The 116,858-nt window shown below is 41.1% G+C and overlaps 5 protein-coding genes across 9 annotated transcripts; 2 read left to right on the top strand and 3 right to left on the bottom strand.

The window, feature by feature from the left end:
* Nucleotides 1-910: 910 nt before the first annotated feature.
* Nucleotides 911-29,021, top strand: PODN (podocan). Of its 3 annotated transcripts, none has more exons than XM_075097602.1 (11): nt 911-999; nt 4,495-4,757; nt 7,664-7,757; nt 9,801-9,865; nt 14,088-14,197; nt 16,451-16,607; nt 19,173-19,288; nt 21,291-21,948; nt 24,594-24,742; nt 26,502-26,700; nt 28,046-29,021. In XM_075097602.1, exons 2-10 carry the CDS (start codon nt 4,500-4,502, stop codon nt 26,665-26,667), a joined length of 1,773 nt encoding a protein of 590 aa, XP_074953703.1. In that variant the 5' UTR covers nt 911-999; nt 4,495-4,499; the 3' UTR covers nt 26,668-26,700; nt 28,046-29,021. The 3 variants fall into 3 exon arrangements, with proteins under 3 accessions (XP_074953703.1, XP_074953702.1, XP_074953704.1); XM_075097601.1 differs by lacking the exon at nt 911-999 and adding an exon at nt 1,849-1,954; XM_075097603.1 differs by lacking the exon at nt 911-999 and having other exon boundaries at nt 4,409-4,757.
* Nucleotides 29,022-39,624: 10,603 nt separating this feature from the next.
* SLC1A7 (solute carrier family 1 member 7) lies at nt 39,625-97,441 on the bottom strand. Of its 2 annotated transcripts, XM_075097597.1 has the most exons (12): nt 96,956-97,441; nt 95,491-95,719; nt 94,345-94,424; nt 78,482-78,697; nt 66,877-66,919; nt 65,768-65,987; nt 62,012-62,111; nt 60,176-60,409; nt 50,625-50,819; nt 47,293-47,427; nt 43,050-43,149; nt 39,625-40,950 (listed from the first exon to the last, which is right to left on the bottom strand). In XM_075097597.1, the coding sequence occupies exons 2-12, from the start codon at nt 95,629-95,631 to the stop codon at nt 40,714-40,716; spliced, it is 1,701 nt and encodes a 566-aa protein (XP_074953698.1). In that variant the 5' UTR covers nt 95,632-95,719; nt 96,956-97,441; the 3' UTR covers nt 39,625-40,713. The 2 variants fall into 2 exon arrangements, with proteins under 2 accessions (XP_074953698.1, XP_074953697.1); XM_075097596.1 differs by having other exon boundaries at nt 95,491-97,441.
* CPT2 (carnitine palmitoyltransferase 2) lies at nt 97,422-104,229 on the top strand. The gene is made up of 5 exons (XM_075097595.1): nt 97,422-97,551; nt 98,429-98,509; nt 98,626-98,732; nt 100,984-102,288; nt 103,217-104,229. Exons 1-5 carry the CDS (start codon nt 97,442-97,444, stop codon nt 103,546-103,548), a joined length of 1,935 nt encoding a protein of 644 aa, XP_074953696.1. The 5' UTR covers nt 97,422-97,441; the 3' UTR covers nt 103,549-104,229.
* A 1,773-nt stretch (nt 104,230-106,002) lies between these two features.
* Nucleotides 106,003-113,332, bottom strand: CZIB (CXXC motif containing zinc binding protein). 2 transcript variants are annotated; one of them, XM_075097598.1, is made up of 8 exons: nt 113,042-113,330; nt 112,882-112,965; nt 112,144-112,200; nt 111,329-111,410; nt 110,808-110,839; nt 110,305-110,382; nt 107,050-107,115; nt 106,003-106,248 (listed from the first exon to the last, which is right to left on the bottom strand). In XM_075097598.1, exons 1-8 carry the CDS (start codon nt 113,045-113,047, stop codon nt 106,171-106,173), a joined length of 483 nt encoding a protein of 160 aa, XP_074953699.1. In that variant the 5' UTR covers nt 113,048-113,330; the 3' UTR covers nt 106,003-106,170. The 2 variants fall into 2 exon arrangements, with proteins under 2 accessions (XP_074953699.1, XP_074953700.1); XM_075097599.1 differs by lacking the exon at nt 112,882-112,965 and having other exon boundaries at nt 113,042-113,332.
* Nucleotides 113,333-114,151: 819 nt separating this feature from the next.
* On the bottom strand, nt 114,152-116,006 carry MAGOH (mago homolog, exon junction complex subunit). The gene is made up of 5 exons (XM_075097600.1): nt 115,850-116,006; nt 115,635-115,693; nt 115,406-115,516; nt 115,023-115,105; nt 114,152-114,439 (listed from the first exon to the last, which is right to left on the bottom strand). The coding sequence occupies exons 1-5, from the start codon at nt 115,935-115,937 to the stop codon at nt 114,340-114,342; spliced, it is 441 nt and encodes a 146-aa protein (XP_074953701.1). The 5' UTR covers nt 115,938-116,006; the 3' UTR covers nt 114,152-114,339.
* Nucleotides 116,007-116,858: the final 852 nt, after the last annotated feature.

The following is a 116,858-nucleotide window of genomic DNA, read 5'->3' as shown; positions in this document are numbered from 1 at the left end:
AGTGATGGAAACAGTGGTTGTCTGGGTCCCTATACCCTGCTAGGGCTTAGCCTTTGGCTTAGTGGTGGGTCAGAACACCTTTAGATAGGTTTGACTCCAGCTCTGGTTTTCCTGTGAGGTTTGTGGGTTCTCTGATGGCAGAAATGCAGCACTGGGCCTAGAGACAGGAGACTGTGAGTTTGGGATATGTTGATGTAAGAAGGTAAGATATGAAGAAAGTGAGAGCTTGGAAAAAAACAGCCTATTTAGGTAATCTGTAGCATGGTGTAAGGCTGTAGGTGTAACCTTTGCACATGGAATGTCTGGTTTCTAATAATGGCTCTGTCCTGCTGGATAATCCTGGATTGGTTGTGACACTTGTGTGCCTCTATTTCCCCACTAAAGGAGGCATAATACCCCTCTTTTTATGATGTCCCATAGTACCTCTAGATGCTATGTGACAGCTAAGTACTATACTTACACAACAAAAACACAGATAAAAATGCATTCTAGGGGAAGGATGAATCCTGCTCTCTTCCTTGTGGGCTACTCTGGCATCAATAGTGAGCCAGGTAATTTCTCTCCCCCTCCTCCTCTCTGTCTGCAGACTGGGGTAAGACGGGGTGGTCCCTCAGCACAAACACACTTTTTTTCTCCTCCCTGAAAACACTTGTGTAAACTTTGTTGTATGGACTCAGGGTACTGTAACATAGAAAGAGTAGCAGGCAAATGCATCCTGGATCTCTGAATCACTAAGAAAAACAAGCCAGCTTTGTTTTGGTTTAATTTTTGTTTTAGCAAAAACACGCTTCCCACACTAACTTTTGAAACTTACACGTGGCACAGAGGGGGATCAGTTCCAGTTGATATGAGCCTGGAAGAAGAGAGGGAGGAAATAACTTAGTTGCTTTAGACTTTAGTTCAGCTGGAGTGAGAGGAAAGAATCAGTGTCCCTTTTTTGGAATTCAGCAAGAAGGTCGTGCTCTTGGTGAGGACAGATCCTCTGCAGATTTTGTGAAGGTACTGTATGGGGCGCTGCGGGGCATTCACAAAACAGGTGGCTTTATATTTAAAATAGTAACTCCGCTGTCAGTGACAAAAAGCTATGTTGCTTTCTTGGAAGCATTGCTGCACTTAGAGCATTCTTCCGTGTTACAAACAGCATGTTCCTCTCTTTTTTACCAGGAGGGGAGAAATAAGAAATGGGAGGCTCTGGGCTAAAGATGACCAGGGCTGGAGTGTGTGGTGGAGGGTTGTTTTGATGTTTAGTGCTGTAATATGGGGCTTAAAAAATAATAAAAAAAAATGGGTAGATGGGGAGTTATATCGAATTTGGGGATTTTGCCTCTAAGACGTTTATAGTTTCAGCCTATCTACCCCTGGTCCTTGAAGATCAGTTGATGGGTTGAAAACCAGTGGGAGTTAAAGGGGAGGGAGATGAAATGCAGGAAAAACTGCTGACCTGTCTGTCCCTGGCTAATTTGAACCAGATTCAGATTTTGTGTTGAATGCAGCTAAAATTAAAGATTTAGTAGCAGATAGCGTAGCTCTGGTATCCTGCAATGAAATGCTAAAGCACACACCGTCTCTGCTTTTCTTCTGCCAATTCCAGCATGTTTTCTTTTGGCATCTCTCATGGATCTTGCAAACTGTATTGACAAAAAGCAACAGGAGATTGTTTCTTGCCCAAGTCTTTATATTCAGACTATAGCTGCTTCCTCTTTCCTATTCACATTTTCCCATATGGTGACTTTGGAAAATTCCTCTCCAATTTTGTTGGGAAGTGCAGGAAACTCGTTGGTAGAGGGTTGCCTATTACTCTCTAGTTCTGCTGCTCACATCTGGAAAGGATCTGTCTTGGAAAGGGGAGACTCGCTCTGAGCTCAGCGCATGTAACTGACATGGCATGAGCCGAGGGAGCCTGTGAGGGCAAGAGAAATGTTCTTCTCCATTCATCTGATTTCTGACAGCAAAGGTGAGTTTTTCAGAACTTTACATTGTTTTAAATGCTGGGCTGTCAGACAACATCCAGCAGCCTGCCTTTCAGCTGCAGCTTTTAGAAAGGATGTTAAATATATGTAGCAAGCTCAGTCAACCTGTTGATATTGAAAGAGAAGATGTTTTTCCATCTGTGTGTGTGTCCCCTGTGAGAATGTATGTGGAGAATAACAGATACAGAGATGAGATATTCTGAGTATGATTCTGTTTACTGAGGTAACTAATCACTGAGAAACATACAGTAACTCCTGAAACTTCAGCTTCTTGAGACTGTGCCTTTTTTAGCACTCTGCCTCTGGTGCTGTGTGGCAGCAAAGTGCAGAAATCAGTGGTGGTTCTGTCTGAACTCAGAAAGATGCAACCACAGAAACCCCTGAACTGATTTCAGTGAGACTCCAGTCTTTGGGTGGAAGGACCTGATCCAGAGCCTGCTGACAGCAAGGGAAGAGGACTTTTTCCAGTGCATTTTGAGCTACTCCTTTAATAAGGTTTCTTAATAAGGCTTTGGATCAGGCCCATGGGAATTAGTTTAGATGGAGTGAGTTACTTCAGACTTACTTTGAACTAAAAGAAAATCAAAATCATGCCTGGTTTTACTGCCTGTGCTCCAGATGCAAGCAGATGTTTCTGTATCCAAAGTGTCTCCCTGTGGCACCAGAGCAGCACTTACTTCAAAGGCATTGTAGCAGAAGCATGCATAGTGATGACAACAGGGTGAGATTGCCTCGGAAATTTTAGTGTGGAATAGATAGAATACTTCACGTTAATTTTTAACACCTTTTCAGCTATATATGTGGAAAAGTCAGCATTTTGCATATCTATAGAGCCAATACCAACCATGATGTAACTGTGTGCTATGGGAACAGTGCTGGTATTGTTACAGCCAGGGCTGTTTGTGACCTGCTTTTATGAAGGTTTTTTTCTTTAGTTTCTTTTGTAAGTATCTATCAGGGTAAGCTGATATATAGGAAAAGTACTTTGTTAGAGATCTGATACATCATACTTTCTGAGATTATTTTCTCTAAGATTTCTGAAATATCTTCTGAGATTAGGTCACCAAATACTAAGGATTTTACTAATCCACAGTTGGCATACTTGTATGGCCAATTTTTATCCATTTATTAATCTAGCTGCCATGTAAGGAACGCCATCGGATCTCTGGAATGTTTTATAAAGGAGATTAATTTCATTATATTCAGCTTTTACAGATATGGAAGCTGTGGAATAGTGGAGTTGGGGGAAAAGGGATCAAGCAATGTTAAATGCTTAAAATCACCCAGCATGTTGGCAGCTAAGACCAGGACCAAAGCAAAACCATCCATGTCTCAGGCTGCTGTCTCCTGTAGTCCCACCTTCTCCCATTTCTTCAAGTATAAGTCAGTGTGTAAAGAAATTATTTAAGATTTTAGTGACTGTGACTGAGAGCAGGTTCTCTCCAGTGCTTCCCAAGCACCCAAAGTCTGTGAGAGCCCCAGAGAGAGTTTCAGCTGGTGCAAAGCAGCAAAGCCCTGTGGATGTGAAGAGATGTGCCAGTTCTGACAGCTGCCAGTCTGGCTCTGGGAAGTACTTGCTTCCAACGCAGAGAAGGAACCTGGGCTGGCAGAGGTGAACAGAGTACTTATTTCATATTAAGCTCATAAATCCATTGTGCTTTTTCACCTTAAAAGACCAGCCTAAATAAGAACTTCGCATCACTGTCGAATACTCCTGCGAAGAATAGCCGGAAGGATAAAAGACAAGCCATTACCAGCCCTTACTGCAAATCATTATGTATGAAACCTGAGAAGGGCGACAAACGAGACCGAGGGGGCTGGGTTAGCGCCAGCTGGCCCATCCAGCAGATACTTAACTTCTGTTTGAAATTATTTTAACCTGCTGCCAGGAAGATAAAAGCTGAACATTAGCCAGGCCTCTAAGGTGCAGATCAGCACTGTCCAAAATCAATAGGAAGCCCGTTTTGTTTTCAGTAGCCATGAGATTTTGTTATTGTTCGATGCACGTGAAGCAGCCCCTCCGAGAGGCGTCCTGGCAGCCCGAGTCACTCTTTTCCAGCCTACGTTGTTTACATTAAAGAGGAGAGTTTCTTCCTGATGCAAAGCCGTAAGGAACAGTACGACCAGCAGTTATATAGAAATAACATTGCATAACCTCCTCTATAAATCTCCGGGATCATCTGGCATTTCTCAATATGAAAAAGGCAGTAAATAACTCCAGGAGAGAGGGGCGGCGCGGGGGTGCTGCCAGGCCGCCAGCTGCAGCGGGCGTCCGGCGGGGCAGCGCCAGGCCGGCGGCCCGGGGCCGGGCAGCGCTGCTCGGCCTCATCCCGGCCCCCGAACCGCCCTTAGAGCACGGGAGAGCACCCCGGGCGGGAGGCGGGGCGGCCGCGGGGCTGGAGCCCCGGGCTTCCCGCGGCCCCGGGGCGGTAGGTGCGGGCGGGTAGGGGGGCTCGGCGGGGCCGGACCCTGGTGGTCCCGTCGGGGCCGGGGCCTGACCCCGCGCCGTGCTCTCGGCTTTCAGGGGCGATGCCGGCCGGCGGCCGGGCGCTGCTGGCGCTGGGGCTCCTGGCGCTGGGCTGCGCCGCCTCCCGCCCCCCGCCGCCGCCGCCCGCCGGCAACGAGTTCCCCGAGGGCGGCCCCGAGCGGCGGCGGCCGCCCGGCCCGGCCCCCACCTGCCCCCGCGACTGCGGCTGCACCCAGGAGGGCGTCGTGGACTGCGGCGGCATCGACCTGAAGGAGTTCCCGCTCCAGCTGCCGGAGCTGACCAACCACCTCTCCCTGCAGGTAAGGCGGCCAAGCCCCGGCCCCGGGCTGGCGCGGAGCCTCCCCCGCCACCCTCGCGGTCCCCGGGGCCACGCAGGCCCGTGTCCCTGCCTGAGCCCGAGCCCCGGCTCCTTCCCGCCTCCTGCAGCGGCTCCTCGGCTCGGCGTGGGAGCGGGCGGTGCAGCAGGCCCAGCGCTCCGGCTCGACGGACGCGCCTGGCCGTCGCCATCGGGCCGCTTCCCCACAGATCCAGGGAGGAAAGAAGGCGGGAAATTCTTCCTCTTCTGCTCTTCCAGCCCCAAGATAAGGTTTTTGTCCAAACTAGTAATTACTGTTACTGGTGAAGGCCTTCATTTAGAGGTGTCTTTGAAAAGGATGGGCTAAATTACTTCATTAAGGAGAATTTTTCTGGCAGCACTACACGTTAGTTGAAGCACTGTAAACAGCGTACCAGTCTGGACACAGACCCCAACCACTGTCCTACAGAGTCCTGTCTCTCCCTGCACTGAGCAAGGAGCCGAAGCCATCCATCAGCATGAGCACTATTGCCTGTGACATCCAGATGGCCGGTGCTGCGCTTGTCAGGCTGCATGCTGCTGGGAGGCTCTTGGGTCATTTTGCCTGGGAAAGCCACACACGCAGCAAATGGTTATGCTGCAGGGTTGTCATGTCTTTTCAGGAGAAGGGGATGTAAGGGTATGAGATTCAAGCTTCAGGTAGAGGAAGCAGTCTGTCCTAGACTGTCAGCAGATTTCCATGCTCTGCTGATAGTTCATTGACCCTTATGACCAGAATTTCATAGAACCATAGAATCATTGAGGTTGGAAAAAACCTCTCAGATCATCAAGTCCAACCGTCAACCCAACACTACCATGTCTCCTAAACCATGCCCTGAAGTGCCACATCTACACATCTTCTAAATACCTCCAGGGATGGTGACTCTACCACCTCTCTGGGCAGCCTGCTCCAAAGCCTGACCACTCTCTCAGTAAAGACATTTTTCCTCATATCCAATCTAAACCTCCCCTGATGCAGCTTGAGGCTGTTTCCTCTCATTCTATCGCTAGTGACTTGGGAGAAGAGACCAACACCCACCTTGCTGCAGCCTCCTTTCAGGTAGTTGTAGAGGGCGATAAGGTCTCCCCTCAGCCTCCTCTTCTCCAGGCTAAACAACCCCAGTTCCCTCAACCTCTCCTCATAAGACCTGCTCTCCAGACCCTTCACCAGTTTCATTGCCCTTCTTTGGACATGCTCCAGCACCTCAATGTCCTCCTTGTAGTGAGGTGCCCAAAACTGAACACAATATTCAAGGTGTGGCCTCACCAGCGCCAAGTACAGGGGCACCATCACTGCCCTGCTCCTGCTGGCCACACTATTCCTGATACAAGCCAGGTTGCTATTGGCCTCCTTGGCCACCTGGGCACACTGCTGGCTCATGTTCAGCTGGCTGTCAACCAACACCCACAGGTCCTTTTCCACTGGGCAGCTTTCCAGCCTCTCTTCCCCAAGCCTGTGGCGTTGCATGGTGTTGTTGTGACCCAAGTGCAGGACCCGGCACTTGGCCTTGTTAAACGTCATAGAATTGACCTCGGCCCATCGATCCAGCCTGTCCAGGTCCCTCTGCAGAGCCTTCCTACCCTTGAGCAGATCACCACTCACACCCAACTCGGTGTCATCCGCAAACTTACGGAGGGTGCACTCGATCCCCTCATCCAGATCATTGATAAAGATATTAAACAAGACTGGCCCCAACACTGAGCCCTGGGGAACCCCACTCGTGGCCAACTGGATTTAGCTCCGTTCACCACAACTCTCTGGGCTCGGCCATCCAGCCGGTTTTTCACCCAATGAAGAGTACACCTGTCCAAGCCATGAGCCGCCAGTTTCTCTAGGTGAATGCTGTGGGAGACAGTGTCAAAGACTTTGCTAAAGTCCAGGTAGGAACATCCACAGCCTTTCCCTAATCCACGAGTCATGTCACCTGGTCATTTGGGCAGGCATCCTTCCCCTGCCTGTGCTCTGACACCTGAGGACATGGGCAGAGCTGGAGTGTGGCAGCCCCATGCACATTCCTCCTCCCAGCGGTGGCAGTAGTTCCAGATTTTTCAGTGCCGCTTTTGCCCTTAACCAACTGTTTTTTGTTTATTGCTCCCATTTGCCAGTTTTCTTCAGTGGATGAATTGCAGATTTTGTTCAGAGCTTTCCATCCAAGTGCAGCATAGTTAGAAAAACTGTAATGTAAGCTGGCACCTTCCTCAGCAGATCTGTCCCAGGCGTGTGCTAGCCACGGCTCCCATCTCTACTGCCAACAGCAGAGAAGCTTTTCGGAGCAGCAGCTGTCATTCTCTGTGTATTGGCCTGGCTTCCAGCACAGTGGGTCCCTGACTGGTCCCCTAGGTGCTAAAACACTAGAATCACTCATTAATGGTCAAAATGGTAGTCGGCATGTTAATGAAAATCTGATGGCAGTCACCTCGACAGTAAAAACAGGAAGTAAGCCCAGTTTGACTCTCCCTGCCCATGACAAGTTGTTTTTAAAACAACACATAAATAACAGAAGTAATAATCTTGGAAATATGCAGTGCCAGTCTTGTAGCAAAAGCTTTGCTGCAGCTACGAGGTTTGGCTGTGGCAGATGGATTTTAGGCCTTGCCAGGCATAATCACGCTCTTTGGGCACTATCAGTGAATAAGCATATTTCTGGGTATGAACTCAAGCTACAGAACTTGGTTCAGGCCTTCAAATGCTGCTGGGTTTGGATGTCTTCATTTTGAGCTCTGAGTTTGGCTCATTACGGAGAGAAGTCTGTTGACAATGATTTGACATGGTGGGTTCATTTCCAAATTTTATTGGAGTTCACAGTCTGGATTTATTGGGATCCTTCCTGGGATTACTTTGCTGATGATTAATACTCTCCATTTTCTTAGAATAACCAGATAGAAGAAATCTTTCCAGAAGAGCTTTCTCGTCTTTACAGACTGGAAACTCTCAATTTGCAGAACAACAGGCTAACTTCAAAAGGTAAGCCAGCAGAGCCATGAAGTGGACAGAGCCTGTGCCTCCACAACACCAGCTTAAGCAGTGAGACCAGTGGCAGCTGATAAGGAAAGCCACAGAGTGATAGATTGACTTGGTTGGAGTGGTTAGCTATAACCCTCACTTCTTTGGCCATCACACAGATCATGGAGGCACTTTATCACCCGAAACATAATACTCAGTGTATAAGAATGCAGCCTCGCTGAACCAAGGAGGAGAGCTGGCAGCAGCACTGTGTACTGTGGCGTAAGATCTTCTCGTCCAGGAAACTCCCTCCAGTCCCACAGGCACATCAGTGCAATGCACTCGAGAACCAGAAATGTCTACATGCTGAAAGATTTCCTTCTGACTGACCTTGTTTCTTATTCCACTTGCTTAGTTCAGTGTAGTCAGTCAGTTCGTGCAGTTTAGTCCAGTTTAGTCCTTGTCAAATTTAATATAAATAATATACATTACAAATAAGGCAACTATTGCCCTCCTAAAACAATTTTGATTTTTGTAGGCAGGTTTTGCTTGCTAAGTCATACACTTATTAGAGAAACTTGACAAGGGGTTAGTAAGGAACACAAAAGAAATGGAGGAATTGGAGTAAATAGTAAGGGAGGAGGATATACAATACAAAAGATATAACTGCTGTTAACTTGTGTGTCAGCCAGTTGCTCTGAATGCTGTTGCTATCCTTATGCCAATGATAGAGAACAGCCTGTATTAAGAATGTGAGCATATTATGCACAGGACCCAAAACATAGCACTCTTACATAGCATAAGGAAGGTTGTGCTTAATAGATTCAGACTTTGACGTTATTACCTTTGGGGCTTGATGTTTCTTTCACAAGCTTCAGTGCAGCCCTGAGTTTCCAATATGTTTTGATGTGGGAAATAGCTTCGCCTTTGACTTATGGTTATCTAAGTGCCAGGTGGAAATGTTATTTGCAGCCTTTCCATTGTGACAGCAGTTGTGCTTTTGTGATCAGCTGGATGTGGAGTGATTCAGCTGAAAATTAATAATTATGCGGGTGAGGGTAAGCTCCGAGTTGGACCAGCTCTCTGAGCCAGTTACTGCATGGCTATCTGAATTGTGGGGGAGCAGAACAAGGGAAGGGTTATGAAATGCAGATACTGGTGTTATTTTGGCAACAGTGTGGTCATAGGTTAGATTGATCTGATGACTAAACAACCTCAGATTATGTCCTTCCAAAAAAAAAGATTTGCAGATTCATGAGCAAATTACAAAAGAAACTTCTCAGCATGGTTGCTGCGAGCACCAATAATCAGCTGTTCGGCAAGTCTACACAGCCCTGTACCTGACCCATGCCAGTGGGGTTGGCTGCAGGCCTTTCATGCTCAGGATTTTTAATGGTCTTCCATTCCTCTTGACAATCTGTGGGTTGGTTTTATTTTTAACTTAACAAAACACAAGGACAACAATAGGTCTGAGTCAGATTGTTTCAGTGGCAATGAAAAATATTTAAATCACAGAATCTTTAAGGTTGGAAAAGGCCCTTAAGATTGCCAAGTCCAACCGCTAACCTATCACTGCCAAGTCCACCACTAAACCATATCCTCAAGCACATCTACCCTTCTTTTAAATATCTCCAGGGATGGAGACTCAACCACCTCCCTGGGCAGCCTTTTCCAATGTTTGACAACCCTTTCGGTGAAGAAGTTTTTCCTAATGTCCAACCTAAACTTCCCCTGGCGCAGCTTGAGGCCATTCCCTCTCGTCCTATCGCTTCTTAGTAGGGAGAAGAGATTGACCCCCGCCTCGCTACAACCTCCTTTCAGGTAGTTGTAGAGAGCGATAAGGTCTCCCCTCAGCCTCCTCTTCTCCAGACTAAACCACCCCAGTTCCCTCAACCTCTCCTCATAAGACTTGTTCTCTAGACCCGTCACCAACTTCATTGCCCTTCTTTGGACATGCTCTTGACATTAAAGATGTTAGGTGAGAGAGAAAGCTACCCTCTGGTATTTTCACGCAGAGAGGCAATAAGATGCCAATGTCACTGATCAGTTATTCCTGTTTTAAAGGGTTGCCAGAGGAAGCATTTGAGCATCTGGAGAACCTGAATTACCTGTACCTGGCAAACAATAAGGTAAGAGGCTCACAAGACTTTCGGACTTCTGTTCTAATCACGTTCTGAAAGTTAAAGACAGAAAGAATAAAGACAAGCAAGTCTTCAATTCTTTTAAAATATATCCTATGTAAGTAAAATTGTGCTAAATTGATATTCTAATGCAGGTTCATCTAAGGTGAAGGCAATCAGTATGATAAAAAATTAGAGGTTGCACATGTCAGTCTATTCTGAATGCTTATTTATTTGTGCAGCTGGTGAAAGGTTTCCCTTGTGTGTGCAGAGAGCCCCTGCATTTATAAATTACCACTGTCCGGTAGGTTTTGGATCAGCTGCACACAGTGTTGGTAGCTGCCTGTATGCAAGTAAGCTGTAGGGTAACGATAGGAAATGCTGGAGATCTCAGGCTGGTTGAAAAAACTGTGAACAAACACATCCTAATTCCTTTGTTTGGGCTGTCAAGATCTGTAAAAAGCTATCCAGTTTTCCCTGATTCCTATTCTTACAAGGTTTGATGTGGGGGATACCCACACACAGCGAAACTGAGCAAGTAGTGAATTTTTTCTTTTAGTGGCAGTGGTAGGAGCTGAATTTCTTTTTTAATGGAGAAGATCCTAGGTGTTTTCGTTTAATGACCCAAGGTGGATGTCATGACAGAAGCACATCTTCCCTGCCAAGGCTAGGAAGTGAAATAACTTCTCACATACCCTTAGAGCTGGGGGTTCCCATTATGGCTTTCTTTCTCCCCAGCGATTGTCCACAAATATTTGCTATAGATGGAACTGGGATGCCACAGAAAAACATAAGTTAAAACATCAGGCAGATCTTTGTTTGTCTACAAAAACCCTGCCCTTCCATCCGCCCCCCCCGCCTTTATATGCATGTCTGTATATATATTTTATTCTCCTCTTAAAATCTGTGACCTTTTGATGTTCTGTTTATATACATGTGGCCACATTCAGGTTTCAGTCAGGCCAAGACATATCCAGAATCACTCCATAGATTTCTGTATGGAGTGATTGAGAATAGAACCCATTCCTTAGTACAGTAACATTGTGTTCTTTTCTCCCTTTCAAGCACCATTTCCATATAACAATCTTGGCAGTTAATAACTCCATAAAAAGGAAGAAGCCAGACTGTGACTAATATTCCAGAACTTTGCACTCCAATTTTCCCTGTGTGACAAAACAAAGTGTTTGGTTTTTCTGGCTTTACTGTAGAGAGAAAAAGATCCCAAAAGAAAATGCAAACATCAGCGAATGTCAGAACTAGTTACAGTGAGAAGTTGTGGACCCACAAAATAATACATTTCTTTATAAGTCACAAGCCAGGGCAAACCAGATTGGCTTCAAACTGCATCCACTCTGCAGCAGGAAACACTGCAGATAAGTAACTGTGGTGTCTGGAGGAGAGCAAGGATTTGCTGGTAGTTTGCTCCTTGTTTTATGGATTATCTTAATGCTGCTTTATCTTCAATTGTGATCCCATCAGATATAGCTAAATTGTCTTACGTTAAACTAGCATAGCTGGTTGGAGAAGAGAAATACCGTAATAGGCTAAAAGCCTTCTGTGGCTTATGAGTAGCAAGTACTTCAAGTAAAGAATGGGTGCTATAGTTTCCTTTTTAATTTTTCACCCCACTTTCATAATTTGTATCTATCATATAGTATCCACAGTAAGCCATATTAATAAAAGAAATCTCTTCCACCAATCTGTAGACCAGGTCCTGAGCTGTCATTATTATTTACTAAAAGTTGGTGATTTCGGTGACAGAAGTTTTTACATTTCTCTGTATCCACAAAGTGATTCACCTGGATCTAGTACTTCTGTTTATATCAAAGCTTGTTATAAGCAAGAAAACTTGTTCTAAAACTGGTAATAACTTTTGTATAATCCTGAGTTCATTGGTTAACTCATTAGTTAAGAGTGGAGAAACACTGCCATATGGAAAGGAAGATCCAGCAGTAAAGCTGCAAACAAAATGCAGCTGGAGAAATGCAGTTTGCTCTCAGCAGGCAATATACTAGACAAATCTATTCAGTCAACTTTATTTCTGCTAACAGTTACAACAGTGCAGCATTAATCCTTCAAGCAGTCAACCAGTGGAGATCAATTAGTCTCATGACTAAGCACTGAAATGCCAAATCAAAGTCCTGAGCAAGTGAAAACTCTTTCTGGATGAAACTTCTTTTCCTCTTTCCTCTTTTCTTGTGGTTCTGATGGCTTTTGTTTCACATATCTGAGCCATGCCCTTTGCTTTGTATAAAAGTTATGACCTAATAGACTGTGTTTCAGGAGAAAAGCTTTAAAGTGCCACCATGTATGAAAGTGATTAAGTCTATTTCCTGTGTCTGAATTCTCAATATTATGTCTCAGTAGAGACTTATTTCTTTCTGAAGCACTGTCAGACCTTCCTAGTCAGAGATGAGTGCCTTTATCCACTTCCCTGAATTCATATCTCCCAGGTCAGGAGGTGAAAGATTACAGGTAAAGCCAGGAGTGGTGCTGTAGTAACTGTTGTAATATGTAAAACACCTATTTCCACTGCTTATCTACTATCTGGAAATACTGATAGGAGTGTGATTTGTGGGAAAGATCTTTCTTGTGTTTGTGACCGTTAAACATTTAAGACAGCTTAAGGATGGAGGTTTTGGCACAGGTGAAAATGAAAAACAGTCAATAATGTACTTCCATCTTTTAAAAAATAGGACTGTATTATGAGTCCAGTAAATTGTAAGTTCATGGATATAGTCCATCAGCGTACACTTGACAAACTAGTAGAGAGAGAATCTAGGCACCCTTTAGGTAAATACATAGTTTAAGGCTTTGGTTAGGCAGTTCTCCAGTAAAGTGTCTGTTCTCTCACAAATTGCTCATCTTTTAAATATTTTTGGTTTTACATTATTATTAATAACCAATTGCAATTTTATTGTAATAAAAATTTGAAAAATAAGTTTTCTTATCATGTGAGTCTTGCTGTGCCTTGCTGGCTATAAGGACTACGTTCTCTTTCACACAACAGTACTACGAGGAAGAAGCTTTATTGATTCAAAGAATTTCAGGCTAGGAGGCAGATCTCTTCCATTCCCCAGAGTTTCCCATCCTGATCTCAGAGCTTTAGATGACAAAGATTTCAGTGTCTCCCTAGAAAAGATGTTCTCTCCAGGGCCTTTCAGGTTGTACATAAAATATTGTAAAAGTGTTCTCATTAGTGTTACGGTTGACATCTGTAACCGTGGTGATTGCACCTACCTACTGCAATTCAGTAGTGTTCTGTTTATATACTCAAGGATCATACCTACTACAGCACTGCGTTAAGAATTTGTTTCCCAAGGGCTTAATCTTGATGCATAAATCAGCTGGGCTTATGCTTTCCGGAAAACTGTCCTCCAGCCTGTCTTGTAACCTGTTTTCTTGATTTCTAGATGAATGACTTGGCTATTAGCAGCCACTCAATGAACCTAGCTATAGTATTATCTGGATGCTCTGTAAAACTGCACTTTTTTGATCATTAGTTTTCACTCCACCAATTTTTGTTCAGATGCAGATGTTCCTAGCATTTTTTTTTTTAAATCACTGATAAAAATAACAACAGGACAAGAGCAAACACATCAAATCCTACACCCTTCGTCAACTATGAAGTTTTGGAGACAGGACCTTTCTGTATTTTGTTGCTGATACATCACTTGTTCAGTGAACAAAGTATCACTGTACAGTAGGTCTTTGCTTTGAAGTCCCATTTGATATTCCATCATTTGGCTCGGATATATTCCTGTCCTTTGGGAACCTGAATCCTCTGTTGAAAAGATCATTGTAAATGGATGAAATACTGGATCAGGCATATGAAGTGTCTATTACCCCGGCAATCTACTTTCATAAGGGAGGAAGTAGTAGGCCACCGTGAGGTGGGTCGGATTTTTTTGGCACAGCTGTCTGAGGAATTAGGAACAATAATAAACAACGTGTTTTCTCTCTGAGTAACAATTTCTTGATATCTTCCACCAAAAAGACACAGGACTCTTCCAACCAAAACATTCGCATATCTTGGAGCAAAAGTCTGTCTCCTTCCTGGAGAGATTAGTGAGTGAGGACAATTTGTTTTTGTTCATGCAATCTGCATTCAGTTTCATTTATTTTTGCCTGTTTAGAGAAAATAAATTTGCAGGTGTTTTGTTGCTGGGCTAATACTTGGTTAAAACATTTGTTACATTTAATTGGAATACCCTGTATATTTATTTTGCAGCTAACCGTGGCTCCGAAATTCCTACCAAATACCTTGATCAGTGCAGATTTTGCAGCTAATTATCTCACTAAGATATATGGGCTCACATTTGGACAGAAACCGAATTTGAGGTAAGGGATTGGGAAGTAAAACAATAATAGTGTTTGCCACTGCTTAGAGGCAGTTGGTGAGTGATAAGAAACTATCTGGCTAAACCATGTTATTGCCTACTTATGTTTTTTGGAAGGAAACTGGTTATGTTATTCTCAGCATAAAATATCAAATAATCTCTTTGACAGACACATTCCAAGGGCTTTTACTAGCTGCTGGATAAACTAGGTAAAAATCAAATTGTGTCCATCTTATTTTTGTATCAGTTATGAGTTGAAAGTTGAACAGCTTTGGTTTCCCAAAATGGCAATTAACTGTTTAGAAATCCCTAGTTTTATTATAGTCCCTTCATTTAAAAAGAATCAGGTTGAGATTACAGTACTCAATGCAGTTGAGTATAACTTAACTATATTAAAACTAAGAACTTTAGCACCTTCAGAAGTGGTCCATACCCTCAGGTCATGTTTCAAACGTCTCTCTGCTAGTTTCAGGTTGTGATTTTTCTTAGCTGTATCCAATGCAGCATATTGGCCCATCTCAAATTCAGATGCACGTAGACTGCCTCCTGTGAGATATGGTATTTTCTGAAGGCATTTTAAGTAATCTCTACAGACACTGCAGCATCTAAATCCTGCAAAGAAATCTCAGACTCTGTTGGTAGCAATTTACGCATCCAAGTTTAGAAGCAGTTAATAATAGCTGACCCAGTTGAGCTCCTAGAGCCCAGCCTTGTGACAAATTGAAGAACTCTCTGTTCCCACTGAATTCATTGAGAGCTGAAGCTACTCTGTACTTATTAGGCCTTTAGTCTTATAGGCTCTCGGTAGCTGAAAAGGCTGAATCACTCACTGATTTCTGGCAATGTCTCATCATGAAAGAAGCTAGATTTATACATGTGTTCTTCCTTAATCTGAGTTGCAGAAGCTGCTGTGTTTTGATTTCGTATTAAAATTCTTGCACTCTTCTGAAGTGATTTTCACATTCTCCTATACCAACACTAATTTTAATCAGAATAGTACCTCACTGGTTTCCAAGATTGCTGATAGAAAGTCCTAACACAGTTGTTTCAGTTGGTTTATTTGCCTCAGCAGAGTTCATGGCCTCAGGCGGATTATTTGGAAAGCAAGGTTTTCAGAAAGGCAAATATTTGTGAGTTGAAAGTACAGATGACTGTGCAGGGTGAACAGTATTTTCAATGTGGCTCTGAACTTGCTGGAGTGTGTGATCATACAGTTTTGTTTCCATACTAAGCCTTTCCTTCCTTCCAGAAAGACGTTGCCAAGTTCTCTGCAACTGGTAGAGAATCCAAGAACAAGTTCAAAAAGCACACTTTGACACTGTGCTCTTTTGCAGTTTTAACATGTCTGTACAATTTTAGCTGCCTGCTGCCTCTTGGGGTAAACAAAGAAAAGGAAGGGTTAATGGAAGTCAGTAGAATCCTATGATGTCTTTTGTTAAGAAGTCAAATGAATTCATTTAGCAGTTAAGCCAATGAAAAGCAGGAATAACTTCACAGGGGTCAATTGTTTTATACAGGATTGAAACCTGTGTAAGAAACAATGAATCATTTGGAGAAACTCTGTGAATATTGAAGGTTAAAAGTAAGAAGGGCAAAGGGAAAATAAGAAACTGTCTTTCTCTTGATCCCAAAGGTTCATTAAAAACCAAAACTCTTCCAGATGGAGTAAATCTGCTCTGTCTTTCTGTCAGTACTCTGTGCCGTTTTGAGTTCTAGGAGTAAGAGAGAAACTGTTTCCAGGGGAATTTCCAGCCTTCATGGGAGCAGAAAGAACGGAGGGGTGAGAGATGGCCCTCTCCTGAGAGATCTACAGGTTCATTTTGCAAGCCCAAGAAGCCAAGATTTGATTCTAAGTAGAAGTTAAAACTGGGGGCGTAGCTGTTAATCAGATATGAGCTCTAACCCTCTCGAGTGAGGCCACCACACCAACATTCTTTGTTTCAAACCACTGTACAATCCCAGACTTGCACTCAGTTTCTTGTTAGATACTGAGATTAGGGTACTTGTGAAATTTGTATTCAAATGCAGGTTTAGATTTTGAATAGACCTAAATTTCAGAGAGTGTTCGGACAAGCAATTTGGTTTTGCATCTGTATCCCTTGCTAAATTAAAGGGCACATTGTAAAAACAAATCTAATTATCTCAAGGAAAGAGGAAAAGATTGAAGTATAATTTTTAAACAGCTTTCCCTTGGTAAAAAAGCCCCTCAGATCTCACTATCTGTGTAACATAATCTTTCTTCTCCTTCCAACAGATCAGTGTATCTTCATAACAACAAACTTTCAGATGCTGGGTTACCTGATAATATGTTCAATGGCTCTGATAATGTGGAGATACTCATCATGTCCAGCAACTTCTTGAAGTATGTTCCAAAGAATCTCCCTCCAGCACTATATAAATTACACTTAAAGGTAATGCCAACAAGGTTTTGTATTCCTTTACGATTTTGACCAAGTACTGTGTTTGTAAGGGATTCAAACTACACAGCCAAGCCATTTCAGTGCACTTGGAAACATTCCCAGGCCCATTGTAAGTCTCATCTGCTCTATGCTCAACAGTAGCTGTCTCCTATGTCCTTACTTTTTTTGTTCATAAGTAACAGTGTGCTTTTGCAAAACACCAAAATGCTCACAGGGGACAAAAACGCTTCTCTGTGTTTTCAGGGGAATGCATTGCAAATGCCTGTGTGGTAGTGTTGTTGGTCTCTTCCCTGCATATAATGATATTACTACATATTAGTACAAGAAGGTAGATCATTCTCCATGGCCATCCAGTGATGGGCCTCCCAGTTAAGTTTGCCACTGATGATGCTGTTTTTCCTGACAGCTGCTTGCCCACTATGTACTGGCTTTGCTCACTAACTCATTTCACATAGACTACTGTTTCCTAGCATCAGTGATTTTTGTTTGCTACTGAACTGGCAATTCAGACAACACAGAGGAAATCTGGATCATCTTGACTGCTACAACTTCTCCAGCAATAGTGCAACAGCAGAAGTTGTGGTATTAACTAGTCTCCAGCATTTTTAATTTTGTGTCATCTGATTTCGATAAAAACACTTCGTCATGTCTGTGCTAGAGATTTCAGCCTTGTTAACAATGGGAGAGCTGCAGTGGTGGGGAATCCTGGTTCCGCTTGCTCCTAGTGTTGACAGCTCCTTGGACGTGTGTAGACTGGAGACTGTTATCAGCCCCTGGTCTTAGGCAGTTCTGTGTTCCTCCCAGCTTTCTTTTCCCTTGAAGGTTTCACTGCTAATTCTCATTAAAGTCTTCTAGAACACAGGCTTCTCCAGCTTGAAGAAAAGTAAAAGCAAACAGTCTGATCCTTTAAATTGCTAGAATTTCTCTGCAAAGTGTGAAGTTACTAGTCCCCTGCATTTTATTGCCATTTGTCGTGGTTTAGCCCCAGTCAGCAACCAAGCACCACACAGCCGCTCGCTCACTCCCCTCTGGTGGGACGAGGGAGAGAATCGGAAGAGTAAAAGTGAGGCAGCTCATGGTTTGAGATAAAGACAGTTTAATAGGTAAAGCAAAAACCGCACACACAAGCAAAGCAAAACAAGGAATTCATTCACTATTTCCCATGGGCAGGCAGGCGTTCAGCCGTCTCCAGGAAAGCAGGGCTCCATCACATGTAACGGTTACTTGGGAAGACAAACGCCATCACTCCAAATGTCCCCCCCTTCCTTCTTCTTCCCCAGCTTTATATACTGAGCATGACGTCATATGGTATGGAATATCCCTTTGGCCAGTTGGGGTCAGCTGTCCTGGCTGTGTCCCCTCCCAGCTTCTTGTGCACCCGGCAGAGCACGGGGAGCTGAAAAAGTCCTTGACCAGTGTAAGCGCTACTTAGCAACAGCCAAAACATCTCCACATTATCACCGCTGTTTCCAGCACAAATCCAAAACACAGCGCCATACTAGCTACTATGAAGAAATTTAACTCTATCCCAGCTGAAACCAGGACACCATCCATAGGTAATCATTATTTTCCAAAGGGGTCTCAGACTTTGAGAACTACACTTTGAACTCGTATCCTTCCCTGCTGTCACCAGTCGTGTTAAGGGCAAGGGAGCTGAAGAGAGAAATGAGCATTTTGTTTTCAAGCGCACTGCCTGTCTGTAGTAACGTTTACCTTGATACTGTGACTGGGAAAAAAACAGGACAACGAGAAGTGAGAGACAGCCAACACAGAACCAAAAGTGTCCAAAAGATGTCCTTTAGATGGGATACATCTTTTTTATTTCACTATTCATTGAGACACTCAGCCAAATCTGTCTGTGGTGGTATCCACTTTATATTAGTTGGCACATGAATCTAGGCCGGTCTGTCCATCACATTATTGTGTATACATGGATTGTGGGAAGTTTAACAAATTTCAGTGTCAGTTTTTTTTATATGTATCTCCTTTTATAATTCCTACAGTTTCTGTATGGAATTTCTAAGTGGAATTTAGTTTTATACTTTGTACAAGTCTGCCTACTGGCTACTCGAAGCCACACTAAGGCAACAGGACTAATTATTCTGGAATCCACATTTACATTGCAGGAACTGTACCTTTTGGAATGCCATTAATCCTGGAAGGATGGCTGCTTCCCAGCTTCCAATGCAATTCTTCCTTATGGTGAAATCTGTCTTACAAAATGCATAAATTTTGAGCAAACTCCAGGGGTAGTTGCCTAGATTACATTATACATTTGCACATAGATGGAAGGACTAAGAATTCAAAATAAAACCATCCAGTATGGGGCAAATTCTAAGTCCTTAGCCCAAACGTTCCATGGGGACTCAATAAAATTAGGTTGTAATATTTCAGTCTAATATTTGTATATATTTCTTAAGCAGAATTATAATGCCCCCTGAAATATCTTATGTCTAGCCCTTTGAAGTTTAATTGCCTGGTGTTAATTCAGCAGAACCTGAATGTCTTATGTTGTTTCATGTCAAGTAAAGAGCTTTGTGCTTCTGGTGACTCTAGAACAACAAGCTAGAGAAGATTCCCAAAGGAGCCTTCAATGAACTTACAGGTCTGCGGGAGCTGTATTTACAGAATAACTACTTAACGAATGAAGGAATGGACAATGAAACTTTCTGGTGAGACTGAGATCTGTGGTCTGCACTTTTGTTTCTGTCTGTGTATCTTTTCATGTACAGTAGTATATCTACTGAAAAAAGTACATCTTTAAAAGTACATTTATTAAAACTGCATGACAATTATGCATTTCTCTGCTAAGTCTATATGAAAAGGCTTAGATTCAGATGCTGCCATTCAAAAGCAAAGATCTGGGTGAGTGGTTTGAATTCACACTGCAGAATACTTTTATACAAAAGACACAACACTGAACATCAGACTGCATCACTCCCTGATTGCCAGAGACCCAGGTACTAAGCGCCTTCTGCGAAAGGCCACCTAGAATGATGCTGAAAGCTGTCTCTGTTCTTCCAAACCAGACAAAAGTGAGGTTACTTGGGACTTTCCAGTTTCAAGGGCAGTTCACTGGAAGTTAAGGCCAGACCTTCATCTTCACTAAAGCCAATTCTGTGTTTCTGTGAATGTGGCTTGAAAGCAGCCACAGATACACAGTTGTGAATTCATCTGGCACAGCTGTGCCCCAGTGCAGATGGATTGCTGGAGTAGGAGGGATGCAATGGTGCTGCTCAATAGCCAGATGGCTGGAAAAGCTTTGCTACAAACTGGTGCAACAGAAATAGCCTTTCGCTGTCCTAAATATAGCCTTCAAAAAGTTAACATTTGTGTCTCTGCTTGCATTTAGTGCTGCCCTTGTTCTACCTGAAAATACAGATCACATAATCTGTCCTGCCCATAACTTAATTCTGTGAACTTTTCTGTTTTCCAGACATGAAAATGTATCAAACTGTGCTTTACTTTTCTGCATCCCACTCCCAGAAACGCCCCTTAGTAATTTACCATAGCTGTGTTGTGTCCACCTCCAGGTCGTGTTGGACGTATCATAATTTCTGTTAAGATTTTGATGAACAGAGTATAGTGGCTGTAGCTAAGGCACCAGTCACAGTCAGCAGAGGGGGTGGACATTGCTCCTTGCTCTCATGATACTGTCTGTACAGCACGGCATAGCGCTATTGAGATGTACCAAAGCTGGGGAAACGTTACAGCTTGCAGCAATGAAGTGCTTTACCCAGAGAGTATATTTGCTCATTCAGAGCATGCTTGGATAGCTGTGAATAGCAGTGTAGTAACCAGTAGGCAATGTCTGTAAGGCATTAGTACTTGCATTTCCTGAAAACTTTCTGGTCATTTGCAGTGGGTTATGTAGTGCCATGCAGATTACAGTCTCATTTGAACTGAGAAACTGACCTGAAATATTAGGGAATAGAGGACTCCTCAGTCCTGGCATATAATACCATTGATCCACATCCAGTTGGTATAAGTGACTGGTCTCAGGATTTATTTTAGCTTCAGCTGAGTCCATGGAATCCAGATTCAGTAGCTTACACAAAGCAGCTCTAGCCCTGACTCACTTCCATAATGCTGGAGGGTCAGTAGAAGTTCACTACTTTAGCCTAGGACACTGAATTAGCATTTCTGCTTTTCATAAGAGTAATATTTCATCATCTAAAAAGCAGTCCTGCTTTTCAGTTTCAATATACACTTTCAGAGAGACAGAAATTACTCATGTTCAGGCTACGGTTCTGTGAAATCGAGAGCTAAATTCTGTGTTCTAATGCTGCTCCCATGGCATCTTTCTCGTGGTATTTGATCACTGAAATTGCTCATACATTGCTATCTGTGGTGTCAGATGAGAGAACAGTAGACTGCAAAACTGGTTTCAGGTCTCAGCCCAGTGGCAGTTTGGATGTATGTGGACTCTAGCAGATTCTCTTGCTAGTGTGGCTGGGGAGCAATGGCAGTGCCTAGTCCTAATCCCTAATGGCAGTATGGGAGCTTTCTGTTTTGCTGTCCACATCAGTCATAAGATGAGACAAAAAAGGGGCAGTAACGGGAGCTGTGCCATTAAGATGCTAAAGCAAAGATTGTAAAATCATAGGGAAAACTGGTTATTGTTTCACCTTGCAGAATCTAAATGGAGAGTGTTTTCTTTCCTGCTTTCCCAAGGAAATTGTCTAGTCTTGAGTATCTGGATTTGTCCAGCAATAACCTGTCACAAATCCCAAGTGGTTTACCTCGAAACATCGTCCTCCTCCACCTGGAGAAGAATGCAATTAAGGTGATTGGCAGAGATGTCTTGACCCAAATTAAGAACCTGGAGTACCTTCTGCTCCACAATAACAAATTAAAAGCCCGAGGTATTCACCCATTAGCCTTCCAGGGCTTAAAGAAGCTTCACACTGTCCACCTGTACAACAACATGCTGGAAAGGATTCCCAGTGGGCTGCCCCGGCGAGTGAAAACACTTATGATCCTTCATAACCAGATCTCTGAGATTAACAGGAATGACTTTGCTACCACTTACTTCCTCGAAGAGCTGAACCTGAGCTACAATAAGCTCAAAAGTCCCCAGATCCATCGGGAGGCCTTCCGTAAACTGAGGCAACTGAAGTCCTTGGATCTTTCTGGAAACAATCTCCACACAGTGCCCTTTGGCTTTCCAAAGAACTTGCAGATTCTGAAGCTGAAGGAGAACGAGATAAGCATCATCCCAAAAGGGACTTTGTCTGGGATGACAAAGCTGCGGGAACTGTATTTGAGCAACAATAAACTGAAAATAAACTCCATTTATTCAAGAGCATGGAGAGAACTCAGCAGTCTCCAGGTAGAAACATCACCTTCTCTAATTATTTTGGTAATGCTGATGTCCTTTTCTGTCTGCCTAAGCCAATTTGTATAGCACCAATACTAGATGCCCTTGATCCTCATTTTTGGGCTTGCATTGTAAGTGCTACACCTTCTGTTTCTAGAGTAGAAATTGCGTTCTGTTGTGCCAGAGGTGGGTACCTCCCACTGCTGACGAGGGTGGCGGTCTGCCATGTACTGCTAATGCTGAGAAATGTAAAGACATCTTTGTTTCTGAACCCTAATGGTGTCCTATATTTTCAGATAAACATTAGTGAATGTTGTCGTTAAAACTGAAATTATGCCTTTCAGATAGCTTGTCTCCCAAAAGATTTAAAATCAGCTCTGAAGAGAGACAGCAGGAGGAAGGAATGCATAAACAAAACCACTTAATTCTCAAAGCCCCCACATCAGCTTATAGTCAGACAGGCCAAGCTGTAGGATTTAGCAGCTCAGCTGGCTAAGGCACCTGGATAGCAGCTAGGAGGTCTGGATTCAATCAGCAGTCTACTCATTTGCTTAATTGTTGGAGAAAGTTAAACACAAACCATAAGGCAGGCAGGAACAATCACATTTCTGCTGTGCAAAATGACCTTTCAAAATTGTTAGACTGGTTGAAGGATTTGTCTGCATTTCCTTTTAGGCAACAGCCTGTTTCCTGCCACCTATGTCATGTGGCAGCCATCTATGGTGCATACCGTTAGGTCACTGTATGGGCAAAGTTTGTACATCTCAGAGCAGATCAGGGGTAAGGTCATGGAGCACATGTCACCCTGGCCCCCAGGGTGTTTTCAGACAATCCAAACGTTTATCTATGTGAACATTTCTCTTTCTGGTGTTCCTGGGAATAAACAATAGCTTGTTTTCCAGTTAATGTAAATCAGCAATGCATCAACAGTACCTGTAGAGCTGTTTGCAGGGTTTTCATCAGCTGCAGATCTGGTCCATGGCTTTATTATTACATTTTGCATTTGTTTGGTGCTTCAGTGGTGGTGGGGGAAGTGTGTGTGCACGTGCATTCGAATATATAAGATAAAAAGTAGTCGGAAGATAGATGCTGTTGAGAATTACAGATGCTGGAATTGTTTCACTGAAGTAGCATAATGAAATATAGGCACTGTCACCTCGATTGTTGGTTTTTTTTAAAACAAAAGTGGGTCATGAGACCCTTTAGGCAGCTTTAGTCGTTGGTTGGAATGACAGGCTTTCCTTCTTGAAAGGCCTGACTCATAGCTACTTCACGTTACTTTTATTTTACTGCCACTCCCTTGTAGTCAGCGTCAAGTCAGAGAAACACTTTGCTGAATCAAACATTGGCCCTCGCATTGTACCTACCTCACAGTAAACCCTGTTCATATTAAACAAGGTCAAGATAATAGCACATACTTAAAATTTTGTTAGACTAAGGTGCATTTTTAGCTGTTGCTTTTTTTCTGGACCAGTGTTACTACTTGTTACTTATTTCCATGATAGTATATATGAATCTTTTTTATCATTAAGGGCTTAACTGTGCAATTAGTTTATGAGTTGTGCACTGGAGTGGATTTGACAAATAACCATCACATAAGATCCTGATCATGCATGTACTTAGCGTACATTTCAGTCCACACTGTTTCCATGGAAATCACTGAAGGCTATCTGCAATTGCAAAGCTAGACATTTACATAATTGTTTGCCAGACTGGGATTATGTGGCGAATAAAACCACTGAAAACATGACAATCATTTGCAGAAGTGTAGCTCTGAATAACGTGTAGCTAGTATGTCAGTTTGGTCCTGTGAAAATACTACAATAGAGGATAACAAAACACTTACTTTGATCCATTCCCATGCTTAAAATTCACCTGAGAAATGATCATGGCCCTTAGTCCTGTTATCTTCATACCTTGGTCTGTGTTAGATTATTTCCTTATTCTGCAGTAGCAGCTTCCAAGGAATTCCCCCACATATCTGAAACACAGCCTGCTTGTAATTCACTTTAAGCAGGCTAAAGCCTGGGGACACAGATAAAGAAATGTTTGGACTCCTAAACAAAACAGCATGATGTCTCATGTGAAATCGTGATGCTAAATGGTATTGTAAGAGAGCGGTATTGTCACGGCCACAATTACCTTGATGCAAATTAGAGGCAGGTTAAATTAGTTTATGCTACAGTAGATATCACTTTTTCCACCATGAACTCAAACTGAACCTTTCTGCATTGTTGACAATTTACAGTTTCCACTGTACACACAGTGTTTGTCATTTTCCTGACCTCACCACAAGGGAGGGGATCTGAAGCAGAGTCACCAAAGTACCATGTGAAAAATAAAGCCCATTTCCAGATGATTTTCAAACACAACAAATCCTGGATAAGCTTTGCATAAACATCTCACTTCTGTGCTGTTATTGTACTAAGTTTTTTATAAATGCACACATATATATGTATGTGTGTGTTTTTATAGACTTATATGTGTGTTTTATATATATGTATAAAACAATGGATAAACTTCCAGAGTGTGTGTGTGGGTTGTATACAGCCATCCTTTGGAAGCCTACTTGTTGTCAAACTTAAATCTCATTTTGGACTGTTGCTAATATTTAAATACAATTATTTATTTGACCCCTTGTTGTCTCTTCCGTGCAGTCACTAGACATGGCTGGCAACCAGCTGACTTCTATCCCATCAGGCCTGCCAGAATCTCTAGAATATCTGTATCTTCAGAACAATAAGATAACAACTGTTTCAGAGAATGCTTTTGAATCCACACCCAAAATAAAGGGGATTTATCTCAGGTAAGGTCAACCTTCCACTTTAATACATAAGACTTTTCTGCTTTATCTACTTTTTAATTGCTTACCTTTTAGAAAGTATTTAAATTCCTAACTTCCTAAATAAGCAACTTTGTTTTATAGTAATGTATGACAAAACTATGTCTACCTGCTCAGAAAAGACATGGATAGAAACAAGATTTTCTTTCTGTTTAGACAGTTTGTCCTTTCTGTGCTTATTAGAATGGATTGGGCATGTTAGAAATTCTGGGAAGTTAATGTGATATTCCAGTATTCAGCTGTGGACTAAAAGTTTACAGTCCACTTGTAGGACTACAGCTTCGCCTGTGTCTGTTAGCCCTGGATTTTGACGAAACCCCCCTCTAGTGAGGCGTGTGTGACTAATCTTGAAGTTGTGTGCCTTCCCTTGATAATTTTGTCAGAAATAGATGACCAATTACAACTGTGACAGTTATATAACTACATTTAGAAAGCTTTTCTGTTTTTCTTTTTTTTCCTACTCTGTCCGTTGGATGAGGACCTTGTTTTTACAGGTGACAGATTCTGACCTTTTTTACATATAATGTAGAGTCACAGTATTGTAACTGTTATAAGTATTTGATTAAGCTGATCCCATGGATGAATTCAAAAAGCCTAGGCTGCCTGTTGCACAAGACTAAATAAGGCCTTATTTTGTCCGTATGCAAATCAACTGTCCTGTAGTTCTGAATAGTTCTGAATCATACCTTTTTGGATAAATGATTCCATACTAAGCAAATGAAATTACAAAGTCTGGTGTAAATTACAGCAGTCTGTCTATTCAGCTGCTCACATTTATGAGATCTTAGTGAATGCTTGGATGCAAACCAGAAACCACATACCACATTCTATATTTCTATATAAAGAGAAAAAAGGAATTTGCAAAACTGTTTTGCTAACATATTTAGGAGGCAACTTCACCCAGGCTAAATTGTATTTCTTAATGGGAGGCTATTAATCACTTCAATGCTGTGAAACAATAAAATGCATCTGGAATATTAGTCAGAACATGATTTTAAGTATGTTCAAGTGTAATGGACCAAGCAGTATAAGTGAGAGGTTCTTAAATTGTGGATTAGTTTATTTATATTCTTGGAACCCCAAAAAACAGATCAAAAATTATTGCATATTGCTTTGTTTCTGAAGGGATACTTTGTATTAGTATTTTGAGTTTTGTGGGAGAAGAATTAAACTGGGATGACACAGAATCTAATTAAAAAGCAAGTTAAAATTTGAAATGTGGGCTATGGAGCAGGTGCTTTTCCTCTCTGGGAAGGAGAAAGCAGAATACAAAGAGAAAGAATTTGTGGGGGAGGAATTCCAATATTACGATTTTTTTCCTTGCAGAATATGATTATAGAAGGGGGAAGAGGGCCTGGGGCAGAAAACAGTAGTTTTTTGAAAGCTTGGTCAGTGAACTTGAAATCAGTGGGAGATTCTTAATGTTTCCCAATATTTTCATTCAGAGCCCTTTGTGATGACACAGAGTGCTGTGAGCAAACTTTGTTCAGTCACTGCATTTGCCTGCTTGTTAATCAGTACCTGTTTTCCCTTCTTTCTTCTATCCAGAGGAGTCAGTACTCTTAGAGTGCTGTTGCGGGTCAGTATAAAGTTAGAGTAACTTGGGTCAGTGCAAGTTAGAGTAACTCTACAGAATGGTTTCCTCCTAGTCTCCTCATTTCTGTGTTCGATATAAAAACGGGCTTATTTTAATAGGAAGGTCTTTTTGTTTGTTTGTTTAAAGGTTTAATAAGATCGCAGTTGGAGCACTGAAGGAAAGTACCTTCCAAAACCTAAAGCACTTACAGGTACTGGATATTGAAGGAAACCTTGAATTCAGCAACAGTTCAAAGAATAAGGATGACTCAGAAGAGGAAATGGAAGATGAGGAGGAAGAAGAGCTGAGATAAAGTGTGAACTCACACAAGCACATCATGTGGGAGGTAACAGCTGTAGTTTAATTAAATCAAGGACCCACTTCTCAGGTGCTTGTGTAAATAATTCCAAGTATGGTTGAAACAGTGGGTGTCTGAGCCCTAGACTCTAAGTCTTCCACTAAAAAACATGACTGGGAATCGCAGAATCAAAAAGGGTTGAAAATACATTATTTTGTAAAATGAAAGAGTCAGTACAGATCTGTGTTTTATCAGAGGCAGTGGACTGTTTGTGGTGGCCTCTGCTTATGGCCACAGCAGACACAATGGGTAAATATGAAAGTCATTATTTACTAGTTCTGATAATAAAAAATGAAAAGGTAATTCATGATATTTTTAAGCAACTCATTCAAAAGGAAAACAAAGAACAAACTGTGAAGCTTACTGATGTAGAAGGCCATGTGAGCTGAAAATGGATTTAAAAAGTTAGACAAAATAAAGGAAGATTTAACAGACACATCGGTATCTGTTAAACATGGCATTAAGTTTATAAGCTCTATCTCAAGCAGTCCTTAAATCACTGACCACTCAGAGTGGGAAGATAATACTATACTTGGTGTATTTCTTATGGAAAGTATATCTACTTTGTGTCACTTTTGGAGATGGTATACAGGACTGGATTGATGCCTGGTACAGGATAGCCAGTTCTCACAACGGCCTGTGCTTTCACTACTGGTAAGTCTTGGTGAAGTTCATTGCTCACTTCACCCAGATTGACTGAAAGGCCTCTGGCCAGTTACAGGTTGTGATAGCTGCTGCCTTTGATTCCAGACTGGTAGTCTTGAAATTAAGATCTCAGTATTTCATAAACAATCTAGCCAGCTGCTTGATCTCTCTATTTGAACCTCTCTTCAGCTGGAGAAGAAAAGATGAAGGGAGAGTGACGTTTGAAGAATATGCATGTTTCCATAAGAAGAATAGGGATCTGCTTTATGCATCTCTTAAGCATTTTATGTTGAAAGATTATGAGGTTCAAGACACTACCCTCTACCTTTGAAGATCTAGACTCTAAGACATGAAAAAAGATGTTGAATTTTGTCCTAAATCAACATTTTACCATGGAGAATGACACTATAAAGTGCTAGCAATAGTGCTAATATGCTGAAAAGATGATGGGACAAGGCAGAAACTCTTTGGAAAGTCAAACATTAGACCTCCTGGCTAGGCTATATGAGGACTTTGTGAGAGAATAAATAATTTATATCTGCAGACTTAAAGTACATATAACTTCTGAATCAACACATCTCTGGTTTAGTTTGGGGCGCATGCAACATGTCAGCAGGTACTAAGTTTAGCATATTCTGAATTCTGTATTCTATTATGTAATTGATTTTGTTTTTCTGGTGTTTTGCAGGAAAGCATATGGAAAATTACATATATGCCTATGTGTATATATCTATATAGATATACAGAGAACACTTAGCAAAACGTGCAATGAATTACGCAGGAACTGTCATGGCACTGGGCCAGGCTCATGGAAGACAGTGTATTACAGTGCCTTATTCAGGGAGAGACCCTGAATGCCTTTCCAAAGCTTCCAAATCATCTTATACAAGACCCTGGATCATAAGGGATTGCTCTGGAACTCACAAAAGCTGGCTTTTGTTTCTTCTGTTTCTCTTCCTTCACTGTTTCCATCTGTAATAACAATATGGGACTGTTTTGAACATATGCCTTCAAATGCTGTTTTTGTCAGTGCATTTTAAGTGAACCACGTATATGCTTCTTTTCTTTCCTCCGCCCCAAAGAAGCTGTTGTTGATTGGGCAAGATGGATAATTTGCAGTGGTTTCATGTATGGAGCAGTATATGAGGCATTTTGGTCATCAAGAAGCAGTAATAATTTTGGATGCAACTCTTCCTCTGTTATAACAATGTGTATATTTGGCTGAGAAAAACAAAGTAAGGCTGGATCCCATAATATTTTATCTCTACTGCCAAAGCCTGCAGTATGTGCCTGTTTTAGAAAGGTTTTAAGATAAAACAATTGCTCTTGTGAATATATATAAAAAATCTGTATGTCTGCCTTCCAGAGCTTTGGTAAAGTTTCTGTCTTGCTGTTGTTAGCCCATATGGCAGTTGTATGAATGTCTCCAAAGGTATGTCCAGAAGACTGAGTAACAGTATGCGGTTTAATATATGTGGTAGAATTTTTCACATATTGTATATCATTCACATTAAGAGTCAGAAGTGACACTAATGAAGCAAAAGTGATAAGTGAGGGGTGTCTTAGGAGAAAACTGTTAAGCGTCAAGAGAAATTTCTGTTTAGTTTGAGCCTGGGGACAGTGCCTGTTGCTGTACTCTATTAAAGTCTGTTTTATGGTGTTGAGTATTCTCAGCTCCTGTTGAAATCACAGAAAATAAGGAAACCAAGCGAAAGAAGACCTACAGAGGTACCTGGATGGCAAGCTGCTTATTTGATTATAATGTCCTTCATCTAAGGTAGCTAATCTGCTTGAGGAGATGGTCTTTTCTTTTGAGGATTTCTGATTGAACATGTGTTGTTTTGCATACTGCATTCCAGGATTTACTTGGAAACACAGTTGGCTTGATTTTTCTTACCACCTGTTTTTCCTGCTGGAGAAGATCTAGTTCCACACTCTCCCTTTGGGTTCCCATAGCATGTGACAGTAATTTCAAACTGATATTTCCTACCTTAGACAATTCAACACAATCATGAATCATAGAAGGAAAGATGCTTCTGAAAAAAAATAAAAGCTTGGCCCTAACAATTGCAAAAAACCCTGTATTTTCAAATATCAGATCTACAGTTGAGCAATAAAATAGCTTTCCAACTGACTTTTGGGATAGATTTCTATGTAAAAAGTCTACAGAATATAGCTCAAATCAATTTGCTATCTTCAGCAAACCCCAATGGAACTTTTGCCAGTCCTTGGTGAAACAGATAAATTTATTATACTCCTGAACAAGATGAGAATATGCAGATCTGTACAGGTTTTTTTTGAGAACTGTTTGATTATCTTTAAACTTCAGTCCCTTATACCGTAATTCTGTGAGAAGTCGGGTGCCCCAGACTCCCTTTGAATCCCTTGTGAGTCTGATGTGGTGAATGTGGGGGTGAAGGTACATTTTAGCACCTTGTAGAATCGGGCCCAAAATTTCAGGATGATACATACACTGTTAAACTGCTTAATCAAGCGTCAGCCTTTGCCAAAGGAGGCCCACCTACAACTGAAGGAGCATATCCCATAGACCAAGTAGAGTTTGGAAACCCTTTCTCAAGTTTGTTTCAAAATAATTGCACAGTGAATCTGTCCTTTAAAGGGGACTATGTTTCCCAGCATCAAAAATATCCCCAAAATCACCAAACCAAAAAAGACACCCCTTCCTCCCAATAAAAGCCTCAAAATCCCCCAAGACCAATGTCTTTTCCTTGTCATGTAAGAGATTGATGAGGAAGAATCACAGGCTTGATTACTCACTTACCTGGTATCATCAGCACCTATGACACTGGACTTAAAACTGTCAAACCAAAATGGTAGTTCATTTCTTTCTTTCAGAGGAATAAGAAGCTCCATGAGAGATGATGAGGAAGAGTCAGAAGTCCACTGGACTCAGCCCATATATTTTTTTGGCTGTGGGTGGTACCTATAATCCAAAGGTCCAGCCCAGACCTCAGGTGGAGCAGGACCCAGGAACAAGGTCTACCTTTATTATTTCCTTTAGTGAAAATTACAAGAATTGGGAAATTGGCCTGTCCTTAGGCCACAAAGTTGAGCCAGAAAGAGACAACACCACTGCTGTTTTCATGTAACTTTCTTCCTGTGAATTGCTTGGATTTGGGAAGGAGAATAATAGAACATTTTAAAGGCTGAGATAGATGTATGGATAGTGAAAACTTGAAGTCTAAAACATTCAGTTGGCAACTTTATTCCTAATTATGCATTTGCACGTTTGGTATTCATGTGTGGTCTATATGCAAACTGAGGTCTGAGTTTATTTGCTGTTTTTATTTTAAAGGCCATGTTTCCTCGTTACAGAGGATACTACACAAAATGGGGGTAAATGGAATTTTTCTGAGACTGGACACGATTTTTCTCAGCCACAGGAGTATAAATGCAGCACATGAACTATCAAGAACTCAACAGGCACCAAAAATACCCTTTGGATAATGAGCTTTTATTTCAGATGGTGGGCACGTAGCCCGACTGTGTCTGCAATGTGGACAGGCTGTTCTGCAGCCATTCTCCCCCTTGTCCCTGTTCCCTCAGGCTCCTTGCCCCCATGGGTGTCCCCTCTTGAGGATTGGGGTACCCAGTGCCTGCTCCCTTCCCACTCCCTCCTCTGCATGCCCTCCCTTCACATCTGCCCCGCACTGCTCCGCTCTGGGTAACCCCAGGGGCTTGTTATTTGTGGGCTTCTGGGAAAAAAGGCCAAGGATAATTGTATATTCCCCAGAGGTTTTATCCCCCCACAAGGGCGTTATGGCCCCTTTTCCCTCCCTGGATGCTGGGAGGGGCTGCAGGGCCCACGCTGAGGTGCCGAGGACAGACTCGATCTGGGGAGGCTATTTCACTCTGCTCCCCATGTTCACAGAAGTGGAGGGCTCCTCCTGCAACAGGAGCAAAAAGAGGCTCCACAAAGGAGCTGTTGCCATCCCACCTGCTGTGAGGAGAGGAGAGGCCCCGGCTGTGGCGGCTCCTTTGTGGGGAGGGAGGTGGCATGAGGCCGAGGCCTTCCTTCCTCTAAGATGGCACCCTGCAAGCCCTCTGCAGGGGACAGCAGGACCTCGTGGGTGACTGGATGTCCCCAGCCTTGGCTGGCAGGAAGGGTGAGTTGTGGGGGATGCCAGCAGCCATGCCACCAGGGAGAGAGGCAGGGTGAGGAGCTGGGGGGACTGGAAGGGTGAAGGACCTTTGTGGTGTGGTGAGGGGGCTTGTGCTCTGCCTCAAAGGCCTCCCCACACCATGCTGTGGTGTTTAGGGTTTAAGTGTTACATTTAATGAAAAAGAGGTGCTTTACACAGTAAGTAGATACTCTTCAAAGGCAAAATGACTTAAGAAAGAAAAAAAAGAGCTTCAAAAGGAAAACTTTTGACCAAATTTGAATGGGGATGTGGTGGAGGAAGGCTGCAAAGTGCTCCCTTGGGGGAGCAGTGGCAGCTCCTAATGAACCACCAACTGCAGACCTCTGGCAGCGGTATGGCATCTCTGCAGGGCTGCTTCCTCCAAGAGTTGCCAACCACCCTCCTTGCAGCCAGCTTGGGTCAGACAGTGATGCTGGGGTGAAGATCTGCTGTATCTTCTGAGCTTTGGGAACTTGGGGATTATTTTCATTAGCTCCCTCCCATAAATACTACAGGATTGTCCATTAAAAGGGCTGCTGGGGAAAGGATCCTCCAACTTCTGTATGTGCTGAAGAGTTAGGCTGGCAGGCCTGCTCCTAAGGCATCTGTGGTACAAACCCCTTCCTCCTCCTCTGCTTTGCAAGGCAGATAGAGGGGACTTTTCCTGAAAAGGCTGAAGATCTGGAGTAGCAGAAGTTGGGTACATGCAGGAGTAAGGCTACGGACCTACATTAACAAAGTGGATGAGAACAGGGTGCCCTCCTCCCTGGGACCCAATGCCATTTCTTCTGCTCCTTGGTGGTCCATGCAGAGAGGGGAGGCAGGAGGGCTCTGATTGAAACGTCACATTTGTTCTCTTTTGACAGTGGTTCCTGCTGGTCAGTAAGGGTTTAGTTTATGATGCTGTTTGTCACCATGTTGACAGAGTCCACTAACATTTTTACAAATTTGACTTACAAAAAGATAAGAATAAAGACATATTTTCCAAATTATATTTTTGATAGGAAGCAACCTCTTGGAAAGCTTCTATGAGCTAGTCCAATAACCTATTAATTAATTTCACTCTATACTGTAATATTGGTGAGTCTTTCTCCCTGAGTTTGGGAATAGATGTCCTAAAAACTTAAACTTATATAAAGTTTTATATAATGTGAATTTAGCCTTGTTTTTTCAAGGAAGTTCCTTCTCTAATGGGATTAATTGATGGACATCGTTGTAATTGGTTTATTATGTTGCTAATATAAGAACAGTGAGTAAATCCCCTAAAGAATTCTATTTCCTTTAGTGAGGAAAATATTGGTGTGCCCTGTAGCTCTGATTCATACTGCTATTGCAGTTAGCCAGCTGTGAGATATATGTGGAGGCAGTGGATGATAAATGAGTTCTAATAATCCAGTATACAAAGTGCTGCCATAAAAATTCTTCAGTAGTATCCAAGGACATTAAACAGTCCATCAATAAAGTTCTTCTTTAAATGGTTTTGAATCAGGCAAAGGCTGTTTTAATGCATAGTTGTACAGGCTATCTCAAGTTTTCCCCATGGTAGTTCCAGAATCTGTTTTTAGCATATGATTATGATACTGTCGAGAATGTTGCTTCCCATAAAAATTCAGATTGATTTGTAGAATTCTCAGCTCCAGTTGAAGACAAGAAAGGAATGAGTCTCATGCTTTCATTACTTAGGATATAATTGTGTGTTTGTTGACAGTCATCACAGAAATTAGCTTTAAAAAATCTTTACCTAGGATTTATCTTCTATACAGGATTAAAATTAACTTTGCATACTTATATAGCACTCTAGATCTCTCCCCTTCATTATGGTGGACCTCTGTTTCAGGCCTGTTTAATTCAAAAGCAGCAGTGGGATAAAACCCAAAGTGCTTTACTGATGTGCTAAAGACAGTAGAGTTGCCACACCATGAGGCACCCTCATCATCCACAGCTTAAAAGATTTAGCACTTGAAGACTCACTGTGGTTGTTCCTACTCTCTCGGTAAAGCAGATAGGAAGAACCAAAGTGAAGCTTCCAATGCCAAATGAAGCAGGAACAGCCAAAATGGGTCTTCCAGGTTGTTCCTACCTATTTTACAGAGAGAGGATGAACAAAATGTCTGGGGTGCAGATGATCTCTAATTCCTTTTTGTGAAATTTACTCTGGAGACCTGCAGATTACTTGCACAAAAAGTACTGTATGGAGCTGTACGTTAGTCCTGTGCACAGCACCAGTGAGAAAACAACAACTGAGAATGCACAGTCACAGTGAAAATTCTCTCCGTCAGAGAGCTTTGAGATTTCCTTTCTGAACTGTCTGCTAGAGCTAGCTGCAGCCACAGTGCTGGACTGATACACCCCATCTATTCTCCCTAGATATTTGGTTAGGAAAGATTTCATGTCAGAGAAATGCTTTCTTCTATTAAAAAAAAGATTTATAAAAATTATTTATAAAAAAAAATTCTTTATTCTAAGACAAAGATCATAAATTTACTTATTAAGCCATCAAGAAAATATAGGCTACCCAAATCTCTGACTTTGTTTTCAAGAAAACTCATGAAGTATAAAAGAACTATTTAAAGTATTTAAATGGAAAAGAAGATGGAAGATTAGGGTTGAAAATACTCAGTTTGACTTAGTTTGTGTAATTTCCACATGTTCTTAATAGCCTAGTGGTAAAACCCAATAAAACCACTAGAAGCAATGAAATCATAATGAAACATCTCAAGGTCAGTCTTGTTTTTCTTTTGGTTTTGCCATCTAGCCCATACAGTATTTGTAGCAGATGTAATGTGAGATATCTGTGAACATAAAACACTTCTTGTTTTGCTTCCCCTGCTTTTTCCATCTTATTAAAATACCCTTATTTAGGGGGGCAAAAAAAGCGCTTAGAGATATTATATCCTTATTAGGAAAGTTCAAAAGCAACAACAAACAACTCTAAGTTTCATGTGGTGGGTCAAATCTTGGCTTTCAGCTAGAATTATGTGCAGACACATACAAGTGTAAGTTTAATTCCTAAATGAAATGCAGATACCTTTTGGTGATGAAAGGTTACTGCTTTTAAAGCAATAGATGCAAAACTCTGTACGTTACAGAAGAAAAACTCCCATGATGGAACCTGAAAATCACAACTGTGACCTACCCTCATCAATGCTCTAATTCCCAGTGGCATGAGAAGTCCAGGGTTTTGTAATGACTTAGTTGAAGACACTTCAGCAACAATATTTGCTTGTCCTTGCGCTGGACTGAATGCTCCATGCTAATTTGGACGGAAGGACAGCATGGCCTACCACCAAAAGTCTTTGTGGGAGTCTGTTCCAATAGTTTTCAGTAAGAGAGGTAGCCAAGAATTAGCTGTGAAGGGGTGACCTTGCTTGTGGATACCTGCAGACCTGTCTGTTTTGTCTTTAGTGGCTGTCTGCAAGCAGAAGCTTTGCTAGGAGAGGGGTGGCTTGCTCCAGGCCTACATCTCCAGCTGTTGGTACCATCTCATCTTGGAGCTGGCAAGGAAAGGAGGTTTGATTCTATTGCAGGAGAAGTGATTAAACACTCTTCTTCTTGCCTAGCAATACTCGCCATCTTGTCTTCCTGAAACCTTCTTTATTCCTTCCCCAAAATACTACTCTCTCAGTAACAGACTGCTACGATTTTACTTTGACAGCCTGTAAAATATCTGAAATATCCTGTGACACAAGTCTGCCAAAAGTCTCAGCTGTGCCAAATCCATTCCCATATATCATCTCTTAGGCTATGGAGATGCAAAGTTGCTACTTTATAAATTATGGAATCTGAGTTTTTTTCACTTGAAACAGGAGCCTGGCAATTCTTGTGACCATTGTGGGTAGTGATCCTGTGGTTCCAGAGAGATAGAAGTGGCTAATCCAAGGTAATCATATGAGTCCCCTTTAATATGTTATGTAACTGTCTCAGTCTTCAGCTGATTTATCCTTACCATGCAACACCCTGTTGAATTAGAAAAATACTTTTTCTCCCTTTATAGATGGGAAGCAAACCCTGTGTTCTTGTGGTCACTTGACCATAAGATCACATGTGAGAAGTCTGAGATAGTGAGTAATAAACTGAACTTAAGCAGTGACTGCCCTTCCTGTTCTTTTGATCTCATCCTTTCTGGGTTTTGTTGGACAAACCCTCTAATAATTCCACAAGTATCAATCAATGTGCTCCAAAGTAGTTAGTGAGGAATGTAACTTTGAGCATATATTGCCTCCTTAGTTGTATTTGAAGTCATAGGCTAAAAAAATTAATTTAATTAAAAATTAATTAAATTTAATACGTGTATTTTATTGCCAGCTCGGCCCTTAGTGAATGGATGCATTACATTTGTCTATTCTGTGGCCTCTCTTTCAAATGTGCCAAAGTCAGGTATTTTGCAGCCATTATGACTGCAAAAAGATGTGCTCCCCCACTGCAAGATAGGCAGCATTAGCATCCCTGTGGAAAAACCTAGATTGCTTTCTCTCCTCACTGTATTTAGTCCTCAGCTGGAGGGCTGTGATCTCAGCCAGTTTAGTGCCTGGAGAGGAAAACCAGCAATTCCTCATTGCCACTGTGACTATAAAGAAAGGTAGCTGTCTTGATGTAAAAATGCACCTGGTCATTCAGTGGAGACACAGACACTGGAGTACTTAGCATGGGCATCCTGAGCTTTTCAGATTCAATTAATTTCCCAGGTCACACATTTTGCTTGCACACATCGACCATCTTCTGCTAGTAGTTAACTCATTTTTATGGAAAGCACAGAAAGGACTGAGGTAATTTCCAAGACTGTCCACCTGGCTTGAAGATGAAGCTTTCCATCTGCTTTGAAAGTGTTACAAATCAGTTCACTGTTGTTAAAAAGGGACTAAAATTAATGCTTGTTGTAGAATTGAAAGAGAGGTGTCATCAAATGGTGTTGTTACAGAGTTACTGTATTTTCTAAGTGCTTTAGAATTGCTAGTATAGCATGGAGGGAGTCTATGATTTAATGTTTTGCCTAATTATTTAGGTAATTTTATTTGTATGTTGGGATTATTCATATTCCATGAATATTCATTATACCATACGTATTCAGGTGGCTCAAATAAGCTTAGCTACAATTAAGTCATTTAAGTGGCATCAATTAAGACTAGCTGAGAATATGAGTAAGTGTGTTGGTTCCATAAACTTCTGTATTTGGATTGGCAGCCAAAAGCTCTTGGGAGTTAGTGGGATGCAAAAGTGCTCTGGTTGTGTCTCTTTCTCCCAGTTCTAATTCTTGCACAAGGATTTATTTCAGCAATTCAACACTTTAGAACTTCCTTGGCATTGGCAAAATCCTCAAGAACCTGTTTTAAGTTGTCTTTAGTGATGTTTTATACCACAACAATCTCCAGTGGCTTCTTTTCTCTCAGTAGTATCTCTAGAGAAAGGCTGTTGCAAATTAACCAGCATAAAACAAATTTCTCCGAGAAGTATGTGTTAATTTGGGTTACTTCCCAAATTATTTCTTCCATAGCTGTATACAATGCATCACCCTTTTTAATTATCTTCTCTCCCTCCTCAACTCTCTTTCCTACTGTGTCTTGAGTATACTTTAATTGGCTAAGTTCCCCTTTTTTTTAGCAGGGGGATGCAACTTCAAAATATGGTTGAATATTGCCAGTTAAGAAATATGTTCTTTCCACATATACTTGAAAGTATTCTGTGCAAACTGTTGTAATTAGTGATTGATTAATTGTTTTAGATTAAAAATTTTGAGACTGTAAAGGTCACATTTGTTTTTATGGTCTGAAAGTAGGAGAAACATATTTACCAACACAAAGCTTGCACTCTAACTTGATAATTAATAGCTTCATTATTTTTCTTGGAAGGAAGTGTGTTTATAGCTGGAAAAAGCAAACAGATCCATACACACAAATATGATAAGGAACCTACTGCTAACCTAATTGCACTGTGTGTCAAACTGCTTGACAACAAATACCATGAGACACAGGAAATAGCTAACATGGAGGAATGCTTATGGTGTAAGTTCAGTGTTTACCTCTCCACAGTTAACAGTGGTGTCTTACGTTCTTAGTACCAAATGACTGTAGTTGCAGTTGGATGTTCCAGTCAAGGTCACACTACACTAAGCAACTCACGTTTACCAGGATGAAGAACTAAAGTGGCATAGGCCTCTAGTTAGCAGTATTTGACACCAAAAATTATAAAGGTCAGGTGAGAAAGTGGACCACTGCCTTTCTCCCAGCTGGTTAACATTGCAGCTGCCACTGTGGTGCAAGGCCCTAGACAACAAAACAGAAAATAAGCTTGCCCTGAAAAGAGTTTGTAAAAGCAAAACTTGGCACCAAACAGTAGCTCCAAACTACAGGAGACAGTGACAAAGATAATGGTAAGTTACGATTCGTGTAATTTTTAGGGTGAACGGGAGGCACATATTGGTATAAACCCCAAGTTTTAAAGATATGAACAATATAATGTAAAAAAATTAATGCATTTTGAATTTGCAAAGCAAAACTGGGCAGTCTATGAATCGGGTTTGAATGCAGAAGGCTAATTTTAAAACAGCCTGTTTATTCCATAAAAATATGCTTTCACACATGAACACTTCTGCATTCCCTACTTGCCAGAGTGTAAAGGGCAAAATTGTGGTTTTCTTCATTGTGTAGGATTTGTGTATCTCAACTGGCTGTTTCTTCTGGTCTTTGATGCTTTATCTCATCTGAATTTTTCCTTGTAGAACTCACAGATTCTTAGCAATGGCGTTGGCTTAGACTTCTTGAGACATAACTAACCTGAAGAGCATCAGACTAATAAGCTGTCTCGGGCAAGCAGGCAAAATGATTTGCACTTTGTTGTTAGCTGAAAGTTGTAGGTGGCTGGAGAAAAAGGTGGTGGTAAGGCTAGCATCACTTTCTCCTTGGCAGACCATGGCACCTTGGCATGGTGCATGGGCAGACTCCTCTAAAACCACTTAGTTTGGAACTACCCATTCCAAATCTTGGATCTACTTGGCCTCTTCCTTCATCATTTTTATCTGTGCAAAGTGATTGTAAAGTGGTAGATGACTGGCAGGATTTTACTATCACTTCACAGAGCTGTAACTGACTGTGTGAAGTTGAAATTTCACTGGCAAAGTCATCATGCAGAGCTCCTGCCCTCTCCACATGTGCTTAGGCTGTTTCATCCCTGGCTGCTTGCTCTTGTCCCTGTGTCACCCTTTCACTTGTGTTGACAACTGTTTGTTAGGACTGTGCTAAAAACATATGTGAAATGGTTTGAATTAAAAATACTTCTCATCTGATTCTTCATCTGGCCTCATAAATAATTGGGTCTGTACAGCTGGGAGAGGAGGGGAGGCAGTACGCAGAGGAATGGACAGCTAAGAAAGGATGAAGGGGACCTCCTGGAGCTGCCAGTGCTGCTGAGTTGGAAGTATCAGATGCTGTGTTTGTCAGCTAGTACTTCTGCCCATTCAGAGAGGCGCAGACCAGCCTCAGCTCTCCCAAATCACTCATTTTAATGGCACTCTGTAGAGCAGGTCTATTACAGGACTTGTTCAGGAGCAGATTGTTCTGAATAATTTCAGTTCTTCCCTATTCTTTGTGTTCTATGTTTGTTGTTTTCACTCTAGGATCAAATCAGGAAAACAGTTACTAACTGTAGGTATTTTCAGATTGATGCATCATTTCTGAGGAATTATAGGCAAATAAAGTGCATGTTTGTTCTTTCTGACTTTACCATTTGATATTTAAACTACCCATACTACAACCCTCTGAGACAACTAATTAGTGCATGACAAAAGAAATAGCCTGAACAGGAGCCCTCAAAGAAGGGATGAATATGCACATCCCAGGAAAACCATTAGTCATGTGTATGAAGCACTTCTGCTTCTGGTGAGTGCAGAAAATGTCCTTTTTGAGTGGGTTATTTTTTCTCTCAGATGAGGGGAGCATATTATAATACCAGGCACATGTTATCTGGAACTGATATCCCACAAGCAGCTAACTATAATATGTCAAGTGTATTGGTATGAACTAGTATGTAATCTCTGGATTGAATCCCAACTTTTCAAAAGGTCTCCCCACTTCCACTCTCTATTTTGGCAGAGAAATAAGAAGACACTAAGAGTAGAAGTGCACAGACAGCCTGTTTTTAAATGGCAGGTTTATTAAAAATGTGCTCTATCACAAACATTGGAAACATACTCAGCAGATTTTATTGTAACTGAAAGATTCAGTATATAGTGGAAAGGGGGTAACTGTCAAAGTAGATCAACCACTGATTTACGAGAAATAACCAGTTTCCACAGCAAACTCCTCACGAAACCCCAATATTACTCAGCATCATTGGCTTCCAGTTTGTGTTCAGTGTGCCCTTAGGATGAATGGTTCATGAGCTTGAGCTTTGGGTTTATACATATTTACAGTAGAAGAACCTACAGATTACAGGAGAGGACACATTAGCACCAGTGCTTATGGATTAGGGCTTACATCGCCTCTGTCACTGCATGTGCATGGTATTGACTCTACCAAAGAGTTAGGTTAAAAAAAGGTTAATAAATCTGGCACTTGGAAGGCAAACTGTGCTCTGCAGTGACCTAGGAATTCTGTGTGTTACGTATCACACTTGAATGCCTGTCTCTGAAGGCTGCCCATTAGATTTACCTTTGCTTTGCTTAACCTCTGCTTGAAGTGTTATTTAGTAATATATGTAACACCTTGAGATCAAGAAATCAGTGTGATTTTCTTAGTGCTGTTCTAAAACTAAGCACAAACTCTATATTTAGCAAATATTAGACAAAATTAGTATCTTTAGCAGTTTTGGTGAAACATTTTCACATAGCAAAAAAATCTACATAAATACAGTGTTCATAATTACTGAGATTCACAAAAAAAAGGCTTTGGTTAGAAAATCAAAAAGGGTCAAATAAAAAAAACTTTAAAAAAAAGAAGCCAAAGGAGTGTCAGATACTATATTGGAGTCAAATGAGTGCAGAATAAAACAGTAGTCGTCCATTAGTTAATTTTTCAGTTTTAAAATCTTCCACCTAAAGAAGCCCACGTCTCTTGCAAGCTGTGTGCCTTTCCTGATGTTCACAGCTGGTCTCCTAGCTCCAGTACAAGCAGGGTGGCAATAATTCCACATTTTTCTGTTCAAGGCAGAGTCCCCCTTCCAGCTGTGAGGTAGAGATTGGGTGTCAGGTCACTGGGGTATGAGATACCACTGAGCGTAGCAGTTACACATTTGTTTCTAGTTCATTTATTTCAATAGTGCAGTGGTCTTTACTGTTGGATTTCTTAGTATGATTCTCCACTGGACTTTCTTCTTGCTCCACTTGTACGGGTATGTGGTGCTGAAACCCTTTCACTGTTTCTGGTCCACGAGATTCATTCATGGTCTTCACACAGCCATTTCTCTGGTAAGCCACAATCTGATGGATGTTAATAGGCTTAGTTTCACAGATCAATGGCACCTATGTGAAAAGCATTAAGATTTGGAATACTGCCACTGTTTGCTGTATACAACAGGAAAGGAATTTTTACTTTGAAAGCCTGTGGCCTGCTTTACATTCACCAGGATTATCTAGGGCCTCGATAGACTTCCAGGACCTGTTTCTCATATAATCTAAAGCATCTTTGCACCATCTGGATAAAGCGAAGGTGTCTTTAAGTAGGTAAAAATGCAAATTCTGTCACAATTCTAATTTATTTTACACCCATAGTAATAACTGCCTGCATCATAAAGCAATATAAGTAGTGTAAATAAAGACTAGAATTTCAGGGCTAAGATCAAAAGATATTGACTCTCAATGACCAGTATGCTGAGCTTTGGACAACTGAGTGCAATTACATAGACCAGTAAGTATTTGTTGTTGTCTTCTGCCTTTCTTCTAACCCAATAAACTAACACCTGTCTTTTCAGTTTGCACTATTTCAGAAGAAATAAGAGGATTTTATTGACTGATTTGTAAGTTAAATATTGAAGTGTCCTTTAAATCGACCCAGAAGTTCTGATGGGGAAAATAAGACATAGATACTGGCAGAGAAAAGAGGTGGGCTTGCAGCTGAGAAAATTTGGCCTTTGGGTATATATTACTAACTCCACAAATTATGCAGCCAAAACATATGGCAGACTAATGGTATATTTTAATACAATTATGGAGCATCTCATCATGGATGACTAAATAATCCTTTAGGAGGGATTTTATATTCTTGAAACATCTATTCTTGAGTTCTGACTGAGTTCTTAATACAGCAATGAAATGTCAGGAGGCCTGTGTTATGCAAGAAGAGAGACTACACTTCTGGCTTTGTAATGGATGACATGCCTTACCATTAGGTTGTATGTTTAGTTTTTTTGTAGCTAGCTATATGTGTAACCCATATATTCAGGCCTAATCCTGTCATCAGTAATTACTGCAGGTGCTAAATACCTCAGAGGATAAGGCCTGCCTTTCAATATAAAACCTGAAAGAGCTGGAATTTTAAACGCATGTTGCAGGAAGGCATGAGAATGGGATTTACCAGAAAGACTGTCTGTAAAATGGGAGAAATAATAATAGAAATAAAACTTTGCTATTAATACTGTTGTTCTTAGTAGAATACTACAAATAATGCACAGAAATAAAACATGCCTTGTGAAAATCAGTCTAGATGAAGAAACTTTTCTGTATAAACTATTTTGTCTTTGTGGAAAAAAGGTAGTGAGACTATGCCATGAGCTGAAGTGGTTGGATATTAGCACCTCCAGGCATGATGGGCTCGTGGAATTAGGAATCTCCTTTGTCAAGGATTTGAAGGAAGACCATGACAAGGAGTTCCTGGTATAAGGAAAGACTGAATGATGCATGCCAAGGAGGAAAGAAAAAAGCATAGGATTAGAGGGAGGCAGGGTCAGAATAGAGGGGTATGTGTGGTGGATGGAATAAGATATGGAGGAGGAAAACCAAAGATGTAAGGAGCGACTTGTATTAAATGTATAAGGCATGAAGACGCCTTAGAATGCAGTCAAGAATGGAGCAATGTGCTTGTCCTAGTCCAGAAAGGTTATTATTGCAATGGTGGCTTCAGCTTATACTAACACAGAGGCTTGAAACACCCAGGATAGTTGCTTTTTTTTGTGAGCTTATTGATTTTGCATATACACACTCATAGATACCTTTACCTTCCCCTACACACAAATACTCAAGGACATTTGTCACCCTGCTCTGCTGCTGGTCACATTTTTAGAAGGACAACTTACTGGTCAGTCAGAACTTGGGTACTGAGTGTGAGGCTCACAGTTCCAGTATCTCGTGCATCTGCAGGACAGTGCAGCTGCTCCTCCTGCTCCCAGGCCCAGCGCGCCAGACACAGCTGGCTGGCAAGCTTTGAACTTGAGTGGCTTTTTGCACGACCTCATGGAAAAGGACCCCTCCACCTTACCTGGCTAAGCAGCACATTGCCCAATTCTGTCCTCTCTCTGAAAAACCTTTTACAAACGAGATGAAACAAATGTGGGAGGCTGAGAGCTCGCAGGTTCTCTGCCATAATATGGCACACGCTGGCACACCCTGGCTCATGGCGTTGTTACCTCATCACCATCCTTGATGAACTCCTTCCGGCAGATGTGGGCCATGATCCCAGCAGCCAACGCGTCTCCCAGGACGTTGATCATTGTTCTAAACCTGTCTCTGGAAAATGAAATAGTAATGGTAAATTGTTGGCTCTTTGGGTATGTGCCTATGCCTTTATCACTGCAGTTAATTACAGCTGAAGGCCAGTTTGTCTGTTTTTATGAGCTAACAAGTTCAGAAATGGTAGTTAGGAGTTTGGCATGGGGCAGCCACTAGTTACTGAGCTGCTCAGTTGGGTCTTCCTGTCTTTTCAGAGCTCAGTGCCCTGTGCCACCATGTACTTTAATTTGTAACTAACTAGAGCAGCTATGCTTCCCTATACATGCAAGCTGATTCAGCAGTAAAAAAGTTTAACACAGCAGATCAAGACTGCATTTATGTCCGAGTTTTTATGCTAAGATCCAGTATTATGGCCTGATTTAGAGGCTGGTGCTGCAGATGTCTTAACTCAATAAAAGTAGAGGGCAGCCAGTACAAGCAGTACCTTGTATTAGTTACCAAGGTCCTAATCTCAGCAAACAAAGTGCTACTTAGGAACATTATTGTATTGGTAGAATGTGCAGAATACTATCAAAATTACTCAGAAGATTGCTAAATAACTACACCCACAAACTAAGCAGGCAATGACTGTATTTAAAGTGTTAATTTCTGAAAATGCTACAGTTGCTATGGCTACCAGTGGCCCTTAGAGATTCTTCATTTTCAGTTATCATCTTTTCCAATTTAAATTTGTATGCTTGACAGGGCTTTGTACATATGTGGTTTCACTAGTTTTCATTTTTTCACTTATGGGATCATTTCTTCCCTGTTTACACTTTCTACCCACTGCCTAAAAAATAAATCTATTAAGATACAGACTGTAAATACACAAAAATAAGTGGTTGTCATAGACAGGCATTACTCTTTAAACAGCTTGGAATCTATTAGTTAAAATTGACAAGATTTCAAATAGACAATATAGCTTTTAAATCTGAAATATATAATGTCTTTTCCAAGAAAGACATACACATCTGAAAACTGTGTCATATGGGTAACTTACTTTATAAATGTGGGTTATAAAATGGAGGTTCAGAAATCTCCAGATGTTTGGCTTATTAAATTCAGTGACGGTCCAATATCAACACTGCCCAGATTTCTGATCCTGTATCTTAATATAGAAAAGAATTGAAACTGTGTGCTAATTTTTTTGTCAGATATTTTAGGCATGTACTCTGTGCATGTGAATGTTTATGCAGTTCCTTGCCTAATTAGCATGAAAGTTCCTGCATGAAATGTTATTTGTGTGTGCAGTTACCAAATTGTACGTGGAATTGCAAGTAGCTTCAGCAATAACATTTCAGAGCTTACACCTAGATGTGGTTGTTGAGTCCAGGACCCAGTCCTACACTCGTTTGCCCAATCCATTTTTCTAATTCCTGCTGTTCTGATTTTGTGTTTTGCTTTGAGAAAAATTCCCATAAGAATATGTTAGGCAGGGAAAAATACTGTTACAGCACATGTTGATAGAGTTCCTGTTACACATAGACCCTTTTTTTTCCTTGGTTGATCATAAAATTTTTATTCTTGGAAAGATATTCTGAGTTAATTTTTGATTGTGCAAAGAGTCAGCTGTGGTAGAGAAGAAGCTGTATGAGCAGAGCTGAAGAGTGTGCGCTCCCTTTTGGGCTCTGATTAACATCTCTTCTGAAGACAGAATCTTTCTGAGGAAACAGTGCACCATACTGAAACTCTTAAGAAAATGGATTGCCTGGCATGTTGTTTCACCAGTTTTATTCCATGTTTCTGTGTGTATGGAGTGGTCTGCACTACACAAGTAGAACCACGCTGCATGTCACTGACATTTCTCCACTAAGAGGCCAATCTGCTGCTAGTGGTGTTTCTTTCAGTGCAAACACAAGTCAGGTGTTGCAGTGGTATTTTAGCTTTAGATGACATTATGAAAGATGCAAAATTAAAGGTGCAAACTTTTTACCTTGTGTTTAAAAAATTAGCTGAGAAACATTTTTATTTTCTTCTTTATGTCTCTAGGCATTGGCTAAAGGAATGAAGTCACATACATGTTACGGCTACCTAAATGAGCTGTAATACCTGCAGTGCATTTTAATGGGTATTTCAGTCTTGTGAGATCATCTGATCAGCCTTCTTTAAGCATTCTTCATACTCCAGTACTTCCAAAACTAATATTGAAAATATTCATCATGTCAACCATGTTGACACTTTGCATCTGCAGGTTCTTGAAACCATCAAGTGCCGAAGCATAGAAATACACCTTTTGTGTGAAAGATCATCTGCAACGGACTGAAAATTGGGTCTGTTCCTTGCTCACTTTTTAATACCATCTGGAACTATAGCCTGAAAAAGTTTTTTGTCATTTGTTTTGAAAAGTTGTGTAAGACAAAAAGAAACATAATTTCCATATACACTGGAAGACTTACTGGAAAAACAATGAAATGTTGATGTTGCAAGAGCTGGGTGAAAAGTGAGCAATATAGAGGGAAAGGCTTTTGTAATACAGCTTAAAATACTTTGACTTTATTGTGCTTCAGTAACTATTGAGCTTCAGTAACTAGCATTAGAAGGGTTGCTTTATTAAAATCTGAATTGCCATTCCTAAGTTTAAGTGCCCACAGCAGATATTATTTATCCTGCACACAATATTCCTGATATTCCTAAAATAAAACATGTCTTAAAATATGCACACAAGACAACAATCATGACTTCTATTAATAGTAATTATGTTCTATTACACTGAACAGGAAAGTAAATAATTTTGCCTCACAATACTTTGTACAAAAAAATCAGTGGCTTAAAGCTGAATAAAATAGGTTATACAACTGAATGGACTTGTAACACATTTTCACCCAGAACCTTGATGTAATGAAACTCCACTGTATTAATGGAGATATATTTTATATAGATTAAATAAAAAATAATCTGGACTGTTTCCTTGTGGATGCATATGCTAGTTATGTAGTTAATTGAAATGCTAATGAGCTAAGGACCAGTATTTTAGAGTTCATCTTCCTAGAGTATTCAAAATTGTTTGATTGATTTATGGACATTTACAAAAAAGTTAAGAGTTCAAATAAACCACTCCTTATCAGCTTTTAAAGTGACTTTTCTCATGGGGGACACAAATCTCTTATTCTGAGTGTGTGAAGTTTTAGCCTGTGCCTCTTCTGTTAAATCCTCAGTGATTAGGGGTGCAGCAAAGTAACCTCTCTACAGAATGGCTGCACTTGCAAAACATGTCTCCATGTAGGGGGCTACAAATTGCTGCTGCCTATTCAGAACTGAAATAAGAAAGAGCAGAATTGCATCAGGATCCCAGTTAAAAGGAAGATGTTATTAGTCCTAATGCAGTCCATTGCAAGTATTGCATTCAAGTTGACTATATCATGGTTCTAGTTACAGTAGTAGTAGCTACATAAAGCACAAACTGCTACTGTACTGTCATGGCTATTTCAGGCAGAGTGGTATCTGTGGTGCAGGAGTACTGGTCTGCTTTAGCACTGGTTCATGCCTGTTTACAGAGTGCTTCACTACATTGAGATAATGTCCCTGAAGTGTCAGTGGGCTGATGAGCAGAATGCAGGCAAACCATGTTTCCTAGGAATGTTGGCCCCTTGTCCTTGTGTCCAAGGCAAGACACCAGAGTTGCATCTGATGGGCATTTGTCTGGCCTGACCTTAAAACTTCTCATGAAGGTCATCCTCCAACCTGGCTAGGTGCAGCTACTTCCATTGCCTTCTAGATAAAAATCATCCTTAAGTTTTCCTGTGATCTGACTTAAGCTAGTTACTTTGGTCTACTTCTTTATCCTCCCTCCCTGTGAATGTGAAGAGCAATTGATCACTGTCCTCTTCAGGATAATATTATCTATATCAGAAACTGCTGTAGTGACTGCTTTCAGCCTGCTCTGGTTTTAGACTAAGCATACTCTTCTTCTTCTGCCTTTCCATGTAGGTCATATTGTCCAAGTCTCATCTGGACTCTCTCTCATTTGTCTATGTTTTTTTTTTTCAATATAATGCCTGCTTCAGCAGAGTATTTAATCTGAGGCCACATTAGCACCATTTCAAGCAAAATAATTACTTCCCATGGCTTTCATGTGTGTTTATATTACTATACCCCTGGAGACCATTTGCCTTTTTAGCAATGTTGCCACACTGAAAATCTGAAAAGCTTAATGTTACTTACAGTGCCCAGTCAACAGCAATAATCAACGTGATGTCGTCTGTTGGGAGCCCAACTGAGGTCAGAACAATAACCATTGTCACCAGGCCAGCTTGCGGGATGCCTGCAGCACCTATGCTTGCAGCTGTTGCTGTAATACTTCAACAAAGAAAGAAAGGCATAAGCTTTTCCAGTGATAGGTTGCTCTGCAAGAAACTACACAATGTTTCTACAGGAGCTTTCCTAAACCATAATCCTTCTTATACAAGCCACTGCGCAGAGTGCCAGTGTTTTGTGGACAGAAGCCAGGTCAGAGGGCAAGAACAGGCCAAACTGTCTGCCCAGTGCTAAATTCCCACCCTCTACCTTTGCAGCCTTGGCACTGGTGCGGCAGTTTTGTTATCTCTTAATATCACAAGGGCAGAGAAAGAGGGGAGGCTAGGCTGTGGGCTTCTCTGAGTTATGTCAGCTTCTCATTGTTCATGGCACCATGCAGTGCTGTGTGCCATGAATCTGCCAGCACTCCTCGTCACTGCTTCACCCTTGGCAGCAGAGCTCGCAGCAGACATCTCTGAGTCATCATTGGCAGTTCCTGTGCCAGGCAAATCTGCGGCTGGCTGTGGCTAGGGCCTTTAATGTCAATCCATTTCAAAGAGACTAGGCCAAGGGTAAAGAGGCTGGGCCAAGGGTGAAGTCCTTGCATAGCACATGGCTTTGCATACTTGGATCTAAATATGAAGCAAGTGTGAATGTGACTGTACCTCTTCAGATTCTGGAAAGTATTTTTACTTGACCTTCACACTCTCTTTTCAACCAGGCAAGCAGAAATGAATGGGAGACCAGGGCAAGAGTGGACCTGGCAGGCTTAACATTTTTTTTCATAATGCTATTTTCCTAAAAAGGAAGGATTTCACTCCTTTTTCCAGGAGCAAAAGTTAATGGATATATTAATTTCTGCCCATCTGGCTACTTTGAAGAGCTAGACCATCCAGCAGAAAGACGAAAAATGAATGTTGACAATTGTAAAAGGATGACATAAAGCATATACACTGATAATCCACTGCATTAATCAATCCAGAATTTCAGAGCTTTTGGCAAGCAGTTAAGTCTCATCAGCCTCCTGTGATGGAAAATGAGGGTAACAGTATTCACCCATATGGAAACTGAGACACAGAGATATCCATTATCTTGCTCACAGTGTACCAGTAGAGCAGCATCTCAGTATTTATAACTACATCCCTTTTCTGCAATAACAAAAAATACATTTGCATGTGGGTGTGATGGGGAATGAGAAAGATTTAAAACTACAAGAGTTAGCATATATGTATGTATGTGTATATATAGCATACAGCATAGCATATACTATACACTTCTGTAACATCCTAGTAGCATCGTAATAGGCAGAGTAGACAGAAAGGAAGGGACAGAAGCTTAGATGGTGAGTAGGAGATAAATGTAATGAACATTAACAGGTTCTCCAGTTAGTGTTATAAACTGGCTAGCTTATTAGGACTGCTTTTGCCTCCTAAGACAGTTCAGAAAGTCTCATAACTTAAGAGGGCGCAAAAATATGAATGTTTAACTAAGATTGTACAGGCAAGCTCATCTGCTATTCCATTGAATTTTTACCTTAACGTAGATGTTTCTTCCTATAATATGCTCAACTGATGGGAATAGGATCTTAACTCTCTTTTTCCGCTACATCTAGGTTTGTATAATCACATTGACACAAACTGTCAACCTGGCTTTTACAGGTTATGAGCAAAGTACACTGATAATGTGTCTAACATCTTCCCCCCCACCCTGCCAAAAATTCACTGGCACTCAGGAATATTTAAATTTCAGATCTCCAGATCCTGAAGTATCAAGATCTGGGGCAGGTTTGACCCATAGAATACAGCTAGAATTTGGCTTCAGATATTCAATGTACTGAAACCACTGTGATCTCCTATTTACTCCTTTCTTCTGTAAGTCAGTCTTCTTATTCCTTTTCCTTTCTTGGATTTTTCCAGTCTTCCTTTGTATTTTCCTTCTACTGCCTTGACTTCTTTCTGGTCCTTATGTACTAGCACTTAACATGGAGAGTGAAAATAAAGAGATAAAATGGGGTTCTGCTAAGAGAAGCCTACCTTCTTTCCATTTGCTATCACCCTCCTTCATTTTTCAAATCACCATTCTCTACTTCAAGGTGTATGAAATGTCTGCCTGTGCTCTGGGCCATATTTTGGGACCACATTCTAAAAACATCTCCAAATTCAACATCACAAAAGACTAAATTTTAGCACAGGGTTATTCCAATAATTTTCAGAGAGAGATCCTGAAGCAAGAGCTCATATGGGCACAACTTATTTCTTCTGCTTCTAGTCTAACCAGATCTTTCCAGAAGCCCATTAGCAAACCTCAGCTGTTACCTGGGGTTAGTTTCAGGACTCTCCTCCTTTGTCATGAAGGTTTTCAAGTCCAGTAGAAGATGGGCAAGGCCCAGCAGTGTAAATGGGGCAGTGATGAGGTCACTGGGTGGGTAGGTAAGCAGATCTCAAATATGTTGCACAAGGCTCTGACTATGAGGAATGTTTTTCTAATCATTTGTTCCCTGCTAGAAACCTGCAGGTTTCAGTCCCTGAGGCATTCTTTGGCAGCCACTAGAGTTATTCTGGCAGTGACTGTTCAGCTGGATCTTCTAGTCTTTTGGATCCATTACAGACCTTTCAAGGATGGAGTATGCAGCTATAGCACTCTTTACCCACTGACAGCATGGTTGTTTATGAAGTTTGCTTTAACAAGCAGCAGAGAAGACATTTTAAAAATATCTGAGTGATATAACATCTTCATGAAAACCTGCCCTGATAGTAGTGACTGTCCACCTTCCCTGTTCCCTACTCCTCCAAGGTTCAACAAAGAGCTTCCTAACACACACTATTCCTTGCTATCTGATATCAGACTTTTTGTGTTTGCGTTTTGTGGTTTTTTTTAACCTTTTCCCCTCATGTAAAGATGCAAACCAGAGTTAAAGTTGAAAACAATTATAACCTTTAAAATGGTGTTTTAAACACCAACAATAATAGTAAAATGTTCCAACCCAAGCGATCAATGGGTTGCCTAAAAGTAAAAAGTAGACAGTTAAACAGAAACACATTTCCTGGTGTCCATGTGCTTCTATTGAACGGTACCGGTGCAATTTCCCTTTGTGCAGTCCCTGATCTCTGCATTACTTAAAGATAACCATCCTATGAGGAATGGATCCTTTGATAATAGCAAAGATGAGTTTCTTTCTGAACATTGCTACATACAAGAATCATAAGTGTCAGACTCAACAAGACAAGCAAATCACAACATGTGGAATTTGAAGCTTATACCTTATAGTGATAATCTGCCCAAAGTCCAGCTCATAGTTGTTTACTTGTGCAATAAAGATGGCAGCCACTGCCTCGTAGAGAGCTGTCCCATCCATATTGATGGTGGCTCCCACAGGCAGCACAAATCTCGCAACCCTCCTGTCCACGTGGTTATTCTCCAACAAGCACTTGAAAGTGATAGGCAGTGTGGCTGAGCTGCAAAACAGCAGAGAGAAGCATGTATTGAATTATTTTTATTCTGGGGAATAGAACAAATTGTAGCAAACCTTCTCCAGGCAGGGTAAATTTTAGACTAACCATGTGAGCACTGCTTCTCATTCTTTGGTATGCAGGTGTAACTCACTCCTTTGCTTGAGGGAGATAAAGTTACATGTATAAATGCTAGAGCTAGCGCACATTTTGCTTTCCCCGAAGTAAAAATGTTGTTCACTCTTTCCCTCTTTCTTCAGAAAAGGGATAGAAATCCCACAGAGGCAGCATTGTAAACTCAAATGCAAGACAGGGGAAACACCCTGTGCAGCTTACTAGTAAAATCTCTGAAAACTTGTGCACTCATGGTTTCTAAAAAAGTTTCCTTCCAAGCCTTCTGAAGTAGAAAGCCATTTTTACACAGCAAGAGTAGCCATAAACCAAGGAAAAGTATAAAGCAAGAAAGGCTCTTAACTCACTGCAAGGAAATGGTATATAAATGCCCTTAGGGATTGTTCCATTTCTCACTGCATATTGACAGTAATTAGATGACCAGTTTAGGCAATGAATTATAGTGGTGGGAGTGCTTACAAAAGATTGGAATGCTGCTTGGGTTAAACTCTAAAAAATCCGAGTGGGCAACAGCTCTGACCAAGAAACTACTCCTCCTTTTGCCACAGAATGCATTAATGCAGTAATGTCCTACCTCATGCTTATTTCTGCAAGGGCTTAGGCGAAGATCTTATCAATAGCACACCTGAAAATGAAAGCTACAGACCAAGTTTCTGTATTCAGGAATATACAGTCTCATTTCCAGTCTGGGACAGATCTGCCTATGTCCCTTGTGTGATCGTATAACAATCACATAATTGCAGGTCATGTGTGTACATATGTACATATGTAAATGAGATATAAATGTGTATGTGTGTGTAATTGTATGGAATGGAGTGGAATGGTATAAGACTGTTTGACAGGTATCCATTTTAAAATGAGCTTGACCCCTTCCAAACTTTAACGCTCAATTTCATATTGCCTTAAAAACAAATTTAATTTTGTTTTCATTAACTAAGACAGTTAATTAAATTTTATCTGGTCATGAATTTCCTCATTTTCAATAAGATGCATGCATTTTAAAATAGTAACATACCTAAACATGTTTATCTTTCTATTTTATCAGCCTTTTTGTAACATTCTCCATGTTACCATAAAGTGTCACATTCACTAATATGTCATGAGAAATTAAACTGCATGCAAGAGAGTGAGGGGATATTTTTTATGGCACGCCAGTCTGTTATGGAAAATAAGCAATAGCACTGGAGAAAATATACAAATGGCAAAATATTTTCCTTGTTATGATACTCATTTTAATATACTGCTCAGTATCTGAGACTATTTAAATAGATGTAAAATAGCAAACTCCTTCAAAATTATTCCAAAGTTACCTCTTTAAAGAAATAAGTAATTAAAGGGGAAATATTAGTATCATGATACTAAGGTCTTTAATGTTGTGTTCTCTTGTGATCAACATGCTCCGAGTCATGAAATACAGGTGTCTTTCCACTAGTTTGTACAGTTCAGATTGCTCAGTTGCTGCGTGTTGTGAGCCTCACATCAGCAACGTGGCTCTGATAGCTAAATCTTACAATGACCGTTATCTATTCCCAGCAGAGGATAACACATTTGATCTACAAATTCTTTCTCAGTTGTTATATGTGACCTACAAAATCACAGAGAGATTCTGAAAGCTCTGAAATCATAACCTCAAGTGTGCAGGAATGCATTAGCAAAACATTTCCATGAGTAGGAGTTGTCATTTTGTATTTGTGCGAGCTGTTGTTTGAGGAAAGTAACAGCGTTTGGAAAGGAAAAGTAGCTTCCTGCAATAGAAACACACGGAACGAGAGAAGTCTGTGCTTTCATTACTACGCCTCTGTTGTCTATAACCTTATAAATCTGACTGGTGAATAATTTACTACAGACTGGCAGTCACTGACACCAAAATCTGGACAAAAGTAATTCTCTAAGTATTCAAATAAACCGAAAGGTCAAGGAAGCAATAGAAATCTGATTACCTCTGGTAACTGGAGTATATTCAACTTTTTCATTCTGGCAGTCCTAATATTTAATCAATATTTACTTTGAAAAACAAACACATCAAAGCATACTCACCAAACTACACATTAGAAGTCAGTTCTGTCTTGGGCATATCTATAATTTTTCACACATTCATTTGTGAATGACTGAAATCCTCTATGTCTTGTTTACCATAAAATGTTCATAAAATAAAAGGGTGAGGCTGGGGCTCACAGATAATGTAGAACTGAAACCTCTGGTGTAGCTGTAGCTAGGAGCAGTCTACCACAGTAACCCATCTAGATGTTCTCAACTATAGGCATGGCCAGGAAGCAAATACTAAACTTACTATTCATTGTCTTCCTTCCCTGAAGCTGCTTCAGTTGTGGAGGGTTACTTGTTTTTAAAGAGAGTCTTTCCTCACCCATTTGGCTTTTCTGTAACAAAACCCTGTCTCATTTCTTTGTGGGAAAAAGAGGTGAAAAATGTAATCTTCCAAGTCCTTTTCCACCTTGGCCACACTTTGAAATGCCAGAATTTTAAACCTAAAAGTCTTCCTGTTCTGAGGGCAGAGAGCTGAGCTGTGAAATGTGCAAATTTTAACTAAATGACATCTCCAATTTGGATGAGATGTGATAAAGATTGTGAAAAATGATCCCATAATACCAATAGCACAACCAGCAAAATCCATGCCACTGTCATAAGTGGAATGTATGACACACTTTTTTGCAAGAATTCAACTTTTAAACTTGTGCATTATCTCACAGAGAGTCATGTGCTTCTTTCATTTTAATTTTGCTCTGTTAGAAGTAAAATTCCTGGGGCACATAACTAGATGTTGACTTTGTTGTTTAGTAAATATTGTAATTAAAAAAATGGGCAGAATGTAAGTGCAATGATGATGAAAAACGTTGTGCAAGGTAGTGAAAGGAAGCAAATTTCCAGGTCACAGATTCTTGTACCTTCCTAGCACAGGCAACTACTACATACAGTCTCACTCAAATTTATGACACCGCATCTTAGAGCTAGTAGACTTTCTGTCCTAACTATTCCCATTAAAAAGCTTTCCAAAATTCACTGTTCCAAAGAGAAATTTAACTTATGATCTAGCTCTCTTTTCAGTTTACACTAAATTGGCTTTTATGTGCTTTATACATTTCTCCTTGCACAAATCAGTCTAGCTATTACAACACATATTGTTAGAAATCATTTTTGTCCCCTCTCAGCCTGGATTGGCCCAATTAGACTTTTTAAAGCCTGCTCTTGCAAGATTGCTACTTTACATCCGTGATTACTCTTTTGGCACCTGTTTCAATCTGAATGAACATTTCCTGAATACAAGTGACAAAAGTTATGTGGAGTATCCTAGGAGAGGTTGTCCTGTTCAATAATGATTCTTTTTTACTCATAATGTATGATCTGGCACATATCAGAAAATATGTTTCATTTAAGGCTTTGGCTGTTGGTTATTTACAAGTGGCAAAGAAAAAAAATGTTCCTACTGTCATTTTTAAGTTATATCAATATATAATTTCAATGGCTAAAGAAAAAAAACATTCTCAGATAAATACTTTAATTTCTCTTTCCAGTTAAATTAGGTGAAGTTTGTTTTCTTGAAAGCTGCTTTATCCAGTGTTAAACAGTAGAGCAGTAACATGGAAGCATGACATGTAACATTTATTAGGAGGAAAAAATGTTCTAAACCACTGATCTTAATTTGTTAAGTCTTTTAAAAACTGTCCTAAAGCTTTCAGCTAAGAGGAGAGGTATCTTTGCTCACCACTAACTCCAACAATTAAAAATATATTTTCAGGGTCTTATCTCTATTTTGGGATAAAATGCTGCAGCTGCAGAGACTGAGCATAAGCTAATGCTGGATCAGGCCAAGCTCTTACTAGTGTCAGACACAAAGACAGCTAGTCACCGTGGAAGAACAGCTGTTCAGCCTGCTCTGTTTATCTTATCATTCAAATACATTTTGATATTTGCTCCAAAAAATCAACAAACTGATCTCATCTCCCTTTTGCTAAATCTGCCTTTAATTTACATTGTGCAGTGGCCAAGATGTCAGTGTTTCATAAGCAGCAAAACCTTGAAAAACTCATGTTTTATCTGTTGTCTTCAAAGAAGATGAAAATTGCATCTTTTGATGGGATGTACCACTGAGAAGATGCTGCATTAATTCATTAATTATATGGAAAGATGACCTAGAAAAATAAAATTCCCTCATGCCATTGGAATGAGGAAAGCTAAAATCAAGAAGAATTTTGCCTGTAGGTCAAATACTGCTTTTTCAATACAGTAAGAGGTGTCAAGATGAGGGGTGACGCCAGGGGGAGAAAGCAGCAAGTTGGAAATCCACAGCTATGTGGCCTGACCACCACAGAGCAGGGCAAGGTGGGCAATGACAGCATGCGCTGTACACACCTTACTGATATGGTAAAGAGGAGCCATGTACATCACTGTGGGTGCCTATTGCCAAAGCCAGACCTTACTGGGGCCAAGGGATTGGCTTCAGGGGCTGGCTGGCCAGGTGACTGGTGCAGGGACTTGGTGATAGTTGTAGGGATTGAGTTCATTGTGTCCTAAATGATGCACCAAAGGAATAAGAGATCTTCTTCTCTGTTCATGCCTCTCCAGTAATGTCTGTGCAAACCAAAATATTGCTATGATCGGGATTTCTGAAGAAATATAAAGGGACTAAGAATGGGGTGTAGAACCTTTTGCTAAAGGGAAATGGATTGAAATAATGTTCAGAATCAGTAAAATCATTGCCATGGGTCAGCTGGTTAGTGGCTTTCAAGTTCCCTTGTGTTACATTCTTGGGTTTTGTACATGGTATTGTTTTTGATTCTTGCAGTTTGACTTTTTGAGCTAAAAGAAAGCTCTCCACAGGTGCAGATTAGCTGGAATGAATATCAGGACACCAATCTGTGGCTTTCTTACTATCTTTAGATATAGACATAAACTGACACAGAAACATCTGCAAGAAACACACCAGTACGCTTAAAACCAACTCTTTGTTCCCCTCTAAGACTATCTGAAAATCCAATACCCGCATTATGAGTGTTATATAATGCCCCTGTGGCAAGTATTATTTAACCAAATGCAGATGTGTTGACTGTCAGGAGAAGCAGCTCTCCTGTCCAGCCCCAATTATTTGTGCATGTTCTTTTGGCAACAGCTCAGTTATGTGCAGTATCCATTCCTTTCAGTGTAACGAAGGTGAAAAGTTCAGCTATCTCTAGACAAGGCACTGCTATTTGAGCAGAAAGACATTATAAACCATGTTGGGCCTGTGTTGGATTTGCAAAATATACATACTGGTAAGAAGGGGCAAATAGAGCTGAATCTGTCAAACATGTCCAAGCCCCAAATCTGTAAGTTCAGAGCCTTTCCTCAGGACTCACTTTAAATTTGGTGGTACATTATCTTCTGACAATAAAGATACTAAATCTCTTCTGGTAGCGAGTCCTGCTGGTGATTCTTGACAGGCTGAGCTGCCAGCTGGTGCCAGAGCTCTGATCCTGAACTATACTTTCTCTGGCCCTATAAATATCTAATTATTCCTTGCACAGTGGAAGGGAAGACAGTGCTATCTTGAATACTCAATATCCCTAGGAGATGGTCTTTCTCCTGGGAGTCAGAGCCCAGGAAAGTCAAAGTCAGTGCAGGTTTAAGGGAAAGCTGAATTGCCCATTCATTCCCTGCTGTCGGTGGGCACTCTCACGTCAGCTTGGGGTAAAGAAATGGGGCCAGAGAAAACCTTAAGTACGGATTGGTTTACCTTGGAAAGACTCAGCAGAGACAGACACTCTCTCTCACCAGTTCTGTAGGTTGAGAATTTTGCTTTATAGCTATGCCTGATGCCTGCCTAGCTCTCCTTACCACATTGGTTTTGGGGGCTTTTTTTCTAGAAGCTGAGTTCCTAGATGAATCACAGGCATCCTACATGGTTGAAAGTTGCCTAAAAGTTAAGCTTTGAAATGACAGTCACTGTAATATGCAATTCTTTTTTTGCTTTCACATTTCCTAGAGTGTTCATGTTCTTGCCTTATGCTTCTGCAAGTAACTGAGAAAAAAAAGAAGTGATCTAAAAATTCTCAAACCAACCATTGTTGGACTTTCTCCAAGTATTAATATAACTTAGGCACTCATATAAAACAGGGGAATCAAAATGCCTGCATACCTTTGTAGATCTGGTTGTGTATTTTGATTACTACATATCATGTCTGACTTTTTGTTTTATTACTATGATTGATGATATTGGCATTGGAACACTCCTAACCTTGAATGGTAATCTGGGCCTGCATATATTATGAACTGCAAAGAGGGCCCTTCATGATTGTAAAGTGGCTTGACATTCTCAGAGCTAGAGACACAGTAAGGAGATGAGATCCAATGATGAAACAAGCACAAGCCCTGAAAGTTTCCAGACTAGTAAGGACTAATAAATTGGCTATAAAATCAAAATGCAATGCTGATACAAAACAGGGAATAATAAGTAATCTGTTTTTAAAAATGGTGGAATATATAATGATCTTCTAAGTCTCGATTAAGTCTTGATTAAACCTCCTTTGATAAAGGGATTTATACTGGTGAAAAGTTGGTTATTTTTGTTGCTTATTAATAGAAAAGAAGAGAAAAGGACAAACGCTTCTATAGATGCTAAAGGTAGAATGAAGAACAAAATTTTCTCTTTTTTTATCTAAAAAGAAAAAAGAACAGATTAGACTTTTAAGAAAAATTCTCTTTTTCTAGAAAAAGAGAATTAATGGAATGGCACAGATTAAAAAACCTGAGTTGTCAGCAATAATGTTCTTCAGAAACAGAATTCTTACAGAAGCAGGGCAGATAGTCAAGTGTGTCAAATGTGAACCTGATGAGCCTTTTCCAACACTAACATCTTTGAGTGCAAAATTAGCATCTTACTTGAATCAGGTGATGTGACAACATCTCAAGCTACAAACCTTTTACATCCTAATAAAACAATTGCTTTAATTATTTAAGCCTAATTAAAGTAGAAAACACCACTCAGAACATAATTTTTTCTTGACTTTGTATTTCACAGTATGTTGCTCTTTATAGGTAATTTTTGAGCAAACTGTTATATATAAAACACCTTGTAAAATGAAACACAGTGAAAAGCCAATACCTTCCAACTATACTGAAATAATGATTCCCTCCTCTCCTTTATTTTAATTCCTCTACATTCCTTCTGCTCTGCTTACTCCTACCTGCTTACTCTGCTCTGCTTCTCCTGAATATACTGTACATATGTTCACAAGAGCAACGGCCATCTGCATCTGACCTTCCTGCCCCAAATTACCTTATTGGACCTCACTAGAACTATGATGAGTCTAATTAGGCTAATGACCCGGGGATAAAAGTTTTAGGCTCTTTTCTCAAGTCTGGTACAGGTCTACTACAACTTAAGTTTTCTCTTTTTCATTGTCCCTTCAGTAAAATACAGATTATTTCTCTTTTGGCATTAATGGTAATTACTGCATTGCAAAGCAGTATTTTGCAATGAAAATAAGCTTTGCAGAAGTTTATAGCAAAAATGAATGACATAAACTATTCTGGGTTCAGGGAATTCACATTGTTACTTCTCTGTGTATTTATTTGCTTAGATAATTCGCAGAAGATTTCCAGAATTCTGCAAAAATCACATCATTATTTATCAGTGGTGGTGCCCTGTGCAAAGCCACATGCACTGATTACATAACGGCCCTTATTAGACAATTAAAAAGAAGTTATTTAAATCGATATTTGTTTGACTGTTTTCCCAGAACTTTTTATCTCTATGTCATTCCTGCCTTTTCCTTCTGTAATCCCACCAATTACAAATGCACTTTATTGCTAAGTGGGTCACTCCATTGTAGGAGAGATTATGTGAATTCTTCCTCAAGGAACTTGGGAAATTATGGAGAAAAGTGAGATTAGATGCACAAGGGATAAGAAGCTGGTACAATACTGAAGCCCTGAAAAGATATATTACTCATCAGAGCTCAACTTAATACAGAAATTGTTATAAGGAATCAGTATTTAAGTATAACTAGATGAAGCACTCCTCAGTGATTATTGTTAATTAGAATAAATATTTTGGGGTTAATAAAGCCTTTTAATTTCTCATTATGTTTTTTTTATAAATAAATGTTCCCAATTTATCATTGATTTTGTACTAACTACTAATTTGAAGTGTAAATTAGGTAGAGGTAGGTAGGCATTTGTCACTAGCTGTCATAATTTCAAAACCTGGATAAGAATTTAGTATTTTCCAGTCTCTCTGTAAAACAGCAATAACAACTTAAAAAAAATCTAAAAGCAAAAATTAGTTAAAAGAAAGGTATATTTTCCTTTTTTTAGCTCTCTTCCTTTACAGCTGACAGTAGAAATAATAAATATGTAAGACGTGCTACAGAGACCGATTTACCTGGCATTTTCTGCTTGTACTGTGGCTTTAATTACTGCAGAAGCGTGGCAGGTATAGCTGCTCTTGTTACTTCAGAGTAACAAGCCTCCAGCCACAGATGCCATGAAACAGTGTTTTCATTATATCAGCTACTCAGAGATGTTATTTTAGTTGTCATTCTTGTCTCCACTCCATGCAAGTCAATTCCAGCCCTTTCAAGCTCTTCTCACAAACCAGTCTATCTGTGTTGGGAGTAATTTTCATAACCAGTTCACAAGCTGTTTCCCATTTTCACTGTATCTTTGTTCAGCTATGGTTAAAACTCATTGTACATTCGCCCTAAAAGGCATGCAAAAACTATTATTCCTTGAGCAGAACAGCTAAATACTTTCCTAGTACTGGACAATAGCTTGCAACCACAGTCTCTTCTTCATGTACCAAGAAACAAAGGCTAACATGAGTAGAAAGGGTAAAACATTTTCATATGACCGAACTAGGAGGGTCTCCAATAATATAAAAAATGAAGTCTGGACAAACTGTGTATCCCTTATATATATTAACTTTGTGAAAGTGCAATTTTTTATGGAAAAATACCCTTATTTCCTTTCTAGTCCTCTAAGAAAAAACAATTTTGTCCAATATTTTTAAACTGAGGGAAAACAATGTGACAAATATTACTGTCAAATGACTCCCACACGTAACTTCCAAATGTTGAGAGACACATCTTTTACAAATATACCAGTGAATTGGACAGAGGCCATTGTTCAGATACAAATATATCTGCTCCAGTACAGCTATAGTGTGTTCCCAAGAGAAAGCTGTAGTAAGGATCTAGCAAGTATTTTATTGCATCTGTCTAGAAACTTTATTATACCTGGAGGATGTGGCCAGAGCAATGAGCAAGGCTTGAAGAATCCCTCTGATGAAGACAATGGGATTCTTCTTGGTGATAAAGAAGTACATCATTGGCAGAATAAACAGCCCATGTACCACTAAGCCGCAAACCACCGTAATGGCATAGAAACCCAGTTTCTTCCCAATGGCTGAAGGGTCATCCATTTCTAAGATTTTACCAGCAATTAGGAACACAATTCCAAATGGAAAATACCTGAGCAAAAAGAAAGACAGTCATTATTAGGAGATAGCTCACTTCCATCAAACAGTATGAGATGGGAAAGCCTTGTACTTTCAGCAGCAGTCCAGTAACAGCAACCCATCTGGAAGCAACACAGCTGAGTTCAGTTGTTTTATCAGACTAAGCCCCTCATCTCACACTTGAGGAATGTGCCCAAAGCACTGGGCTAAACACTTTTATGTCGGGTACTCCTCAGCACAGCTGAGGTTACAGTGCTGGTCAGGAATGACTTTAAAATGTTTTCGTTCTGAAGGCACTCTGACTTTTTAGCTTAAGGCAGGTCATTCACTGGGGTGAGGGGGAATGAATCCTAAGCTCTGCTCATGTGCTTGTGCTTGTGTGACTGTTCATGGATTTTAGTTGGACGCTGTTAAGTAAATGTTTATGTTGCCTTTGGAAGACATAGGACAAAAACCAATATGCATTCGACATGCTCTTGGACTGCCTTGGAATTTGATTCAGGGCAGATAGACAGGCAGAAGATTCATTAGTTTCTGAACTTCCCCTGGACTGGATGTGGGATAGGCGCTTTATCAAAACTGTTGTGCTTCTGTGCATGGCTAGACATAAAGCCATGGGTGCTGAAAGAGTTTAAGATTAAAAGAAAAATAAAATATGGGGGCATCAAGCCATCTTCCACTGGCAGCTGTGCCATCTTTAGAAACTTGGCACTTCCCCCTCATCCTTCTGGAAATTACTACCCCCTTGGACCCATCTAACCTAGTGATCATTCCCTGACCCAGCTCAGTCAGACTGGACCAGGTAGAAGGAAACAAAGGCTGAGGGCTGGTAGTGGGATCCCTCCCCCATCGGGCTTAACCACATTGCGGGACCTTCTGAAGGGTGGGGAAGACGCTGAGTGAATAGTGTTTGCTGTTGGCAGTCACCTACTATTTCTCTGATCTTTGGGGCAGGTGGGTTGGCAGGTCTAGCTGTCTCTCAATGTAATTTAGGATTGCTCTGAAGGCTTTTCCTAAGTGACATGTCCTAGGATGGTTCATTGAGGACTATTTTATTGACTTGGAGACAACCCTAGTGGCAAGCACTCTGAGTATATCATCTTCACTGTGCTGTTCAGTGCAAAGATAGCCAAGCTAGCAGCAACCATGCTAACAACAGTACAGTCACGTCAGCACAAGAGCCCAGCCCTCTCCTGAGCAAGGTGAAGCCAGGCTAGTATTTCTAGCTAAGCAGTGCTGTAAGGGATGGAAGTACCAGCTCAAGGATCTCAGCAGGCTTCTCCCTTATGTGGGCTGGATGTCTTATAACTGCTCTTGGCTTGTCTGAGGAGTCACAGTGCTCCTAAGTGCATACAGCACACATCCATGTAGCTATACCGTGTTTCATTATTTGTGAGCAATATATAGGATGCCTCTGTCAAAATGACAGTACAAGCCAGGGACAGGATATGTGTGTATGTTTCCTTCAGATGCTGAGGCCCTGCAAAGCTAAGGATTGCACACCCTCATTTATTTCCCTAGAAAGAAGTTTATGGCATTTCTGTGCATCCTCTTCTGTTGATTTTTCTTACTGTTTTAAAAAAATATTGTTTTTCTTACTAGAACAGTTACTTACCAAACAGCAACTGCCACTATCTTCATGACAGATTCATTTAAACACTGGCAAAAGCTGACCAAAGGAACACCACTGTTCCCCATTCTTCCCAACATTATACCTGCAAACAAAGGCATTCAGGTTCAATTTCTCAGATGCCTTCATGCAAATCCCCACCGCTTTCCCTCCCTGCTGTAATTCAGAGTGAACTAAGTGGGAGATGACTGGACCTTTGTGCTGTTGAAACAGACATGCTACCTGAAAACCTCACCTTACACAAACACAACGAGAGCGTAGGGGAGCCTGGCCACAGCCTTGTGCTTTGTCTCCATACAGGGCTCTCTCCCCTAGCTGAGTGTTTTTTTGTTTGCAGTTCCCAGAAAGTTTCCCTGTGGATGTACTTTTGTGCTGTAGATTTAGCCCCCCTGGTAGCAAGCCTGTTTACTTAACTATCTTGCATAGAGCCCTGAGAAGGATTTACCTGCTCTGAGGGATCCACAGAAGACAAACTGAAAAACATTTTTCTGATGAATGAAGCTATTTCTGCCTGCAGTCTGCCTTACTGCTGTGCACTGTGTATAACTGGGCAGCATCCCTGAGACTCCTGGGGTAAAGTCAGTATTGAGGTTTGTTCTGCTAACGGGAAGGTAATATGGGGGGCGTCCATCCTATTTTTAGTAGATATGTGCCTACATAATAACAACGAACCCTCATAATCAGTCAGGCTTTGCAAACTTGAGGAGATAACAAAATGCAAGTTCCTGTGAAGAAAGGCCAAACTGCTATACAGACTAACCAGTGAAGGAGAAAGAAAAGAAATCTCATTTATGTGCACCCAGTGCTCAGAAAGGAATAGAATACAACTCTGGGATATGTCATCTAACCATATATTCTCCAGACAGTTTTAGTTTCCAATAATGCATATAAATAGACATAATTTTCCTATTTTATTAATTTTCTCCCATCACTCCCTGGAAGGATTATAAGTGATTGAGTTAATTGCTCAAGGAAGCACTTCAAAAGCTAGCTGCACCAAGACTGCCTTTGAAGGGGTTTCATAAGGAAGCAGGGGGCTATGAATGGGGTGCATGCTGCCACTTGCTCTGGATATGCAGTGTACTTGGTTTGAGCTGGAGCCTGGGCTGTGTCCCTCAGAAACCACATCTGCACTTGTGAACCAGGTCTCAGGCAGCACCGCTTCCAGGACAATCCCCTCCCGAGACAGGGAGGGAGGCTTTCAGCTGTTTTATCCAGGGATTTCACAATAACAGTGCTTTCAAGATGTGGGTTTATAAGCCTGTTAATATTCATCTAAACTGTAACTTTTAGGTCAGAAAACAACACTTTTTTATTAAGCTTGTTGCTCATCTTTGGTAACAGGACATGAAATATAGTGCGGCTTTTTTAGCCTGGTTGGTGGCAGTTTTATAGGATTCTGAACTTCTAATTCTGTATAATGCAAAAAAGAAGTAACACTTTCTCTTATTTTACAGGAATAACTTTAATTTGCTCTTTAAAACACTGTCCTACCTAAGCATGTGGCTATTGGTGGGGACAGACAGGGGAGTGGGCAGGACTGGGGGTCCTCCTGTCTGCAGCCCTGATGTACCAAGTTCCATTTCAGTGCAAACACTTCCCTTGTAATGAATAAATAATGTGTACACCTCCAAGAAAAAAAGAGCAGATGACTCAACTCTTAGCTACTTGTCATAATCTCTAACAGCAATTCCTGCACACTGTGTGACAAGAGGTAGTATAGCTAATCACAGCTGAGCCCAGCAGCAAGGCAGTAATAAGAACTCATACCCACCCTAATGCTGTTTTTCTATGCCAAAGTGGTGTAAAAAGATCTTTGGGCAAATAAGACTGAGCCAAAGTGAGCAAAACTGTGCCAAGCACCAAGGCCTGTATACATTCTTTTGCAATAAATAAAAACTTTGCAAGGATGCTCTTCTTTCATAGAGATTCAAGCCACATGTCTCCTGTTTCATTGCTTCCATTTTTTGGAGGGTGCAGAAAGCTGAAGGCGGTGATAAATGCTTGGCTACAACATCCTTTGTCCAAAACAACAGGCTGAAATAGTCACCAGTAGATGACAAGCTTTGAGGGTTTAGTGTCACAGGTTTGTTTGTGATTGATACAGTCACAGGTGACCCAGCAGCTGTGACTATGCTGTATGTGGCAGTACCAGCAGTACATTTTCTGTATGACAGCCAGGAAGAAACCAGCTCTCAGCTTCCATCTCTTGAGCCCCAGGCCAGGATGACTTAGGGGCATGGTGAAAGTAATACATTCAGTTCTGGGAAGACAATGAATGATCTTCTGTGCTCAGAAGTATACAATTGCCCTTGGTCCTAATAAGCACAAGTAATTAATTCATTCATATCCAACACTTCTTGACTGGAATAGTGTTCGCTCTGACATTGACTTTGAGAATTGACTATAAAATACTACAAACAGCCAGTTTCCAGCAGTGCTGCACATGGCATACCACCCACTGGAGAAACTAAAAAAAAAGAGACAAATCTGCTAATGCCAGGCTTGATTTTTGACCCCTTGTGCTGGTATGAACCATAATATAATAAATACAGTCAAAGATGTTTTATGGAACTACCTGTGCTGACCAGATTAACTTGCAAGAATAAATTTAGATAAGGAAAATTTGATCAGCATTTTCTTGTAAAAATCATCAGAACTTTATGATTAACTGGGACAGGTTTGTTTAAATTCTCTCTTCCAAATCCACAAACATAATATAACACACATGGCACCAGTTAGTTCCTCCAGCAAGTTAAACTGAATAAATTAGCCAGATAGAAGCTCTTAAGAGTCCACTGTGATAAGCTACTGGATGGTATATAACTATCAGCATTGCAGGATGGCAAAACTAAAATCCAGAAGCTTCAATCAAAAAGAAGATCCATAGATTTAAAACTGATAAAACAATATGCCCTTGTAGCTCACTTACTCAAGGTATCACTGAGACTTGTTATCTGAGTTGGGTTCTTACAGTAACATTTATATTCTACACTAATTGTGGTAATACGTGACTAAGAACGGGTAAGAACAACATACAGGGCAAGTTCCAGAGCTAAAGTAATTTTCTGCCTGCTGAGGGGAATATCAGCCAAGGAGTTGGTCTGGGAGCAGGTTTTGCTTGGACTGCTAGCTGCAGGGGTGAAATGGCCAGCCATGAGAGTGGGGCTTGCCTCAGCCTGATGCCCCCTGAACCAAGAGCAGTGTGGGAAGTTCTTTATTCCTGTAATACAACACCTGGAGTTCTGGGCATTAGAAGTGTACTAACTTCTTGGGCTTTGGAAAGGAAGTCTGCTACAGACTTTATTTCAGAATTTCTTGTAACTTTGGGATTTTTGTTACTGTCCAGAGAGTGAAACAGAATATTGGCAGAGGGGCCATGGGTCTGACCTGGTATAGTAATTCCTACCTCCTCTGACCACACTGTATTAGTGTTTTGTAGAGTCAGGAAAAAATGGTTCATAAATAAAAGCTCAAAGTAATCCAGAAAAATTAGAACAAAAAGAATGCAAGTGCTTGCACAGAAAACAGAACTGCATGGAACAAAAGTCATCAAGGATATTGAAGATTTATCTTTGAAAGGTTGAGAGAACAGCTCTGTAGCAGTCTTGCCTTTTTCACCACAAAGTTTAGATAGAAGCAATTAAAAAACATTAATCAAGAAACCAAATGACCCAACCTCTATCTTTTTCTTTTAAATGGATCTTGGATTATTACAAAACAAACATGTCTGAAACCTACCCATTGTGGCAGAGAATATCACAATCCCTAGCACATTCATGCCATCACTGGTGCCTGGTTCTGACTTGTAAATCACTTCAGGAGGGGGAGTGATATCCAAGGCAAAATTCTGGACATTGGATCCATTCTCATCCTGGACTCCATATATTATAATGCGACGAGTGGTGCTTTCCGATGATGCTTTGTTAGATTTAATGATGGGAATACTCTTGGTGCGATACTGAAAGAAAATAGGTTTCATTATAACATCCCAGCAGGTATTAATAGTTTAATGAGAGACCTCCTAAGTGCTCTCTTTCAACCAGGCTGCACGTTAAAGGGACAAGAATGAAAAGAAGAATGATAACTCCTGTCCCTATGCTAAAATCTGTAAAACCAGTTGAATTTTTGGAAAGGCATAATAAAATCAGAGTTTCCCATAAACAGATCTTTGTGCAGCAAGCACATAACCTCCTGATAGAGCTACTTTCCTCTGAGACATAATCAGGAATGACTCCTTATAGGTTCTGAGTGCCCTTCTCTCTGTCTCACCAGAGGTGAGGTTCTATGAAATATTCCCCCAGGTGAAATAAACATAGCCATGCCTCTTGTTCACTCAGAACTTTTAGATTAGGTTTTCTGGCCAAATTCCAAACTAGGTAATTAGATTCTTCCTGAACACATTAAATTTTTTGCTTTAATTGGACATGGTATTCCGTTCTTCCTTTGTGGGGTGTTACTGTGTGGTCTTAAAGAGACTCCAGCTATTCTGTGTCTGCAGACCTGTGGTAGGAGAATCCATGCTCTAGGCCGGTAAGTTGTTCTGCTTCCCTACAGCACCCTTCTCAAAGTCCTCAAAGATCTGGCCTCAGGTGGAGGTGGAGCTGACATAGGTGTGCATGTCTATCCTCCAGTCACACTGTGCGTTTTATGGTTGTTTGGTTTGCCTTCAGATACCAAGGCTGCTGAGGCTAAGGGAAAAGGACTCATTAATTCTTAAATGCTGAAGGTACTAACAGTATCTGCAGTAATATGTAATGTCTGAATCTGGATTCTGTTTTACAAAGATACATGTTTTATGTGATGCTGGCTCATCTCTCATTCATGGTAAGAGGAATATAGCCACTTACCTGCTTGAATGTGGCCTCAACAAGATTGGCTGGAAACATGTTCCTGAAAATGAATAAATAAAAGAATTATTTATATGGAACTGAAAACAACTTCTGTTTACTGTGTCTGGGATTTCCCATGATAAATTAGTTATTTAACCTCCTAGAGAGCAAGGAATGGACAGGTGCAGAGGACTACCACTCTCTCCAACTTATGCCATACAGCTGTACCTGAGTGACCAAGGGTCAACAGAAAGACAGTTCCACAGAATTAAAGTTTTGGGCCTTGCTTCTACATATCTGGAGTGAGACCCAGGAGCTCTAGTTTCAATTTATGGCTCTGCCACAGTCTTCATGTTGTAACTGGGCAACATAATTGCTATCATTCCCTTCCCCATCTGCTAACTGGGGAGAAGAACATTCCTTTATCGCATATTTTGTCTTTCTTACTTAGATAATGAGCTGTTAAAGACAGAGTCAGTGTTCAGGGAAGTATTCCTGAGACCCCTGGATTCTGTAATCTACTTTGGGACTTCTAAGTATTCCTGTGAGATGACTCATAAGCTGTAAGACCTCCTGATATGCTTTCATCACTAAAATTACAAGTGATGTAGACTTTGCAGTGGTTTGGTCAAGAAGAGTTTTCTTTTCAAAAAGAGGATCTCATTCCTGTCTAAAAGACTTGAGATTAGAGCTGTACAGTCTCTGCTAAATTTTTTTTTAATATGGCTCTGAGACTTCAGAACAAGAGTCTGAAGTGAGTCCAAAGCTTCATCTTTGCTTATAGCTGAGCTACAGAGGAAGACAATGACCATATACTGTGAGATCTGCAGTGAGATTGATCGATTTTTTTAATTCAAAAAGCATCTCCTGTTGTCATCTTTCCTGACTTGCTGTGTATCTCAGTCCATAACATTTCACCCAATAATACCTGAAGCTAATTGATAACTTCAATTTGAGCTAGATACTACTTTGCAGAAAGACATTCAATCCTAATATGAAATGGAGAGCACACCCTCTACTGGCTTCAAGGAGGAATCATAGTGTATTTGGGCAAAAAAGCTAAGAAGTCATATATTTCCATGCAGCATTTGGGAATGAAGATTTGAGGATCATTTTCAGAACTGATTTATTTTCAGCCCAAGGCTTCTAAACCTAGAGGCAGAAGACAGTGACAGCCTATGACCCAATTATATGCTTTCATATACATATATTTAATCAAGGAGAAACTCCTGAATTCTCTTACCAAAAGCCTTTTTATTCAAAGTCCTGCTCAAGCTCCAAGACATGACAACATCTAAATATATGTGAAAAGCCCATTCTCATTCCAAAGAGAATTGTTATATATATGAACAGCTAAATGCATACTGAACTGAGACATTTTCCAGACCTGCTTTCCTCTTTGCAGCAGCAGCATATGCCTGCAGCTAATGGAGTTGCAGCAAGAGCAAGCTGTGCAGCACTGGCTTAGAAAAAACAATTTTATTGCTATTTTAAGAGAACATAATGTGACATTATGGTCATACTTAAAATTATGAGGTAGAATCTGTTTCGGTAGCATCAGGCAACTAAGAGCAATTTCTACAAAGAGATAATTAATTACCCATTTCAGGGTAGAGCAAAGGGAGAAGAATTTTAATTAAAGGGTAGTAGTACTGTTTAATGATTGAAATAGAAGATTGAAAATGAGGGTGTTTTGTTGGCCTGCTGTGTGAAGCAGACAAGCCACATAAAGGCATCATTGGTCATTTTGGTAAGGCTGTTTCTTTAGAGTAACCTGGTATTACACAGACAAGTAACTACCAGGCAAGATACAAGGTTGATGTGCAGCACTTTAGTTACTCTTCTTTAGCTGTTCTGGCCTTTCCTTGCCTCAGTGCAGTTACGAGACTTCAGTTTACCTACTGCTTGCAGCCTGATCTGCTACCTGGCATTCCTGCGGGATGACTGCAACATCTCCTTCCATTTTACCTACCCTGCTTAAGAGCACCAGGTATGATGATGGCTGTGCGCTACAGGGGTGTGATAGCAGAGGACAGCAGCTTTGGCCATATAATGAAATCATCATGTTGGCAAGGTTAGTTAACACAGTCTCTTTGCACATACGTTCATTTAACTGGAGCGATTTAGCTTAAGACACTGTGTAGTGATGTGCCTAGTGATGAACAACACTCACTACACTATTGTAAGCAGTGCTGTACGTCCCAGTGCTGTGCTGCCATCAACAGAGCTTTCGCTCTGGTAACAACAGTACAAGGCACCGGGTTATCTCTGCAAATCATCCATAAAGCTCATGATTCTCTTATTCAAATATCAAATCCGTAGCCAAAGTAAGAGACAGACAACAGCCAGCTGTGCATTGCTTTCCTATCGGATGCAGACACAACCTTCTGCCTGAGCCCCAGGGCCTTGGCTGACACAGGGGACTAACTGAAGAACAGCTGGATGGAGCTGGACCTGGGAAAGATGGAGAGTATGTTTATAGGAGGGGGAAGCACTGGAGAGAAAAGATGGTTACTGCCTTCTTATGCCTCATAAGGGAATTCTGCTTCCAGACTGTTAAAGGCTTCATTAATATGAAATTGTCTTTGTTTTGTGGTTTGAGATGATCAGATGAAAGGTGCTACAGGAATTCACGGTGTTAGTGTGATGATTGCGCTCTGACCCGCTGAGCGAACGTGAATTACTCTGAAAGCACAGATCCACACTGAGGATTCCTGCACAGCTCTGAATATGAATGTCATGTATGAGAAATAGCTTTACAAATAAATGTGAATTTAATTGCTGATGATTTCCACTTTCTCCCTTAGTTTTATAGTCCTAATTAGTAGAATTAAGAACAAATTAAGACTGCTCGAGAAAGGAAATATCATATGGTTAGTAGCTAGATTAAATGTTAGACAAATTTGTGGAGGATTAAAGCATTTTGTTTCTTTATCATTCTTTATCCTGCAGGAATTACAACTACCCACTTAATACTGGATGCTGGAATTCTCCCAATATTTTTTAATATATTATGCACTGTGATCCAGTCTTTGAGACTAGCCTTACCAAAGTTACACAATTTATCTAGTGAAGGGCTGACCTGAATGTGTTTGCCAGAGCTTCAGCTTATTTTTCATTTTAAGCTGGTTTACTTGGATTGAAAAAATCCAGTATTAGCCAAAATATAGTTTTGTTAATTAAAAACACTCAAGAGAGCAATTCGTGGATGAGAACTTCAATGGACTAAAAACAAATAATGAGAAGAAAGTATGACACTGTCACCTAGACCTGGGAGATGTCTGGGAATATTTGTTGGTTTAGTCAGGCCTCTTCAGAAACACTTGAGAAATCCTCACTTCAGGGTCCCTTTTGCTGCACATTGATATTTCCAGCCATGAGCTGGATGTTTGGCAGACATGTCCCAGGAATGCTTCCACTGGGAGTGGGGGATTTGACTCTTTACCATGGAACTCGGATGAGGACGGCTGACAGGATCCTCACCACTGCCAGCCAGCCTGGCTGCCTTGGGACAGCCCTCCTGTAGGCCTCTGTCCCAACAAACCTGAGCACTGGGGAACACTAGCTGGGATGGGAGCTTCGGTCTAGCACAAAATCCAGGCACTTGCATTTGCCCAAACATATTACAAAACTAATGACAGGGTGTTGCAGCCTGTCGACCTCTCCTCATGCTACCCACCTATCTTCCAGGCATCCAGCCTCCAATCATACTGGCCCCTGCAGATCTCTACTAGCTTTACTGCAATTCTGGACAAGATAAAGATCTACCCACATGGATCTGGTATCAGGATCATATAGGGAAGCTGCCTCTCTACTCAGAACAGGCACTATGTTTATCACTGACATATACTGAATTAAAGACACAGCCAGTACTTACGAAGTAATAATTCAAGCTGATCTAGTCATTGCTGTCACCACCTACAAATGCTGTTGTGTTCATTCAATTAAGAGAGATAAGCAGATAAAATACTTCTAAATTTCCAGCATTACTTTCAGATTCCTTACAAGATACAGGACACAAAATAATAGTGCAGGAAACTTAAAGTGATCCGGGATTAATTTCTCTAGTAGAAACAGCAGCATTTTCTCTAACCTCAGTGGCACAATTCAGCATTCCTGGAAAGGATAATTCCACATAATAATAGAGAATTAAATACAGTGAATAACATTGAGTGAGGCGGGTGTGGAACATAGATAAATTTAGGTCTAAGACAAGGATGTGATCGTAAAACAGAAACTGAGACATACGGTTTCTGGTTACATAAAAAATTAAGAGCTAAATACTGTCTGCCCTGAGGAAGGATGTTTCCCAGAGCATCTTCTGCTTCAGGAATGCTGCCAGACAGAGCAGGAACGTTCAACACAGGCTAAAAGAGTGAATGTGCATAAAACTTCAATATCAGCACAGTGAACCTTCTACAGACTGTGAGCTATTGAGCCACAGCTAGCACAGCATGCCTGGCCTGCATTTGCTGTGATGGCCGCATATACACACACGTGACCTACTAAACACCTTCGACTACATCCTGCTGTGATGCACAGGCTGGTTCATTCTACTAGCAAATTTTGAGTCTTTCCCTAATTGTATGGGATAAGAAGGTTCAGACATAAGGATGTACTGAGTTAGAAAAGTGTATGTATGACTAAGGCAACATGTGTTCTGGAATTTGACGAAAATCCTGAAAACTTGTATCACGTATAGACAGCACCTGATCTAAAGAGAAACTCTGAGGCTGCAGCTTCCCGTTACACATAGGACTCCTTAGCACCTTACCACTGCCAGAAGTGGGAGGTCCTGTTCCCTTCTCCATTGCCTCCCAGCACTTAACCTACTAGTTAACACTGCTTTAGTATTCTGCTGCTTTAGGAAGCTGAATTTTGTTAGGAAGCCATTTTTCAGCTCAGGCCATGCCTTGGCATTGCCCCCAGAACGTGGGGGCCCTCTTGCTCTCTTCAGAAGGTTGCTGACCCTGACACCTACAGTAGTGATACAAATACCAGCACTGTTAAACTGTTTTAGTGCTCATGCCGTTTTAATACTGGGTATTTGACAGTATTCTAATACTTCAGTGTACTGAAGTACTGAGTACTGCTGCTACTCTATACAGCAAGGGTACAGAGAGTGTAAAAATGGAGTCTGAGTAGCTTGATGTGACAGTTGTAGTTTCCAGGTTTTACAGCTGTGTACAAGAATGAACAGCACTGTGGTTCCTATTTACTGAGGTCCTTCTCAGTGACATAATCTCAAAAATTCATTTGCTTTTCCTGTCCTCTGCATGATTTCATCATCAGCTGTGTAGATTCCTGACCACTTTACTCTACCACAAGACTCTCAAATCCCGTCCTTAGTCATATGAAATACCTTCCTCCTGGTGTCAGTGGGCTCCATCAGGTTTTGTACTCCTGAAATTGAGGGCAAAATTTAATTCAGCAAGACTGAACAAATGACCTGTCTCAAGGCCCACAGGAGGATGCGTCTTGAACATCAGTAGTCACCTCCAGTGCCTCATCTCATTTCTCAGTATCAGTCTTACTATCTCCTGCTAAAAGGACCAAAGAAGGCAGCTGCAGAATGAATAAGGCATCCTCATTATTGTGATAGAAGATACTAATGGAACGCAAAAAATCACTGATCATGTCTAAGTCATTTTGTCTTGCTTGTCTTTTTTGCAGATCAGAGCAGAACTCATATTGTGGAATCATTTTGCCAAACACATGGACTGAGGGTGACACTGTTGCATGGCCTTTCAGTTCCAGTAAGGAATCTGGAGGTTGAACCTCCTTACCCTGCTTCTTCTGAAAGAAAATGTCCTGGCACAGCCCCAACAGGGCTATGGCTTTCTAAGAAAATAATTCTTTGGAGTGGTAGCATAACTACATCACGTCTTTAGGAATCTTGAAAAGGCTGAACCATATCAAAGGTAACATGACAGGCCCAATGCATTTCCACTATGGTTCCAGCAAGGCAAAGTTATTTCATAAAAAGTGTCCATTTACATTGGAAGATGTCCAGGCCAACTGTCAGGAGGATGGACGATTTATTTCTCTTTAGGGTTGAAGCTTTCCTAATGCAGTTTTAACTCCTGGCCCCCATGCACCTCCTGCTCTCTGACTAAGGCCTCCTGACCAGAGAGCAGAAACTGGTTCATAGTCCATCTCCTCAGCATTGTTTTCATCATGGAATTATCTTTTTTCCATGTTGGTTTGTCTCTGTGCAGATAGGAACCACACATTTAGAAGCTTCGGAGTCCTTTGTAAATAGTTGAGGTTCAGGCTTCTGTGCAGCTTGAACTGCTTAAAAATTAACTAGAAGCGAACATCTGGTCACATACAGTGCAGAACAGTGCTGGCACCAGGCTGGTTTTGTGAGATAAAAGAAAACTCGCAATCTGAAATGGGTAAAAAATGGTAGTTTGCCATAGGGGACAGATAAATATTTCTGTCGTAGTACATAGTGGCTTTGGCAAAAGACACATGAACATAGGGCAAAGTTATTAAAAAAAGTTCTTTCATGGTTTAAACCCTGGATCATTTAATGCACTATTAAAGATCTTATTGCATGTATATACAATTCAGTCTTCAGCTATAAACTTTTTAAAGCATGATTTCTGGTTCTGCAAGTCTGGACTTTTTCCAAGCTACAGCAGATACTTGGTTTCTCCTGCCCTACTTTCAGGTAAACACAATTTCTATAAAACAGAATATAGCCCTTAGCTTGAAAAGAGGGAAAGGAAATTATTTTAAAGAGTGCTCAGGATTCCTATGAAAACATAAATCCTCTCCAGTGTTTATATCCTCTTCTAACTATTAATGGTTTATAAAAAAACCCCTCTCTTGGTTAAGCCAGATTGAATTTCCCAGTACCTGCTATTAAATTGGATGCAATCCTGAATATTCAATGGTAAAATGCTCTGACTTAGCCTTCCAGTAAACTTCAGAAATGTACACATTTGTGTGTCATGGGTTAAGGAGTGATTTGATCCTGACTGTATTCACTGAATTGTTTTATCTGGAGCTTTTGAACTGAATAAGCTTGCAATGTCACGCTGTCTGAGAAAGACTAAAAATGTTTGTAAACCCTGTACTTGTGGTGCCCAGATTTGCACACGCAGTCAGTCTTACATAAAACAGGAGGGTGAACCCCCAGTTTGGCTGGGATTTGTTTCCTCACGTGAATGTTTATGGTGTTTGCTTGTTAGTTTGCTTTTTTGTTTTTATCTTATCAGCGAAATTTCGTTTCCCTCTGTGACAAATGCAAGTAGCGTTATTTAAGATGCAACAAGATTTACCCTTCTAAATCAAAGGTATTTTGATAAAGGCAACAGATTGTGGTGGAAATATTAACTGCTGATGTAAACAGTGTGATCCTGAGTCATACATCTTGTTTTACAAATGTGCAGCCTCAAATTATAGGTGTTTTCTATTCTGCTTGTCAGGGGAATATGTGTTGCAGAATTAAACATATTTTAAATTGAACACTATTCCTGTAAGTATGTCCCATTTTGTCCTTTTGAATAAATCACACAAAGTCTGATTTATTTTTAAAAATTGATAACTTGCATTTCTTCGTTTCTTAACTCATAAAAGGCTACTACAAATTCACTCTGGTTTTGGGGGAAAGAGTATAGAGTTAATATTGATAATTCACACAGGAAAGAGAAGGTAAAGATGTGTGTTGATTCATTGTTACTACTTCCATTAAGGTGCCCCAAAAGCCACATTCCTAGCACAAGACTCCTACTAGGTCTTGTACGAGCAGAGAATATTTCCTCTGGCACCACAGATTTTTCTGAACAATCCTCAGTGAGGTGATTTCTTTTCCATATGTCTTTGTTCTCTAGCTGTAAGAAAGGAAAATGGTCCTTGCCTACCTCACAGAAGTATTGCACAGCATGAGAATAAATCCATTAAAATTCATACAGCACAAGGTACTTTGGTGGATTAAAAAGAACAAGATGGTCTCTAGCCTGAGGATTTACAGTTTTAAATATGGAAGAAAATATACTTTCATGAGCCTTGCAGTGCTTGCCCCAGAAACATTGAATATCATTATGGCAGATTTGTACATCTGTCTCAATAAAGTGGCAAGTAAAGAGAGAAACATCTTCAGAAGAGCCTCTCCTGCACAACTTTGGACTCACAGCTGCCTTCTGAACTACTGACAAGTAATTCAGCCTGGATCCTGGCACACTGCCGATGGACAAGGGCAAGTTACAGAAGGGGAGATTCCTGCACAGGTATGGAGGTGAACTACCTAGTTAAATGGCTATCTTCCACAGAGAGCAGAACATGTATTTTGTTTAAAGCTGAATCAGATTAAAGCAAAAATTCAGACATTTAAGGCCAAAGCAGCACTAAAGATTTTAGGTATAAAGACTAACTGAATGTTGAAAACACTTCTATTATGCTGCATTCAGTGGCCTCTCTGTCCAGACTGAATCTAGGAGGAAATCAGCAGGGGCAGATTCACATCCACAGATCCTGTCCCCAGTCTCTTGGGGTTCCCTTTAGAAAGGAAGTCTTTCAAGTACTGCTGTTTAGCATGGCAAAAAATTGTTGACTTGTGGATACGATTTTTGGGACATGAAATTCAGTATGTTGATGAGATTATTTCCTGGTTGATGTGACGTTTAGAGGTATTTCAGAATTAATGCAGTACAGCGTCGCTGTTATGTCCTAATCAAGTCAAGGGGAGGTTTTATTGCTGTTTTTTTTTTTTACATAACAGACAAATATACAGGGGAAGCACCATCTGCAAAATAATGCAGAATAATAATGTGATTATTGATTAATGTTGCAGGTGTTTAGGATGATCATGAGGCTTTACAGTAGTTCTTGGTTTCATTTATTGCTGTTAGTTCATTCTTTAATTTCTGATTAAAGCCACTTCTAAAAGCAAAATCCTCACCCCAAAATTCAAGAAATGCAATTTCTAGCATCAACCTCCCTGCCAAAAATTCCAGACCGGACAATGTCATATATAACGTCGCAAGAAATGATAATGTATTTCATCATTTCAAAGTGGCCTCAAATCTGAAATCAGTGAGGGTGAATACGTGTTTCACCACGCCAAGATTCATGCTTTTAAAATAAACCCTACAATTATGTCACATATATAATCTCCACTTGTACATTTAGCATTCTTCATTTGCAGAATACCAGATGTTTCCTGTGTAAACTTCTGTGCACATATGCAATTGATAAATTGAGAGGAAATTAATGAATTCAGAAGATAAGCCAATCTGGGCTGAAAAAGATGGTCTCCAGCTGTGAATGGAAGTGATTTATCATTGAGCTAAAGGATCAGCTTTTCTAGCTCAAACCAGCAGATACATCATTACATTTAATCCAGACTTCCACACAGATATTTAGGAGTTTTGCAATTGACTTCAACAGAGCCAGGATTTGACCCATAGTGTTTGCCTAGGCTGGAAGCCCATTCCCCACAGTTGTGTTATTCTTATTTATTTATTTAGTAAATGTGGTTATTTCTGTAGTGGAGGAATAAAAACCATCACTTTGTGCACTTGGGTAGAAAGATTGCAGCTGTGACCGCTGCTTAGCACAGCAAAAGGAGGGTGAGCTTTATTCTTTCTTTTTAAGCTTCAGCAATGACAGTGGCTCATCGGCCTGTTTTTGTTGACACCTGCCCAAACCAGTGAAGACTTTGAGGTTTCACAGACTAAAAGCACATGCCTGGTTGGAAACATGAGTACCTGAAATATGCATGCAAACTATTACAATTGGCCCAGGTAAATGTTTGTAGGGAGTTAAATTAAAGATGATATTTGCAAATGTTTAGATCAGGACATACTATTTTACCTGCAATGAGGCTCAGCAGAATAAAGTGTCCTCAAATGGCACCACTAAACCTGTGGTGTACAGGGACTAGCCAGACAGAAGTGAATAGATTAGACTGTAACTCAGGTCTCAGGTGCCAGTCCTACAGACATTTGGTTGTTTTATGCAAACGTAATACTATAGAACTGAATTTAAATTTTGCATGCTCCAAGAGCTTTTCATCTGACTCATCTCCATGAACTAGCTTACTCTGGGTCTCAAAAAGCAACTGGACTGGTGTGAGGAAGGTGATGGGAACCTAAGGCAAGGGAGGCCCTTTCTAGAGACAGCTTGGATTGCACCATATGCCTCGCTATGCCTTTACTTGCCTTAGAAACAGCTCAGCATGCCAGAAAGGGTTTCCAAACACTGCCACTACGAAGATAATAATTAAGATTACACTTTTTCTCAAATTCCATTTTACTTCTTATGCTACTCTGACATACTAAGGGATTCAAAGCTCCAGGAACTTGCTCAGCTCCTTCCTCTTGGTGTAGGAATTACAGTCCTTTATGCAGCAGACACAGAATAATATGGCTTAACGTTATGTTACAAATGCACATGTGTGAATTCCACTGCACATCCATCATAGCAAAGTCATTGGGGAGATATAGATGCCATGAAGTGGGCATCTTCCCACTGCAGATGAAGATGGCGGTTTTGTGGAAAGTGACAAAAGAGGGTGTGCTCAGCTGCTGCTCCATGACTAATACAATTTGGCCCATTCTACTGACACAATAGAAGAACATGCAGATTTCAGATGGCCTGGCTAAGTGCAATTTGGAGGAGAAAAAAAAGATTTTTATAGGTTTTTCATCCTAGTTCCTTCTGATCTGAGGTCCCAGTAACTCCAATTAAAGTACTGATGCCAATTAAAGGCCTCCAATTAAAGGGCTGATGCCCTGTCAGGGTCAGGAATTTGGGTTTTTGAAAGACAAATTGGGCAACATCTTTAATTTTAATAAGTCAAACTCCAAAGAGAACTCTTCATGTTTCAAATACACACTGAGCCTAGATGCCCCTGCCCAATATGGTATGAGATGACTGTCTTGAGAAAAAACAAAGGCAAAACTTGATCTTTCTGCATGAGCAAAATAAAGCTGAGGCACATACTAGTTCAGTCAGGAAACTAATCCCTTTAGCACCTGAAATGTTGAGACAAAGAGGGATATTCAGGCAAGGCTATCTGTGCTCTAATGATGTTCTGAAAGAACAACCTTCCTTTCCACCAAACAAAGTAAAACAAACAAGAAAAAGCCACAAATCAGAAAAAACAATGTGGTAAAAATAAGGAATAAAAAGATCACAACAGTGGTCTTTCTAATTGTGCCGTTCATCTGAGAGTTGCTATGAGCAGTTGTAACAGCACTTTTAAGAATTATTTCCCGAAAAATGTGGATTTCAGCTCTTATATTTAAGGTTTTGCCTATTACAACTGCCTGGCCTTATTTAAATTAACCTGACATTTTAATACTGTGTTGGCCTTAATAGATTTCATGATGAGCTCCACAGGCTACATATGATTCTGTGGGGGTAAAAAAAAAACCTACCCCACTGTTAGTACTTCTGATACATTTGGTGGCCATTCATTAATCTTACTAGAAAGAGCCAGTATAAACATCTGGTAACTTGAAAATAATCTACTGAAATTTTCTTGATTCTGTTTCTTGATTTAAACAAAAACTTCATCCTTAGGTTCAGAACTTAACCCCAGGCCACAGCTCCTCATGCAGTTAGGTACAAAATGTTACATTCAGGAAGCAGAAAGAATGAATGTAGTTACCGGATTAAGTCAAGCAGTGCATCTGCAGAGCTCATGATGGGCTTTCCGCCCTCTTCTGTGCTCTCCTTCTGTGCTGCTCCACCAGGATGGATAATGGAGACCATAATTATTCCCACAACCACAGCCACAAATGTTGTCCACAGGTAGTAAGTGACGGTTATGATACCTAATCGACTGGAAGTCTTGGCATCCAGGGCTGCTAGCCCAGACATTAAGCTGTGGAAAGAAAACAGAACACATATGGCATCTTTTGCACAATATTAATGCAACTGAAAACCTAATTTCCTAATTATTGCAGTTTACCTGCTTCTCTCAGGATAGCCTGCATATCAGTGTTTTTAAAAGCCTGCCAGTAACACTAAAGCTGTGGCCTCTGTGTCTAAAAGGATGTTTCCCAATTGCCATGTGAGATCCTGGTTACCTGAAGGAACTTGCAAGCTCAGGCTGCACACATGGGCACTGCATCTTATCAACTGTTCCCTGAAGTTCAAGGGATAGTTTTATATAACCTACACGTGTAATGGCTCAGTTCACAGGAGCAATGGCAATCATCAGTGATACAACCTTAGGTATGAAACTCTACGCATAATTTTTCAGAATCATAGAATAATTTAGTTCAGAAGGGACCTCTGAAGGAAATCTGGTGAAGCTCCTTACTCTTTCCTGTGTGAAGCCAGACCACTTCAGAATGAAAAACACTAAGGGGCAATTTTGTCATATAGTCCATTTTTTGCCTAAAAGAATAACTTTTTTTTTCTTTCTAAAGCAATACAAAGCAAAATACATTTTTGCTTTACCAGGGGGCACATTGGGGAGTGGACTCTGATTCACTGTGCCTCCAGCTGAAGTGGAAACAGTGTACAGCTTGCAGAGGAAACTCTTTTATGGGCAGGTGTGGCTGCATAGTGGCGAGGAAAGAAAATGCTATAGTTACTCAACCCTTTTCTTTCCCCTTTAGCTCCCTGCCCACCACTGCCAGACGATGACCAGTAGTCATCATTTCGCTTGTATAGCTTGCCTCTGCCAAGTCGTACAACTCTGCCAAGTGCTTTAGCTCCCACTGACCCTCTTTTATTGGCAAATTAGACAGGGCACTGCTTGGTCCCTGAACTTGCTCCAGGCTGCTCTGACATAGACTCTGACGCTGTTTCCAAGGGACCCAAAGCTGAGATTTGATTCTCCAGTGACACCGTGTTGCTTGGGGCTTCTCTCTTGTATCAGGAAGTGTGGCCAGCAGGAGCAGGGCAGCGACCGTGCCCCTGTACTTGGCACTGGTGAGGCTGCACCTTCAATACTGTGTTCAGTTTTGGGCACCTCACTACAAGAAAGACATTGAGGTGCTGAAGCGTGTCCAAAGAAGAGCAACAAAGCTGGTGAAGGGTCTGGAGCACAAGTCTGATGAGGAGAGGTTGAGGGAACTGGGGTTGTTTAGCCTGGAGAAAAGGAGGCTCAAGAGAGACCTTATTGCTCTCTGCAACTACCTGAAAGGAGGCTGTAGTGAGGTGAGTGTTGGTCTCTTCTCCCAAATAACAAGTGATAGGACAAGAGGAAATGGCCTGAAGTTGTACCAGGGGAGGTTTAGATTGGGTATGAGGAAAAATTTCTTCACCAAAAGATTTGTCAAGCATTGGAACAGGCTGCCCAGGGAATTGGTTGAGTCACCATCCCTGGAGGTATTTGAGAGATGTGTAGATGTCTCAGGAAAACTGTAGGTGAAATAAAATACCACATTTACTATTTGGTGTGCCCCACTGTCTAGCTTCTCACCAAAACTGAACTGTTTATCAGACCTTTCGTCATAAATAGTAATTTACTAAGCAGCAACTCCTTGAATGAGATCTTGACCTCAGTCTGCTGAGTAATGTTGACTAGAGCCAATGCTAAAGTGCAGCTTAACCTTTATAGTAGATTTAATGAAATCAAATGGGTGGGATTTAGTGCTCAGATTCCTGCTATCCACTAGATTAATTAAGAAAATGTATTGCTTTTCTGCATTGCTAATCTCTCATCTAGCATGAGTTTTGTTAATGCTATAGGAGCAAGGGGAAACATTGGTTGCACTGTAATAGGGATCATTTAGAAAATGAGCCTCTCAATAACTTTCGCTCTTGTAACCATTGTTCTTCCCTCTCTTTTATCACTGTATTTGATAAAAATTCCACCTTTCCGTGTGTCTGTAAAGCACTATGTACAAGCAGAGCACTACATAATAAAAAAATAGTAGCAGCAATGATACTTAGTTCCTCAGCACTTCCCTTGGATGGATCCATATGGAAGAGTAAATACTCTAAAAATTTTTTTTTTATAAAACAGTTGAGTTAAATACATGTACCTCAAATTAATGTGTCGGTCTTCTGTAAAACAATCTCTGTGTTATTAGATTTCTAGGACTGAACTCTTCTCTCAGGCTGAGGTTTCAGAGGCCATTGAGCCAGTTCAACAGCTCATTAATGTCCAATACTTATATTGTCCTAGACTTCAGCACTGTTCCACCCCCCCACCCTAACCTTCCCAGAAAACAAAGGAGAAATGAAAATCAGGTTGATTTTTAACTAGCTGGATGTTTTTAATGGTAATAATTTTCAGTGTTCTTTGTAGATGTATTATGCAGGGAAACAGACACCAGTGGTATGAAGGTCTGACCATTGACAGCAGATCTGTAACTTGTAGGTAGGACATCATGAAGAGTGATTACTTGGAGAGGGCACTACCAAGGATACAGACACTACACTTCTCTTCCTGGTACTGCCCTGAAGCCACTGTCAATGTGGTAAAGCCACACTGTTTCTGTTGTCCTTGATGCTGCTGCGTTGTGTTTGTTCTACAGAACGGGGAGATGAACCCTGCACATAGCACTTGAACTGTCTTGATCTTTCATCTAAGAAGTATGTCCAGAAGTACTTAGTGACAAAAATCCTAATTAAATATGTCCAGTGGTTCAAATGCCTTTGGGGGTGCTACCTCAGCCTCAAGACACTGGGCCGTTAGGATCCAGGGGGATGTTGTGCAGCTAGAATCTAATATACATTGGCTCTTAGGTGACAAATCCTGAGGGGGCTAATAATGAGATTGCTCTGTCTTGGGGATATTCATTAACAAGATCATCATCTGTAATGAGATTATCCTGTCACCAGATAAAGTCATGCTCAGTTCATGCTGTGATGAGAAAGTCCTCAAAAGTAATTAACTATGGAGGTGCAACAGGGGTAACGGTGGTGTGTCAGAAGTATGAACAAAGGTCTGGGTTCAGACAAAGCCCTGTGCTTTTCACGGCCTGCAATGCTCAGTTTTAAGAAGGGACCAGTAGAAGCAATTATCTGAAGGCTGTGGAGTAACACTGGTCATGTCATTTTAAGCAATTGCTCAGAATAGTTTTCAGAAATAAATGCTTGTAACTAGTATGACACAGTAATGACTCATTAACTATTTTGCATTTGTCTTCATATATTTGATGTCAGAGGGAACAGGACAGAAGACATAAAGATTAAGAGACATATTAATTATCACAGTAATTGTATGAAGTAAGTAATACACAGTTACATCACAGGATTTCCTCAAGGTTGATCTCTAGAGCACTAACATTCACAAAACAAGGCCAAAGAATGACAGAAAAAGTAATTTTCTTATTTCATTGGGAGTAAGGAAGTCAGGAGGAATAAGCTTCCAGACAGTTTAACTTAAGATCACTGTATCATGTACAGGTTTTCCCTTTCAATCTAGTTTTCATCAGACACTCTTGACTACATAAAAACTTCCCCAACAGTTTCACAAGCTTCTTCTACGACTGAACAAAGATGTTCCCATGCCATCTACTACTACGCTCTCATGAAACACAATGGAATGAAAAACAGCGTACCTTTAATTCTTGTCAAGCCACAGAATCTGGTTAGGCTTGCAATAACAGGACAGACATTTGATTCGTAGATTAAAATCATTTGACTTACTGTGTAGCTAAGTAGCTTCCACATATATGTTTCATGTGTAGCTTCCATAAGATGTTTTAATGATTGTCAAATGGACAAAACAGGATTAAGACTATGAAAAACAACCTGCATCTTTTCTGAATAATTACAGTATATCTCACTCATTTAATCAGCCTGGCAAAAAAATTTCCACAGAAGTATGATTTCATGTTCAGGGACCATTTCTTAGTTTGTACAGAAGAACAGCCTCCAAAATTGTTTTATATGCTGTAGAGTTGTGCAAATATTTGTCCTATAGTGCTTATATATCGGTGGCTTTCAAGCCTCTTCAAAGTTGTGTTTTGATAATCGGAAGATCTCTACACATTGCAAACATGATGCTTCACAATATTATCAGGTTTACAATCTTTCTAAGGTTTATAGTTTTATTCTTAACAAGTGAAAGATATTTGGCTTTTTTACTGGAACTTAGGTAATTCTAAATCTACTCTGCTGTGTTTTCTAGGAAATAAGCTGTTCTGATGCAGCCAAATCTCTTTTGTCTCTTCTCTGAACTATCTAACCATATTTTTATTGGAGAAAGAAAGTCAGAAAGCCAGTAAACCAAACAGCAGCATCTCGATCAAAAGCTGGATATGGCCAATAATTCAAAAAAGTTTATTTACTTGCAATATTTTAGTGGGACAGGTATTTAAGACAATTATTTCACTAAGACTTCAATTGTTTCATTGCTGATTGTTAATAAAAAAAGTTCTAGCCAAATTATTTTACCTGGGATGGCTTGATTAAAGTTTGTTTACTTTTTTAGAGAGTCTCCATGTGATTTATGAAAGGTTATAATAAATTATTTCTTTATGGGATCCTTGTTGAGGGAGGAAGGTGAAGAGCAAAGCCAGGATCAGTGGAAGATCTAGTGAAACCTAGATTAAGCTTTTAAGGGGAAACTAGAAGAGAAGACGAAGACCTCAACAACTCCAGGAATTATTATTATGTGTGACTCATTGAAAATGCAAAGTTAGTTACCACGTTGTTTAAAATATTGGTAATAGCACAAACCAATGAAAGTATTAAGTAGTAAATTTCATGTCTGCTTTGAAAGAAATCTGTGTAACAGCCTACCCCATCCCAAACTACTATAGCAATTTTTGTAATGAGGAAGGGAATTATTTCAATATCATGGAAATCTAATTAGTCCCATGCAAACAAGTAGCTAAATGCTTATGAGCATCTCTAGGCTTGTTCTGGCTGTCTGTGATAAGCATCAGATTACTTATGAAGTATTCTATTTACAAATAAAAATAAAACTTTTTATCTTCTCTGCAATTCTCTATTTCTTTCTGTTGCTCTCTGATAAGAATCACATTTTTGGACCTGTCTCAAAATCAAAACCTATATCCCCAGAAAGGGAAAATACAAGAAGCTGCTCTAAGACCCCATTCTGCATGTTTATTTTGTCTTCCGCTCCACCAGAAGCCATCTGGATGTTGCTTCGAAATAGATGGATTATGGATAAAGTTATCAGAAGGGATTAGTGTGATTAGAAAGACATTAATCCTGTCAAGAAGTAATGGTCAAGTATTAACCACCAACAGTTGTTCCTAGAATCATGTTTGTTTTCATTCATCCCGTACCCTCCCTCACATTCTCATTTTGTAATTGCATGCCATAGAAAAGACCTTCCTAAGCAAGTTCCCCAGTGAGGCTGGGAAGCTCCTCTACCAGCTACATTAGAGATTATTATATTACAGTTGAGCATCATGAAAGTGAAGTGCTGGCTTCACTAATGCTGTTTGATCATGCAGGCAGGCTGTCGCTTACCTTTTTGTCAAGGTCAGTGCCTTCAAGTTTTAACATGGTAATAACCTCCATTTCCATAGCACAAGCCATTTCATCATCTTAAAATGCTTTACTAATACAACCTACTATCATATAGGAAGGCAGTAACTCCATTTTATAGACAAGGAAACAAAGAAATTAAGGCACTTTAAATAAAGACATACAATTTGCAGTGAAGAAAGATATGACTGAAGCGATCTCTGTATCGCAGTGGACCATCAGAGTTTTCCTCATCTGTGCCCACCTATCTGTGCTTCCGTGACAGGCTGCTTCACTTCCACGGAGGCACCATTCATGGAGGAATAGTTTGCAACAAATAAGACTATTTACAGTAATGAGTGAAAAAGATAAGCAACTTTCTCTGGCTCTTTCTATAGTCAAATGCTTGATTTTGCTTTTAGCCTCTAGTGTAGTTAAAATTATTTCAGAAGTGAGAAAGAGGGATCAGAATGACTTTTTCTTTCCAGGGTATTCTTTTGCTTTCTTCTAACATGACAGAACACCTACAGAGCAACACACTGCCATGGCTGCGATAGAGAAGCCTCCTGCTCTCATAACATGCTGGAGTGACAGCAGTACTGGCAGGAGGACTGTAGCCTGTCTCTGTCTTTTCTTCACCCAACATGGTCTGCCTTTCATTACAGTTTAGTTTTTTCATCTCCAAATGTCGTATCACACTTCACAGGAAGAAAATGCCTCCTGCCCAGACACATGCAAACACCTAGTTAGCACACCTGTTGGTCTGTACCTGTATACCTATTACAGACAATCAAGTGGCATCTTGGTTGGAAGCTGGTGCCACCCTACACCTCCAGTCCCATCCCCCCACATTTGAGTAATGCCTGAACCTCTCATGTGGCATGACACCATTTGTCTAAGTACACAGGAAGATAAAATCTTCCAATAATCCATATTCACACCCTGATCTAAGCTGAAGCAGGTACGTGTTGTGCATTTGCAGGACAGCCCATCTGTACAGGTGAACACTCTTTCTGTGTACGTTTGGTACAGTCCAGACAGGCCATAAAATGACACCTAGACTCTCTGTGAATTTCACTCAGACTCAACAGTTTTGCAGACTACCAGTGTACCTAACAGGCTTCTGCTGACCTGAACACAACTAAGAAACTATCATGACCACTTCAGTCAGTGGAATGATCCCCAATGTCTTGTACTATTAAACATTTCATAGTATTACTGCCTGATTTTCAAAGGAAATGAGAAGTCTAGAATCCTCCTGAAGGTCCAGGGGGCTACTAAGGTTCATCTCCTTTGAAAATCAAGTAACATGAAATAGCATTTTTAAAGTTTAGATATCTTGCTATGAATGAAAATGTGTCTATGCTAAAAAAAAAACACCCCCAACAATCAAAACCAAATACAAAGAAGTGGAAGCTCTTTTACAAATAGGACCTTTGCAGCGGTTTCTGTATGGTTAGATTATCGGCCATAAATAGCAATTGAAATGTGAATTAACTTTTCAGAGAGACTCAGTATATAGCTGTTTGACTAAACACAGTGGGACCTCAAAGGTGTCAGGCGTGATGGAAAGTCTGGCTCCTGATCTTCAAACAACAACAAATGAACAATATGTTAGAAGACCTCACTATCCGCTGTACAGTATTTGCAGTGACTGTGTTTAACTTTACAGATAGGCTGCTGGAAAAGAAACGGAAAGCTACAAAAGCAACTAAATCTACATTTCTAGTACATCATAACATGCAGCTTTTTGAGTTTCTGCTTTTTAAATAATGCTTTATAAAATAGTAAGAGTTTTATTTTTTATCCAAAATGTTGAGACCTCCTTTGCGTTATTTATTATCTAACACTTGTAACTGTTAACAATAAACTGACATATATAGCAAAAACCCTGCCAGGAATTCACATCATGCATTGTATTTTCTTAGTGTGCAATGGGAAATCTGTTTTTATGGACTAATGTAAACGAGGCAGGACTTTGTACAGCACACAGTGAAGATCAATGTCCAATGGCTAGCCCATCACTGCTTCCTCCCAAATAGCCCAATATGTGATGCTACTGTGATACATCTATGAATGCTGGAAGGGGTGAAAAGCAACCTTTGATCACCGATTGATAAAGGAGATCTGAGACACTGTAGTATAGCTCATGCAGAGTTCAGGCTGGCTTGCTGACTTTAGCTGTTCTGATTAAAAAAAAAAAAGTGTTTCCTAAATTCAAAGGTCAGGATGCAAACAAAAACAAATTAGCTATTAAATACGGATGTGCAGTTTCACAGCTGTGGAAAGAGCCAAGAATCTTAATAATACTTGATTTTCTGTTCTGTCAGTTCTTTCAAGTGTTTTTAGATTAAGAAAAGGGCAAAAGGATTTGAAATACAAATTTGGATTATAAACAAATGTCAGATTTATTCAACTGTTTATAGTTCATACATGTTTCTATCCTAAGGAAACAGAGGGAATTGAGCCAGCCCCTCAAGCTTCACATGTCATTGCTGGGTTTTTTTGCAAGGCACTAAGTACTTGAGAGCTCTTCAAGGACTACAGAAAAATTCTGTCAGGTCACAAACTGCTCATACCCCATCTGTAATCACTTCAGTGCTTTCCACACCTATTCATTTTGTGACCGTAGTGTCTATTGCACATCACTAGGTCCCTACTGACACAGCCTAAATAATTTGTACTGAGTTGGTCCAATTTTGTCATTATGACATGCATATCTCTGCAACATGTCATTTTTCACTGAAACAGTTTGGACCTCTAGGTTGCACAAGCAAAAGAAAACACTAGAAGACAGTATGGGATCTGAGTATTAGACTCCCTATTCCTAAACACAGCTAAAAACATAATAAAGTTACAGATTATAATGTAGTGAAGTGTCTGAGGCATGGAGGAGGGATTCTTAATAGGGTTTCCTAAGGAGGTGGAATGGAATTTTCCCCTATAAACTCAGGCAATCTCAAAGCATCCTCTGAGAACTTTTGGAGTAATCTGACACCAGTTCTGCAATATAATAACGATATGGATAATTTAAATGGATATTTAAAGTATAATGGTGTTAAGTGAAATTGCTCTCTGACCAGTTCTTCTTACCCTTGGGTAATCCTCCCCTTTCAGTTTCATCCAAGTACAGTTTTGCTTTTCACTCTGCAGGTAAATATATTTATCCCCTCTAGTCACCTCCTTAAAACTCACATCTCTGGACTGACTTTCTCCACAATAAAGATTGTAGATCACATATCCTAGGAAAGGGCTAACAGCTTGTTTGCACTGGGGTGAAGTTTATTTTCATTATTATTTACATTACAGTGATACACATGACAGGTAGGTCAGAAATGAGACATTATACACACTTTACTTTATGATTCAGATACCCCACAGATTTTTCCATACTAACCCAGCAGGTTTACCCTCCTCTGTTGGGGAAGACCTGCTCCCGAGTGCCAATATTTTTCTACTGGCAAGGTAACACAGGTGAAATAGAAGGAAAAGTCCAGAGTCTAATAACGTGAAGAGAAAGCCCTGTGTTTCCAAGAGCAATTTAATTCTATGGGAAAATACAGCTGCCTTGGTACATTATAAAACATTGTTCTGAGCAGGCTCCTCAGAGAGCTGTAGCTCTCTGAGCTACATTTTGCAGCTGCTCCTCAACACCTCACTAGATAATACAGTACATAAATTTGATTGCACTTGATTATGTCCCAGTTTGGCAGCTGCACAAGCATAAGAACAGAGCGACTGGTATTTAGGAAAGAATGACCAGAAGGAATAGTTTAACTCACACATAGCAGAAAAGACCAAGCCAAAACTGACAAAACACTTATGTTATCTATCCTTTCCCATTCAGTCTACAGTTAAATTACATGAATTTGTCAGGACAACATAGAAAGTATCTCTCAGTACCAGGAATGGATTAGAAGAAATAGTACTGCACATATTGTCATTCACATAAACCTCTGTTATTGGGTGAATTAATTTTGGCTCTCCCATTGGTTCAAATTTAATTATAAGTAAGAAAAAAGATAGATTTCACAGCCTTTTAGAGACCTGCATTTTCCTTCTGAGTAGACATTATATTGACCATATCAGGCACTGATTTATAATCATGGTAGAAGATTTAGATTGCAGATTTTGGTACTGGCCTCTGAGTGTTTGGGTCAAATTTTTCATCCCTAACAAACTGTAAGCTTAAGCAGTAAAACAGGCAAATAATCTCCAGTCTGTGGTCTATTACCAGTTTTACCTACAGCTGTCAGCAAGCAAACAGTGCATGACACCATTTACACAAGCTAATGGACTGTCTCACAGCATGATTTTAACCAAACCCTAAACTCCCAAAGAATATACTGTTGCAGTAAAGTTACTTAGGGTATGTCTGCACAGACAACTGCAGATGGATGTGAACTCGCTCTGCCTTCACCCTGAGCTGCCAAGGCTGGTCCGGAAGCCATATAGCCACATTAGTCCTTCACATACGAGCTTGGGCGCAAAGCCATGCTAATGCGGCTATATGGCTTCCGGCATGGGTCTGGCACCAGTCTGCCCAGTTTGGCTTGTGGGCTAAGTGAGTTCACATCTGCTTGCGCCCCAAGCCTCTCCACCTCCTCCTGCAGAGTTTATCCAGTTGTCAACTCTTCAAATATAACTGAGTCCTGAGAGGCAAAATTTGGTATGGCACAGTACAGCTGAACAATGACAGAATTCCATTAAAACAGAATGAGCAATATTTTTTATTAGTGGGATGTTAAAATGACAGTGCATTCCCCAAAACAGAGAACCATGAAAAAAACTGATATGAGGAAAAGGGTACCACAGTGGAGTAGGTTCTAATTAAATATTAGGCTTTAACAGCATGAGTAAGAATGACCCACTCAGGAATCTGAGCAGAAGGATAAGGGATTACCAGAACTGATGGCATTATGGACAGGAATCCCCTTAAAGAAAGACAGTTCTATATTTGGCATATCGTATTTAATTCAGCAACAAAACGCCAATAGTAACAAATATTTATTACTACCCCTAAATGAGCCTTCAAACAAATATAAAATTTTATTAGCATATACTTGCTTGTATCAGGCACAACATACTTAGTGGAACGAAGTTTATAATTTTAAAAAATACAGGTCAAATCAGTTATTTATATTTGACTGTAAAGGGAACAATCTTTCTTTAAAAGATTCTGCCCATGGGAAAGGATCAAATGTCTGCTAAACATTATTTCTTAATTGGCTAGAAAACAGCTAGTGGTAAACACATTAAAAATGTAATAATTATCCTAAGCTTAAAGAAAACAAACTGCACTTTCTAAAAGGAATATTTACTGGGGGTAACCGTGTTAGAACCCTGGAGAAGCCTTTTAGGCAGCTGAACAGTTCAATTCTGCCCTGATAACTTTTTCCCACAAGTAGTTTCAGTGCTTACTGTTAATCATAGTCTTAGAAAACTGGGCCCTCTATCTATTACCAGATAAAAACTTAAGTCATATAAGCAAGCAAGGTGTTGAAATAAAGGACGCAATATTCTATTACATAGACAGGTAGACATATAAGACAAAGAGAACTCAGTAAGTTCAGCTGGTGTAAACCTGTGCAACTCTGGCTTTAGCCTTCTCTTCTGAAAAAGTAAGGCTTATCCAGTCAAACTCTATGTGTGTGAGAGCCCTTACTAAAAATATTTTAATTAATTTTTCTTTCAAATTACACAAAGGGGATGGAAGGCTCCAAAACAGAAAATTAGGTTCCTGTAACGTCTGTGAAACTATATGGCTGAATACAGGAAAGAAATAATCTGTGCACTTCTAGTATTATCTTGAAATAAGAACCAGGGGCTGCAAGTCCTGCCTCTTCTCTAACCTGCCTTACAGATCTGTGGCGCACACATTTTGCAATTAGTCTTTGAAGATGCAGGAGGTCTGGTGCTTGTGGCGGTCCTGCCTGCTCAGAGCTCTGCAGCGTGCTGGGAGCCAGACCTCCTCTCCCCTGCGAGCTCACTGGCACCTCTGCCCTTTGAACACGGCGCTGAATTTCCTTTCTGGGGCAAATGCCACAGTGTAAGCTCTCTGCCTACTGGAAGGAATCCATGCCAACAAGAAGCATTATAAATGCCACAGCAGTGGCAAATCTCTCAGTCAGAATTTGCAGGTTTTTCAAAACCTCAGTCACAACAAGATACGAAGTTGTAACAAATCAGGTTTCAGTAACCGCGTCCCCACAATCTTAAACCAATGCAGTCATACTGACTGAAAATCAAGTTTCTGGCCCACTGGAAGTCAATCAGTACAAAACTGGTAACCTGAGATGAAGGCAACAAGGCAGGGAACAGGCACAAGGGCAAAGACGCTCGGAAGGGAGGTGACAGAGCGTGAGTTACGGCACAGTACCTGCCAGCACGGCTGGCCTGTGCTCAGGCCAGCGCCTGCGCCTGGCACTGCGGGCACCGACAGGATTTGGTCAGAGGGTTTATATTATCTTTAGCAAATGTGAGAAGATATTGATGAGAAAGTTGTGTGTTTATTCCTCTCCCAGTTTTTTGCTTTGTGCACAGCACAAAGACATTGTCACCAGATTTTATTATTTCAAGCATTTAAGAAGTTGAGAACTGAAAGTGATGCACAGGGATATCCGCCTATTGACTTGCGGGGGGTGGGGGGTGGGAAGAGTTTACAATTATCCATACTGAAAAAGAGTAGATATTTTATAATTTTCTGGGTAGGCAGCACTGTTAGAAAACGCCTTTGACGAAGGGCCCCCCAGACGCAGAGGTCCTCCCTGCACCGCAGTGACTTAACACCGCCAGCAACCTCGAGGTTCCTCACCCTTCCAGGCAGAGCCACCTCCTGGCTAGAGGGTGTAATACAGACCGAGCCTCCACACGCCGGGAAATGCATCGGATGGAAAGATGGTTTAACAAACATGAGCACCTTGGGCCAGCTGATCAGCAGCTGTCTGTCTGAAGACCTGGGAGCCATGGTTTTTTAAACATATCAGACCTCAGGGCAGGATGTACCGAGATTCACCTCTGTCACTGCCACGTATGCGTGCGCCTGTTTGAAACCCTGAGATATGTGCTGAAACCTTTTCCATATAAGGGAGAAAATATAATTTTTGCATTGCAGTTGTCATAGGAGGATCAAGGCCTCTGTCCCAAAGAGAATCAGGGAGCTTCAGATCTCCTGCAGTCGATCTGTCAGGCTTGTAGAGAAGATCCCCTTGTCCAGCTGTAGTAAGATCTCAGGCAGAGTGTGCGTAACTATAAATTCAGATTTGGCTCCTATTCTCTCTGAGCTCTCTTAATGTTCCCATTCCCAGGTTTAAAGGTAGTATCCTATGTTTATACATATATATAAGTACTGCACATCTGGTAACTGCAGGGTCTAAAATTTATCTTGTAACACTCTCCTACTGAGTATTCCTACAGCAGATACAAACCATCAGACTATTTATTATAATTTCTTTCTTTATGTTGCTAATAGAAGCAGCACCCTTTGTTATGTAGGTACCTCTTCTCATCACCAAGAAGAGCAAACTCTATACAGAGACACTTGGTACTAATAGGTATGAACAGGGCTAAACCTCAGGCAAAGGATGGGGGAAATCTTTTAGAGTCATTGTATGATGCAATGAAGCTTGTTTATGTAACCAGATAACTGAAATAATATCAACCCCCATCCTTAATGAAGGTCCATGTCATAACAAAAACAAAAGCACATGAGGGGCTCAAACTGGAAGGCTAGTTTTACTGGCAGTTGCTTTTTCAAGATTTTTCTGTCTGTGGTGAAACAAAAAGTAAGACCACAGGTGATAGTAGATATCAGAAACAGGTACAGGAGCTCTGGTATACAGCACTTCTAAGTGCTGGGAAAGAGTTGGGTAAGACAAGGAACTGTACCTTGAAGAAACAATCTCCTGTTGTTTGACTGATTTCTTCTGCATTCAAGGAACTTTTAAAATAAGCACAGGTCAATCAGAGATACCTGACTATATCATCAGTTTCCCCTTCCTAATGGATACAATATGCAAAGTTCTTGTTTTAATTCTTTACCTATCAGGTCAAAAGAGGGAAAGTACAAATTTTCAGCCACTTCCGTTTGAGGTTGGATTTGTGCTAGTGATGTGTAAACGCAAGATTTTCTACTCTATTATCAGTCTTCTGAGCCACATGCTTGCTGCCTTTTACTTCTGCCACAACCCTTCAAGGTAAACTCTGGAGTTGGAGACACTGTATTTTGCACTGAGTGCCCCTTTTAACCCTCCTTTCTCATCTTCCCTTTTCTTTACAAGTATCTTTTTTAGTCATTAGTTCTAGAAAAAACTTGCACTAACTGCAACTAGGAGAGTAAAATTAGAGCTTGGTGCTGTACCCCTAGCTTTTCTTTTACCCAGAGTAATTTAGAAGATAATTTAAATGGCATTGATCCCACAGGACAGATAGAGAATATTCCAAATGCACAAAGAAATTTAGTTTCAATGTGTATGCAGGCTGGTAAAAACACAGAGCACTGGTTTACTCATTTTATGAAATATATGTGTGGGAAATACTGCACTTGGTGTGGAAAATAAAAGGACTGTACAAGAATGTAATTATATCTGGAGTATTTTTTGTTTGCGAAAACCTGAAATTCCAGTATGCAATAGCAAGTGATGGTTAGTTTGTTATACAGGGAGATAGACCTGCTGTCTTACAATGACAGCTAATCCCTTTGAAGATCTGTGAGTTTCTTCTCTTTCTTCCTCAGAGGATGGAGACCATCAGTTCTAACAGTGCGGCTCAGAGGTTCATTCCTGACACATCTGTAGGTAACCTAGAGCTATCACAGGCTATGCCAGAGCAGCTCTTCCCCACTGTGCTGCTTCTCCTCCCGGCATCTCTAAAAAACAAGGGGATTTAAAGAACTATACATTTAAGGGAAGGGCATGTGACTTCGCTCCAACCCTTTTCTGTCCTTACTACGCCACTTCCTCATGTGAGATTCTTGTTGTCCTTGGAAATTGGTCCTTTCACCTCTCAAAAAATCTAACATATTTTGTCTTAGTGTTCTCTAGCTGCATGGGACAGACCAGATACGAGTCTGTGGTCAGACTATGGCCAGTTCAAGGCATGCAAGCACCATGAATCGGCTTCATTCTGTGAAAAACCATTAGAAGGTAGATGTAAACGTAGATGATTTAAAAACTAAATTATTGCTGACTTGTAATTATTTTCAGCAACTCTCAGTGATCTGAAGTCTCGAAACATATCTTTTTCTTAAAATGGAGGATGAGTTTTTGGCATATGTGTTCGGTTCTAGAAGATGAGTCTTCAAGGAAAGGCACCAAAGAGTGCAAGAATTTTTTCCTTAGATCTGGTTAGGTAAAGTTAGCTTTGTCACTCTCCATCTCTCCTTATCTCTTCTCTCAGCTTTGGGCTGAGAGCTTTTGGCCACCCAACTGGTATTTGTGATTGTAGTCAGTTGGAAGACAAGACAAATTTAGAGGAGAGAAAAAGCTATCCTAAATTATGCCCACCCACCGCAAAGGGAGTTACCATGCAGCAGCCCTCAGCACCAGGACCTAGATCGTTAATTTTGCCACCAATAAAGTGGCACTACTAAAGGGTCTGCCTTTATGTACTAAGAAATCACTTTCACTTCCAGCTGAAGCCAGGCATATATTATTAGTTCACTGGAGACACGTTGGGGCTTTTTCAGTATTCATCACACTACAACATGTCTCAAAATACTGCACAAGGCTATAAAGTAACTGTGCTTTTTCATCTTATTTGTATGGTGTATTATTTCAATTGTTTAGATTTAAGGTAGGCTTTTTGATAAGATGCATTATTTATTCCATATATTTAACTTCTAGTCAGGTTGAAGGGAAACGTCCTCCCATTACAAGGAAAGAAGAAAACATAAATATAAAAAAAAACCATGAGTTTTTAAGAAAATAATACCTATATGAGGTATTGCATAAATGTTCCTACTGATTAAAAAAGATGTTCATAGCTCCACTCTAAATATGAACATACAGGAGTCAGAAATGGTCCTGGCACTTTGACATGAATTCAGTTAAACCCAAAATAGTGGTGATGACATGTCTCATTTAGGAAACTTCAAAAGTTATTGGAACAATCATTGTCCTCACTTACCTTGAGACAACTAGTGGGAGAATCAACATTTTCAGCATCCTCATCAGTAACTCGCCAGGAAACTGGAAATAACTGATTTCCTAGAAATACATGGAGAAATGCTTATTGTTTTGAGAAAAAGACTATCTGTCTTCACAAATCTTGCTAGAGTTGTGGATCAGATGACACAGGTAAAATCTGCAGCTTTGGTATATAAGGTGGCAAAGATAGCAGGTTTTGAAAGGTCATTTTAAAATTAATTAGATTACATATTGTGTTGTAATTCAAAAAAACACACAACATTGTTCATTCCTTTACAAAGGAAGACAAAAATTAAATACGCCGTCTCTTGGGGACTACTCTTAATTGGTCTCTTCATTCTGCATTTTGTGTGTTTTGCTAGATGTGTATGAAGGTACTGCTGGGACATAAAAGATGTTCAGACTGCAGTTGGCAGTAGCAGAACAAAGAATTGTTTTAGTTTAGTCACATTTACTAAGTGCCGTATTTTTTAGTTGAGATTTATATTTTGTGCTCAAACAATGCATTCAGTGATGCATGTTGCTCTCTCTATCCTGTCTGACTACTGCAGCAGAAAGAAACGATTACCTTTAAAGCGCTTCATTGAAGTGTGCGGGAGGAGAATTCCCCAAGTGACTTTAATAACATGGCCTGTTAATGATGGGAAGTCTCAAATTTATTAATACAAAATACCATTGGTGTAATATAAACATCTGTACCTCTGTACATCTGATGATGAAAAATATTCCCAGTGTTTTCTTTAGACGTACATGTTCCAAAGTAATATAAAATCCAATTAATATATTGCACTACCAGTTTTTAGCAGGTCTATATTAGATGCTACATTTCATCTAGCTTAAACACCCACTATTATTAGCCATACTTGCAACATTATAATATGCTCATGCTAGACTTACTAGGTTACTTAAAGACCAGAACCTTTTGCAAATGTATTTTTTGAGATTGTGTGAAAAGACCCAAGGAACAGCGTAGATTAACAAACAAATGAAATTAAACAAATTTAACAAACACACAACGTGCTTTTGATCTTCAGAAGTCCATCCTTAAGTCTGGCAAGTTGCTGTGTCTTTTGTTACGTAAGTACGGTGTTTTCCCTGTAGCGTTACACTGCCATGACACACATACCTGCTGGGAGAGCCGTCTGGTCCTCAGGAAGAATCCCAGAAGACAGCCAATGGTGACTGACAACACCGAGAGAATGAGCAAACCATTTCTTTTACAAACATCCTTGATCCGAGCGAGGACTGCATCAAAAGCCACTGCCATGCTGTCCCCCGTGCTCTTTGGAGAAGAATCAGCATCCCATGGAGAGAGAATTCACTCGCTCCTCTTGTTTGGGTGGACAGATCTAGCTCTGTATAGATCAGATCAAAGCACTTCCAGTTCTGCTTAGCTGACCTGCAAGGTCACCCCTCTGCCAATAGCCGCCAAGCAGGCAGCTGGCATTATTGTTCCAAATTAATACCAACAATCCTATTATCGACTACATCATTAAGAGCCTGGAAGAAGATTAGGGGGCTCTGGAAAATTAGAACAGAATGCAGTAGTAATTCTAAAACAAGACTGGTTCAAAACAAAGTGACACTCCTGGGAGAAAGATGGTAGCTGAGCGAGTTAGGGTCTCCCCAGTTTGGGGTCTAGACATCCAAACCTAGAATGGCAACAGTGTGAGTCATGCATTCAAATGGGTAAAAGCAATGTTACCACAGTTTTTCAAAAGGGCAGAGCAGGTAACATTTTGAACTGGACTATCACAGCAGGGCAAGCTAGGTGAAACTGAACTTCATTAATTAAAGCAGGGTTGGGTTTTTTGTTTTCATGGTGACAAAAGGGCTGCAGGAGTAGCCTAAGAGACATGTATTGAACAGAAAATAGCCGTCTACTGAAATATGCAAGGAGACCTTCTGGCATTTGGCATTTATTATCTTGGAAGCGAAGTAATTTCACTTTTTCTCCAACCAATATGTTGATTAGAGTAGGGCCAATTTACTTTCAGAGGATTATCAGACTAAGCCACAGGGATTGCTTTCCTTTCCTTTGCTGTGTCTGCATTCAATCCCAACACTGATTTTTATGCTGGCAAGTACCTGATAAAAAGACACACTGCCATAACTGTTCACCATACCATGCTCTCCTACCGAAACATTTCTGTAGTTCCTGGGTTATTCTAAGGTTAATCAGTGTTTTTCTGGAAAATATTCCATATGGTACAACGAAATTGTGTGTTTACAATATTAGATTTTATACTGCAATACAGTATTTGTTGATACATGCTCATATATGAGTAAAAAAGCTCATGAGAGATTAAACTCTTCTCCCTGGAGGCAGGACCTCAATGCTTTGAACGCTGTATGGTCAGTAAGATGTAGGGACACACACTAAAAAAAAGAGAAAATTATGTGGAGTCTATATGCTGAACAGGAGCACTGTCAAAACAAGAGGATCACAAAAATGTCATTAATGCATATGTAGAAGAGGACTGAACTACTGCTGCACCGTCCCACTCCAGGCATTTTCTAATACCAGGTAACTTTTCTGCCTCCACAGCATGCACCGAGTATACTTTCCAAATGAAATAATAATAAAACACCATTTCATGAAACCACGTCGACCTCCACGCTAGCTGCAATCCCAGCTTTGCAGCGGGGGCCTTCCGCCCTGGAAGGCCGCGCGGGGCAGGGGCGCAGGGGCAGGGGCGCCGGCACCGCCCGAGGCCCGCCCAGGCGGGGAGGGCTCGGGGAACCTCTCGGTGCCGCGGGGCCTGGCCACCACTTGGCTGCGCCCCCCGCCCGCCTCCTCTCCCGGCGGCTTTCGGGGAACAACCCCCACTTCCTCCGGCGCGCCGGTGCGACCGCGCCGCCAGGGCCCGAGCCGCCGCCGCCGCCTCGGCTTCGCCGCCGGGCGGAGTGGGCTCCTCCCGAGCCGGTCCGGGCACTCCGCAGCGCCGGAAGGAGCGCAGCCGCTCAACCGCACGCCCGGGAAGCTGGGCGGGGTGGCGGCGGCCGCCCCCGCCGGCCCCGGGACGGCGGGGAGGGGAGCGGGGGGGCGGCGCCAGGCGGCCTCTGAGGTGGGCATCATGGCGGCGCGGCAGTTGCTGCTGCGGCGGGGCTACAGTAGCGTGGGCGCTGGCGACTACCTGCACCGCAGCATCGTGCCCACCATGCACTACCAGAAAAGCCTGCCCAGGTACGGCGGGGCGCCGCTCCGCTCCCTGCCCTGCCCTGCGGGACCGCCCGTCCCGCGGCCTCCTGAGGCGCCGCCGGGCGGGGGCCGGGGCAAGGACGGGAGTGAGCGTCCTCCGGCGAGTTCGCTCGCTGCCAGCCCCGGGGCGGCTGCCCAGGGCAGCCGGCGGGCCTGGCTCCGGGCGGGCGCGGGCAGAGGGCGGCGGCCCCGGGGAGTCCGCCGTAAGGAGAGAGGAGGTGCCCTCCCTCCCGTGTCTCTCTGGCCGCGCTCGGGGTGTGCTGCTGGCTTCTTGTTGTATGTACTCTTCCTAAGTCACGGTGGAGGGGAATGGTTTTACTTTTTTAAAGCGCGAGTATGACTATAAGCCTACTACTGAAACATCCCAGCAGGTTGCAAAGTAACCTCCGCGAGTGTAACAGGATTATTTTGTGGTAAGAAGAGCATTTTCATCTTTCGGCTGAGAGGAAGATGACAAAGATCAGGAAATTTGCAAGAAAGGGTAGATGTCCAGCACCCAGCAGTGAAGGGAGGTCCCGATGGAGGAGTGGCTGCCACACTAAACCTTCCTTCTGCATAGCTGCTCGTCACTCCATTGTATTCCCTGGAAGGTATTAAGACCCTTCACTGCAATACCTTTATAACAAGACAGTCAAGTTGTTTTTCTACCTTGTTTTCTGAGAACCTTATGCTGTGATGACATATGTGCATCTATTCCCTTTCATCTCATCTTCCACAAGAAACTTATGAGCCGTTTGGATAATATGGGGTATAAGGAAGGAAGGGAAGAGGGGAGGCAAAGAGACACTACTGTGTCAGAAACTCGGGCTTCATTAGTACCACTGCTCATAAAGTGCATGTCTCTCTGTTCCCCTTCCTTCAGACTGCCAGTTCCCAAACTAGAAGATACAATCAGGAGATATCTGAATGCCCAGAAACCACTTTTAACTGATGACCAATTCAGGTATGGACAAACAAGACACACATATTGCAGTTACCATGTACTGCTTCAAAGTTAAGTGTTACATATAAAAAAACATGCCTTGTGACAGCGTTTTGACGCTACTGATTCTGTTGTAGGAAAACTGAAGAACTTGCTCATCAGTTTGAAAAGGGAATTGGAAGAGAGCTGCATGAGCAACTGGTTGCTCAAGACAATCAGAACAAGCATACTAGTTATATCACAGGTATGTTGGCCTACTGGATATAGAAGGAGTCTGTAGATCATCATGCTTGATAACAGCTCATAATGCTACAAATAAAATAGACTGAAGCTTAAGTTCTATACCCTATAGATTTGGAATAACATGCTGTGAATACTACCTGCGACTGTATTTGAGCAAATTCCGAGTCTCTGGTTGAAAGAAGAATGCCCATCATTTAACTTGTACATACTGGAATTCTGGATAGATGGATATTGGAGAAATGTTTTTTTCCTGAGTTACTGTATTTACATTTGAGTTTACAGGGTTTATCTTTTTTCTTTTTTTCATTGCTGCCTATTTATGTTTGGGTTAATAGAGGAGCTTAACTGGTGACTCCCTTAGAGAAACTAAAGCAATAATTTTCAAATAATTGCAAGTTATTCAGCAAGAAAACTGAATGCTGAGGAGGGGTCAGAGAATATGACTAAGCTTTGGGAGGCAGTGGTCAGTGCTCTGGGCTTAAAACCCCCCAAAACTACAAAACCATATTCTTTTAAAGAGCAAAAGAAAAGAAGTGTCAGAAACAAGATGATGAGAATAAAGAAAAATAAATTAAGAGAGGAGTATGTATATTGTTTTTTATTATTATTATTCCTTTTTATTGCTTCTACTGACTTCCAAATACAAGTATTTGCTCATGAAAGTATTGGATGGATAGCAACGGGGTGGAAACATTCAGATACCTATGGAAGTAGAAGTTTGCATGTTGCCCAGCAAATGTACTTTTATCCTTGCTATCTGTTGAGACTACCTATAAGGGTGTTAGCTACCACAAATTCTGTAGAGAATACCAGATTAGTTCACAAAAGCTGCTGTTTTGTTTCCTGTCTTTTACTTTCCATTCACTTGGAACAACATCTGGGGTTATAACTGGTCGCTTTATGGTGTTTGCCAACACTAATCATGCTGCTTTGTGTCTGTGAACTGTTGGGTGTTTGTATTCCTTTTTCTTCAGTTATTATTCTTTTTTAGGCCTCATAAAAGACTTGTTCCACTTGAAATTGGTTTCTGAAAGTATGTATAGTTGCCTCCACCCTCAACTTTCAAATCCAAGGTTAAAAGGCTATGTGATGATGACAGATGTGGTTTTAAAACTGTAGATGAATGCTAGTTACTCACCTGTGAGAACCTGGAATTAAAATTGTAACTTAGGTCCTTGAGTTACCTGTTGCCCTTCTTACAGCCTAGCTAGAAGGTTCTACTTGGGACTGATCCAGGCTTGGAATAATTTTTAATACATCAGCTGCCTTGAGATGAAGTTGGTGTGCATTTGTTTCCTTTGCATCCAGTCAGTGTGCAATATCTTGCTTGCTGCGTTTGAAGTTGATGATGATGCAGTAGAACCTACTTAAGAAATCCCTTGTCTGCCTATGCACCCTGGATTTTCGTTGACTCATAGGCATATGAGGCATATAAAGTTGTGACTACTTTTTAAAGCTATGATTGGTTCCCTTGGTTTTGGCAAGCACAAAACCTTTGGGTCACATTCATGCTTCTTGATACACTGACAGACTGTCTAAAAGACCTGTGGGTATCCAATATAATTCTGCTTTCCGAAGTCAGTTCTGGGCCCTGAAGAATAACTATACGATCCCCTGTAACGTGGGGACTCTAACCTGCCACCTTGAGAGACTGATGGTAATGCAACAGTATCAAGAGTTTTGCCCTGTGCTGGTCATTTTAGTGGATAGAAAGAGGAAGGAGATGGAAATGTAAGACAGCAAATGTAGATGGAGGAGTGCTGCCAGGAATGAGGGAAACACTGGATCAGAAATAAAGGTGGTTCTGAAGAGAAGCATGCCCTCAGTTACAGAGAGTTGCAGAAATTACTAGCTTACGGTAAAGGTAGAGGCATGTTCCAATCCAAATGTGAGGTGTGCACCAAAATATAGTGCTGGGGAGCTGCATTATAGGTCACAGGAGTTAGGGTTTATCACTGAGCCATACAGAAAACATGGGAATTGGCTCTTGTTGGTGATGACATGGACAGTCTTGATATGGATTGCTCCAAATACAGTATTTATACAGTTAGCCAACAGTACCTTTGTTCATAATTGGAGGTTGGGAGAATGCTTGTGGGAATTACTGCATAGGTTTGTCTTGTTTGTATGCACTTCAAGAGGTGTTTATTCATGATAGCTGTTGGAAGCAGGATATTGACTACATGAACCTCTGGTCTGACTCAGTCAGCTGCTTTTATGTTCTGACATATTTTTCAACTCTACATTTTCAGGTCCCTGGTTTGACATGTACCTAAAAGCACGTGAACCTGTTGTTTTGAATTTTAATCCATTTATGTCTTTTAATCCTGATCCGAAATCTGAATATAACAATCAGCTCATACGAGCTACGAACATCACTGTTTCTGCTTTACGTTTTATGAAGACCTTCAGGGCTGGTTATCTTGAACCAGAGGTTTTTCACCTCAATCCGGAAAAAAGTGACACTGAGATCTTCAAAAAAATTATCCGATTTGTGCCTTCTTCACTTTCTTGGTTTGGTGCCTACATGGTCAATGCATACCCCCTAGATATGTCTCAATACTTCAGGCTTTTCAATTCTACACGGCTGCCTAAACTCAACAGAGATGAGCTTTACACAGATGAAAATGCAAAACATTTATTGGTACTGAGAAATGGGAATTTTTATGTATTTGATGTTATTGATAGAGATGGAAATATGCTGAAGCCTTCAGAAATACAAGCACACTTGAAATACATCCTTAGTGACAACAGTTCATCCCCAGCCTTCCCTCTTGGCTACCTCTCCACTGAAAACCGAGATACATGGGCCTTGCTGAGAAAGAATCTACTGGATAGTGGCAATGAAGAAGCTCTTCAGAAAGTAGACTCTGCGGTGTTTTGTTTAAGTTTAGATGATTTTCCCATTAAAGACTTTGTGCACTTGTCCCACACTATGTTGCATGGAGATGGTGCTAACCGCTGGTATGACAAATCCTTTAATCTTATCATAACTAAGGATGGCACTGCAGGACTTAATTTTGAACATTCGTGGGGAGATGGTGTGGCTGTGCTTAGGTTCCAGAATGAGGTTTTTAAAGATAGCACCAACGCACCAGCTGTCAGCCCCCAGTCCCAGCCTGCTTCAGTAGACTCTTCTAGAGCAGTACGGAAACTTGACTTTAAGCTGAACGATGCCTTAAAAGCAGGAATCACCAAAGCCAAACAGAAATTTGATGCCAGTGTAGAAGCATTGTCTCTTAATCTGATTCAGTTCCATGAAGGGGGCAAGGACCTTCTGAAGCAGAAGAAGGTAAGTCCAGATGCTGTGGTTCAGCTTGCCTTCCAGATGGCTTTCCTTCGACAATACAATCAGACTGTTGCTACATATGAGTCTTGTAGTACTGCAGCTTTCAAACATGGTCGTACAGAAACAATACGTCCTGCCTCTATCCATACAAAGAAATGTTCGGAAGCTTTTGTCAGGGAACTGTCCAAACATAGCACGGAAGAGCTTCAGAAGTTGATAGTGGAGTGCTCAAAATACCATGGCCGTTTGACAAAAGAAGCTGCTATGGGTAAGTAAAAATATATCAAACACACTTGCTTTTGCACTAAAATGTCTATGAAGGTTGCTGTAAATGTTTACTTCACAGCTAAACAATTTAATTTTGATAGAAGTCCAATGTTAATGTAAACTTGACAAAAACAGGAGCAGAAGGCTGCAGTTTATAACGCGTTCTCTAAGACTTGTTTCTTCATAGAGGAGAATGTCTGTGTGCTTCCCACTTCACTGTTAACATGTTGAGAATTTTTTATGCTTTAGTTTTTGCCCTTATAGCAGCTGGGCTGTTTGAAAATGAGATAAATACTTAGTGCATGTTGTGCTCCTCAAGGCAACCAAGAGCTTTGGCTTTACGTCTGAGGAGTTAGTGTCTTATCCCTGCAGGGCATAAAGGCTTTAACAACATCCAAATCAAACGGATTCGTTGGCTGTGCTACTCCTGGTATTTTTCTGAATGCTTTCTTTTGAATTGTCCTTCCCAGAAACATAACTTATTGTATTGTTTCAGTAGAATTGACTGTTGAACATTACGCCATAGAGTCTAAACTTTTCCTCCTCTTGTTGGTGCACAATCCTTTTCCTCCTTAGATTCAAAAATTTTAGGAAAGCCTTTCTCTGTTTGAAACAGCCTGGATATGTTCAGATAAATAGTTAATCAGAGTGCAATATATTATTGAAATTGTCTGTTAACGTTGCACTTTTGTTTACAATGATGATTCCTGGTTGAGACTAGCAGTAAAACAGCAAGCCCTTCATTCCCTAGGATATGTGCATTAAAAGTGCAGAATGTCTGGGTTCTGAAAATTGATTCCTGGTAATATGAAGAGAACCCAGTTCTATAGACCTCCTCTTTTGTGACTGAAAAACAATGTGATATGAAAATAAGTGAGTTAACTTCCCACAAAAATTAGACATCTCTCTAATACTTTTTATTTTAACAGGTCAGGGATTTGACCGACATCTCTTTGGCTTGCGCTATTTAGCCTTATCCAAAGGTATTGCACTACCTGATTTCTATCAAGACCAAGCCTACGCTCGGCTTAATCACAACATCATTTCTACAAGCACATTGTTGAGCCCAGCTGTGCAATTAGGAGGGTTTGGCCCAGTGGTGTCTGATGGCTTTGGAGTAGGATATCAGGTAAATGATGATTGGATAGGTTGTAATGTTTCCTCTTACCCAGCTAGAAATGGTAAAGAATACCTTCAGTGTATATACAAGTCACTAGAAGATATCTTTAATGTTTTAAAGGGCAAGAAAATCAGTAGTTAGACATAAAAATGTTGGAACACTTGACAGTTGCAGTACAAAATGCAGACCATGTCTCACTGGCATATTAATCAGTGTTCAATGTGGCTGAGACTGCCCAGCTTAATTGGCTTCATCTATCTTCATTCAACTTGAATACTGTGAGATTCACTATGAAATTTGCATCTATTTTAAAGAAATGAATTATAGACCTTGAATGCATGTTTCAGGAAATACAAACATTCACAATGCCAAAATTAAGCAACAGATCCATTTGTTCCAACAGATCCATGTGTTCTTAAAACACATAAAATAAAAAGCACTGTTACTGAGTTTACAAACTCGGAACACCTGTGTTCCAGGAGTGTTCAGACAGGCAACAGCACTGTGATACACTCTTCAGCTAACTCTTTAGCTGTTTGATTTTAAAAACATATATGCAGTAATTTTAAATATGAAAGAGTGGTTACATTTGCACTCTTGCAGTAGGCTTGCTTACTAACTTGCCACATTAAAAGTTAGGGTTTTTTTCTTTAAACTTGAATCGATTTTGGAACTGATTGTGCCTCAACTGCTTGACACCTCTCCCTTGTAACAGCTTTTTGAGAAACAAAAAACCAAGTGGGAGGCTTTAAGTAACCTGCAATCACCGTGTTGTTAAATTGACTGGAAAAGACTGTGGTAATAAAGCTATCTATTAATAACCATGAAGTTCTTTTATTGCTGTATCAAAATTATACATTATGGGTAGTCCCTTTATCAGTAGCTCATGTTTCTTAAAAAGGAAAAGAATACTGCTGAAAGCATACTGCAGCGTTGGCTCTCCCCTTCCATAAGTGAAATCTGTTCAATAATCTGCTTTTGTTTCACTACGTAAACCTGTGCTCTTGTGCCTTAAAAAAGGAGAATCACTGAACTTTACCTTTTGGGGTTCACTCTTTCCAAACATCATCTTACTGTGGAATAGTAACCTCAACAGAATGTTTTCCTGTTTCCTTGTTCTATCAGCTAAAACTTTCGATGTCATTTATTGTAGCAATGCCAGAGTCTTAGTGCCTAGAGCTGCATCTTTAATGCATTGGGACTTGTTGCAGAAGTTCTGAAGACAGACTTCTCAGAACTCTCTGAAGGGATTGCAGGAGAGGTTGAGCACAGACATCAGTAAAAGTGATGCTGTGAATGCGAGATGCAACTGATGCAGACAATTCCTTGTGTGCTGTTCACAGCTAGGGCTCTGCCAGCTACAAAGTGGGTGGTACGAAAAGGGGAAGGGGCCTTTCTCAGTCAAGAAGCTGAAGGTGCTTCTAAACCCTGACATCTTCCACTCGTTTTTCTTCTGGGAAGATGAGTCTTTCTCTGGAGCTGAATAGCACCATAGGGCTTGCTTCTGCAGTGCTATGTAAAACTAATGCAGTTATGCCTTTCAGCACAGCTCACTGTGACCCTGACAGCCAAACGTTTTAGCAGAACATAAGGTCTGAGCATGTTGGTTGGATATGACAGATGAAGTTCAGAGGCTCAGAAACCTACTTGCCTGTACTCATCCTTTGGATATCTTAGTGTCCAGGTTCTCCCAGTGTCTTTTTATTTTATCACAGTTAAGTGTAAGCAATACTATGTCTTGAAGTATGAAATACAAGTGCTAGGAAGGGAAGAGGCATGCTTTAAATAAGTAAGTCCAATGGCTTATAAACTTCTAGTCAGGGCTGTTTCCTCTGCAGCCTGTAATGTGCTGTTCTATTTTGCAGTTGAAAAGGATTATTTTAAAACATACTTTAAAACATACTATGATTGTTCTTGCTCATGTAAACAAAGAAAGGAAGGTGATCATTTGGGGGGGTGAAGGAAATAATGTATCAGGAAACAATAATCAGACCAAAAGCCTTTGAATGAAATTCACTAAAGAAGGTGTGGGGGGTTTGTGTTTTCAATTGGTGTTCTTTTTAAAAAGAAAGAAAAAACATGAAAACAGCTGGCAAGATTGTGAGCACACTTACGAAGAAGTAAAAAGTCTGTCTTTAACTACAGGTGAGATTTACTCAGATTTTCAGAAGATGTGACAGCTATGTGTGTGTCAACAGCAGTCATGTTTTTAAACATTCTCAGTAAACTCACCCTTTCTCAGCCAAAACCAGCACAGTGCCTATACTTGAACTGGCAGAAAGCTATTAAAGACATAGCTTTTTGCTTGAACAGTTAATGCCGTCCCTTTACTCACAGTTATTTCCTGATGATAGGAATGGTGAGTGAAAAGACCTTCCTTGCTTACGTTAGAGAATCAAATGTGGGTACTTCTTGGTGATAGGCTATTAAAAACTGTGAGGGAGTAAGTTGTCTAAGTAGCTACTGTTGATACGTTAGTTAAGCTACGGTCCATCGCAACCACATATATTCCCCAAAAAAGACAAAAATAAGAAAATGGCACAGTTAGTCAAGCATGTATACTATTTTCAGTTTGTACTGAGGCCATCTCAAAAGTGCTCTCTGGAAAATATTTAATTAGGATGTCCCAGGGACAGTAAGTACAGCTTAGGTTTCTGTTTCTGAAGTACAGCCATGTGAAAAGTAGCTCCGAGAAAACTGCACCTCTGATGGTTACAGCTACTTCATTAATAAGCACATCAGGATTTATTAGGGGTATGTACTTCAGCATTTTACAAATTTATGGGTAACTTCATAGATTCCAACAGATTCCTTTGTTTTTTCGTCATAGTCGTTCCAATCCTATAGGAAATAAGATTTCACAGTATAAGTCACAGAGAATAGAATGCAAGAGTGTCTAAAACACAGACTGGAATTCAAACTGAAACTAAGCCTTACTCAAAGTTTAGGTCTAGATTTCTGTGGAAAGCACTGTGCTAAGTCACTAAGCTAAGTTCTGATACCTGAGAGAAGCAAGAGCGATGACCTGAAATTAAATGGGCTTCAGTCTCAGTGTTTGAGCAATGTTTCCCCCCCCCCCATACATAGTCCACAGCCTACAGTGGACAAGACAGCAACCACGGCAGATGAAAGGATTATCTATCATTTACAATACCGTAGTTGGGTAAGCAGACAAGCAGATCCCTGCCAAGTAGGATACCAGGGAACAGATTTGACCTTGAGATTCTTGCTCACAGCCAAGGAAGATTTGCAATGCTGGAGTCATTATCCTGAGCTTTGAAGGACAGTGTCTTTATATTTTTAATATCTCTGTACACAGGAAAAAGTGCAGGCATCTTCATAGAAAAATCAGTTCACCACTCTGAATAACCCCAGCCGTTTAGTGTTCCAGGTGTTTGCTCTCTGGAATTCCTCAGTGACTTAAAAGTTGTCAGCTGCTAAGCTATCAAATGCATACTTCTAAAATGACACTGTTAGTAATGCTGGTTGTTCATAGTTGATTTAGTTTCTCCAGCTATGACCTTCCTGTGCCTACATGAAAGAGCAAAACTAGTCTCTTGCATGTGTAGGATGTGTATTTTGGACTAGTGACTTAGGGAAAGAAAGCTAATTAGATTTACTAATGAAACTAAGACAACATACCTTTTCCAACAAGTTTATGTCATTGAAAGGTGTGCCAGATTCTGCACCTTCAGCAGCGAACCCTGCCTGCAAACACATCTGCAGTAAGTTTAAGAATAACTTGTACCAAGAAAACAATAAATATGATCATTGAAACATGTTTAAAGAAAGTAACTCAGCACAAACTTTTATTGTATTTCTTTTAACTTAGGTAGAAAGAGTGGTCAAGCTTTTTCCTGGTTAAGGGTCAGTATAAGGTTGTGACCTTCTTTGTGAGTTGGGAAAATTCAGTCTAAGCAACCACAAGAGTAAAATGAAGGAACACTGCTCCTCTATTTTTCCTGCCAAAAAGGTATTTTCAAGTATTCTAGATAATGTCGAACCTGAGTTTCTAAGTTTATGTAGCAGCATCCAACTACTAATAGCTTTAGTTTTTGTTCAGAATCCATACAGGCATTAGGTATAAAATAGCTTTGTGATAAACTTACACTGCAACAACACAATAGAAAGAAAATGTGAAGAGAGTTAATAGTTTTGGCTTAGATATCGTCAGAATGCAAGACACTAGAGAAGAAGCAGTCTGTATTGGATTTAGGTACAGAAGAGACTAGCAAGCTTTATGTGAAAGGAGGATCAGCTGGCTGAATGGACAGCTTAGTACACCCAAACAGTCATTTCAAAGGGGACAGTTCTTCACTGTCATTACTGTTGCTGTTTTTAAAGGGTTGGAGGAAAGGCTAGCACTAGGAAGGAAGTAGTGTATTGGTGGGGTATAGCACAAGAACAAGGTGTTCTGTTTTATCTTCTATAGGAACAGCGCTCTCATTTTAGGGTTCACAGTTACCAAGCTGTAAATTAAGTTTTATTTTAAAAGTAAATTCAAAAAAGCCACCTCTGTAGCATACAGGAGGGTTTCTTACTTTGCCATTTCTAACTACTGCATTTTATTAAAAAGTGGTTAAAAAGCAAAGGTAGTTTATTCCTGGTATTCTGCAAGAGGTCTACACTTGCATTTTTGATAAGGAAATCCCCACTAGTGCCAGTGAGACATTTAACTGTGTAAGAATGTTTGGAGTAAGCCATGTGATTTTAAAATATTTCAGGATTTGAAGGGAAGGTTAAGCACTTGGGAGTTAAATAAACCATGGAGTGTAGCAGATGTAACAACAGGAGAGCTATCTGGAAGGCACAGTGTGAATAGGGGCTTTATATAACTGTCAGAAGCCCATCTCAAGGGAACTGCTAGGGGTAGAGAGGAAGATCAGCATTATGGGACAAAAATGCAGAGCTGCAGTATAGAACAAACATTAGAAAAATAAAAGAAGCCCTGCATTTGCCACTTGGAGGTATTCACCAGCCCTCCAAGATAAAAGAAGCCATGTGACTGGAATGACAAACTTCTGTGCCAGACACTCAGCGGGATTTGCATTTTTAACAGCTTTGGCCTTAAAAGCAGAGACTCGTTTCATGTTTGGGACATGCGGTGACTTGTCTGCCCTCTGCTGACTGGCGAAGCACCAACAGCTAAAGCACAAACACGCACCGAAGAAGCAAAAATGCCTATTGACTTTACAACACAGTGAATTGTCACACTGTTGTTACCAATGAAGCTATTGGTTCTGCCACAAAGCAAAGAAGCTTAAAGAGTTTTAAGAGAAATTTTACAATGAGACCTCATTAAACATGAAAGATAATTGAGGCAAAAAAAATGTCCTTGCCCTTTATTAGAACACACAAGTACCTGGTTTGAATTTGTTGCTGCTACTAGGTAGGAAAAGAGGGCTTATATCAGAGAATCAAAGGATACTTTCTCCTCTTTCAGACTCAAGTGATTCTTTTGAGAAAAAATACTGTAATTTAAATAAGACATGCAAGCATTAAGCCACTCTAAATTGATTTCAGGTATGGTTGTATTATGTCTATCAAAAAATACAAAGAAAATACAGTAATGCTCTGGCCCTATGCTGTTTGGTGCTAATCAAAAGCCAGATCTAAGGTTGTTGAGAAGCCAGGCTGGCTTGGATCATGTCAAATATAAAGCAGTTTATAGAATTGTTTAGAACTGCAGAAGTCTATATATTTACTCATTTAGGCATCAGAAAATTCACTGAAATATCTGCTCAGGGATTCAAGTGTACTCTCCAATAGAGTGCACAGACCAAACTGATACTACTAAATTAAAAGCTTTATTACAGCTGTGAGGTCTTTGTTCTGCAGATAAAAATAACATTGACAGCTTTGATTCAGAGCTATTAAACATCTAAATTTTGTAGTCTCATACAGCTTTTCTTGAACTGCAAGTTCCTACATCTGGCTGCAAAGCTTTCAAACAGGAATAAACTAATAACCATCCTGTTCCTCAAAAAGATAGGCTGCACTTAAATAAACAAACAGAGAAGGACCTCCTGCAGCATACTGCTTTGGTGATTTGGTCATTTTATTTATACCGAATTATTTGTAGGACCAGCTTTTTTGGTCTCTTTCTTAGCATAGTGTCACAGTCTGAGGGAAGGATAAGACAGGTTTATATTTGTCAGTCTATTTACACCTAATCCGACTGGAATAATAGGTTAAATATAGTAGGGAGTTAGCCTGCATACAGCATGACCATGCACAAGCAAATGAATCACTGAAGACTGGCTTGGCTCTAAAGAAATCCTTTAACTCTGGACCTTGACATGTGCTTTGCAACAGTCTTTAACCACTCTTGATCTTCAGTCTTTGTCTGATCAAGTTTCAAATGAAAAAATGCCAATATTAATTTCCTATGGCTTTGGTCATGTCAAATCTCAAAGAAAATTTGATTTTTTTAGAGGCCATGTACTAAAGACTGTTCATAATGTGAACTTCATCTACTCTAACATACCAAGAAGCAAAGCGGCGCTTTCCTGAATGTGGCCATCTAGCTATGTACTCTCGCAATTCCCCTTGGGGAAGACTGTCTTTTGCAATAACCTGCGCAATGAAGACCTTTCAAATGAATTCAGATGAGCAGCACTGAGTCACCTGTAAGGCAATCTGAATACAGCTCCAAGGCGTGTTTAATTTTAGATTTTACTGGCACAAAGAATATCAGAGCTGTTAGTGTTAGCTGCTTGTGGTTGTTTGTTTGGGTTTTTTTTGAGTCAAATGAAGTAGAAGAAAGATGGAAAACTGGGAAGGTCTAGGATGTTCCAGGAAGAGCAGTGCCATTTCAAATAGTGTGCATTTTGTCACTCTAGAGTCTATAAGAAGTGCTCTTAAAAACTGAGAAACAAATCACAAATAAGAACTCACCTGTGGTTGAAAGTCAACCGGTTCCAAACCTCGGCATTCAAACTCCACTATTGTTTTGAATTTCTCACTGTCTTCAGCCTAAAATTGAGTCAGAATACCATTAGTTTTCATCTAATAGGGAAAGACAGTGACAAGCATTAGTCTGGGAATGAATTGCTTTAAATACAGTACGATCAACTCTGATGTCCCAAGTGACAGCAAAATCCTAGGGCTCATTTAATAGGTGGAAATTAACTAGAATTTCTTAATCTGCCACAAGGAAGCCTTCAAAAGGAAACTAACATGGGTATTATATCACCTGTAATTTGAGTGACATGCAATGTATCGCAGATTATTCTACACTTGCGATTGTGTGCAGGAACCTACCAGAGAATTTTGTGTCAGAGGAGGATACCAGCTTCTTGTGTTCTTGAAAGAAGAACATGATAATAAAGCAAAAACTCAAAGTAATATTAATGCTTATTTATCTTTCACTTGTCATATAAAAGCAAAAACAAACTTACGTTGTAAGGTTTGATTGTCTGACTTAAAATATCTAAAAAAAAAAATCAGAAGTGTAAAAGTGAGTGCCATTATGTCCTCAGTTTTATTCAGCACAAACCAAGCATCAGCTGCTTCTTTCAAAGAATTTTCCTTATACAAAGTAAAAGAAACAAAGTAAAAGCACAATCCTGCAGTTGGCCCTCAAAAAGAATTCAATTTTTCTCACGTCTCCTGTGAAGTTTACATTACACCACTTTGTTTCTCTACCAATACGAAAAAAATCGCACGCTTGTGTAAAATGACATTACGGATATGAGTTTTGTTCATGCAGAAACCTGAACTCACCAGGAGGCCTTGCTGTCTCCTTCATGAGCATGATGACAAGTATGTACCTGTTGTGAACTCAAGCACCAGTGTACAAGGCAAAAAATCCCTGGTGAATGCTCTTTACAAACAGTGTCAAGCAAAATGGGGACTAAAACATGAACTGAGGAGGAAAGGTGTAAAATGGATGATGTCTCTTTAATTCCTAAGCACATACCAATGGAGTTCTCCCTGGAGCACAGCTTGCATTTCTGCACCATAGTGGCACTTCCTCTGCCTCCTTTCAGGGGAGCACTGTCCTAAAAACCATGAGAATACAGACATAATTTTTAACTGCACTCTAGCTGAGCCACTGGAAACCTCTGCAAAGGTAAAGTAGTTTTTACAACAATAGTCTTTAACTTTTTAAAAATATTGCAATAAGAAGGCTTTCTTTTTAAATAGAGAGATCTATAATTTGGAAAGGTATGGTTATCTAAGAATAATTCTGTTCTAGACCTAAAACAGTGAATAATGCAGTTATGTCTTGTCCGTTTAGGCATGTTCCATTAATTCCTCAAAGTACATTCTTACTATTCAGTAGTATGCAACAAAGAGAGATGATTATTCCCAAGAACAGAACCTTCTCTTATCCCTGACAAATTTTATTCTGCTTTTTCAGTTTCCAAATGGTAATTTAGCATAGTTAATTAACCTTGAACTTCTCCAAAGTTTCCATCAGCATCATAAAAATACACTACAGGCACAACCTTATTCTGGTATCACTTCAAAATTTGTTTTCAAATGATATTTTTACAAAAACACAGCTTTTCAAAGCAGATGTAAATATTTTGTCACCAACAGTCACCATTCAATTAACAGTCTCCAAATATTTTTTTTAATATGGAATATGACAGCTTTTCCTGAATAAATATAGCTACTAAAATACTACGTCTAAAGTGCAAGTCATCACATTCCTGATGCCAATGTCCCTTGCACGTAGGAGGCAAGTTTGTTCTTTGTTCTGCTGCAGGTCACAACCAGGAAACGTACCATCAATCGCAGATACTGCCATTTTTCAGAAACTTCACCACAGTTCCCACATTTCAGCTGAAAAACAAACATAAATCAGAGAATTTAAAGCTGTCAGTAATCAGGCATTAAAAAGCTGAAGGGGCTGATACAGCCCCTGGCACCCAGGTTCACAAACCCCACTGTTTCACAGCTGAAAGGAGCCAGAAGCAAGTATGAGGCGCTGCCTATTGCGACAGCCCATGAGCTGACTCAACCCGGTGGGTACACCCGCCGCAGAGGGTCTGCCCTTTGGCGTGTTGGGTGGAAAACCTGTTACAAAACATGGTCACGAAATAAAAGATGGAGATAGCGCATCTCACCATTTACCTGGGTTACCTCCCAGTGGATACTGGATTACTGACCACCTCACCAATGGAGGCACTGACCAACGCTTGAATTTAAGACTTTTCATTATCGCAAGCTAATGTACAATGTAATGTATGTGCTAATGTATATGTGCCTATACACTTATACCATGACATTCGTTGCTCCTGTAGCAGGCTGCTGGCACTGCGTGGTAAAAGCCACATCGCCTTTTAAGCTGAGCGAAGTGACATTGAACACCGCAGGCCTTCGTGGCCAGGTGCCCCACGGGACAGTCCAACAGCCCTTGGCGCCGAGAGCGTCGCCTCCCCACTCCCGGACGGTCCGAGAGCCCCTGGCGCCGAGAACGGCGGCTCCCGCTGCCGGCGCCCCGAGGCCGCCCCGCCGGCGCACCTTGAGGTACCAGCGGAAGTCCTCCCCCTCGGCCCGCAGGCGGGTGATGTTCTCCAGCGTGGCGCGCAGCTGCAGCCCGATCCTCTGCAAGGCAAGAGGCAGCGAAAGAGGCCCTCAGCTCGGTCCGACCCGACCCGGCTCGGCCGCGGCCCCTACCTACCCCCATGGCCTCGCAGGGTGCCCGGCAGCTGACGGCGCGGCGGAGGCGCCGCACTACCGCTACTCCCGTGACGGCCCCCCCTCAACCCCGTCCCGCCTCTCGCGGGAGCAGCTGCGGGTCTCAAGCCGCTCCTGCGTGTTTTTAGTGTTGGGTTGGGTTTTTTTTTTTCGCCCTCCACCGCGTTGCGTTGGTGCCCTCAGCCAAGCTGGCGGCCGCCTGGCGGGGTGAAGCCGAGATGAAGCTGCAGCTGCCCTCAGCCAAGATGGCGACCGGGGCGAGAGGCGCGGCGGGCTGGGCCCCGTGGAGAGGGGCGGCCGCCTCCGGCGGTGAAACCGGAGCGGTGCTGTTGGGAAAGCGGGGCGTGCGTGCGGGGAGGGCGCTGGCGGGAAAGGCAGAAGGCGCCTGAGAGGAGGAAAAGCAGAAGGTGCTAGCAGGGGTAATAGAGGTTAGATGCTTTTACCTTTTCACATCATTTAAGCACAATCTTTTTTTTTTCACTCGCAGTGGCTACTGATTTAGGAAAAACAAAGAGGTGCTGGAGAAAGCAAGAGTGCAGTTTGGCAGAGGTGCCGTGGGGGGCCTCCCACAGTGCTTTATGACAACTACCACTTTGCAGTTGAGACACCCTTGTCCTCTAAGTCTCCTACTCAGTTCTGCACAACAGATCTGCTAGTCTGGAACTCCACTAAATACATTCTACATTGCTTCTAAATTCAGTTTTTCTAAAGCTGGATGGGAGTATCGGTGAAGACTCCCAGGTGCCGTGTCATCTGCTTCTGCTCTGAAGGCAAACGGTCAGTCACAGCAGCAGTGTCAGGAAGTTGACGCGTGTCTTTGCTATAACCTATTATCATGTACAGAGTCAGGGCTTCAGTTGTTTTACACATCTGATCTGGCCAACAGAATATCCAACTTGGGATAACAAAAGTTTATCTTGACAGCTAGCAAAAGTTTCATTTCACAGAGCCAGACTTAATCCCATTTTGTACAGATGCATAGAGAAGTGAAATACAGCTTTGTGTGATACAAGAGAAGTAACACACCCTGAAAGTACCATGATAAAAGAAGTGTTAGAAGTCAGTTTCTCACCAGAACTTATAAATTATAAAATACAGATATCACCATTTTATTGAGGCAGTCACTGACAGTTTGTAAAAAAAAAAACAAACAAAAAACAAAACAAAAAACCATTCTAACATACATAAAAGCTTCAGGCCAAAAAGTACAAGGACTTTCAATTCTTCCCTGCGCCGCCCCCGCCCCCCAGACACCACAATACAAACTTCAGTTTGTTTGGCTTAAATTGGCTTAATCTTGAAGTGTAGACCAATAAGACTGAAGACTAGACACTTAAGGTCCTGGACCAGGTAGTAGAACACTCTCAAGCCTTCTGGATCCCTGCAGTGCACAACAGAAGGAAGGGGGGGGAAAAAAAGTTACATTGGTGTTTTAAGAGAGCAGCTTATAGAACTAACCTATTAAAAAACCAACAAAGCCATATGCAGGCTTTTCAGAGGTCTCTTAGACATTAACAGATTTGTTTCATTCTACATTCGGTGCTCCAAGTTTGCATGCTTTAAGTGTTAATAAAAATGTGTATTTTTATCATGAAAGCAAGTAGTAACATCCTGTTGAATTTAAAAACCATGATACACAGCCTTTTCAGCTGAGGTGAAATACAGAGATCTTGGTTTTCCCAGAGACACTGGTGGGAACAGGCCAATGACGGCTCAGTTCAGACTCCAAATACAGCTAGCAGGGTTTCCTACAGTAAGGGTAGCTGCTCAATGAGGCTGAAAATACAGCACCTAATGCCACAGTCTAAAAGCATTTGGTATGTTACACTGGAACACAATGCACTTGTGACCCCAGGAACTGATTTGTATTTTGGAACGATATAAAATGCAAGTATCTACTAATCAGCAAGTTCTAATATAAGTCGTTACATAAAGACATCATCATAAAAAAGCAGAGTACATACTTGGACTGATTTACATCGATTAGTGAACCAATTTTTGATGTGGTAAAGGAGATGTGCTCATCGCCAATTACTATTTCAAGCTCCTGAAAAATAAAAGATTATGGTAATTCAAACTACTGCTTTACGGTGTTAGTTACAGAAATACTTAAGTACTAGGATGATGTTTTTTCCATCTTTATTACAGAGGTGTTGAACACAGCAGGTCTATGGATCATGTTAATTCCCACGACTAAATTGCCATTTAGGTGCTGTTCAGGTTTTAAAACAGTATTTGTTTCCCTCTTGGCTAGAAAGTACTGAGTTGAAGAAAAACTTCAGTTATGTTTCTAATGAGCTAACACATAAAACGAAACCAGCAATTAGGGAAGCCACCATACACCAACCTGGCGACCAACTCTGTCGGGAGGAGGCCACAGAGCATCATCTTCTTTTGTGATTTCACTGTCGTCGATTATTCTCTTCAGCTCCTCCATCACGCTCTTATGGACGTACGCCTACAAACACCATTCCACCGTGAAACGGGAACCCCGAGCGGCACCGAGCGCGCTGCCGCGGTCACTCCGCGCCCCGGCGGCAGGCCCCGCCGGCACCCCCGCCCCGCCCCGCCCGTACCTCCTTTCGGATCATGACGTCGTTCTTGTAGTTGCTGTTGTTGGCGTAGCGCAGCTTCCCTGGCGAAGACAGGACGGGCGTTAAAACCCCCGCCAGGGCAGCGCTGGGCGGGCACTGCTCCGCTCCACTCTGCGGCAGCCCCCGGCCCGCACCCGCCTCTCCCCGGCAGCGGAGAGCGGGCCCCGCCGCACCCCCCGGTCCCGCCCCGCCCTTACCGTCGGGCCGGAACTCGAACTCGAGGAACTCGTGGCCGAACTTGCCCTTGTGCCCCACGTAGTACCGCAGGTAGAAGTCGCTCGCCATGGTCCCGCCGCCGCCCCGGCATGCACCCCGGCGGCGCGGGGCAGCCGCGTCACGGCGGGGCGGGGCGTGCTTCCCACTCCCATTGGCCGGCAGCGCCCGCTGCCGCGAGCCGGAGCGGTAACGTCAACGTCAACAGAGGGGGTAGCGGCCGCCCTCTGGCGGCGGGGGGAGGCGGGCCGGGCCGAAGTCCCAGCGGGAGGCCGCCGGTCCCCCCGCGGCTCGGAGCGGCACGGGTGAGGGGCGGCGCCCCCTCTCCAGGGCAGCGGCTCAGCCCTTGGGCGGGCGGCTCGCCCCGGGTACCCGGTGCCCCATCGGCCGACGCAGAGCGGTTTTCTCGCAGGAGTATTTGTAGTGTTTGACAGAAGAAAGTCACGCTGGTGCGTGACTGTCACACGCGTTTCCCCCGCGCTGCAGGTGTGGTGGCGGTGGCGTGGGCGCCGCCGCTGGAACATGGGACGGCCCAGCCCGCCAGTGTTGGTTTGACAGCCCGGCCCGCTCGCTCCCTCAGCGAGGGCACGCGCGTGCTTTGCCCCAAAACCCCTCACTGCTTTCCCATAATTTTGGGAAAATTACTCACTTGTTACTAATAAAAGATTTCTTGTAATATTCAGACATAGCAGTAATAAAGGAAAAATGAGGTGCAGCTGGCCTTCTGTTGCGGGTCCAGACATTAGCATGCAGTGCTAGAATTTGAAGCGGTTTGTGCCTCCCCCAGCCGAAGGCAGTAACCTGGGCCGGGTTTGGGCTCCCCGCAGCCAGTCGCCCCTGTGCCTCCTCGTCACTGGTGCTGGGGTGTCAGGCAAGCCTCATCGGTGGTGGCTTGAAGTTCGACAGTAGGTGGACTGGTGGTGGTGTCTACCTTTTTGCTCTTTGGGAACCGCTGAGAGAAAGGAAATAGCGGGAGACATGCCCTTTTGTAAA

Source organism: Phalacrocorax aristotelis, chromosome 6, assembly GCF_949628215.1.
Source record: "Phalacrocorax aristotelis chromosome 6, bGulAri2.1, whole genome shotgun sequence".
Classification (NCBI taxonomy): domain Eukaryota; kingdom Metazoa; phylum Chordata; class Aves; order Suliformes; family Phalacrocoracidae; genus Phalacrocorax; species Phalacrocorax aristotelis.
This window is presented reverse-complemented; position numbering and strand designations above follow the sequence as displayed.

Coding starts and splice junctions, on each gene's coding strand:
- SLC1A7 (XM_075097596.1), bottom strand. CDS start 95,631: ATGGCAGTGGCTTTTGATGCAGTCCTCGCTCGGATCAAGGATGTTTGT. Junction 47,428..50,624: donor GGGCAGATTATCACTATAAG/GTATAAGCTTCA, acceptor TCTTTGTTGAAG/TATTACAGCAACAGCTGCAA. Junction 40,951..43,049: donor TCATCAAGGATGGTGATGAG/GTAACAACGCCA, acceptor CTTTTCACATAG/GTGCCATTGATCTGTGAAAC.
- PODN (XM_075097601.1), top strand. CDS start 1,918: ATGTTCTTCTCCATTCATCTGATTTCTGACAGCAAAG. Junction 7,758..9,800: donor CAACAGGCTAACTTCAAAAG/GTAAGCCAGCAG, acceptor CCTGTTTTAAAG/GGTTGCCAGAGGAAGCATTT. Junction 9,866..14,087: donor TGTACCTGGCAAACAATAAG/GTAAGAGGCTCA, acceptor TTTATTTTGCAG/CTAACCGTGGCTCCGAAATT.
- CPT2 (XM_075097595.1), top strand. CDS start 97,442: ATGGCGGCGCGGCAGTTGCTGCTGCGGCGGGGCTACAGTAGCGTGGGC. Junction 97,552..98,428: donor TACCAGAAAAGCCTGCCCAG/GTACGGCGGGGC, acceptor CCCTTCCTTCAG/ACTGCCAGTTCCCAAACTAG. Junction 98,510..98,625: donor TTAACTGATGACCAATTCAG/GTATGGACAAAC, acceptor ATTCTGTTGTAG/GAAAACTGAAGAACTTGCTC.
- CZIB (XM_075097598.1), bottom strand. Junction 111,411..112,143: donor GGCAGTATCTGCGATTGATG/GTACGTTTCCTG, acceptor CATGGTTTTTAG/GACAGTGCTCCCCTGAAAGG. Junction 110,840..111,328: donor CTCCAGGGAGAACTCCATTG/GTATGTGCTTAG, acceptor TTTTTTTTTTAG/ATATTTTAAGTCAGACAATC.
- MAGOH (XM_075097600.1), bottom strand. CDS start 115,937: ATGGCGAGCGACTTCTACCTGCGGTACTACGTGGGGCACAAGGGCAAG. Junction 115,694..115,849: donor GTTCGAGTTCCGGCCCGACG/GTAAGGGCGGGG, acceptor TGTCTTCGCCAG/GGAAGCTGCGCTACGCCAAC. Junction 115,517..115,634: donor ACGTCATGATCCGAAAGGAG/GTACGGGCGGGG, acceptor TGGTGTTTGTAG/GCGTACGTCCATAAGAGCGT.